This window comes from Saccopteryx leptura, chromosome 2 (genome assembly GCF_036850995.1).
Source record: "Saccopteryx leptura isolate mSacLep1 chromosome 2, mSacLep1_pri_phased_curated, whole genome shotgun sequence".
NCBI lineage: Eukaryota > Metazoa > Chordata > Mammalia > Chiroptera > Emballonuridae > Saccopteryx > Saccopteryx leptura.
Window position 1 is genome coordinate 316,118,901 of NC_089504.1, and position 121,896 is coordinate 316,240,796.

The 121,896-nt window shown below is 51.9% G+C and overlaps 5 protein-coding genes and 1 pseudogene across 6 annotated transcripts; 2 read left to right on the forward strand and 4 right to left on the reverse strand.

Moving 5' to 3' along the window:
* Positions 1-24,096: 24,096 nt before the first annotated feature.
* Positions 24,097-39,171, forward strand: EPHB6 (EPH receptor B6). Its single transcript, XM_066362910.1, has 17 exons — positions 24,097-24,413; positions 32,170-32,368; positions 32,501-32,565; positions 32,817-33,570; positions 34,211-34,366; positions 34,789-35,139; positions 35,230-35,354; positions 35,537-35,699; positions 35,902-36,004; positions 36,317-36,369; positions 36,562-36,681; positions 36,774-37,021; positions 37,218-37,391; positions 37,866-38,015; positions 38,277-38,470; positions 38,596-38,751; positions 38,856-39,171. Exons 2-17 carry the CDS (start codon positions 32,269-32,271, stop codon positions 38,962-38,964), a joined length of 3,021 nt encoding a protein of 1,006 aa, XP_066219007.1. The 5' UTR covers positions 24,097-24,413; positions 32,170-32,268; the 3' UTR covers positions 38,965-39,171.
* A 55-nt stretch (positions 39,172-39,226) lies between these two features.
* Positions 39,227-54,939, reverse strand: TRPV6 (transient receptor potential cation channel subfamily V member 6). The gene is made up of 15 exons (XM_066362912.1): positions 54,392-54,939; positions 45,668-45,765; positions 45,389-45,511; positions 44,924-45,061; positions 44,553-44,651; positions 44,228-44,403; positions 43,618-43,764; positions 43,322-43,534; positions 42,934-43,020; positions 42,768-42,844; positions 42,372-42,537; positions 41,944-42,010; positions 41,318-41,586; positions 40,142-40,248; positions 39,227-39,951 (listed from the first exon to the last, which is right to left on the reverse strand). Exons 1-15 carry the CDS (start codon positions 54,637-54,639, stop codon positions 39,669-39,671), a joined length of 2,298 nt encoding a protein of 765 aa, XP_066219009.1. The 5' UTR covers positions 54,640-54,939; the 3' UTR covers positions 39,227-39,668.
* A 12,864-nt stretch (positions 54,940-67,803) lies between these two features.
* On the reverse strand, positions 67,804-93,915 carry TRPV5 (transient receptor potential cation channel subfamily V member 5). Its single transcript, XM_066366195.1, has 15 exons — positions 93,622-93,915; positions 91,255-91,352; positions 91,040-91,162; positions 90,494-90,631; positions 90,124-90,222; positions 89,799-89,974; positions 88,913-89,059; positions 87,343-87,555; positions 76,252-76,338; positions 76,077-76,153; positions 75,697-75,862; positions 75,436-75,502; positions 73,179-73,447; positions 70,125-70,231; positions 67,804-69,391 (listed from the first exon to the last, which is right to left on the reverse strand). Exons 1-15 carry the CDS (start codon positions 93,747-93,749, stop codon positions 69,100-69,102), a joined length of 2,187 nt encoding a protein of 728 aa, XP_066222292.1. The 5' UTR covers positions 93,750-93,915; the 3' UTR covers positions 67,804-69,099.
* Positions 93,916-94,979: 1,064 nt separating this feature from the next.
* Positions 94,980-98,937, forward strand: LLCFC1 (LLLL and CFNLAS motif containing 1). 2 transcript variants are annotated; one of them, XM_066366196.1, is made up of 4 exons: positions 94,980-95,053; positions 97,540-97,721; positions 97,837-97,957; positions 98,517-98,937. In XM_066366196.1, the coding sequence occupies exons 2-4, from the start codon at positions 97,686-97,688 to the stop codon at positions 98,693-98,695; spliced, it is 336 nt and encodes a 111-aa protein (XP_066222293.1). In that variant the 5' UTR covers positions 94,980-95,053; positions 97,540-97,685; the 3' UTR covers positions 98,696-98,937. The 2 variants fall into 2 exon arrangements, with proteins under 2 accessions (XP_066222293.1, XP_066222294.1); XM_066366197.1 differs by lacking the exons at positions 94,980-95,053; positions 97,540-97,721 and having other exon boundaries at positions 97,816-97,957.
* Positions 98,938-99,221: 284 nt separating this feature from the next.
* KEL (Kell metallo-endopeptidase (Kell blood group)) lies at positions 99,222-121,405 on the reverse strand. Its single transcript, XM_066366198.1, has 19 exons — positions 121,276-121,405; positions 120,859-120,940; positions 120,415-120,559; positions 119,951-120,127; positions 115,973-116,097; positions 115,557-115,703; positions 112,151-112,213; positions 111,868-112,056; positions 111,483-111,631; positions 110,266-110,395; positions 104,147-104,257; positions 102,267-102,365; positions 101,966-102,043; positions 101,476-101,576; positions 101,193-101,303; positions 100,999-101,066; positions 100,606-100,775; positions 100,167-100,262; positions 99,222-99,481 (listed from the first exon to the last, which is right to left on the reverse strand). Exons 2-19 carry the CDS (start codon positions 120,880-120,882, stop codon positions 99,320-99,322), a joined length of 2,145 nt encoding a protein of 714 aa, XP_066222295.1. The 5' UTR covers positions 120,883-120,940; positions 121,276-121,405; the 3' UTR covers positions 99,222-99,319.
* LOC136396309 (U2 spliceosomal RNA) lies at positions 108,756-108,916 on the reverse strand (annotated as a pseudogene).
* Positions 121,406-121,896: the final 491 nt, after the last annotated feature.

Consider the following 121,896-nt stretch of genomic DNA (forward strand, 5'->3'; position numbering starts at 1 on the left):
TTTACCACGTCATATTAGCTAGACCACCCTAGAGACCCTTTAAATATCTCCCACGTGGGTCACCCTATGCGACTTTCCTGGCCCCTGTCCTCGGGACCAGGGAACATCATCAGGCGGGATACGCTCTGTACTCAATAAAGCCTTTTATTATTCCACACTTCATGGCTCCGGCCCCTTCCTTCTTCCTTGGTGGGGAAAAATACCTTACATTTTGGTGCCGAAAACCCGGGAGGAGTCAGAAGTCCTCAAATCCGCTCCTCTCCCCTTACCCTCCGAGGAAGAACCAAGACCTCCGACCTTCCAGCCACTTTGGCACACGGTGAGGTAAGTCTCCTGCATCCAGCCTCCCCTCAGTTCTTTCCACCTCGGCTCCCTGTCTGAAACTGTAGCTGCATCACGGAAGTCTTTTCCGTTCCGAGTGCGTGTGTGCCCGTGGAGACGTCCCGAGCACATCCACTTTACTTATCCATCTGGTGTCCAGAGCTTGAGTTGTGGGACGCCAGTGCTCAACTCTGACCACTCCGAGAACTGAGGGTGGCCATTGGGGCACAGGAATCTAAACCTATTCCAAAAACACTCCTGGAGTTGCCTTATCAGAAATCTTTCTCCCTAAAGAAGAAGAAACTGTTCTTCTCCACTGTGGCCAGGCCACAGAACCCACTGGATAATCGGACCAGATAGCCTCCTGAAGGCACTTTCAGTTTTAACACCCTCACCAATTTAACTATCACCAAAAAAGCTGGGGACTGTTGGAGATCCCTTACAGTTAGGGCTTCTAGTTATTAGCGCTCCCATCCTAATCTCTGCGCTGCCTGCTATACTGTGCAGGCCCTTTTTTCGTCCAGAGAAAACTCACCTAAACCCTCTGCTCCAAATCTTTCCTCCTTTGCCCAACCCCAACTCTCTCCCCCTCCTGCATGACCCCTGGAGACACCCCTCTCTCAGGATCCCTCTCTGGTCCCTCTGCAGACCTCTATTGCTCAGGTCTCTCCCCTCCAAGAGCCCCCTCCCTTCGCAGGATCCTGTTTCTCATTCACCTGCAAATACCAGTCTCTCTTTCTCCTCCCCTGCTGGCCAGGGGCCCCTCCCTTCTCCACTGTGTTCTTAAGCCCCTCCTCCATCAGGCCATTCTCAGCCTGCCATTGGCCCTTACACCAGTTTGCAGGACACCCAACCCCAATTTTTTTACAGGAAGTTCTGGCCTTGTCCTGCCTCTGGCTCCAGAGTTTCCCACTGGATCTGAGTGCCGGGCCCCCCAGGAGCCCACCTCCTCTTATTCTAACCCCCAAACCCCTATCTGGGGCCTATGAACATGGTATTTAAAGTTTTTAATGGTCACAGCTAGTAGGAACAGGCCGAGGCTGTTCGCCAGGCCCGCATGCAGCAGAAGGTAATGCTCCAAACTCAGGCTCTTGTGGCAACCCTGAGGCAAGCAGAGCAACAGGGACAAGGCATAAAAAGTGCCCAACCCAAATCCAGGCCGCAAAGAAGAACCCCATCACTGGTTCTGGCAGGGCCCCTGTCCATGGCTGCCTACTGAGCCCTGCACTGACTGCAAGCAGCCCAGTCACTGGTGGAGCTATTGCCCCTTTGGGCAACAGGCTTTTCCTCAGTGTCTCTACGTGGAGGACGAGCCACTCAGATGGGAGGCCAAGCTAGCCAGACAGGCCCATCGTTTGAACTTCTAGACCTCATGGATGGCTGACACAGCCTGGACTCGGAGACCCCCCACCCCCCCCATCATCCTCATCAAACCCCAGGGTAATGCCACAGGAATGGGTAAGTCCATCTCATTTCTTGTGTACACGGGAGCTGCCTTCTCTGTTTTGCCATCACACTCTGGACCTCTAGTTCCCTCACAGGTCTCGGTTATGGGAATGGATGGATGAGACCCCTTTTCTTTCCCTTCTTATGCCACTCCTGACATGCAGTTTTGCCTCAAGCTTGCCTCCATACAGGACCACTGGCAGTCAGAACCACTGGACTCTACCCATCTCCAGCTCACCAAAAGGCTGGACCCTGCAGTTCCCCCTATTACTCCTCTTTTTTTTTTTTTTTAAATCCGTACAGGACTGCATCCATGAAGTTTCACAACTCACAGCCAAACAAATGTTCCTCCTTACACCCCTCAAAACCACCATCTTCCAATCTCCCCTCCCCACGACGCCCCTAATCAGCAGGAAGTAGCCAGACGAATAAGTGGCACCCCTAATTAACACAGAAGGTCGGAATGTAGGGTGGTGGGCAAGGGGAAAGGTCACGTGAGACACCAGACCCGGGAATTTGGCTAGAACCGCCCACATCCAGACACACCAAAAGAAACTTCTCAGGAGTCGTTTGGAAAAAAGTGACTGTCCATCAGCCAGTGAGATTTTACCACGTCATATTAGCTCGACCACCCTAGAGACCCTTTAAATATCCCCCACGCGGGTCATCCTATGCGACTTCCCTGGTCCCTGTCCTCGAGACCAGGGAACATTGTCTGGCGGGATGTGCTCTGTACTCAATAAAGCCTTTTATTATTCCACACTTCGTGGCTCCGGCCCCTTCCTTCCTCGGCAGGGAATAGTACTTTACAGTCTCCACTTCAAAAATGTCAATATCATAAAAAATCAAGAGAGGAGAAACTGAAAGATACTATCACTTGTATCTGCCATGGTATTTATTGGTGGCACATAACTGGCACCAATATATGTTATGTGTCTAGCATTAGGAGAAAGTTAAAATCTGTTACAGAGACAGGAAAGCAAATAAAGAGGGTAAAGAAATGACGTGTAGAGGCCAGTAGCTTGGGAGACGGGCAGCCATGCATAAGATGTGCTAAATGCAGATAAATTAGTTTGTAATCTCTGAAACACACACAGCTAGCTAGAACCCAGCTGAGTGTGCCAAACAGAGATAGAAATGGACGGAGGCGGGGACAGATAGAAAAGGAGGGAAGGAGGGAAGGAGGTTGGTTGGTTGGAGGGAGGGTTGGTTTTTCTGAGTCCTGTTCATTATGCAGATTCTGCAATTGCCCTGAACTTTTTACATTCAGGTTTTTAAGCAAAAGAGAAATAAACTTCTATCTTGTCAAAAACCCACCCTGCAGCCTTTTTACCTGCCCTAGACAGCATCATTCCAGGCTTTTTTTATGTAAATGAAAACTATTTTTCTGTTTTTGGTTTGTTGTAAGCCATGATTATTGACCATGTCCTCCCAGCCCAAGAATGCATAACCTAACTGATACAAGCTCAAAAAGAACACCCTCGCTTTGGACACTCTTTGGGCTCATTTGCTCCTAAGGTGGCACATGGAAACACCCAGAGTTGATTTCAGGGCACAGATGGAGGGAACAAAGCAGGACTTGAGGACTGCGTGAGTGGGTCTGGGGACATTTATTCCCCATCAAATGTATTTTAGCCCTGATTGTGATGTAAGACAATGGCTTCATTTAACTGACTCGGGCGCACTCCGAGACAGAAAAAGCAGCGGAAAAAGGAAACAAAGAGAAGAAAACAAGGCTTTGAGTGTAAGAGGCTTCACAGCACCCATATTTCATCCCAAAGACCCCAAGTTTACAGAACAGATCAAGACACAGAGAGGCACAGCTGGCCAGGTATTCCACCTGCCCAACCCAAGTTCTCATCTAGCCTATCATTTCTGGACCTAATTTTCCAGTACTCTTATCTGCACCTTTCTATATCTGACACCATCCCTTTGAATAGCCATAGTGTACATTATGTTAGTTCTTTTTCTCCTTATGCTTCTCAAAACTCTGTCCCTTCCTCTCTTGCCAACTGGTTATCAAAACCCCCCAGTGCTCCCGAGTGAACCAGAAACGCATCCCCTCTGTACCTGGGTCATGTTCCTATAAACACTCAGTGGGAGTGGGGAGGAGCAGAAAATCACTTAGCCGGGGGATGGTGTCCAGCGAGGGGCTGACAGCCGCCTTGCCTTGCTGAGAAATTGCTCACACACAGATGCTCACACAGAGCTGTAATCAAAAGAAAATCAGACCGATGGGCCGAGGGGGGAGTAAATTCCCCCGAAGGCCAATCCTTTGTTGGTCTCTTTGAACTTCTTCAGTAATGGGTCACTCCTCCCGCCCGCCCCAGGCTGCCATGCAAGCCCTGATTGCTAGCTAGCCTTCCCTGAATCCTAGTGAGGGCCTTGTTTACAATACCCTTGCATTGAAGAGACCTGGATTAGAAAGAGAACAATAATACTTATCACTTTTATATAATATTATATATGTGTACATGTATATATATATGCACATTGCTTCTATGTGTTTTATACATCTATATAATCTCATTTAATCCTTATAATAACCGTGAGAGACAGGCAGATGGTTCTTTTAGCTTATAAAAAATGTATCATTCTTAAAATTTACTCCTATTGTAGCTTGTGATAGGCACGTAGGAGATGTGTATTTAATATTTACAAGCCTTCAACACCTAGACTATACTTCACAGTTGAAGAAATCAAGATACCCAGTTAGTTTTACTGGCATATATAAATTGATAAAGTTTTTTTTTAAACAATAATGCCTACTGGTGCTGGGCTTATACAACAGCATGCTATTTCTAGAGGGAATTTGCTAGACATATATAAAGTCAGAATAAAGCAAATGCTCCTTGAGTCAGCAATCCCATTGCAAGGACCTGGATCTAAGAAAATCGTCAGCGATTGAACATCCCAGGTAGAAAAATGTACACTGCAGACTGGTTTATAATGGTCCAAAACAATACTGAGCTCAGACAAGAAAAACTCAAGGAATGCATCGCCACACAACCAGTATTATAAGAAATGTTAAAGGGAGTTCTTTGAGAAGAAGAAATAAAAAGATCAAAATATGAATAATAAAATGGCAATAATTACATACCTATTGATAATTGCTCTAAATGTAAATGGACTAAATGCTCCAGTTAAGACATTGGGTAGCTGAATAGATAAGATAACAAAACCCATATATATGCTTTCTACAAGAGACTCACTTCAGATGGAAAGACACACAAAATGAAAGTACAGAGATAAAAAAAAAAATTTCATGATAAGCTGAGGCAGCAATAGTTACACTAGACAAAATAGATTTTAAAACAAAGGCTGTAACAAGAGACAAAGAAGGACCCAGCAATTTCACTTCTGGGTATTTATCTGAAGAAATCCAAAACACTAATTTCAAAAGACACACGCATCCATATGTCTGTTGCAGCATTATTTACAATAGTGAAGATATGGAAGCAACCTAGGTGTCCATCAATAGATGAGTGGATAAAGAAGTACATTTATACAATGGAATATTATTCAGCCATAAAAAATGAAATCTTGCCATCTGTTACAGCATGGATGGACCTAGAGGGTATTATGCTGAATGAAATGTGTCAGACAGAGAAAGGCTAATACCATACGATTTCACTTATATGTGGAATCTAAGAAACAAAACAAATGAACAAGCAAAACAGAAACAAACTCATCAATATTTAGAGAACATTTTGACGGTCACCAGAAAGGAATGGAGTTAGGAGGACGAGTGAAAAGGGGAAGAGATTAAGAAGTAACAAATTGTTAGTCACAAAATAGTCATGTGGATGTAAAATAGAGCACAGGGGAATAGAGTCAATAATATTGTAATAACTGGGTGGTGTCATGTCATACAGGTACTAGATTTATCGGGGTGAGTACTTTGTAAGTTATATAAATGTCTAATCACTATGTTGTACATCTAAAAGTAACATATTGGGTGTCAACTGTAATTGAAAAATAAAAAATTCTTAAAAAAAAAATACTGAAATGAGCTACATGTCCAATCAGAGAAAGTTTGTTGGTAAATTAGGGTATACTACAAAATGGAATGTTTTGCTTATTCTAAATCTGGTTTCAGATCCTTTAACGACATAGAGAATAGCTATATTGGCATGGAAAATCATTGATTACTAAGTGGAAAATGTATTGCTTTTAGCTGAAGATGATGGATTGAAGAAAATCATTGACCTCCTCTCAACTCCAAAAAGTAGCAACAAATATTGAAATATAAATATTGGCAAAGAAGCATAAAAGAAAAGAAATTAATATGATTGCAACACAAAATTTTATGCATTTCTGAAAGATCAAAGATGACTATGGCCCAAATGAGACATCAGTCCAAGGGGAGAGAGACACAGCTCAGTGCAGGTAGGGGGGTGACACAGCACATGAGGGTGCTCCATTCTGCAGGTCCAAAGGGATGTGGTTAGAGTATGAGAAAGAACTTAAAACTGTTGGTTGAAGAGCTGTATGTTCTGCTAAGTCAGGGCCTCCTTCTTGATTCCCACACGTATGAATGTTTTGTTTTGTTTATTAATTGCTTTCTCATATGTGCCTTGCTGGGGGTGTGGGGGGCTACAGCAAGCAAATGACCCTTTGCTCAAGCCAGTGACCTTGGAGTCATGTCCATGATCCCACTCTCAAGCCAGCAACACTGCTCTCAAGCCAGATGAGCCTGTACTTAAGCCAGTGATCTCAGGATTTAAAACCTGGGTCCTCTGCATCCCAGTCCAACGCTCTATCAACTGTGCCACCACCTGGTCAGGCCATATGAATATGTTTGAAGAGACAGTCTATAACATAAAGCTGGGGAAAAAAAAACAAAACACCTCTCAAAGGAGTGAAGCTGTTAACCTAAGAGGAGCCATGGCTTTCAGAGAAGAGGGTGCCAGCCTGCTTATCTTAGAGTGAAGCCTGCCAGTCTACCCAGCACACTCACAAACAGAGAACCTGCATCAGTCTTCTCATGTGAGGAAGACGCCGCTTCTGTTGGAGGAAACGTTGGCCAATCACAGATAATAATGAACATTTTTTTTAACATGATTAAATGAACAAGTTACCATCAGACTCTTTTTTTTCTTTAAGAAAACAGCAAAATATATAGCTGTGGCAAAGACAGTGCTAGCAATCTATCAAACCGTTGTATCATCCTCTTGAAAGTACAAGACAATGACATTTCCCAGTCCTCTTGTATCTAAATGGGGCCAGATGACTACTGGTCCTGAACAGTGGGCTGGGAGCAGAAATGTAAGCCTCTTCCATGGTGAGGAAATCTGAGGGAGAGGAGGGGCTTCTGGGGAAATAGAAAAGACACCATAGAGCTGGAGGAAGAGACTCCAGAGGGGGTCCTGTGACTAGTTCCTCCCAGAATTTGCAGTTAGAAGAAGCTTAAACAGACCGGTGAGCTTTAGCTCCATTCCCTTTCTCCTTACTGACTTGTTACATATCCTTAGAAGTTACATGTTAAGAAGGCAAATGACAAAAACAGTAATAACTCTTGAGTCTGTAAGTTATTCCTGGAAAGGTGATCCTCATCAACCTGGAGCCCCATGTAGGACTTCACATGAGCAAGAAAGAAACTTCTACCATGGTTGCGCCATTATGAAGTTTAGAGTTTGCTTATTACGGCTGCGTAGATTGATCACGTGGCTGTAGGAGTCAAAGGATCAAAGAAAGTGGTTATTTTTTTTTTATTTTTTTTTTTTAAATATATTTTTATTTTAATGGGGTGACATCAATAAATCAGGGTACATACCTTCAAAGAAAACATTTCCAGGTTATCTTGTCATTTAGTTCTGTTGCATACCCATCACCCGAAGCGAGATCATCCTCCGCCACCCTCCATCCAGTTCTCTCTGTACCCCTCCCCCTCCCCCTCTCCCTCCTTCCCTCCCCCCACCTCCCCATAGCCACCACACTCCTGTCCATGCCTCTTAGTCTCGCTTTTATGTCCCACCAATGTATGGAATCCTGCAGTTCCTGTTTTTTTCTGATTCGCTTATTTCACCCCGCACAATGCTACCAAGACTCCACCATTCCTCTATAAGTGATCCAATGTCACCATTTCTCCTAGCTGAATAGTATACCATGGTGTATATGTGCCCCATCTTCTTCATCCAGTCCTCTATTTTTTTTTACAGTGATTAAAAGCCTTTAAGCAAACTCTTGGCCAATACAGCGAGAATCCCTAAAAGAGTAGTGTCCTTAACATGTTCCCCAAGTCCAAGATGGCCCCATCACCATGCCAAATCCCTGAAAAATGCAACCCAACCACAGTAAAGAAAGTGGTTATTGAACAGTGGTTTGAGTAGGACCTACCTGAAGCCTAAACTTCAGCCACTATTCCGGGGCTCCTCCCATCATGATGATGTTGCAGGGGAGGGAGGGAAAGAAAGCATTAAATAATATGAAACATGGCTGCCTCAGTGCTTGCTTCTGCAGCTTGTCATGAGGTCTAAATGAATAGTCATTGTGACCTTCTGTGATCAAAGCTCAAGTCTATGTGCCTGACACTTTGAAAGGCCAGTACTCAAAATGTCAGTGTGGAAAGGTTTGTTGATCAAGAAGGCACCAACTGAGGAGATGGGAGGCTTCCTGGTGCTTCAAATCCATCTTGCTCTCTGGACAGGGTGAAGGGTTTTTAAAGGGCTACAGAAACAGGTATTTGGAAGTGCAGGTGGGGCAAGTTTTAATTGGAGGATCTTGGAACTTGGCCATTTATGGTAAAGGGGCATTGACCCTAGATCTCTCTGGACAATGGACCCTTGGCTTCTGAAAGGGTTCCAGCACTAAAGTTCTGGTTATGTCCTGATCCCTTGCTTCCTTGGGAGAGGGTTTGGGGGAGAAGACTTGGTTCCGGGTGCAGCTGGAAGTCAGAGTTCTCTCCCGTGGGCATGCTTTGGCTGCTGACTTGCAGTTTTTCTTCGTGGTCTCTGAAAAGCAACTCAGCATCTCTTTAAACAGGACCATTTTGATCTAGTTCTGCAGTTACACTTCTAACTGCAAACCCCGGGAGGGACTAGTCACAGGACCCCTTCTGGAGTCTCCCCCTCCAGGTGTACCCTGTCTTCTCTATCCCTAGACCTCCTTCCTCTACCCTCTGACTCCCCATGAAATCCTCCAGGTGGCCCTCCAGGCAGAGTTATATGGGGATTTCTACACCTTAAAGAAAATGAACAGAGGTACTAAGAGATTATACCATGACCTAAAGAAAGGTAACTCAGTCATTGTGGTCTTCCCTTACAGATATGAGTCTGGCTGTACCAAGGCCATATCTACCAACACAATACATTGTTTAGGAATAGTGTCAGCTTGCACTCTTGTTTTACTCGTAGATTAGAAAGTTATCCATTCATATCTCAAATAAGACCAAAATCATTGTTACTAGCTTTTTCCAGAAGACTTCTGGGAAGCAAACATCAGGGTCCCACCCCGGGAAAAGTAACATTTATGACCATGACACCCCCTCTCTTTTCTGGTAACACAGAAGCTTAGCAGACCCAGCCCAAGGCCATCAACAAGGTGACTGATGTCATGACCCAGCACGCCCCACCAGAGTCACTGAGGAGGATGACACAGGAGACCCAAGGTGGTGTAGCTGACAGCTGCCTCCCCTTTGACCTGTATAATTTACTGGGAAGAAAGAAAGGTGATCCCGGGCTTAAAGATCAGCCACCATCGTGAACGACACAGTAACTACCCAGACCAGGAAGTTCATGACCAACAGACCACTCAGCGGAAACAGACGGTCACTGGCATCCCTCACCCTGGGAAGGAAGCAGGACCTAAGACACACATTTGGGAAAAAGCTAAGCAAAATGTAGATCACACCAGATGTCATCTTTGTGTTTGGATTCAGAACCCAATGTAAAGGAATTTAAAAAACAAAAAAAGAATGTGTGATCCCCTTTGATGGCTTTTCTGTTATCCTTTCATATCCTGAAACTTCCATCTAATTGCTATTTTAAAAAGAGCTAGCCTGAGCCTGACCAGGTGGTGGCGCAGTGGATAGAGCGTCGGACTGGGATGCGGAGGACCCAGGTTCGAGACCCTGAGGTCGCCAGCTTGAGCGTGGGCTCATCTGGCTTGAGCAAAAAGCTCAACAGCTTGGATCCAAGGTCGCTGGCTCCAGCAAGGGGTTACTGGATCTGCTTTAGCCCCACAGTCAAGGCACATATGAAAAAGCAATCAATGAACAACTAAAGCGCCACAACGAAAAATTGATGATTGATGCTTCTCATCTTCTTCATTCCTGTCTGTCTGTCTCTATCTATCCCTCTCTCTGACTTTCTCTCTGTCTCTGTAAAAAAAAAAAAAAAAAAGCTAGCGTGACCTGTGGTGGCACAGTGGATAAAGCATTGACCTGGAACGCTGAGGTTGCTGGGTCAAAGCCCTAGGCTTGCCTGGTTAAGGAATACATGGGAGTTGATGCTTCCTGCTCCTCCCCCCCTTCTCTCTCTCTTTCTCTTTCTCTCTCTCTCTCCTCCTCCTCCTCTCTAAAATGAATAAATAAAATCTTTTAAAAATAAAAAAGAGCTAAACACAAACCCCTAGCATTCGATCCTTTATTATGTAAAGCAATTCAACCCAGCTCTAGCCCATAGCACCCAGAGAACAAATGCATGCTATACTCAGAAGAAAAAAAAAAGGCAGTGGGGATGAGGTGGGGGTGATGATAGTCAACCTGCCTTAAGCGCTGAGTTTGGAAGGCAGCTAGGGAACATTTTTCTGCACCTGAGCATGCAGTCGCCATTGCTCCAAATCTTACGGACACATTTCCTCCAATCACAACAAAACAACGTTCCCCGAGGAGAATTTTCAAACCAGATGCTAAGAGGAAAAAAACCAAAAACATTCTCCACCTTCTTATACTATTTCTACTGCATAAATGTTGTCTCTCTACCAACCAGTGTCTTAGCAGGCTTAAAAAAAAAATTATTTAGCAGCATTTAGCAGATGGCAAAACCCTGGATCACAGAGAAAGGCCCACATCATAATTATACACAAACTTATCAGAGTCCCAACAAAAACAGTCTTAAAGACCTCAATTATATATTTACAAAGACATAAAATTGGTTCCATTTGGAACAATAGGCTAAGGCACATAACTGGTGAATATACTTTCTTACAAACGAAGCAGATTAAGTAGGACTAGACACCTAATACAATAACTTAAATACAAACAATTATAACAACAGAAATGCTCTATTTTAGATAGTATGAAATCCACCATCCTCACCACCACAATCACTACTACTAAAAAAAAAAGAGTATTTGGAAGAGATGCTTTATGAAAACGCTTAGAAATAAAATTTTGTCAGTATTCTTCTGGGCAGCTAAAGCATTCACCAAAGAATGCTTTACATTCTTTACATGTCCCTAGGGACATGTAAATCTAAATTACTAGACACACATTTAAGAATGTAAAGAAGCTATCCTAATATCTTAAACTTCCTAGTCAAATAAAGAAACAAAAATAAAAACAGGATTAAATTTCACTCTTTTTGGGGGGAAGAGGGGTCACCCTTTGAACTATTAGCAATTGCATGAAAAGTCACTACAAATTGTTAGATCTAAAAATCCATACTACTAATCCACTCTGCTGGGTTATTTGAAGCCCATTACAAGACAGGTAGATTCTTACAGAAAATTTGTTTGCTTCCCATGATTATTAGTCTTCAGAATGAATTATCAGAAACAAAGCTGTGTGCTGTGCCCCTTCCTAATTCCTACCAAATTCAAATGAAAGAAAATGACGGCTCTTAGAGACCATTGGAAATAATCATCTCTTCTGCCATCTATAATTTGATCAAGGATAATTATGTGATGTAACAATAGAATAATTAGACTTGTTTCTCTGTCTGTGTTTTCATGTGGCCTACTCATGCCACATTTGCTAAATTATGTTTTTAAATGACCTATTAAAATTAGTCAACTATATAAATACCACGGTTAGGAATGATTTAGATAATCGCAATGTAGGTGGAACTCAAAATTATATTTTAGTTTCTGTCCTAATAACAAAAAAAAAATAATCACAACTTTTATACCAAATGATTTCATGGGCTAGACACTGTTGGAAGATACGTAAATGAACCTGACATGGAAATCATAATGGAGCATGCAACCCTGGAGAAAAGAAAGACATTCCTAAAAAAAAACACAAATAAACACATATGTATTTACACACGAGGCTGAACATGATGAAAGAAGAGGCACAGTGAGGGAGTATAATATGATCCCAAGTTTCCTGAACCAGCAATCTGTGAGCTGAGACTTCTTTCATTTTGGTAAACTGTATGTAACCACAATTTAGTGGTATTAAATATATTCTAAATACTGTGAACCATTATCTATATCCAAAACATATTCATCTTCCCCAACAAAAACTCTGTTTCTATTAAACAACAACTCTCCTTCCCTTTTCCGCCCCTGGTAGCCTCTATTCTATTTTCTCTATGAATTTGCTTATTCTAGGTACTTCATAAAACTGAAATTATATCTGTTTTACATCTGGCTTATTTCACTAAGCATAATGTTTTCAGGGTCCAGTCATGTTGTAACAAATATCAAAATGTTGTTGCCTTATCTGGTTGAATAATATTCCATTACATGTATACACCACATTTTGTTTATCTGCTCATCTGTTGATGGACACTTGGGTGGTACCCACATTTTGGCTATTGTGAATCATGCTGCTATGAACATTGGTGTACACGTACCTGTTCTAGTCCCTGCTTTCAATCCTTTTGGTACATACCTAGAAGTGAGACTGCTGGGCTATGTGGTAATTCTACATTTAACTTCTTAGAAACCTATCAAGCTGTTTTCCACAGTGGTGACACCATCTTACATTCCCACCAGCAATGCACGTGAGTTCTAATTTCTCCATGTCCTTGCTAACACTTGTTAGTTTCCGTTTTTTTAAATTATAGCCATCCTAGTAAGCGTGAAGTGGTATCTCATAGTAATTTAGATTGACATGTTCCTAGGGACGAATGAAGTTGAGAATATTGTCATGTGCTTATTGGTCATTTACATCTTCTTTCAAGAACTGTTTATTCAAGTCCTTTGCCCATTTTTGAAACTGGGTTATTTGGTTTCTGTTGTTGAGTTTTAGGAGTTTTTTCTAAAATATATTCTGGATTTTAATCACTTATCAGATATATAATTTGCAAATAACTTCTCCCATTCTCTGAGTTGGGCTTTGGGTTTCTTTGATGTACAAAAATTCTTAATTTTGACTGAATATTATTTTTTCTTTTGGTGCCACTGCCTTTGGTGGCATGTCTACAAAACCACTGCTAAATCCATTGCTGTGAAGGTTTTCCCCAATGTTTTTTTCCAGGAGTTTTATCATTTTACTCATAAGGTTAGGCCTTTGACAATTTGAGTTGTTTGTTCATAATATTAGGTATGGATTCAACTTTAGTCTTTTGCATATATATATCTCCAGGTTTTCTAGTACCATTTGTTGGAGGCTGTCCCTTCCTCATTCAGTGGTCTTGGCACACCTGTCAAAAATAAACTGGCCATATATGTGAGGGTTTATTTCTGGTCTGTGAGCTACAATTTACAGAATGAACAAAAGCAACATAGATGACAAAAAAGAGAAACATCGCCCTGGCCAGTTGGCTCAGCGGTGGAGCGTCGGCCTGGCGTGCGGGGGACATGGGTTCGATTCCCGGCCAGGGCACATAGGAGAAGCGCCCATTTGCTTCTCCACCCACACCCCCTCCTTCCTCTCTGTCTCTCTCTTCCCCTTCCGCAGCCAAGGCTCCATTGGAGCAAAGATGGCCCGGGCGCTGGGGATGGCTCCTTGGCCTCTGCCCCAGGCGCTAGAGTGGCTCTGGTCGCGGCAGAGCGACACCCCGGAGGGGCAGAGCATCGCCCCCTGGTGGGCAGAGCGTCGCCCCTGGTGGGCGTGCCGGGTGGATCCCGGTTGGGCGCATGCGGGAGTCTGTCTGACTGTCTCTCCCCGTTTCCAGCTTCAGAAAAAAAAAAAAGAGAAACATCCCTCTAAGTAGAAAGATGAGTTTGAGTAACAGTAAATACTGACTTTCTTCTCCAAGAACGTAGCATTAATATCTCATTCTTCTATTTCTCTGACACATGCTGCATTAAATTAATCTGGCATTTAAAATCTCTTTTGGGGGACATTCTGTGTTATTTACTTTACTCTAGGGTCTTCAGCAGACTAGCACAGGGGGCCACTCAATCTATCTGCCTTATTATCCTGACACCAATGTGAGTCACTGTTTTTCTTCCAGTATCCAACAAGTAGCAGTGAATCAGAAAAGCACAATTAACAGGGTCAAACATTAATTTGCACGGGTACTACAGAACAAAATTATGAGGAGGAAGAACCTAATTATCTAACAATCAGGAAAGCCCACCTTGCCCATTATAAAATTAGTAATTACACTATTATACAGAACAGTGTTAGAAAAACTCCTTCTAGGCAATTAAAAGGTTTGTGGGAGGGAAGAAAGGGGGAGTTGGTGTTGTCAGAAGTGCTTTCATGGAATAAACACGGGGAATTTCTGTAATTTGTACGAGTTTCATTTAACATCTTGCATTATCTGTCAAATGTCTCTGCTTCATTCATCTACTTTGAAGGGATTGAATGAATATGACTCCATTAAGAAAGGTACTCTATTTTCCAATCTGAAAGTAAACAGTTTTATGTTTTCATTTAAAGTGATTAAAGTCTTTAAGTTTATATTTTTGTTGAACTTGAATGTGATGATACCATGATTCTTTAAAATAATCATCTCGTCCTTTCACACCACATTCCCTTGGGTTTATAATAAATAAAAGATGAGCTCATTTCTTAGTTTTATCTCCTTTCAGGACTGCTGCTGTAGCTACACAAAGACTCAGATGAAATTTCTAAATGATTGCTTTAAGAGCCTAATCAATTTTGTAGACACGTCAACGTCATCTTCCCATTTCTCCTTGCGTTGTGAAGGAAAACAGAATCATGGGAAGTATGGCAATGTTCTCCTCCCAATGATACGTGTGTGTGTGTGTGTGTGTGTGTGTGTGTGTTTAAACCCCATGTTTAAATATTTTAAAATTGTATATTTAGTTTTAACAGTATTGTTTTATATTGTCACTCATTCATGGTCCCATTTTTATTTAAGACATGAAAGGGTCAAATGTTTCCCTAATACTGTCTCATTGATATAAAGATTTCTAGAAATGCAAAAGACAATAGTTCACGTAAGTATATTATAAACTGTGGGCCTTTTTGTTATTTGCTACATGAAATTTCACAACGTACTTATCCCATTGACTTACCATAGAAATTGCACTAGATTATTTTGCTGATTGAGACATTGTAGTTGGTTTGAAATCTGTCACTTTAAGTATGCTTTTCACGTTTTAATGCTTCCTTGTTATCTTTTAGTATTTGGCCTTTGGGTGAAAGAACTATATCTGTTTGCTTTTATCTTTCATCTTCGACTTAACACCCTATTTTATAGAAAATCATACATGGCAGTGCTCTCAGCGGTCCCCCAGGATGTGTCTCTTACTTAAACAGTGCTTAGACGGGACAGACCCAGGGACGCCCCTTCTCCCAGCCTCCCCTCACCCTCCATCCTCTTTTCCAGGCACCTCCTTCATAGCCCCCTCGGCCATCCTCAGCATGCTAGCCCAGCCAGCACTGTTATTTGACCTTAACTCCTTGTTGCTAAACAACCACGAGCTCCCAAATTCATCAGAATTATTCCACCGAGGTGGAAGCTGCCATCAGCTGCCAGGTCAGCCTGCATCTGTGGGCCTCCCACTCCTTCCTCTCTCTGGGTTTTTGTTTCCACTACACGACAATGTGGCTCTGGAGGGACAAGGGGACACTTCTTCGACGAGTCGGCCGTGGAGGGCGCTGAGCGTCTCTTAAAGATGCAAACCCAGCGCGGTGGCTGCGTTCTCTCGCCCAGGATGTGCTGAAGCCTCTCCAGTATATATAGGGTGACACTCAGGAAACCATGAAAGCCGCCATGGCCCTGGGCACAGCCTCTCAGCTCTGTGACTTCCCGGAGGAGAACCAGTTCTGTGATGAGCAGGTGAAACTTATCTAGAGGCTGCGCGACCACCTGATCACCCTCCGCAGGCCGCCCCGCCCCCAGGCGGAGTTTCAAAAGCTGCACCTTGAAGCCGGACTAGGAGCTACTGGAACCCGGAGGTCTTGGAGGCCCCTGCGGTTCCCCTGGTGCCTGGCTTTTGCCTGAGCCTCTCCCTGAAACCATTAGGCATCCTTAGAACCACTCTGAAACCCTCTCCCATGCCTCGGACCAAAGGTAAACAATATAGCTTTGGGCAGCAAATAAATAAATAAATAAATAAATAATAAAATCTTCCATGATTATCTTAAAACATTATATTCCTTTCTACCCAATTATGCCAACAATAACTAACGACTTCCTTTCATGGAAGTCAAAGAGAAGCCAACACCTATGACATTCCCCACTTCTTCTGTTTTCTTTCATATTTTGTATTATATTAATCTGATGTTCAAATTCTTCTTTAAAAGAAAGACCTTCTTTATATATTTACATTGAGCATTTTACTTTTGTTCCCACAATTACCCTCAATTACTTAATTTTCCTCTTTTTATGGCTTAGTAATTTGCAGGTTTGTGTTTCTTTCTATTTTATTTATCCTACAATTTTAGATAGTTTCGGTGATTATAACCACTTTTCCTCAATCACAACTTCCCTAATGAAGAATGCAATTGCTTATTCATCTCTTAAATTGTTCAGAGTCTATTTGTAATGCGTCTCACTGAAAAACAGACTTGAGTGGTAAATGTTCTAAGACGTTGCAGATCTGAGAATGACCTCATCTTGCCTTTAAAAAGAATAAACCCGTGGCTGTGGATATAATATCTGAGTCTACAACCAATAGGGAAGAATGAAGTTATAGGTAACAAAAACAAAAAAATCACAATTGCTGGCCCTTATTTTTCTCACGTAACAAGGATTAGATGTGGTTGCTGGCTTTGGCTCAGCTGCCAATGTGGCCACCACATCTATGGTAGGCAGAATAATGATCCCCAGAGATCTCTGCATCCTAATCCTTGGAATTGCTAGATTGGTTTACGTGGCAAAGGGGAATTAAGGATGCATAAGAATTAAGGTTGCTAATGAACTGACCTTGAGAGGGCGAGATCACCCTGGATTATCCAGTTGGGCCCAAAGCAATCACAAGGGTCCTTATTAAGTGGAAGAGAGAGGCGGAAGAGTCAGCATGACTCCCCCCAACACTGCAGGTTTTGAAGCAAAAGAAGGCTGTGAGTTAATTAAGGAATGCAGTGACCTCTAGAGGTCGCACTAGAAAAGAAAGGGAAACATTCTCCTTTCTACACCTTGATTTAAAAAAAAAAATTTTTTTTAGCCCAGTTAGACGCATTTCAAGTTCCTGACCTCCGGAACTGTATACACGTGTGGGATTTTCAGCCACTCTGTTTTTTTTGTGGCTTTAGTAAGAAATCCATCCACTACCCCAGGGATAACTATGAAGCAGGACAAAGGAGAGAGGACCACATCAGCCAAATCGGCCTTTTATCAGAAATCCAGAACTGCTCCCTGCAGAATTAGCTCTGGTAGCCACTCCTAACTGGGGAAAAAAGGCGAGCAGGGTCATTATGGAGCTTCTCAGCCTCAACATTTTGGGTCGCCAAGGACAAGAATTGAGAATGGCTTCTCGGAAGCGGGTCAATAGCGCTTTATCCTTTTCCCTGGAAAACCCTAAATTACTTATTAATCAGAGACGAAACGTGAATGTATTTTCATGTTTAATTCTCGTGTGTATGTGTAAACTTACAAGGTACTGACTAGGAAACTTATACACCAGAATATAGCTTGGCATTCATTTCTGCCATTAGTTAATTTAACTATTTAATAAATGTTAGGTACTTAATATGTACCAGATGCTAAAATAAATGTTTTAAATTTTTTCTTTTTTTTTTTCCTTTTGCATAGTTGCTCTGTCTTCTCGTTCTGGAATTATTATGATTTTAAGGCGAAAATTCCCTACTGTAAATACAATTGATAAAAAACCCATTCACTCTTCCAGGGATGACTACAAATTTAAAAATAATCTATTCATGTCCCATGTCTTGAATGTCTTCCCAGGTTCACGGTATATTTCACTGGTTTATTTTTCCTGGAGTTTTGTCATCTTTCTGCATGACTGGGGTTTTATTATGACTATTGTGCTTTTTTTCACCTTTAACTGCCTTTTATTCCAACCTATAAAAATAGTTTCTATATCTGCTTTTAACTCTCTTAAGAATTTAAGTGGAACTTTTTTTCTTGAAATTTTTATATCTTGACTCCGTTTCCACATTGCCTGAGATTTTTAAAAGATCCCAAGTTCTATGGCTGTTACTCATTCTCTATATTGGCTTGTTCCCTTTGTAACTGGTGCTTAAAGGTCTGATGGGATAGATTCCAGAAGCCTGTATGAATGGAGAGAGAGAGAGAGAGAGAGAGAGAGAGAGAGAGAAGACAAGGGAAGGCCTAACAGCTGGAGAATCAGGAAATGCTCCAGCCACATCTAGAGCAAGAGGCAGATCTTGGAGCAGATCTTTGGAGGAATGTGGATACTTTCAAAGAACGCTACCTGGGACCAGAGCTGGAGTACGTGTAGGCTGGAGTACGAGCAGACCATGGGATCATCTAATCCAGCAGACCCAACAGACAAGAAAGGAGAAGCAGAGTGGGGTGGAGCACTTATCAACCCAATCCTGCCAAAGTTTTAAGACCTAGGATGTTTTTTGCCTGACCAGGCGGTGGCACAGTGGATAGAGCATAGGACTGGGACACAGAGGACCCAGGTTCGAGACCCCAAGGTCGCGGGCTGAGCACGAATTTATCTGATTTGAGCAAGGCTCACCCGCTTGAGCCCAAGGTCGCTAGCTTGAGCAAGGGGTACTTGGTCTGCTGTAGCCCCCCCCCCCCCCCGTCAAGGCACATATGAGAAAGCAATCAATGAACAACTAAGGTGCCACAACAAAGAAATGATGCTTCTCATCTCTCTCCCTTTCTGTCTGTCCCTTTCTGTCTCATTCTCTGTAAAAAAAAAAAAAAAAGGACCTAGGATGTTTTTAACTCTTGTTTCTATGAGTAACTGCACAGGGTTTTTTTGTTTTGTTTTGTTTTGTTTTAGTTGGCGCCATAGTTATGTTAGTGGGAGGATGCTTCTAGCATATCTATTCGTTCTACTAACTCCCTAGGAATCATCCTTGAACATTAGAAATGCATTAAAGATCATGGTGCAGGGGAAAATACCAGCAAGGGTGTCCTATGAAAAGCCTTCATTTTCATAGATGGCAGGAAAAGATGCAGTTAATTGTGATCAACTAGGGGCTGCTGGTCACCTACCTAAAATTCTCTCTCTCCTCTTACTAACCAAACCTGAATGTTATTTGGTACAACATGCAATTCCCAGTCCCTTTCATTGGGGGTAGGGGTCGTCATAGGACACAGCCTTGGCCAATAATATAAAAGGAGATATCATGGGGTGGAGCTTCCGGAAAGGTTCTTTAGCCATGTCCTTTATTCTGTGCCATCTCCTTTCTCCTGACGGAAATGAACAGGCATCGTAGCTGGAGCTCTGGCTGGTGTGCTGAGAACTAGGGAATGAGGGCTCGCCCTGAACATGGAGGAGCAGGAACCCAGGTCTCCTAGCCAGGGGCTCCCACAGTGGTCCTGAATTACTCAATCTGTTGAAACCACTGCTGTACAACTTTTCTGTTACATGCAGCTGGCTGTTCATCTCTAACTGATAAAACATTGTTTTAGGACCACCTTCTTACACCATACACAAGAATAAATTAGAAATGATTAAAGACTTAAAATGTTAGACCAGAAACCATTAAATATCCTAGAAGACAGCATAGGCAGTACAACCTCAGACAGTTCTTGTAGCAATATTTTTTTCTGATATATCACCTCAGGCAAGGGAAATAAAAGGAAAAATAAGCAAATGGGATTGCATCCGACTAAAATGTTCTTGCAAAGCAAAGAAAACCATCAACAAAATAAAAAGACAACCCACTGAATGGGAGAACATGTTCACCGATACATCTTATAAGGGCTTAATATCCAAAATCTATAAGGAACTTAGAAAACTCGACAGCAAAAAAAACAAACAATCCAATTGAGGAAAGGGCAAAGGATCTGGTAGACACTTCTCCAAAAATGACATACAGATGGCCAATGGCCATATGAAAAAATGTTCAACCTCACTAATCCTCAGAGAAATGCAAATTAAAGCCACAATGTGATATCACTTCAAGCCTGACAGAATGGCGCTCATCAATAAATCAACAAAACAAGTGTTGGTGAGAATGTGGAGAAAAGGGAATCCTCGTGAACTGTTGGTAGGAATGCAGACTGGTGCAGCCACTGTGGAAAGCAGTATGGAGTTACCTCAAAGAATCAAAACAGAACTTCCTTGTGGCCCAGAAATTCCTCTTCTGGGAATATATCCAAAGAAATCCAAAACACTATTCAAAAGAAGATATACACCCCTATGTTCATTACAGTATTGTTTACAATAGCCAAAATTTAGAACCAGCCCAAAAGCCCATCAGTAGATGAGTGGATAGAAAACCTGTGGTACACAATGGAATACTACTCAGCTGTAAAAAAAAAAAAAAAAAAAAAAAAAAAAAAAAGGAAATCTTACCTTTTGTGATACATGAACAGACCTGGAGAATATTATGCTAAATGAAATAAGCCAGTTAGGGAAAGACAAGTACCATGTGATTTTCCTTATATGTGGGATCTAATGAACAAAATTAACTAACAAAAAAAATAGAAATAGACTCATAGATACAGAGAACAGACTGACAGCTGTCAGAGGAGAACGGGGTTAGGGGCTGGATACAAAAGGTAAAGAGATTAAGCAAGGAAAAAACCTCATAGACACAGACAACAGTGTGGTGATTACAAGAGGGAAAGGGGATGGGGTGGTGGAAGAGGGTAAACGGGATAAATGGTGATGGAGGGAGACTTGACTTGGGGTGGTGAACACACAATACAACATACAGAATTGTACACCTGAAACCTATATAATTTTATTGACCAGTGTCACCCCAATAAAATAAAATAAAAAAAACATTCTGTTATGACAAAAGAGCCCTTCTCTTTCTCTCTGTGCACTGATACTTCTGAATGTCTTTTCCTTATTACTTGGTTAAAGTCATGCCAAAGTGTAGACTCTCATGGGTACATCTTGAAGATTGCTCACATTTAGCAACCATCCAGGATACCAGTCGCCTTTGTTCTACAAATAGGTGGCAAACTAGATTTGTCCTCAAAACAAACCAGTACTGTAAAAGAGGCCTAGAACACTCTACAAGTTTCTAAACAGGAAAAAAAAAAAGTTCAGTTGTATAAATGGGCATTTGACATTTTTAATGGACAAAACACTTGGAGACCAGACTCCAGCTTTTGGGAAGTAAGACCACACCTAGGGGCCATCAGGCTTTCAGGTAGTACAGGGCAGGTCCTGGACCCCTGCAAGGCTGTGCATCTGGAGCTATAATCAATGTTCTAGAATAAGAGATCTGGGGCTCAGCAAATTCCTTTATTGTTTTTTACTAGAATTCTTATCACCGAAATTACTTCTAAAGTTTCTTGTTTATAATAACATCAGCTGGCATTAGCCATTCTAAAGGGAAATAAGGAAGAGGACAATTGCACAACCTTGGGGAATGATAGATGCTGGAGAGAGAAAAGCCCAAGCAGGCAAAAACAGGGGGCCGGGGAAAAGGACAGAACCAATGAAAGCCATTGCAAGCCACCTGCAGATCTACTCCGGAGCTTCTTTTGGGCTCCATATTTACATTATAAATGATTGTGTCCCAAAACAATGAATTCTGTGAGCCGCAAACTTTATTAAGTCCTGCCCTTCAGCACAGAACAAGTTTAAATACTATTATATTTTATTTTATTTATTCTAAAACACTTCTCAGTATCTACTATATGCCAGGCACTGGACACACTGTTGCAAAGATTTGTTTTCAACTTGAAAAATAAATTGATCACTTCACTTTTTAATCGCTACAGATAGCCGCATAACTCAACAATGCTTTATGTGCTATCCACCTACCTTTAAACTTTGGTTTGATCACACATAGGAAATTCTTATACAAGGGCAATTATAACTGCAAATTTAAACCACTCTGCCTCCAGAGTACAATGGAGCTTTCTTTCAAGACTGGATGCCTCTCAAGTTTTATTAACAAAAGGAAAATAATTACATAAGCCTTGACCACAAAAATTTAATTTCATATATAGGCACCTAATGGGCAGTGTAAACAATGAGACATGTCAGACAATAACAAGGAATAGAGATGGTTTTCCTATAACGTCAATACATGATGTGTTGCAAATTGCTACTGGAATGTCTGGGTTTTATAAAGTAACGTCCGTGTTTTGGTTTAGTCGATACTTTTATTTTTAAACAATTTACTTATATGTTAAAAATTTTTTTAAAAAGTGTTTATTTTATTGATTTAAAAGAGAGAGAGGAAGAGAGGTGGAGAGAGAGAGACAGGAACATCAATCTGTTCCTGTATGTGCCCTGACTGGGGATTGAACTGGCAACCTCTGTGCTCCTGGATGGTGCCCTAATCAACTGAGCCATCTGGCCATGGCTTTTATGCTTTTTTTTTTTAAGTTTCCAATATACCTATAGCTTTCTGGCAATCAGTCATATTCTTAATACATCAAGGATGATGAGTTATGTAAATTCACATTTCACAAAAGTGTCAAAGCCTCGGAGAGAACTGACTTGGAAATGAAGGCAATTCTCTACCACTGAGTCTCACAATAAAGGGAAGGAACACGATACCATTAGACTCACCAGTGCCAATGTATTTATAAATAATGTCCACATGCAGAATCATCCAACACACAAGTAGGCTTATTCATTAACTCCAGATATTGGGAGTGAACAACCCTCTTGCCAGGCGGGAACTTGTTCCACCTCCTTTATCTTTCCTTCTGTCACTCATTCAGCCAATTCATATAGCCTGTTTGTTTCTCCCAGGTGCCAACCTTAATGAATTCCATTGTTTTGTTTATTGGGCTTGTTAGCTCACAGATTGCTTTCACAATTTTCCTCCGTTTCTGATGGCTCCATAAATACCAGTTCGGATCAGCCCATTTGCTGCTAGTGCTTTAATAAACCTCAACGTGTCTTGACTAAATGAAGCACTTTGGAGAATAAGATGGGACCAGATGATAAGGAAGCAGGGGGAAAAAAGGAAGAGAAAAAAAGGGAGCGAATTCCACCAGGTTCCTGTGTTCCTTAAAAGAACCAGCAGGTGGTAGCAACACTTCGCGGGAGGCCCCAGCTCTGCGCTGTGGTACCCGAACAATAGACCCCCAATTGTGCCCAGGGTGTGAGCAGAGGCTGGGGGGGGGGGGGGGTAGGGCGGAAACATCTTTCCCCGCGGCGCTCCTCTGTTACTCCCTCACCCCTTCCTCCCTTCCAGGAACAGGCTGAGTCCCTTCCATTACCTCTCCTCCCTGTGGGGGAGGTTCTCTCCGGGGAGCAGGCGAGGGAGGCAGCACCCAGAGGTGCAGCGACTTGCCCGGGCCATGCAAAGCCAGGCACTGGCATCAGGACTTCCACTAAGCCCCAGGCTTCCCTGCCCTGTGGGGAGGGTAGAGTCAGAAACCCCAACGATGACAAATACCCAGGGTCACGAACAGGGAGAAGAGTTTAAAGGCTAGATCAGAGAGACACTTTGACACCCAAACGCCTCTCCCTTGCTGCCTAGGCGCCCCCACCACCCCCGTACCCTTTGAGATGTCTCAGTTTGCCTTTCCCTACACCCTCTGCTGCTTCTTTTTCTTTTTTCCTCAGCTCTCGCCCACCTGAGTTCAAACCTGAGTAGGAACTAAGAGTAGGTTTAGTTCCTCGAGTTGGAGCAGAAAAGCCGGGGAGGGGAGGAGAGGGGGCGCGGTGTCTGGCCCGGCTGAAGCCTGCCCGCCCACCGGGCACCCCTTTGCCCCTTTCTCCCCGGGCTCGGGGTCCATGTCGGTGCCAGGGGTTTTAAACGCATCTCCCAGGTGCTGGGATCACCGCCTCCACCAGGCCCCTAGCGCGTGCCACCCTCCATGCCCACGTCCCTCCGCCCCGCGCCGCCACCTTGCTCTCCCCGCGCGCTCACCACCAGGGCCGGGAGGGCGGGCTCGGCTCCCCGGAAGAGGGGAGAGCGAGGGCGGCCGCAGGGGCCGGAGAGGGGCGGGCCGGGCTGGGAGGGACGCGGAGGGGCGGGCCGGGCTGCGCTCGCTCCAGCCTCCCCTCGGGAGCAGAGCCGCGGGCGGCGGGTCCCGCGACCCAGCGCGGCGACGGCGATCGCGACCAGGGCCCTGCACGATCCCCGGCACCCCGCCTCCAGAGCTGCTCCGGCCACCAGCCGCCGCTCCCCGGGCCGCCCCGGAGCCCCGGAGACGTGCTGCGCGGGCGGACCCGGACCGCGGAGAGCGGGATCCCTGCACCCGAGCCGAGACGCGGGCGGCGCGGGGCGAGCGCGGGGCGAACGCGGGGCCTCGGGGAGGAAGGCGCAGACCCACGGAGCTTGTGGCCGGTGGGAGGTGAGCCCCGGGGTCGCAGGCGGTTGTGGGCTGGGGGTTGCTGTGTCTGGGGACAGAGGAATTAAGGTTTGCAAAAGTAAAGGGTCCCTTCAGAGAGGGCCTCTGCAGACACTCGGGGGCCTCCGGGGAGGGGTGCCGAGTGCCCCCTTCCAAGATGGGAACGGGGTTTGCGAGGGGGTGCGAAACTGAACCACCTGGCTCTCCCGCCCCCTCTAAGCAGACTCGTTTACACCCCCATTACCCTTGCTGCTGCGATCCCCAGTGTTTGCAGACAGTCCTCGGGCTCTGACATGGGGGTCCTGCTATGGGGGCTCCTCGCAGAGGCCGAGCTCCCAGCCTTCTGCAGAGGATTGCCCACCCCTCCGGTGGCATCGCTCCAATCCCGGTGGAGCTGGGAGGAGCAAGGAGGTTGATCCCACACCTGCCCCAAGTGCCCCCCTAGCTCTCCTGCTCCGCACCCCCATCACCACAGGTAAGCGTTGGGGTGGCGGGAAGGCTGGGCTCCTGCTCCCCAGCCAAAGCCCCAAGTTGCCCTGAAGTCGACAGCTTGCTGCTGCTCCAGCCCCGCCCCTGCTCTTTCCGTCTGGGAGCTTGGCCCCGCCGGCCCCCACCCACCAATCTTGGCTGTCTGGTACCCTCTCTCCTCCCATCCCTGGGGGAGCTGGCATGGGCCCAGCATAGCTGGTGTTGTAATGTCCCTGGCAATGCCCATGGAGAGAAGTGGCTGGGCCTGTTCCCAATCAGTTAACCTGGGCCAGGCCCTCCATCGCCAGGGGAACTTGACTCAGGCTCTGGAAGGGAAGAGGCTAGTTCAGTGGGAAAGGGACCACGGGATTGTGGGTATGGAGGGAAACTGTCTACCCAATGGGGCACGTGGAGATTGAGACACACTGAGAGCTGTTCAAAGGGGCCGCTTGGCTCCTTCAGGGCAATGCATTTTTTTCTGTCGCAGGAAGATTAGGGCGGGGGCTCCTCTGTACCTACCTAGTGGCCTATGGAGGAGTCTGTTGGTTCATTCATGGTGCAAGAAAGTGGCTGGCAATGACAGCTATGTCACCTGGATGAAGAGGAGCAACAGGCCACCATGGGCTGAGCATGGGAAGGGCAGGACCAAGCCTCCCCTGAGCCAGCTGCTCTGTCTCCCAGCTGGTCACTGTCTTCTGATTGGGCCCTGGGCCCTGTGTTCACACCGCAATCCCCACTAGGTGGAAGGGAGGGGTGGGATGGCAGGGAAGGAGTTGGCAGCCTCTGGTGTCCCTTTCTCTACCTTCCTGCTTTCCTCCCTCTCCCAGCCCAGGTGTTGCTGCAGAAACAACTCCTGGGCAGAGAGCAGTTCATAGGCAGGCTAGGGCTCCAGTGACCACGGGCATCCCAGGACCACTCCCGACCTGCGCAGATGGGGCATGTACGCGCACACACAGCTCCCTGCACCACCGTCCACACCCATCTCACCCCATACACACTCCCTTACACACTCTCCCATTTGCTCATACAGGCACTGGGCCTGGCACTCATGCGCTCTTTCCTCCACCATCTCCCACTTACTCATTCCTTGTCACATGTACCGACTGCCCCAACACCCTCCCTTAGGCTCCTTTCCAGAGCCATGCATGTCCCTCGTCAGTGCACTGCCGGAGCAGCTTGTTCTAAGTGGCTGTCTGGCTAAACCCAGACACTGCCTGCATTTTAAGAGCCTCCCCCGGCTCCATAGTGGAGGCACATTCGTCAGCATTTTCATGCTCTAGGGGACATTTTTAAGGCTTGGAGGCCTCAAGGGACACAGGACTGTCCTCTGCTAGGTAATCCACAAATTGGCTTCTCCAACCACAGCAGAGGGGACTTAAGGCGCCGGAGGACAGCCACCTCCTCACTGTCTGCTCTGGATGCTGCCGTAAAGGCCAATGGGATCCCTTACCAGGCAGGAGGCCAGAGCTGGAAGAGAAGGCGGCTGAGGCCAGGTCCAAGGTGGAGATTAAAGGGGAGAGGCTGCTGCATTAAGCTGAGCAAGGATTACACTGGAATTTCCTGGGCATTTAAACAGCTGCGGAACAGGACGGAGGACAGGGCCTGTATGCTGACCCCTCCCACGCTGACCCCGGTGGCTAACAAGTGTGAGGACTAGCTCAGCAATCACACCCATCAAAACCATCAGTCCCTCTGCCCCCTGGACCGCCTCAACCCCACAGGTCCTGTGTTCCTGTCTGAGCTCAGTTTATAGCGATGCCCCTCCTGTGCGTTCTGAGGGTCCAATCCCTTCTGGTTCCCTCTTTTCCTTTTGAAGTCACAGTTCTGACATCCTGTAAGAAAAGTGTGATATTAGCAGTGGGACAATGTGAACTTCTTGGGAGAGACACTTACAGAAAACTCAGGGATGAAAGTTCCTTTGCTTTTCCTGTTGACATCTGCTCATTCATTGCTCATTAATTGCTAGCTCCTCCTGCCTCTCTATCTCTGCTTTCTTCTTATATCTCGATATTTTGAAACCTAGAGAAGGGAAAGGGGGGGATAAAATATATAAATATATGCTATTCTAGTCTATAAATATGTCCCTTTTTTGCTTAGATTTTAATTATGAGATTTTTCTTTTAATTGTAAAAATAAGATATGCTCACTGTAATAAGAAAAACAATTCAAATATGGGTAAGACAAAGTTAATACCTCTCCCTCACACATACACACCCAGTTCCTACCTCTTACAGTAACCAGTTTTAATGGCCTGATACAGCTTCTGCCATACCTTCTACTTCCAAGCTTAATTGGCTTATATTATTTAATTTTTAAAAATTCACTCTGTGGATTGAGGTGCATGAACTATATTAAGTCAGCTTGGTTTGTTCATGAAATTATCTGATTTAATATGTTGATGTGAGCACAGTTAACTTTTTAAATTCTTACAGATTCACTCCTGTTTAAAGCTCATATTTATATAACAACTGACATCCTAAGCTATAATTTATAAGCTAAGATTCTACACGTCTTTAATCTTTGCCAGTTTCTGAAATCAAATACGATCCTGATGCCTAAGAAACTGTCATATTTTTGTACACCAAAGACTTGCAGTGAGCTTGCAGATGTAGTATCCCTACTGTATGAAAAAGATATAGAGGAATATGACAGGAAAAGGAGCTGAGGAAAGAACAAACAAACAAAAAGAAATGAGAAGTCACAGAATACAATTTTTGTCCCAAGAAATGTATTTAATCAGTCTCATTTTCTGAGCGATCATTTTACAGCTACATTTTTTTTTTTTTTTTTTGGCTGCTTCTGGTGTTTTATATGTTTAAAAGCATGTACAACATCTGAAAAATTTGCAAGTTTTCCTGATTGGGTTGAGTTTTCTGAAGATTTCTAATTCCTGGCCCATTCCTTTTACTAGCTGGAGAAGATAGAGGAGTCTCAAGCAGGCCACAAGGAAGAGGACCGGAATGATGTCCTAGTCCTCAGCCATTGAAGGCACCTTTGAAAGTCAAGGACTAAGTCCTGCCTGTCCAGTATCCCGGGCATGTGCCTGGAGCATTCGTGTTCCTGTCACTACTATTTCTACTTCTGAAACTGGTTTCAAAAGAATCTGCAGTGGTAGAACTTAGTTGACAGCAATTTCTTACATATCTTAAGCAAGGTTCTTCTTTCCATATTTTTATTATAGCCATAGAGATGCATTCTGATCCCTTTCATCTATTACAAAAGAAAGCTTGAATTTACCCAGTTCCTTTGATAAACAAGAACTGACCTAACTGCTTCTTCTCACTCAGCCACAATGTTTTTTGTTTGTTTGTTTGCTTTGCTTTTTTATTTTTTTCTGAAGAAACCTGTTTTATAACCTTCAGTCTCCTGGATCAGATCTGAAAAGTGTCCTCCTCACACCACCAAAGGACCCTCCTGGGTACTTTCTCATCCTCATCCATTTTTTTTTCTCAATGAATATCTTAGTTCTTAATAATTTTTTTCTATTAAGTGAGAGGCAGAGAGGCAGACAGACAGACTCCCACATGTACCCCGACTGGGATCCACCTGCCAAACCCTCTTACAGGGAGTTGCTCTGCCCATCAGGGGCCACTGATCTGTTGCTAAGCAACCAAGCTATTTTAGCACCTGAGGGGAGGCCATGGAGTCATCTTCAGTGCCCAGGGCCAACTTGCTCAAACCTTTTGAGTCATGGCTATGGAAGGTGGGGGGGGGGGAGAGAGAGAGAGGAGAGAGAGAGAGAAAGAAAGGAGGAAGAGGGGTGGAGAAGCAGATCGTCACTTCTCCTCTGTGTATTAAACCTGGGACTTATGCACACCAGGCAATGTTCTACTGCTGAGCCAACTGGCCAGGGCCAAAAATTTTTAAAAACTTACTGAAGCCTGACCTGTGGTGGCGCAATGGATAAAGCGTCGACCTGGAAATGCTGAGGTCGCCAGTTCGAAACCCTGGGCTTGCCTGGTCAAGGCACATATGGGAGTTGATGCTTCCTGCTCCTCCCCACCTTCTCTCTCTGTCTCTCTCTCTCCCTTTCTCTCTCCTCTCTAAAATGAATAAATAAAATTTTAAAAAAATTAAAAAAAAAAATTACTGAAGTGGTGATCCATAGGCATTGTTTTCATTCTATTGTTTCCTTTTGGGTCCCTCTTGGGGATAGAAGCCGAGTGGCTTTAATATGTTTCATAATTGCTTTTGCTCTTTTCTGGAATTTCTGGAATGAGGCCAGCTTCGTGTTGTCATGAAGAGGCCTGCCGATATCATGGACGCATGCCCTCTGACAGCCGCAGCCACCATGGTCCCTGTATTGTGGGTCAGCACAGCAAGCGCTTGGCCATTCCTCGTCTTCTGGAATGATCCATATAGCAGAGCTGATGTTATCGGCTCTTTTCTCTCATATTTTGTTGCCCTCCCCCCACCCCAATCACTGAGATGTATCTGAAGTGGTTTTTATCCCTTCCCCATGATTACATGTCTAGTTTATCAGCTTAGGAAGACACACTGCTTATGGTTTCTTCTCCATACAAATTCCGGAATCCACCCATGCTCTGACTGAAAAGGGCTATTTTAAAGACTATCCACTGGGCAAATAGTATAACAGCCTTCATTGTGCAAAGACTTTCTGTGGGCATTTTCAGTTCTTAAAGAGAGTGTTCCTAAAGGCTCTGTTTCTGGACAGAATCTGGTTGGTTTATGGTGAGTCAGGCATGTCTCTACGTTAAGCGATTGAGAGTTTGGGGGGTTGCACCTACCACAGGAATTAGTTCAGGATCGTTGTTAAACAGCCCTTGGTGATGGGGCCATGCCGTTCACTTCTTGATCTCCCTGTTCTTCTTAGAAGCATGCATTTAATCTGTGCGTGAATCTAGTAGCATTGGGGACAGTCTTGGCAAAGAGCCTTTGTTTCTTAGGAATAATATGCCCTATGGAAACGCTTCCTGTTTCTCCCCAGCTTTACTGAGATACAACTGACCTATAACATTGTGTAAGTTTAAGGTATACAATGTGAGAACTTGGAAATGCTTCTTTCTTCCCTCCATATGCCCTAAGTTGGAGTCTTATTTCACAAATAGGGTTCCAGAACCACGAAAAGTCAGTGTGAGGGGCCAGTTAGCAGATACCCACCATATTTCAGCTCGTAGAGATACAGACACGGTGTCTTTTCATGGGAACCACAGGGAGATAACGCCAGAGGCTTAATCTTCATGTGAAGTCAGCATCACCAGGAAAAAATTAGAAGAGTAGAAATCAAATCATGATTTTCATCTTCATCAAAGTTGAATGTAGTTTGATTTTAGCATCTTTATGAATGTGTCATTTTTTAACAGCACTGTGTAACATTGGACCACAAATATCCCAGAAGAGTCCAACTTTCAATTGACTTTTTCTTTTTTCATTTTCAGTTCTATGCCTTTTGAGCTACATGCTTGTTTTCTTCTCAACAAAAATAAATGCAGTCTGCTGCTCTTGTCCATGCAGCTCATGGACTTTTGAGACTTGGTCATGAGGAAAGAGAGAAAGAGAGAGGCGTCACCACTAATCTCTAGACCAAGGAGCAAAGGAAGGTCTGAGACTGTTTGTTGTCTCTGTGACCCTGGAGGCGGCCACATCTCCCGCTCACGCACTTGTGAACTGCAGTGCACACAGCTGAGGGCTTGGGGCATTTTACATAAAAGGGCAGCTGGTTACGTGGTCAGTCATTTTAAGAGCATGCACACTATTTCGATTCACTTCACTCAACAGTTATTATCTACAGATTTAAAGGAATTTCCAGTAAATGGTTTATTGAAAAGGTAATATAGACACTAGATTTTTAAAATAACGAAAATGAAAGGGAATATGGTGAGCGTGTGTCTCCCTTGCACCGGTTCTCGTCCTGTGCTTCCGACTATTTCCCCAGGTTTTGCCTGCTCGTCATAGCAATCCATACGTGGATATGTGCATCTTTAATACCCAATCGGGAACATGTGCTCTATACTATTCTACCCTGGACTTTCGCTTGGAACTTATTTTCATATGAGTGTATAAACAGTAACACTTCCTTTTATTTTTTTTTGAAGGTTGTGCCATATTTAAAACATTTTTTTTACAATTACCATTGACACGCAATATCATATTAGTTCCAGGTGTGCAACATAGTAATTAGACATTTATATACCTTACGAAGCGATCTCCTCAATTAGTCTAGTACCCACCTGGCACCATACGTAGTTATTATAACATTATTGACTGTATTCCCTATGCTGTATTTTACATCCCCATAAACCATCTTCCTAGTGATGAATTGTTACTTTACGATCTTTTCCTTTACAAACACTTCTGCAATAAATATCCTTTTTGAACGTCTTTGCAAACGAACCCAAGGATATGGTACCTGAAGGACAACTTCTTAGAAGTGCAGCTGCTAGGTAGACACCACCAATTACCCTTCCAAGCGACTATTTCAATTTGAATATCGCAGAGCCTGTTTTCCGTGCCTTCCCCCACCCACTGTGTTTTCAGTCTCACAGGACAAACTGGTGTGTCCCTGTTTTCTCAACATGCCTTCCTTTCATTGAGCAAACTGGAAGCATCTTTGCGCATATGTAAAGCGTGCATTTATTTTTTCTGTAAGCCACAGGAGAAAAATGTGGCCCTTGTGGAGAGAGGACCTGGGGTCAGAAATGTCAGTGTGCCAGACCTCTGTGGCTCTCTCCCTCCTCGATCCTGGCCCATGTCTTGGACAGAGTCTTTGCCCCCTATGTCTCTGCACGTTGGTTCTGTCACCTACCCTCTCGTCATACCCTGCAACCCTCCTTCCGCAGTCCCTCTAGCCTCATTGCCTCTCTGAGACACCTGGAGTGCCCAAGTCTGATGGGGAGCAGGAGGCATGGGGGAGGGCTGGTCGTGTGTCCCCAGCGAAGGAGTAGCTTTTAACCCACTTGCTTTTAAAGAAAGGAATCTCCTGACTCTAACACAGGGTGACTGGAGGAGGGAGGAAGAGAAGAGAGTAAATGGAGAGAAAGAACTAGAAGAGATCCATCCTGAACAAAAGGCTGAGACTGGCCCAGAACTAAGTATTCTGTGCTCTAAGAAGGAGGGTCATGGAGGGTGGGAGCCACCTAGCACATGGCCTTCCAAGATGGTGGGTTCGACACAGGGCAGGAGAGAGTGATGTCCGGGCTCGCACCTCACAGCCGGCGCTGGGGCCATCTGAGAGCTATGGGCAGAGACATGGGGTCTGGGTTTGTAGCCTGGGCCATATGAAGCCATGCCATTACCTGCCCCCAGCCTCTCTGGTCTTATGTCTCTCTAGGAAGCAAGCTTGGTTGCAGCCCCCAGTCTGGCAAAGTGGCAGCCCTGCCTGGGCGCAGGGTGGCGGCCAGGGCAATGGTGGGAGCCCTGAAGATGCCCCATGGCTGCTGAGGGTGCTGCCCGGTCAGGGAGCGGAGCGGCGGGTATGGTGTGCAGTCTTTGGGTCCTGGTCCTGGTGTCCTCCGTTCTGGCTCTGGAAGGTAAGAGGCAGGGGGAACTGGTGAGATCAGTGGACCCGGGAGGGGAATTCTGCTTTTCCTCATGGGAATGGGGTGGGCGTGAGCAGTGCTGGTGAGACCCTTGGCCACAGCTTGTCCCTTATTTATGGGCAGAGGTATTGCTGGACACCACTGGAGAGACTTCTGAGATAGGCTGGCTCACCTACCCACCCGGTGGGGTAAGTGTCAGGTTTCCATTCTGAACCCATGGCCCCTCACCCTGCTCCCTGGAGGGTGAGATTGGGGAAGGAGACCCGGGATAGGGACTGATGGAATAAGACCCTTTCCCTCCAGAGGAACATGGCTTCGGGGTACCCTGCGGTGTATGTCACTAATTTTAAGTCTCAGTGATAGAGAGGCCCCTTCCCTTCCTGCACCCTCCAAGTCCTGAGCTGCTGACACCTGTCTTCCGGCCTTCCCCTTCCTGTAGTGGGACGAAGTGAGCGTGCTCGATGACCAGCGACGCCTGACTCGGACCTTTGAGGCCTGCCATGTGGCAGGGGCCCTGCCAGGCACCGGGCAGGACAACTGGCTGCAGACACACTTTGTGGAGCGACATGGCGCCCAGAGGGCACATATCCGACTGCACTTCTCCGTGCGGGCATGCTCCAGCCTGGGTGTGGCCGGGGGTACCTGTCGGGAGACCTTCACGCTTTACTACCGGCAGGCCGAGGAGCCTGACGGCCCCGACAGTGTTTCGGCCTGGCACCTCAAACGCTGGACCAAGGTGGACACGATTGCAGCGGACGAGAGCTTTCCTGCTGCCTCTGCCTGGGCAGTGGGGCCCCAAGGGCCGGGGCCGAGGGCCGGGCTGCAGCTGAACGTCAAAGAGCGGAGCTTCGGCCCCCTGACCGAGCGGGGCTTCTACGTGGCCTTCCAGGACACCGGGGCCTGCCTGGCCCTCGTGGCCGTCAAGCTGTTTTACCATGCCTGCCCCTCCGTGGTCCGGGCCTTCGCCTCCTTCCCTGAGACACAGGCCAGTGGGGCTGGAGGAGCCTCCCTGGTGGCAGCTATGGGCACCTGTGTGGCTCACGCAGAGCCAGAGGAGGATGGAGTTGGTGGCCAGGCCGGGGGCAGTCCCCCCAGGCTACATTGCAATGGGGAGGGCAAGTGGATGGTGGCCGTCGGGGGCTGCCGCTGCCAGCCTGGGCACCAGCCTGCACGTGGAGACAAAGCCTGCCAAGGTGAGACCCCTGCTCCCACGCGCTGGTCCAGGATCTCTCCACTTGCCCCAATCTTCGGGCTCCTTTCCTGAATATCTCCAGCTTCATGTTGTCCCCAAAAGGTCAAGATTAAGCGATTTGAGGGAAGGACTCCTGTTTACTTTTGAAATCACACAAACACACTCATACACCCATCTGAAATCTGTAGCACCTTCAGGAGACTTCCAAAGCCATTGCTAAGGCTCCCAGGGCTGCAGGTCTGAGAAGCGCCTTTGCCCTGTATGTGGGGCGGGTGTCTTAGGGTCCCAGGACCAGGATGCAGACAGAAGGCAGCGGATCCCCGCTGAGGACCTAGGAGAGCGCCCTGTTGCAGGTGGAGGCTGCAGGGGCCTCTGCAGAGGGGTTATGCAATGCAGCTTACAGACGCCCACCTCTGGAGCTTGGCCTGCCCATAACCCCTGCCCACCTCCCTGTTTCCATCCGTGGAACTGCAGTTCCACCGCAGCCAAACAGCAGAAGTAATCCGTGCCTGAGGGAGGGAAAGAGGGAGGAGAGGGCTGGGGCTCCATCCCAGGAAAGGAGGAGGAGCCAGCCCTGCATGCCGGCGCAGGGGGTGGGGGACAGAGTGACCTGAAGAACTCCACTCCCCTCTGCTCCTCAGCCTGCCCTGAGGGGTCCTACAAGGCCATGGCGGGGAATGCGCCCTGCTCACCGTGCCCTGCCCGCAGCCACGCCCCAGACCCCGCAGCCTCCGTGTGCCCCTGCCTTGCCGGCTTCTTTCGGGCCAGTGCTGACCCCCCAGAGGCCCCCTGTACTGGTGAGTCCCCGGCCGGCCCCAGAGGTAGAGACAGGACTGGGAGTGGGGCCAGGAGAGAGGGATCCTGAGGGCAACGTGTGTGGTTGGTGTTCATGGGCAGTGACTTTTCTCTCTCCTGTGTCCTTGGTTTCCTCTCCTGCCTGCCCTGCCTGTCCCTCTCTCCCTGACCGGTGGCCCCTGGCCCACCTCCCGCCTCTCTCCTCCCACCTGCTGCCTCTGCGTCCTGGCCCCACCCCGTGCTGTCTGTGGCCCCACCCCGTGCTGTCTGTGGCCCCACCCCGTGCTGTCTGTGGCCCCACCCCGTGCTGTCTGTGGCCCCACCCCGTGCTGTCTGTCCCCCCCCCACCACCACCACCACCGCCTCCTCCCGCCCCCAACCACTCCTCTCCATCACTCCCTCCTCCGCTCTCCGGTGCACCCAGGCCCTCCGTCGGCTCCCCGGGAGCTGTGGTTCGAGGTGCAAGGCTCCGCGCTCATGCTGCACTGGCGCCTGCCTCAGGAGCTCGGGGGGCGCGGAGACCTGCTCTTCAACGTCGTGTGCAAGGAGTGCGGAAGCCACCAGGAACCCGGCAGCGGGGGCGCCTGTCACCGCTGCCGGGACGAGGTGCACTTCGACCCCCGCCAGCGGGGCCTGACTGAGAGCCGCGTGTTAGTCGGGGGACTCCGCGCGCACGTGCCCTACATCTTGGAGGTGCAGGCCGTCAACGGGGTGTCAGAGCTCAGCCCTGACCCTCCCCAGGCTGCAGCCATTAACGTCAGTACCAGCCACGCAGGTGAGCCTTCCTTTGCTTCCTTAGACCCCTCCCCCACTCCCTCCTGCCGGTCCTCGGAAACCGCCTACTGACCCCCCACCCCCACCCCAGTTCCCTCTGCAGTCCCGGAGATGCACCAGGTGAGCCGGGCATCCAACAGCATCACAGTGTCCTGGCCGCAGCCAGACCAGACCAACGGGAACATCCTGGACTATCAGCTGCGCTACTATGACCAGGTGGGGAGGGGATCGGGCTGCCCGCAGAGGGGGCTTGCGGTCCCCGGGGGTCCTGGGGGTGGGGCGTAAAGAGGGGCCCTGCAGCCCTGCGGGAAGGTGGGAGGGGCCGGGAGCCGTGGAGGTGGGAGCAGGGGTGAGGGGCCGATACAGGCCCGCAGGGAGTGAGTGGCTGTCCCCCCCAGGCAGAAGATGAGTCCCACTCCTTCACCCTGACCAGCGAGACCAACACAGCGACCGTGACGCAGCTGAGCCCCGGCCATATCTATGGCTTTCAGGTTCGGGCACGGACTGCAGCCGGCCACGGCCCCTATGGGGGCAAAGTCTACTTCCAGACGCTGCCGGAAGGTGAGAGGAAGCCTGGATGGAGGGGGCGGTACATAGGGGCAGCGAGGACAGGCCTAGGGGCCGTCAGAGCCGGAGAATGTGAGGAGAGAACCCTGGCTGAGCGCTGGCCTTCGAGGCTGTGGGAGGGCGGGCGGGTGCATGCGGGCGGACAGGGGGTGCATGGAGGGGTGTGCTGCTGTGATTCTGGTGGCTCGTTCCTCAGGTGAGCTTCCGGAGAGATTGTCCTTGGTGATCGGGTCCATCCTGGGGGCTTTGGCCTTCCTCTTGCTGGCAGCAATCACAGTGCTGGCTGTCGTCTTCCAGAGGTGAGCCCCTCCTCCTCATGTCCCCAGGACCCCTCACTCTGCCCCACGCCCCAAGTCCTGGAAGCCCAAAACCCACTGCAGAAACCCCCACCCCAAGTCCTGGAAGCCCAAAGCCCACTGCAGAAACCCCCACCCCAAGTCCTGGAAGCCCAAAGCCCACTACAAAACTCCCACGCCCAGTGCAGCCCCTTCCCGGGGCCCACGTGGAGGTGGTGAGTAAGGGCCTGGTTCTCAGGTAGACCACAGGCTGGGGGGGAGGGGAAGAGAGAGCAGAGGGGTAAGTGTCATCCCAGGACTCTGGCTTGTCCCCAGGAAGCGGCGTGGGACAGGCTACACGGAGCAGCTGCAGCAGTACAGCAGTCCAGGTCAGGGGTTGGGGGGGTTGCGGGGGTGAAGAGCTGGGGCTCAGGCGGGGGGGGGGGACACCAGGCAAGGCCAGACTCCCTTGAGGTAGAGTGGACTCCTGGACTCCCTTCGGAAGTCAGAGGGCACGCTCGCAGTGTGTGGGCTGACCAGCCTTGTATCACACCCTTATAACGTACCATATATGCCTGCAGGGCTTGGGGTGAAGTATTACATTGACCCATCCACCTACGAGGACCCCTGCCAAGCTGTCCGAGAATTTGCCCGGGAAGTGGATCCGGCCTATATCAAAATCGAAGAGGTCATTGGGGCAGGTACTGCAACAGTGGAGAGAGAGGACCCAGCCAGGCACCATGAGCCCACCGACCCTACCTTCATCACCGCCCAACCTCCACCTGTCCCTCAGGCTCCTTCGGGGAAGTGCGCCGGGGCCGGCTGCAGCCCAGGGGACGGCGGGAGCAGGCTGTGGCCATCCAGGCCTTGTGGACCGGAGGTGCCGAGAGCCTGCAGATGACCTTTCTCAGCCAGGCTGCAGTGCTGGGCCAGTTCCAGCACCCCAACATCCTGCGGCTGGAGGGTGTGGTCACCAAAAGCCGGCCCCTCATGGTGCTGACTGAGCTCATGGAGCTGGGGCCCCTGGACAGCTTCCTCAGGGTCAGTCAGCCTGGGTTAGGCAGAGGGCCCTTGGGTCTGGGAAAGTGTGCAGTTCTAGACTGTTCCGGAGGGGTCTTCAGCCTTCATTCCCAGGCTATTTTCTGATTCCCAAACCCCTGTGCTCTCATGCTGATGTCTGCTGTGCGTGTGTTGGGGTTCTCGGCGCGGTGGCTGACCTCTGCCCCTTGCTCTTCAGCAGCGGGAAGGCCAGTTCAGCAGCTTGCAGCTGGTGGCCATGCAGCGGGGAGTAGCCGCTGCCATGCAGTACCTGTCCAGCTTTGCCTTCGTCCACCGAGCGCTCTCTGCCCACAGTGTGCTGGTGAACAGCCACCTGGTATGCAAGGTGGCCCGTCTCGGCCACAGCCCCCAGGTGAGAGCACAGCCTCAGGGACCCTGCATTCTTCAGTGGGCGCTGGAGAATGAGCCAGAAGCTGGGGTGGGGAACTCAGGTGCCATGTCCTCGTGTCTGGAGGATTGGAGCTCTCCTGTGCGTCATTCAGGATAGCAGCCTGGACCGGGGGCCCCTGGGGAAGGCGGGAGACCTCAGAAACCTAGAACCACCTGCTGCCCTTCCCCTAAGGATCACAGACAGTAAAGTCAGAGCAGCTGGGCACAATCCTGAGCACTCCAGCCTGAGCTCCGTGACCTTGCCCAAGGTCATAGTGCTCCATGCCTCAGTCTCTGCAAAATGGAGATATCATCTACCCTGCAGGGTTGCCTGGGTCATCGAGAGACTTGGCTTGATGTAAAACTTTTGAGTCGCTCTCAAGCACAGAGTAGTTGCTCAGTCAGCGTGGCCTTTGCTGTGATTGTTGCTATTGGTGCTGTCAACCCTCCCCCTCAGGGCCCAAGCTGTATGCTTCGCTGGGCAGCCCCGGAGGTCACTGCACATGGAAAACATACGACGTCCAGTGATATCTGGAGCTTCGGGATAGTGATGTGGGAAGTGATGAGTTATGGAGAACGGCCCTACTGGGACATGAGTGACCAGGAGGTGAGCTCTCGACCTAGATATTGCTACTTCCGTACCCCCGATCCTTCCAACCCACTAGCCCCACAGACTCACCCAATCTAAGACCTCCATTCTCTGATCCACTCCCTCCCTAAGGTCTCACGGCTCGTTTCCCATATTTTTAAGTTCCTTCACCACCGTGACCTCATGCTCCAGCTGATGCCAGCCCACTCCTTCCCTAACAGTGTACCCCTTTCCACTTGCAATGGCTTCCCCTCACCACGTTCTTCCTCTCATCCCCAGGTACTAAATGCAATAGAGCAGGAGTTCCGGCTGCCCCCGCCTCCAGGCTGTCCTCCCGTACTACATCTACTCATGCTGGACACTTGGCAAAAAGACCGTACCCAGCGTCCCCACTTTGAGCAGCTGGTGGCTGCGTTTGACAAGATGATTCGCAAGCCAGATACTCTGCAGGCTGGCGGGAGCCCCGGGGACAGGTCTGGAGCTTGGGGCTGGAGCCTGGGAAAGCCAGGGAGGGGCGATGCCAACCAAAAAGAAAACTGAAGGAGCCGGGGGCTAGGATGAAGAGGGGACTTTGACTTGCCTGCCCCTCCCCCCTTAGACCGTCCCAGGCCCTTCTGAACCCTGTGGCTCTGGACTTTCCTTCTCTGGACTCACCGCAGGCCTGGCTTTCGGCCATTGGGCTGGAGTGCTACCAGGAAAACTTCTCCAGGTGTGGCCTCTGCACCTTCCGCGATGTGGCTCAGCTCAGCCAGGAGTAAGCAGGGAGAGGTGGGTGGTGAAACCCTGAGCCCTCGGCCAGGGCCGTGCCTGGGATCTTGGAGAAGCGGGCCCAGGTTTGACCCAGTCCTTCCCCGCCAGAGACCTGCCGGCCCTGGGCATCACCCTGGCTGGCCACCAGAAGAAACTGCTACACCATGTCCAGCTCCTTCAGCGACACCTGCGGCAGCCAGGTTCCGTGGAGGTCTGAGGCCCTGGCAGGAAGCTGAGACTGGCGATGCTTAGGATGCAGCTGGGACACAGTTCCAAGGAGGGACGTGGGAGACATGAGCCAGACTCCACCTTGACCTCCCATGCCCGGCACACTCAACCCAACCCTCTGGATGCTTCCTTCCCCTCTCCTCTGCCCCTGCCCCACCTCCCCATATTAAAGGGAAAGAAGGGATTTTGCAAGTTGGAGGTGTGGTGAGGCCTCAGTCTTCAAGGAACACAGGGCAGGTGACACTGCACAGCAGGGGAGTAGGGGACAATTTATTGGTAGGGAGAAGGTGACAAGACTCAACCAGCATCACCCTCCCCAGAGCCAGTCCTGTCCCCTCACTCACACGCTTTCTCCAAAAGCCTGCCCAGACTCTCCATAGCACCCGAGCTGGGCTCGGCCCTCCCACTCTGCCTTGGAGTGGACACTGGAAGCCAGAGGTGGCAAGCCTGTCCTTAAAGTGCTTTGCGTAGTCAGTGCAGTGGGGCTCTGTTAAAGCTGAACGGGCAAGGGGAACACCAGCCACTGCCTGGCTGTCCATTTGCTCCAGAGCCCAGCGAGGAGCAGAGACCTGGGCACGGCTGTTCCGGAGGACTTGCCTCCTTTCCCTCTGGACCTGGGAGGTTAGAGCTCCGAGTGTTTGAGGTGCGGGTTCTGTAACGTCCCTGGGAACCAGAGAGCGACCGCAGGGAGGCTCAGATCTGATATTCCCAGCCCTCCTCTTCCAGGCCCCTGTTGACCGCGCCCCTCGATGATTCTGGCTTCAGGGTCCCCTGCCGAAGTTTCTCCCAGTTGCTGCTGCTGCTGCGGGAGGTGCTTCGCGACACTGAGGGGGTGGGAAGGGACAGGTGGGGGCTGAAGGGGCGGTGTGGCTGCAGCTTCTCCGAGTCCCTGTCCGAGTGGTCCGAGCCCCGATGATCGAAGGCCTGTGCGTAGCGCCGGGCCCGCTGCTGGGTGAGGTCCCGTCTGTCTTCCACCCTAGGGAGGACAGAGGACTTGGGCGAGGGCCAAGGGTAAAGGGCTAGACCTCCTGTGCACACCCCACCCCCACCACAATGGGTCTCGTCCTCATCCGCTGCTGGTGTGGCAGGGGGTCCAGCCTGTGGGGCGAGGGAGAGCACAGGACCCCCGAGATCACAGCAGTGGCCAGGGCCCCATTGTCACTCACCGCAGGAACCAGCGGTCCCCGAGCCCATAATCTCCCCCAAAGATCCCGGAGCGAGGCCACATGCAGCGGGGCAGCTTCCGCTCCAGCATCACCGTGGTGGCCACCACCTGCATGTGGGGACAGGGGGAACGTCAGAGGAGGCTGGGTGTAGACTTGAGATGTCGCCTAGGGAGCAGAGAGGGTGTTGGGCAACTACTGGGAAACTCAGGAACTCTGCAGTCCCCCAGAAGTGACAAACAGCACCCCTGAGCTGAGGATAGAGGTGTCCACTTTGTCAACTCTCCTCTGTGGGAGGGTCGATGGGATGTGAGCCCCACAGTCTGTGCCCAGTGACCCAACACCCATGCTGGCACCAGGCTGGTTCTGCAGGAGGCTGAATGACCTCACTCCAAGGTCAATGGAAAACTGAGCAAAGCAAACAGACACAGGTCCTCGGGGCTATGAGATATTTCTACCCTACAGACAGATAGTCATTTATAAATGCCAACATCCTACTGAGACGTCTAATATCAATACATTTGCTAGGGAAGAAATGTTTTCCTGAGCAAACCCCATTTTACCCAGTTCGGGGTTTTTGTTTGTTTGTTTTTTAACTATTTTTTTACATAGCACAGTTATATGCCATCCAATTTTCAAGATTTCCATTTCTATTTTGCAGGAATTATTTGTGTTGTGATAAATTACCTTACACATATTTTTAAGGGATGATTTAATTCATTGAATGGTCTCTTGTCCCCACTAGGGTGCTCTGAAGATAGTTTCTGCTGCTATAAGGGGCTTTTTGTGGCATTATTTTTACTGTGTTGTCCAATTTCTCTGGGTCAAATTTTAAATGCTAGAATATTGCCCCCAAAATTGGATACTTGATTTTTTCTTCAGTAGCAAAGTTTACGGAATGCCACTTTTTAGCCACAATTAGCTTTCTTCCTCGTTTAATTCTTGTTGATTATTCTAGAAAAGACAGGTTTTAATTTTTGAGCAAACCGCGTGCAATCATTTTCAGCTATTTCAGTATCGTTTGGTGGGATCGCTAGTCCAATTCTATTGTACACTTTGCATTATTCTGTGTACCGTGCAACGGTCCAAACATATGTCAAAATATCCTGCCTCTGAATTCGGCATGGTCTTTGGAAGGGAATGGTGTGCACCAACCCTCCCAGCCACCAGGGGGCTCACCTGAGCCCTCCACAGCTCGTCTCGCTCATGAGCCACCCGCCAATGAGTGTCGCCCATCATGGCGATGAGGAGGTTGAGCATGAGCAGCGTGGCGATGATGCCGAAGGCCGCGTAGGTGATGCTGTACATGAAGGGCAGGTCCACGTCATAGTTGGCGGGGCCATCGATGATGGTGAGGAACATCTCAAAGGTGCTGAACAGTGCCATGGGGTAGTTGTAGAAATGGCCCAGCTCGTCGGGGTTCTCGGTCTGGAAGATGATATAGAAGGCTGCTCCACCCCAGGGGGTGAGCCATGCATGACCTTGGTGAGGGCAGCCATGCACGTGCCCCAACCACAGCCAGCTCTGCCCACTGCCCTCCTCCCCCACAGCCCCCTCCCTGCCATTGACCACTCAGTACTTTACGTTCCTAGGTTGCCTTACTTTCCATATGGCTCATCCTGATCCCAAGAGCCACCCACCCCTACCACTCCCAGCTTTCCCTCACCTCTGAGGGATGCCACATCCTCAGACACCATGGCCCCTCTTGCCTCTGCCTTCCCCCAAGTTCATCCAAGCTGCTCTGTGTTCTCTAGGTTTCTCTAACTGCCCCCTCCCATGGCCCCCAGCCTGAACAGGTGGTTTACCTGAAGTAAAGCCCAGGATGACCACAGCCATCAGCCAGCAGAATCTCATCAAGTCACCAAAAATCATCTAGAGAGAGAGGGAGAAGGTTACACCTGTCGCTCAGCGACTGCCCCCTCCCAGCCTCGAACAGATTTAACTCTGGGAACACTCGCCACTCCGCCCTCTGGGGCAGGGTTGGCAAACCACGGCTGCAGGCCAGATCTCTTTGGCCTTTTTGTAGTATGGGCCTTGAACTAAGAATAGTTTCTACATATTTTAAAAAAAGATTTGGGGGAAAAAAAGAAGGGGAGGAGGAAAAGGATATGCAACCAAGACCATATGTGGCTCACAAAGCCCGAGACGTCATCTATTGTCTGGCTCGTGATAGAAAGGTGTGTAGCCCCTTCTCTAGGACCTTCCTCTAGGAAGCCTGGGGGGAGGCACGGACCTTCTGGATCATGATGGTGAAGGGGCCCAGCATCTGGAATCCTCGGGCGAAGTACATGACATTGCACCAGCCCAGCACCAGGGCGAAGGACATGGGCACCACCTCCCCGCTGGTGTTGGTGAGCCGCATCACCATGGTTACCAGCACCGTGCAGGCATAGGTGATACTGTGGGGAGAGCAGGGAGGGGGTGATGAGAGGGGTCTGGGATGATCCAGGGGACCCAAGAGCAAGAGTGTGACTGAGACAGTACCACACACTCAGAGTCAGTCTTCAACACGCCCAATACACAGGGTCCCACACATCACTCCAGAGGGACCTCTGGGGCTCGGGAATCCAGGAGGTAGGACCGGAGCCCTAGTGAGGGGAAGGCTGGGAGTGACAGAAAGGAGACTCACATGAGGACATGGAACGGTCCCCCAAGGATAGTATGTCCAAAGAAGCGGGTGACCCCCACCCTGAAGATGTCTGGAATCTGGAGAGACACAAAGGCATGTGCGGGCTGGGGTGCGGCCTGGAACCCTGGGGCGGATGGCCCCCGCCCGGCCCCAGCCCATGCTATACCTCAACGATCAGGATGATCACGGCTCCAACAACAGTCACCAGCTCCCCCACCAGTCGGATGGCGTCCTGGCGGGTCACGTAGGCCTCCTGAGGGGAGCAATATGGTCAGAGCAGGGGCTCGGGGTCCCCATGCACCTGCCCCGCCTGCCTCTGGCCGGAAGTTAAGCATCCCTTGTTCAATTCTTTTTAACCTGTCAGGTTTAGCTGTCCCCAGCTCTGCTCTTTGAGGGCATGTGTGGCACGTGTGCGTGCACTTTGAGTTTGTGCTTCTGTGTTTGAGCCCCGGGTGAGGGGAGAAGTGTGGCCGTCGGATGGGAAAGTGGGACAGGTCTGAGGAAGGGCAGAGACTGATCCTGCCCCTGAAGCTCAGCTGCTCCCAGGGTGTCACCTGAAGTAGCTTCTGCTGCAAGAGGGTGTTGTCCCGGGGCTGCGTGCGGTTGTCGGTCCTGGGCTTGAGGGGCCGGTAGACGCAGCACACGGTGAAGCAGATGATGTAGAGCACGTACAAGGCGCCCAGCAGGCAGAAGTAGGGCCGCCCGTACCGCTGCCACTTGAGGCTCACCAGCTCCTTCACGGGCGTCTGGTCCAGGATCTGGCGAGCCTGCCGCAGGAAGGGCATAGAGCAAGTGGCTCAGGGACTCGGACGTCCCTCCCCGGCCACTCACTGACCTGAAGGCCTCATACCTCCCGCTTCTTGGTGGTGACAATGAGTTCTAGCAGGGACGGCTCATCCCCCGAGGACTCGATCTCTGTGAGGTCGTAGAGGGTGTAGGTTGACAGCCCGAATGTACCCTGGCTGTGCTTCCCCTTCTGCATCAGGTGTTGGAACATCTAAGGGGAGGAGGGGCGGGGAGACTGAGTCAGGAGGGCAGGCAAAGGGGCGGGTCACAGGGTGGGAGTGAAGACCAGGTCCAGGACTACAGCCCCACTGGAAAGGGCGGGTGCTCTTCACTCACGACCACAGCCTCTGGGGCAGAACAGCCACACATAGACCCCTGGGCTGCTCTCCAACCCCCCACGACTCCCTGCTGCCCCGTGGGCTGAGGGGGCAGGTGGACGTGGGCACTACAAACCCCAGCGAGGGATCTCAACTCTGTTAGCGCCCAGCAGCTCAGGAAAGAAAAGGGGCATGGAAGGGGCCAGGGGACAGGGGAGACAGGAGCCGAGGAGAAACACTGATCTGACAACGGGGCCGAGGCACCGAGAGGCATGTTTATGTTGGGTCCTACAAAAGCCCAGAAGTGTAGGGTGGGGGCGTTAGGAGGACACCATGGGTCTGGGGGAGTGTCCTCACCACTGTGTTGCCCTCCACTCCAGCCAGCTTGAAGGGGGTGAGCCCCTGGTGATTGGGCACGAGGTCCAGGGACTGCAGGTGGCCCCCGCACCTGTCGTAGGACAGCAGCAGGTTGTACATCTGGCAGGCAAAGGTTTTGTTGGGCTGGAAGACGAGGATGTGCAGCACCGTGTTTCCTGGGGGAGGACACGGGTGTCACGGGGCCACTGGACCCAAGTCTCTGGTGGTCCCCATGCCCACCCCAGGGTGGGCCCGAAGGTTGTCCCAGACCCTCCTGTCCCACCCCCTTCCTGTTCCCCAGGTCCTTTCCGCACCCAGGCCTTACCCAGGGAGTCCTGGGCCCGAATGTTAGCTCCGTGTTCAATGAGCAGACGCACGATCTCCTCGCTGCCCACGCAGGCGGCGAAGGACAAAGGGTGCTCCCCTGGGGACAGAGGCCCCACGACATGAGTGCAGGTGCGACGGGCATTCTCCCCAGTGACTGCTGCCTGTTCCTCCCCCACATCTCAGCTCTGGGCTTGGGGGCCCGTGGGCAGAACCAGAGGCAGGGACGGTGCCGAGGGCCCTGGGGGAATGGCTCTGACCCTGAGCCCTATGAGGGCTGACCTCACCTCCACATTCCCCGGGCCTGGGGCCTCCTGGCCTGCCTGCCCTTTGCTCTTGCCCTCCCTCCCCAGCCCCGGCCCTGGCTCTCACCAAAGTAGATGTGGTTGTGGGGGCTGAGGCGGAAAGCTGTGCCCGTAGCCCTGGCGGAGACGCTGGCCCCGTGGGCGAGCAGGGCTTTCACCAAGTTCACGTTCCGGTTCATGATGGCCACGTGCAGTGCAGTCTGACCTGGTTCAGAGAGAGCCCCCCATCATGGGTCTGTCCCCAAGATTGTGTAGGGGCCCCATGTCTACATGGGTAGCCTGAGGAGTGGGGACAGGGAGCCCTGGGCCAGGCAGGGTTTCCAGGAGATCCAGCTGCTGCTCACTTGGTCCCATTGTCTAGGTCTCTCCATTTTGGGGTGGGGGTGCTCTAATGATGCGCAGTGAGGATGACGAGATAGAAGGGAGGCAAGGAGGTGGACAGAGAGTGGTGGAGTTCAGATTCCCTCTTTGGTTCCCCCAAATTCTCCAGCACAGCGCTCGACTTGAAACATTCACCGGTCTGGCGCCTCACCCTCATACAGCTCAGACGTCATGGGCTCAAGGACCAGGTCCGGGGCAGCCTCCATCAGCACCATGGCGGCCTCCAGGTTGTCGTAGAGGGCCGCGATGTGCAGCGCCGTCTCCCCCAGGGCTCCTGCGCAGAGAGAAGAGTCATGGGGCTTCCAAGGGCAGGGGGGTGGGGACAGTCATGATTTAGGGGCCACAGCAGAAAGTCCTGGGCTATAGTGGGGACCATGTGCACGGGGCCTACCCAGGAGGAGCAGTGCTGAGGGCGCTGCCCCATTCTCACCTCTTTGGTGAACCTCACATGCCTGATACTTGAGCAGCTTGTGGAGAGCCTGCACATCATTCTCTTTGGCAGCTAGAAGGAAGGGACACCCCAAGATCCTATAAGGGAAAGGGGTCAGAAAGGTGGGAACGGTGAGCATGCCCCGTGGTGGAGCAAGGGGTGATGGCTTTGCTTCATCGCGTATAAACACATGCACCTGAGTGACAGCGGACCCTGAGGTCCCTGGCACAGGGAAGTGAGGCCACTGGGGTGCAAAGAGTTGCTGGATCTCTTTATTCCTGACCGATTAATTAACCCAAACTTCAGTGACTGGTTTCCTGCTCCCCAGGTGCGGGGACCATGTGTGTGAATGTGTTATCTGTGCATATCAGGTACAGAGGGGAGGAGCCTTCCCTGGGTACTCATTCACCTCCTGCTCTTTTGACTCCTGGAGCAACCCTGATTCAGCTCCACTAAGTGTCCTGAGATTACCTTCCACGATAAGTCTTGTTTTCAAGGACAAGGAGTACAAGGCATTCCGCCCTCTTGTTTGTGGAGGAAGTCCACACGTGGAGGTTAGCAGGTTTCCTGCTGCGGCGTGGTGCTCCTCTTGCTAGATCTCCTCAGCAAAGCCCGTGGGTCCCGGCCCTTCCTCCCTGCACCGGCCTCTTTAGGGCTTCATCCGAAAGGAATTTCCTGGCTCCTCCATCAGATTAGAGTTTCTTCCTACTTCCTATCTGTTTCTCACCTGTTTAAGCAAAAATTCTCTTCTCTGACTCCCCCAAATCCTCTTCTTTAAAAAAAAAAAAATTATTGATTGACTTTAGAGAAAAAGAGATGGAACCATCGATCTGTCCCTGTTCTTGCCCTGACCAGGGACGGAACCAGCAACCTCTATGCTTTGGGTTTAAATCAACAGAGCTATCCGGCCAGGGCTCCACCCCCAAATCCTCTCTTGAATTTTATGCCTACAATGAACTTAAAAAACCTTTTTAAAAAATTCAAAACATACTCCAACAAAGACGCATGGGACTCTTTTCATTCAATTTCCTCTCTGGGCCCAGAGCCGCGGGGGTCTTTCTACGGTAGCCAATGAAATAACCCTGTTTATCCAGAGATGACCAATTATGTGACAAAGAGACCCAGAAAGGCACTCAGGCATTAAGCTCTGGTGGTGGCAGGAGGCTGGCTCCAGGGCTGGGGGTGGGAGGGCGACTGGGAGAGGAGGGATGAGCAAGGGACACAACTCCTGGAGGGCTGGCCTCTGCCCTGCTCATGGCTCAGAGGCCGCCCCTGGCCCTGTGAGTTCCTCATCTCTTTCTCTCCCTGTGCAGTCCCTACCCCCTACTGCCTGGTCCTGACCACCGCTCATTAATTCATGTCCTCATCCTCTAGCTCCAGGTTAGCACAACACCCTCCTGATGAATTTCTCCAAGCCCTACCGGACGCCCCCCAAGAGACTCTGTGTAAATGGCACATGTAGTCACATCACACACAAGTCTGATGGGCCCTTAAATGCCCAGGGTCCTTTACAGTCTCTGTGTAACACTTCTGCATGCTCTCCCCACCCCCATCCCCGCTCACACCTCCCCCTGGCATTTTGGCCTCACCACTGCCCTAGAGCATACCGTTCTCTGCCTAGACTGTAAACCTCCTCCCACATGAAATTTACCACCCCCTCCCCTCATTGTCTCTTCTGTGTCCCTAGGATGTGTAACCAGGGTATGGTCGGCATCCCCATTGTCTGCAGAGTGAGTGCGTGAGGAGCAGGGCCAAAAGGTAGTTTGGTCTCGCTGTCTCTCCTTATTATCTTTACCGGTTGCCCCCAAGCCAACCTTAAGCAAACATATAATCTTAGGAAAAAATAGTATGCCTGGTATGCAACCAGCTGCAAAACAAGTCTGCTCTGCGCTCCTTCGCCACCAGCAGCACCACCTGCCCGACAATTTGGCCACGCCCCTCCTCCTTAGATACAGAGTCAGTGCAATGCACAGGCAGCGCGCCTGACGCACGCCGGACGCACGCACGCCCAGGGTCTGCCCAGGGAGCTCAGCTCTCTTCTCTGGCCTTACTTCCCTTCAGCACGTGTGTTGTGATTGGTATCAGGTCTCTTCTCCTGTACCAGGGGGACTTGAAGGACAGTGATTGGCCACTTAATCATCTCTGTATTCTTCCACTGACCTCCTCCAATTCGCTCCCAGTTTCATGCGGGGCTTTGACCAAATGTGTGAAAGGTGGTTCATGGCAAAGGTAGACATGGGTCCCAGGGCTCCCATTACCCAAGTTGCAGCTTCCTCATAGTTCCTGCATCCTAGGGTGTGAGTAGAGGGGTTTGTGGGTGGCAGGCTCGGGAAAAAAAAAAAAATTAAAAAAAAATTAAAAAAAAAAAAATATATATATATCCACCCATCCCTTTTGGTCCCTACACATCTCTGGAGCCAGTAAATATCCCCCCACATTCTCTGTGTGCTGACAGCCCTGCTAGACCTGGGAGGGTCAAGGAGCTACTGTCCGGCTCAGGCTTACCAGGTCGACCAAATAAAAATATGGGATGCTTGCCTGATCAGGCAGTGGCACAGTGGATAGAGTGTTGGACTGGGACACAGAGAACCCAGGTTCGAAACACCAAGGTCACAGCTTGAGCACGGGCTCACCAGCTTGAGCGCGGGCTCATTGACCTGAGCTTGGGATCACAGACATGACCCCATGGTCACTGACTTGAGCCCAAAGGTTGCTGGCTTAAAGCACAGGGTCGCTGGCTTGAGCAAGGGGTCACTCACTCTGCCCCAGTCAGGGCACATATGAGAAAGCAATCGTTGAACAACTGAGGTGCCTCAACGAACAACTGATGTATCTCATCTCTCTCCCTTCCTGTCTGTCTGTGCCTAGCTGTCCCTCTCCCTGGTTCTGTCTCTGTTAAAAAAATATATATATGGGACACTCAGTTCAATTTGAATTTTAGATACACAACAAATACACTTTTTATTGTATGTCTGTCCCATATGTTAGTATAGACATATCTATACTAACAACACCTTGTTGATCTGAAATTCAAATTTAACTGTCTCCTGTATTTTATCTGTCAAGAACAGGCAGACCATACTCTGGATGAAGAGCCGGCTTAGAACCCAACCCAGCAGTGTTTGTGGAGAGCTGACTTCCTCTGGTTGGCAGGCCCCAGACTCCAGCAAACATGGGGATGTGAGGTGCGGTGCCTGTGGATAGTCCTGAGGGCATCAGGCAGAGCCGTTCCTTGTAATAGCATCACAGGGCCACAAGGGGACAGCAGAGGAAGCCCTAGCTTACATTCTTGGCAGTAAAGGGGGGTCCTCAAAACACTTGCCTATCCTTGGGACCCATGAAAAAGGTATAAGAGCAGACCCTCCAAAGAGGTTCATGCCTGAGACTGATAGTTTCTTTCATAACAACCCAGTACAGAAGTTTAGATTCGGTGCAAACTCTGCACACCTTTACCATGTAGCTGCTAGGTCCCTCCCGGGGTGGGAAGAAGGGGAGATACTGAGGACATATCTTTCATTGGGATGGCTAGATTATAGTCTGTCCCTTCCGGGGGGAAAACTTCATTTTATTTAGTAGAATATTTCACATTACGACCAGAATCCCTTAGCTACAAACAGGGGTTTAGACCAGTGGTCCTCAAACAGGGGTAATCTTCAGTCCTCTCCCCAAGGCAACTGGTAATGTCTGGAGATATTTTTGGTTGTTGCAACTGGGGGAGGGGTACCACTGGCTGGCTTCTGATGGGTTTAGGGTAGGATGTTTTTAAGCAGTTAAGCACCTTAGACAGGCAGCTTCCCATAACAAAGAATTCTCCTGCCCATTATGTCAATAGTGCCAAGGTAGAGAAACTCCAACTAAAGGTACATATAATTATTCATAATCCATTTTTTTAAAAAAGGATACTTCACATTTAAATGGATGAGAAATACCCTATATGTTTTCATATATGTCATTAAACAAAAAGGTGAAGTCTTTTAAGCACCCACTGATTAAGTAGCAACAAATTATTGAGCAAATCTGCAATTATAATAATATGAAAGGTGCTGGCAGGACTTAAAATGTTTAATTTTGCTAGACAATTATTTATCAAATTGAACAGTCTAGTTCCATATTAGACCAGTGCAAACCCAACTACAGGATTCCTGGCATGAAACCTAGCACATTCTTTGTAGACAAATCATGGATCACCCCCCTCGGAGTTCCCTCTGACCACCAAGGGAGAATCTATCACTTCCCTTCTTCCGGTTCCACCACCCCGGGCTCTCCCTGTCCATTCCCAAGAACATGGACATTCCTGTGTGTGTGTGTGTGTGTGTGTGTGTGTGTGTGTGTGTGTGTATGTGTTCACACATGTGTGCATGCAGGGTACACAAGTCAAGTTTTGTATTTGGTTGCTGGGGAGCAAGGTTGATCCAAGAGAGTCTGCAGGAGAGTTCAAATCCGAATTTTAGATCAGGGAAGTTCCAAGAAAACTCGTCTAATCTGTTCATGCAACAGATGGAGAAAGAGGCCTCGCATTGGAGGTGGCTTGTCCTAACACGTCGGAGGCGGAGCCAGGGCGAGAGCCCATTTGTCGTTTCTCTGTCCCCATTTTCATTGTTAATCGGGGTTGGAAATGGGGTGAGAAGAGGCACAGGCGACTGTACGGACTTGTGTGGGTTCCACTGGCTTTGCCACAAGCGCCCTCTCGGAGGAGGGTGTCCTTCGGGGAGGGGAGGGCACCGACAACACGGTACAGCTCCTGAATGAACACGGTTCTGGCAGCAGGAAGTTCACAACCCCTCTACGCCCCTGCCTTCCTGGGAGGTGCCTCCTTACCATTGCGGGGTGTGTTCATCACAAGAACCCCATGCCTTCAACGTGCAGCACCTCGCTTAGTCCCCCTTCTGCTCCTACAGCCCCACCACACAGGCTGACTAATGCTCTCAGTATTTCAGAAAAGGAAACTGAGGCAGGAGGGCCAAATATTTGCCCAAAGATCACACAGAGTTAAAAGGCAGAAAGCTTCACCAAGAACCTAGCCTTAGGCGCTCACCTCTCAATTATGTGGTTCTTCAAGTTTTATGACTCTTCCCAGAGGGAGGGGGGACAGCCCGGAGCAGTGACCACAGATGAAGGAAACCACCGCCCCTTCCACATACAGGAAGGAGGCACACACTGACCACCTGTGGCCACCTCCCTCCAGGTCAAGTTCTTGGCCATAGGACGAGGTTCAAAGCTTCCAGGGAAGTGGCTGTTGCCTTCCTACCTGCCACAGCACCATCCTGCATGCAGGTAGACCCGGGTGCCCACAGGGACGACGTGTGTGTATTTACTGAGGCAGGGAGCCCTGACATGCTGGGAAGTCCCAGGGCCTCTCAGACATGTCAGTTCCCATACGTTCATAAGTGGCTATCTAAACAGAGGAGAACCTTCGGTGTTCATGGCCTTCCTGTAAACGAGTGGGGGAGGAGGCTGTACCAGCAAGGGGGTCAGGTGTGAGGGTCAGGTTAGGCAGCCTCTGGAAGGTGGCGGCACCCCTCCACACCCATATCAGCTGAAATCAGACACTGCAGCGTCCTTCTCTGCGCTCTCAAGACTGTTCACACCCTGCCTGGGACGCTCACCGGGCATCGCCTAGCAGATGATGTTGTATGTCGCCCATGAGAACTGGAGCTCACAGAGAGCAGGGAAGGGGCCGTGTTCATTTTCTGCAAACCTAGTCTAGCATTTTCTGCTCGGTAAATGTCTGGTACACTGAACATCAGGAAAGAGGACCACTCGAGGCCCGGGGAGATGGTGCCGGGGAAAGGGGGGCATTCAGCTTGGATGGCAACCACGTGAATTTACCCAGAGTGGATGGGAGACTGAGGCACAGAAAATGCCCACCAGTGAGTGGAGCGCTGGGCTCCCCATCAGGCTGCGGAGACCAGGAAGTCCTCCCATCTCAGTGGACTCTGCTCCACCCCCTGGAGTCCCCGCAATCCCCTCTGAGCCCTTGGCACAAATCCCCCACGTCACTGCTTGCTGACCCCGGGCCTGCCTCCTTAACGGGGAGAAAAGCCCCTCCCTCCCACAGTTAGATTGGGGATTGCAGATAAGGTGGGTGCTGATTTCATTGTGGGTGCACCCCTGACCTGACTATATCGTCCTGTGTCCATGCGTTCCCGGTATTTATCTGATTTTCGGCATCTCCTCTTGGCCTGGGTGACTGCACAGCCCAGCCCTCTCTCCTTCCTGGTTATTTCAGGCCTCCCCTGGGACTGCCCACCCGGAGGACAGTCAATCCCGGTGTTCGAGAATAAGAGGGCCAAGGAGCTGTAGAATCAGGCAGGCAGGTTGGGGAATGGAGGCGGAGGGGTACCTCAGAATGGTGACATCATGCCTCTCTGGCCCCAGGTACAAGAGGCGGCCCAGCATACGGTAGGTATGAAAAGGAAGCAGGGCAGAAAAGGCAGGTGGAGGTGCCCGCTCCCAGCTGGGCTGCCGTCCTTCACTCTGTCCGTGCCTAACCTGGCACTCAGAGAACTTCTGCCACCCCTTCCAGAACCCTGGGCCTTTCTGCGCTCTGGTTCTGTCTGCCCAGCCCTGGGGTCCTACGAGTGGGATGGGGATGAGTGGGACCAGGGGTGGCCTAGTCGACAACAACACCATCATTCTGTGGCCTCAAGACGTCATCAGCCAAACATGTGCTCAGCCCCCACTCTCTCAGGCCTGGGGGACAGAGGTGGGCGGCCGGTGTGAGAGACAGGAAGCCAGCACTGAAGAAAGCGTCTCACCCCAGCCCAGAGTCTTTGAGCCAAAGAACAGCCACAGGGGCTCCCGGCAGCCTCCTCGCCTCCTGCCTCCCAGTCAGGCTCAGGCGAGCCCCTCCATTTGTGGAGAGAAAGACCCTCAGACGCGAAAGTTTAAGCTTTGCTCTATGCATAGACACATCATCTCCCTCTTAGGGCCCGGGGAAACCCCAGCAGGAGGACTTCCTCCAGGTGTGCCACCCCCAGGGTGGGCAGTCCGCAGAGACTTTGGAAGGAGACCCTACACTGGGATGGCTTCAGGTGTCCTCCGGGTCCCCTCCTGCTAGCTCCCAACTCCAAGCTGCCTGGGGGTGGGGGCGTCAGATGAGGGTAGAGACATTTTCAGGGGCTAGGAGCAACAGGTGAGATGTCTTTAGGGCTCAGACTCTAGGCCTCTAGAATCCCACCACTTTTGAATGGCAGAGGGGGTGCCCCATCCCACCAACAGAGAGTAATGGATTCCAGGCTGGGTCCCATCGGCATATCCTCCCATCAATGGTTGATGCAATTAATGCACAGGAATGAGAACCAGGACCACATTTTACTTCTTTTGGGGTTACTAGAGTCTGCAGATCCTCTGTCCCTCCTTCCTTTTTTCTTTTCTTTTCTTTTCTTTTCTTTTCTTTTCTTTTCTTTCTCTCTTTCTTTCTTTCTTTCTTTCTTTCTTTCTTTCTTTCTTTCTTCCTCTTTCCTTCCTTCTTTCCTTCCTTCCTTCCTTCCTTCCTTCCTTCCTTCCTTCCTTCCTTCCTTCCTTCCTTCCTTCCCTCCTTCTTTCCTTTCCTTTCCTTCCCTTCCCCTCCCTCCCTTCCTTCCTTCCTTCCTTCCTTCCTTCCTTCCTTCCTTCCTTCCTTCCTTCCTCCCTCCCTCCCTCCCTCCCTCCCTCCCTCCCTTCTTTCCTTCCTTCCCACATACCTATGTATGTCTGCTACACGTTTCTGCCAGGGAGATTTTTCAAGGGCCAGGGAGTAGAAATATGACATTGCCTGACCCACCAGCACCTCTTTAGTGGAGGTTTGAGGATGCCACAATCCTTCCAAGGCCCAGCAAGGTGCCTGGCCATTAGAAAACGACAGTCGAGCCTGACCAGGCAGTGGCGCAGTGGATAGAGCGTCGGACTGGGATGCGGAAGGACCCAGGTTCAAGACCCCGAGATCGCCAGCTTGAGCACGGGCTCATCTGGCTTGAGCAAAAAGCTCACCAGCTTAGACCCAAGGTCGCTGGCTCCAGCAAGGAGTTACTCGGTCTGCTGAAGGCCTGCGGTCAAGGCACATATGAGAAAGCAATCAATGAACAACTAAGGTGTCGCAACGAAAAACTGATGATTGATGCTTCTCATCTCTCTCCATTCTTGTCTGTCTGTCCCTATCTATCCCTCTCTCTGACTCTCTCTCTGTCCCTGTAAAATAAATAAATAAATAAATAAATAAATAAATAAATAAATAAATAAATAAATAAAAGAAAACGTCAGTCGACCCTTAACAATGCAGCTTTGAACAATGGCCTTCTACCCGTGAGCAGATTTGTTCAATGGACCCTCACAGCTGAAACCCATATTGTTACAAGGGGCACCTGGCGGCCGAGAACTCTTGTAAACGAATGGACAACGTTGGTTATATGTTGGTTTCTGACTGCACACCCTCGGCGCCCCTACCCCCCACATTGTTCAAGGGTCAACTGCCTCCCAAGAAGCTGCAGAACAGGCTTGGAGCCTCCAATACAGGGGCCACCTGTGCCCACGCCAGTCCTCCACTCCCGCCCGGAACCCTGAGGCCCCACAGGCCAAGACTCTTGAGACAAAATGCTCCAGAGGAGCTAGCCCTGGAGCACAGTCTGTCTAGACACAGGTGCCAAACAAAGAAGGAGAGGGAGGAGGGGGAGGGGGAGGGGGAGGGGGCCGAGGCCAGAAGGATGGGGGGCTCACGGAGGGGGGGGGCAGCAGGTGCAGGCTTACCTCTTCTGCTGCAGCAGGTTCTGCTCATCTCGGCTCTGAGCCCAGGACTCCTGTCTCTGGAACCAGCTACAGAGCTTCCTCCACAGGCTGAGCAGGAGCCTCGTCCTCTTGGGGAGTGCCAGCCCCATGTCGTGCAGGGCGGGCTCCTTGTGGGGCTGAGGTGGACACCAGAGCCCGACTGGACTCAGCCTGGGCGCCACATCAGCTTCCCCAAGGGCCGGCCTGCCCTCTCCCTGGAGGGGGCCCATTGCCTACCGCCCGGGCCCCCGGGGTCTCGGGCAGGCACGCTCCAGGTTGCAGAGGGTTCCGAGTTTGTTTCACTTGGCAGAGCCTGGGCTGCGGCTGCCTCACTGGGCTTCCCTGGCAGGAGCTCCTGGGATCTGGGCAGACACCCTCCCTCCTCCTCCCAAATCACCTGAGATTTAAAGAGACAGGCCAGCAGACCTGCCTGCCACCTGGGACCTTGCATAAACTCCTTCACCCCATCTCTCTCCCTGCCCCCAGGCCAGTCCAGGGAGGAGAGGCCTTCAAAGAGACTGCAAAGGCCTCTCTTGGACCTTGAGCCACCTGCTGACCTTTTATAGAAAGCTCTGGACAGGTCAGGTGAAGCTGAGAGGCTCAAGGCAGTGAGGGAGGAGGGAGGGGTCAGGCAGGTCTTTGGGGTTGGAAGGCCCCTCAACTGAGTGAGCCCACCTTTCTATGGGGCCTTTCCTTCAGCCCCTCCCCCCCTTTTCTGAGCCTCCCCTGCTGGGGACCTGGTTTTTCTGACTCTTGCCCTTTAATCTCTCTCCTGGCCCAGAACAGGGGCACAGTATTGAAATTCTTGTCCCCACACCAGCAGAGGTCCCCAGACGTTTTCTGTCAGGGGTCACAGTGGAGGCAGGTGAGTATCTCCAGCTTTGCAAGCCAGGGCATACGGTCCCCAACCCATTCCTCTTCTTCTCTTACAGCCCTTTAAAGATGTAAAATCCATCCCGAGCTCCTGGGCTGGGGCACGAAGGGGAGCTGTGGCCCCCGACGGGGTTTGCCGCCCCCACTCTGGACCTGGAGATCCTCCCCGGCCGACATACTGTGGTGGGTGGTCAAGCACAGTACACACGTCCCACTCAGCACGAATCGCAGATGAACAACAAGGAGCTGGGTTAGGGTAAGGACGCCCGAGAATCACAAGGACCCTCTCTGGCAACCTCCCATGGGGGCAGCGCTCACCTACCCGCTCGCCCCTGCCTGCCTGCCTGCCAGGCCCTGGACTAAGTGGGCCCCGGCTGGCCTGTGTCACACCGTGAGGCACGTGAATCAGCTGCATTTCTCCAATTGGGAAAGCAAAGATCAAAGCAAAATAACTCTCCCAGGGCCAGGCAGCCATTCAGTGACCGGGGCCAGGTTCAGACCCATCCCCTGGCGATGGAGCCACCATCTCTGCCCCAGCACACCCCCGCAGGCACACCGAGTTCCAGGGAGGGGACAGGCCTGCAATCACAGCCATGAAGAACGACAGAGCCCGTCGTGGTCCCACAGCACAGTAGGGACACGTGCGAGCTGGGGCCACCGTGAAGATCAGTTATTTCCCCCTCACTTGGGGCAGAAACAGAGGTTCTGGCCGACGCAGAGCCCCTGGGCGAGCCAGCGACCCACCCGATGGCCTGGGGCCCACGTGTCTGTACACTCAGAGTCCCAGGGGTGTGGGGTCGCTCTCTAGCTCCTGAGTCATTCTGTCCTACATGTCCCTGTCCCTGACACAGAGGGCTGGCGCAAGCAGCAAGGGGAGAGGGGAGAGACCGAGAGAGGGGGAAGCACGGGGACAAGAGAGCTTAGATGCAGGTGGGCTGTCTCTGTGGGCGGGGGAGGAGGGTCACCCTCAAATCTACGGGAAGTGAGGCTCCTGTTCCTGCTGTTGGCCCAAGGCCAGGCCAGAGGCCCTGAGCAAACAGCGCAGTTCAATGAGCCACCTTCCACACCCACTCAGGGGTCAGTGGGTGCAGGCTGGGTGGGGGGAAGGTGCTAGAACCCAAACCTTGAACCCAGGACCTTTGTGCCCATTAAGCTCGTGCTTGTCAGCCTGCTGACCCACCCACCTTCGCTGTCCTGTTGGGCTCCAGCCAAAGCCCCCAGTGAGTCCCTGGTGGGAGGGAACAGGATGATGATGTACCTGCATGTGGGGGAGGAAGGTGACAGGTGGACACAGTCACTCCAGACGGCCCTTCCCTGCCTGCACCTGGCGCTGCCTCAGTGTGGGTCCCCAGGACACACGGGAGACGGAGGACAGGCTGAAATGGGTGTGGATGACCGGAGCAGAGGAGGTGCCTTGCAGATACTGGCTTCTGCCCGCCCTGTCCCCTCACCTCTCAGTCCCAACATTAGTGCTTGGACTGTGGGAAAGGCGGGCCACGGGGTGGTGGCACCCCTACATGGGTCCTCTCAGAATGTGAAGCCACATTCCCCGTACCGTCCCGGGACTGCTGGTTCCGAGGGGCCGGGAGCTGTCCTGGAGCCCCCTCTCTTGAGGAGTGTGGCAGGCTCCCTGGCTCATGTCAAGGCCGAGGCCATGCTGGCCAGAACCCCCTGCTGGGGAGACGCGGTTGGCTCTGCGACCCAGAGTCCCCGCCTCGCGTGTCCAAATGTATCCCAGGCTGCAGGTGCCCGGATGAGGAGGGGGCGAGCTGGAACTCATGGGAGGACGGGATGGTCACAGGTGCAGCCTCCTCTGCTGAGCTGCCATCACACCCTCTCCAAGTTCCCCTGCCAGACTCCAAACTGAAGAAGACTTTAATGACTCTGGGCAAGTCACTGTCCCTCTCAGCGGTCCCGTCTATAAGGAGGAGCATATGGATTGGGGGTGACCATTGTCCAGGATGCTCCTGAGCTCATGGCGGTCCGTCTCCAGCCAAGCCTTGGAGGACTGAAGAGGTCAGGGTCCACGGGGTTGGGGACTGGAAGGTCAGTGTTAACTGGGTTTGGGCCAGGCTCTTCCTGCTTCAGGGTAAACTTGAACAGTATGTAAAAGTCAGGTCCTCAGGGTCCGATGGAGAGACCCGGAGGGAGGGTCAACCAGAGTATGGCCGGCGTCCCCTAAGTCCACACTGGCAGTGCTGAAGGGGTCAGGGGCATGGTGGGTGTGTATGCATGTGTTAGTATGCGCAGGACCGGGCACAGCCCAGACTGGGGCCCAGGAGCTGCCCTGCGCTGCTTCCTGCATCGGGACACCGTTTCTCAACCCAGGCACTACTGATGTCTTGGGACAAAGAACTCTGGGGTGTGGGGGCTGCCTGTGCATTGTAAGGTGTTTAGCTGCCACTCACTGGGTGGCAGGAGGATCCCCCGGCTCAGGTGTGACAATCAAGGATGTCTTAGACATTGCCTGATGTGCCCTGGGGAGTAAAAATCTCTCTCCACTGAGAACCACTGATTAGGACAAAAAGTGTGTATATTTCTGGTTGTGTCCCTCTTTTCGTTGGTTCTATGTCTTTCTGTCCTATGTCTTTCTGCTCCTTGTCTACCCTTGCTCAAGCCACCACCTCTCTGCAATTGCACCTGCTCCCTTGGTCTTAGGTGCTGTGCTAGCACGTGTGGGGTTTGTGTGTTCGTGAGTAGGGTTGTGGTGTGTGATGTGGGTGTGTGTGTGAGGTGTGTGTATACGGGGTGTGTATTGTGTGATGTATGCTGTGAGTAGCTGTGGTGTGTGATATGGTTGGTGCATGTGTATGTGTGCATGTGTGCACATGTGTGTGTGCATGTGTGTGTGTGTGTGTGTGTCTAGGGCTCTGAGCTGTCTCTCTGGACCCCTGGCTTTATTCCTCTTCCTCCTTCTCCCTCTGCCTCTTTGTCTCCTCGTCCAGCTCACTGCGTCGCCGCACCCCTTCTCCTGACACCATCTCGGAGGCTCTTTAGCTCTGTTGTCATGAGCAGGGCGGGCCAGGCAGACCAAGGAGCTGTGCTGACGGCCCCGGGTCAAGGCAGTGAGGTCACGGCGGCTGCTCGCTCAGCTTGGAGTTTGTTCCAGTCACTGGGTTCACGAGCCTGTGCCAGCCCAGAAAGCCTGCACAGCAGCGGGCGCTGATGGGCAGGAAGTGCGAGCGTGCACGTACACGCGTCACCACACTGCCCAGGGCTCGGGCTGGCCGGACCGTGACTGCGAACATGTCTGACTGGAGCCCCAGGAGCAAGGACCCCAGGGCGGGATCTGTGGCCACCTGGCCGGCAGTTGGTGCTAGAAATTCTCCAGGGTCCTTTTCAGCTCAAACACCCTGTGAGCCTGAAGGCCTGCCGGCCCCACGGGGCTCCTTGTGCACACACAGGCACGTCAGCTCCCCCAGGCCAGGGGGTCTCAATTGTTGTACAACCATCCTGCTCTTCACTCCTAAATGTGGCCTTAGTCCCGGGTCCCCTGTTCTCATCCCAGGTGGTGATGGGAGCTCCATCCCTTCACCCTCATTTCCTACAGCCCCTCCATCCCTGGTCACCCCTGAGCCCACCTACGTGCTCACTCCCCGGGGGACCGACACTGTGTAGCAGCTTCAGACACACGTTGCTGTTCTGATGAGACCCGAGGAAAGCCGAGAGAAAGGTGCTTGAGGAGCAGAGTTGGAAACAGGGCAGAGGCCACGGCAAAGGGCGCCTGCAGCCAGCTTCCACCTTCTCGGGTACGCCTGTGCTCGTTATTCAACCTGTGCTCATGCCCAGTATGTTTTATGTGAAATGCATCAGTGGGCCGTAGCAATGAGTTAGCCCAGGGATGTGTGTGCACGTGTGTCTGTGTCCTGGCATTGCCCTGAGAGTCTATAGATTTTCAAGTTCACAGGTGTTGGTCTTTCTGGACCCTTACATCTTGTGGAATGTGCCCAAGACCAGAGATGGGCATGTGTATGGAGGGAGTGGGGGAGGTAGGATGTCAGGGAGCATCCTCCCTGTCACCCAGGCCCCCCTCCCGTCCCAACGCACCTCTACAGGGAAGATGCTCTGACCCAGCCCTGCGAGGTCTCCCTGGGTTTGCAGTCTCTCCCATACCCCCTCAGTGGTTTAGATCATCTGTTTCCAACCCCTCTATCCAGGAGGTGACAGGGAAGGGGCTGAGTGAGGAAAGGAGCCACACAAACCCTGGCCAGACCCCAACTCTCTCTGGAGGTGTCTGCTGGCTAAAGTCATAGCTTGTGGCCCCAGCGTGACCCGGCTGGGGACAGAGCGGTATACAGGAGGGTGTCGGAGTTTGCAGTGTGCTTCCCAAGCCTCTCCCCTCTTTTCATCTTTCTCTCTCTTTCTCCCAGACCCTGAGGCCTTCTCCCTTCCCCCACTGGACCCCTCTGCTCTGCGACTTCCCCCCAGTCTATTTCGCCCCTCTAATGTCATTCCAAGCTCCTTTATATCAGGCATTGAAGAAGTCACCAGGTATTGAGACACTTCGTGTGCACAGACCCTCAAAGAGCTTTCCAAACACGGGGAGTGAGCCCTGAGACCGGCTTCTGGAGCAGGCAGGGCAGAGAGACAGCAGCACGTGACCAGGACAGTTGCACACCAATCGCAGTTCGGCCAGACATCTGTGTGTGACCGTGGCCAAGTCACTTACCTTTTACTGTTCAGATCTACAGCAATAAGAACTCTTGAGTTCTTAAGTTTTCCTTGTCTTTTCAACAGGAAGCCCCCCAACTTCCACCTGCAGAAAGGCTGGGGCTCAGAGGCACCTCCTATCAGAATGAGCTCCATTCTCTCCGCTGAGATCTGTCTTCGTCTTGGAGTCACAGAGGCAGATGTCCACCAAGCAGAGAGGAGAGACATCATGTAGACAGGAAGGACATCGGGACACATGACTTCTGATCACTGTCTAGTCTTATAAATAGCAGGGTGCTAGGACCCCAGTCTGGGTGCCGAGAGGGGACAGCCTTTCACTGTGGGGATTCCCAAAGTGCTGGACAGTCAGAGATGGGGCTAGGGACAGGTGTGCGATCTGTCCACTCTATTCCACGCTGGGCAATGGGACACCGAGCTCAGGGCATGTGGGCTATAAAGTCTAGAGTTAAATAGATTGGGTTGTGGCCCAGGAGACAGGATCCAGTCATTCTCCCAAATCAGATTATCGCCATGAAAATCCCACACCAAAAACAACACGCTCTTCCACAAGCAGGTGTTCCCACAGGGAAGCCCAGTTCCTCCAGCAGCTGCCCTGCCCGGCCATCACGCCCAGTGACCCTCCCCCGCATGTCCCCGCCTGCTCTGCTCCCTGCCCCCACTCCAGCACAGTCCCTGAAAGGGCTACAAGGCGGTGATAAGAACGCTTTCAAATTCTATTTATTTAACACTAACAGTCACCCAGACGCCCTGCCACCTCTGTAATAAAAAACAAGCAAAATGCCAGATTTGATCCATCAGTCAGGGCAATTGTTGACTGCAGGGAGGGCGCCCTGCGGGGAATGGGGCAGGGGCAGCAGGCAGGGTCGGAGAGGCAGGGGCAGCAGGCAGGGTCGGAGAGGCAGGGCAGGCAGCAAGCGCAGGACAGAGGAGGCTGACGCTGGACAGGCGGACCCGGGAGGCAGCTGTGGGCTCCTCTCCTCGGAGCCGGGCTGCAGCTGTGCCCCAGGATGGAGCAGCCTCAGGAAGGGGGTGACTCCCCAAGCCTGCAAGGCAGCACAACGCTGGGGAACTAGGGGCTCGGGCACTAGGGGCTAGGCAGAGTCTGTGGCAGATACCTAAGCAGGGCGTGGTGGGAGCTGAGAGGAGGGTGGGGAGCCAGGCGCCGGAGACCGGGAGGTGGTGTCCCAGCTGGGTACAAGGAAGGGACGGGAGCCAAACTGTACGTTCTCCAGAGAGCTATTGGGCAATTCTCAACCTCCCAGGGCAACGAGAGCGCGAGGTCCCTGGTCAGCCAGTGCAATAGCAAGTTCGAGGAGAGCAAGAAAGCACTAGCTACCGTGATAACAAGTCCTAGGAGAGAAAGAAAGCGCTAGGTACAGTTCTGCACCTGCCCCCTGCACAGGCTTTTCAGGGCCGGTGGACCCAAGCGGAGCCTCGTGCAGGAGGGCGTGTCCACACATCCAGGCTGGCGCAGGTGCCCGGCACTCCACAGCGCACCCTGTGATCCCCGATAGGGGACAGCCCACTGGCCCTGAGGACCCAGCACACCACTCACTGCCTGCTGCGTCCTGGGGCCAGGCAGTGCCCAGGCCCTGGCTCTGCCCCCTTCTCCCGGCCAGCCTGAAGGTCCCAACAGCAATCGCTGACTTAGATGTGAACCCAAGCTATAGAGAAGTCCAGGAGCCACGAGGCAGCGATCAGGGCTTGGCCCAATACGCTCGCGAGCGGACCAGCGGACCAGCGTGCGGACCAGCGTGCGGACCGAGAAGCCAGAGCGCAGGGCCGCCCACTGCCAGCTACGGGGAAGGCGTCAGCGTGGGATTCTGTGGCTGCGGGGCGGGCCCCTCGCGGAGGACGTGCTGTAAATTCCCTGTCAGAGGTGTGCGAGTGTCTCTGAGTGCCACCTCTGTGTTGGTCCTTGCTGAAGACTTGGTGTAGAGAGTAGCGCCCCATTGACCTGCGTTGGGACTTGTCCATCTGTCCACACAGGCAGATGAGAGAGCGACGAGGGGACAGGTCCCCCCGGGAAGTCCAAGGGCCCTGGGTTGGTATGCTGTCCTGGGCTTCAATAGCACCATCTCTCTGAAAACCGGCTTCCCTGTCTGTGACAGGACCGTCATCCTGCCTTGTTTACTCCACAGGATTGTCATCAGGATTAAAGATAAGGGACATGAGAAAACTTGATGTGCCATGCGGTGTAATGTGAGAGCTAGTCATCTGCTTTATGACCTTTGCTTGGGTGGGAGTATTTGAAACCAAACACATCCCGAAAATAACTTTCTGTGGGGGGACTGCAGCTGCCACGTCTAGAGGGGCTCTGAATCTTGTCATGGAAGGCGCACAGGGCTGGAGGCCAGACCAGTTTGGGTCCAAAGTCAAACTGCTAATTACTAGTCTGGGGCAAGTTAGCCTACCTCTCCGGGCCTCCGTTTTCCGTCTACAGCATGAGCACTGTCACAGCCGCTTGACCTTGGGCCAGCTCCTTACCCTCCCTGGGCCTCAGGGGCCTGTCTGGAGAAGTAGACTAGCAGCAGCTGGTGGTGAGGCGGAGATGGGACCAGTGTGGGAGGCACCTGGCCCCATGGCAGGTGCACAGTAACAGCCTCTGTTCTTACTCCCTGGGTCCCCTCTCCTGCTGCTGGTTTGAGGTCTTGGAGCCCCTTCAATGACCAGTGTCCCCGCCCATGGACAAATCCACCCTGACAACCAGAGCAGATCCGACCTCAGACTGTTAGCACCTGCCCTCACCCCCTAGCTCTCCCACAGAGACTGTTGAACCCCCGCTCCGTGTCCACTGTGGAAGTGAGTAGGGAGGAAATAGGGTCTCCAGCCTGTCCCCACACTGGGCGCAGTACCATGTCACTCTTGGCCCCAGCACAAGAAGATGGTGCCTGGGAGGTATGAGCTCCAGCTCAGACCTTGAAGCTCAGCTCCACTGCCAAGTTCTCTCTTGTCTTCCCAGGGAACCTGCCCTCACCCGGCCAGGGCTGGTGCCAGCCCCCTCCAGAGCCCTCCCCCTTTCTCCACGCCCCTAGTGTACAGAATAGCACTGCGGTGCCATCGCCCCTTTACCTGCCCGTCGGCCTGCCTTGCAGATCCTCAGGGCAGAGGCTCAGCCACGCTGTGTCCTCCTGGCTGCCTGCCAGGCATCGCATGGGGGTGATCTGTGCTGAGGGAACTGCAGCTATGTAGTGGGTGCATTTCCCTGCCTGGACCCCAAAGGCAAAGCTGGGTCAGGGTACAAGCATGGCCCAGAAGGTGCCAGGGGTGCTGGGGAAGGTGACAAGGAAGTGTGTGTGTGTCCTGGCAGGGGGAGGGAATGGGGTCGTGCACACTTGGTCCCTCCAGCTGCAGCCTGGCCTCGGGCCGGGGCTGTAATCACCGCCCCCTCCACGCCAGGATGACTAGGAAGTGGTACATGCCAAGGAAGCAGGTGTGCCCAGTCCACCCCAGGTGACTGGCTTTGAAGAAGCACACGGCCTGACCCAGACCAGGAAATGACCCTTGACCCCACATCGAGGAGTTTTCTCAGCTTTCACTGTGTGAACTCAGGTGTGCCAAGGCGCCTTGTGGGTGCCACGGCTGGCTCTCGCTCCAACTCCATGTTTCCACCCTGGTTGTGCCAGCACACCAGCCTCCAGGGACCCACAGGCCCGTCCCTCCTCCCTGGCCTCTCTGACTTTCCCCCCGCCCACCCGCAGGTCCCCTGTCCTTCCTTCCCGAGGTTGCTGCCACCCGGAGCCATGCCTCAGGGGCTCCACAGTCCTCCTTACCAGAACCTGCTCAATAAAATACTTGAGCAGCAGGGAGGGAACATATGTGTCAAGTCCAGAACCTCCTGTCACCTCCCTACCTCTGGTGTTGGGGTACCCAGGAGCCAGAATGTCCTGCCTTCTGTATTCTGCAGTGACCAGGGGGTTGGAGGCAGGAGGGGTGAATGGAAACTGTTTGAGGGTGCCCCAAGGACTCCTGAGTTCTAGGAAGAGCAGGCTTTCTCTGTCCCCGGCCCCTGTCTCTGGAGCCCCCTCAGTAAGCCTGGCAGCTGCCTGTCAGGACAAGAGCATCTGCCAGCCACCTGATCCCTGTAGCTCGTGGTTCACTCACACATGCTGCTCCCGAGGGCAGACACAGAACCCTGTAGATCCTGTGACTGCTCCTGTCAGACCACACCACACACCAGACAGTTCAGTAAGACCTGTCCTCAAGCTCCACGGCTGGGGTTCTTCCCTTTTCTTTTTCCTCATAATAGTCCACATCTTCTCCCTCTCTCCTTGCTCCTTCTCCCTCTCTCCCTCCTCCTTTTCCTTCTCTCCCTCCTCCTTCTCTCTTTTTCTCTCCATCTTTCTGTCTCTCTCCCTCTCTCTCTCATGCACAGAGGTGTATATTTATATATGTACATCCCTAAACTGGAAAATTTTCTCAATAATCCCATTCCTGTTGGTGTTTTCCCTTTTCAAAGTGCTTCCACCCAAATCATCTGCTCATTTTTAATTATCCCAACCCCACTCAGAGGCAGGTATGTTTTACTTAGAACAGAAACAGGCCAATCATTGATAGATTCAGATCATGGATATTTACTACCCATGGCATTGTACCAGAAATTGTGCCCTGCATGGACCACACAATGACGACTGGATGGACGTCATCACTGCCTTATAATCTACTAACAAGGATGGACATTTGAACAAGTCAGTACAATAAAGCACAGGGTATGTAATAAAAGGAAAAGCGAGGTGGCCTGGGAACACAGAGCAGGTGAACTCCAGCCCAGTGTGTCAGGGACACACCTGTACACACACACACACACAATCAATGTGTGATCATTGAGGCCAATAGGATGAACACAAGTTACAAAGACGGAACAGGGAACGGGTGTGGAAAGGTAGAAAGGACCAGGAACTGTGATGGTCAAGAAGGAGAACATAGCATGACCGCATGGCTAATGATAATTCAGCTTGGTGGCAGGGTGCAGGAGGAGAGATGCAAGAAGGGGGAGGTTGCCAGGGGTCGGCTCATGGAAGGGCTTTCAGGAGACCCCAGTTGGAGGCAGAAGTTGCATTCTACGAAGGTCATTTTGGCTGTAGCGTGCACTGTGGATCAGAGAAGACTGAGGCTGCACGCAGGGAGAACGGTGAGGTCTCAGAGCAGGAGGGAGGTAATGGTGGCCCGTTTTATTTATTTATTTATTTTTAATTTTAATTTTTTATTTTTTTACAGGGACAGAGAGAGAGAGAGTCAGAGAGAGGGATAGATAGGGACAGACAGACAGAAACGGAGAGAGATGAGAAGCATCAATCATCACTTTTTTGTTGCAACACCTTAGTTGTTCATTGATTGCTTTCTCATATGTGCCTTGACCGCGGGCCTTCAGCAAACCGAGTAACCCCTTGCTCAAGCCAGTGACCTTGGGTCCATGCTAGTGAGCTTTTTGCTCAAGCCAGATGAGCCCTCGCTCAAGCTGGCAACCTTGGGGTCTCGAACCTGGGTCCTTCCGCATCCCAGTCCGACGCTCTATCCACTGCGCCACCGCCTGTTCAGGCAGTGGCCCATTCTATAATGCCCATATGGACCAGAGAGGCAGAGACCTATGGAAGGGGTTGTTTTTAGGTTCTATTGACATGAAAGTCTTCAAAATATATTGATAAGAGCAAAAATTGTTCCTCTAGTACACTGTACTATTATATAGGTGTTTTTAAGGGAACTGTATACTCACATATGCTTGGATAGGCATCAAGTAATTTTGGAAGGATAAATAGCAAACTTTTAGAAGGGGATGACCCTGGGAAGGGCTGGGACAGAGGTAGGAAAGTTTTTTCTCCCCAAATACCTCATGGGCTCTTTCAGTTCTGTTCCATGAGATGTATTCTTCATCACTCTTAGTTACTTTTCCAAGGGGATATTTTAGACACTAGAATCCATAAGACTTCAGATTTATTGGAGCTTCATGAAGGTATAGATGACGCTTAAGATTCCAGCTTGGGCAATTTTGCCTATGATTTGGTTGGAAACATTGGTGGAGAAGCAGGTTGAGCAAGGAGGAAAAGCTGTTTGGTTTGGGGACATGTTGAATCTAAGGTGTTCATGAAATACCCAGGAACAGCTGTCCAACAGAGAGGCGTCCAAGCTGTCCACGCCTCGGGCTCAGGAGACAGATCTAAACTGAAGATAGGGGGCTGGGAATCGAGAGCGTGTCCGTGTGTGAACACCGCCTGCGAAGTGCATGGGACTGCCCAGCTGGGGGAGCCGCAGAGCCCGTTGACTGAAACTGTCAAAGAGGTTGGTAGAGGAGAAGCAGGGTGGGAGTCCATGGCTGTGGCCATGCCGATGGTTGGCGAGTGTGTGTCTGTCATCTCCCAGATCCTACAGAGCTCAAGCAAGACTGGGCCGTCCAGTGGCCCTGAGGAGGGCGTGGGATGAGGCAGTCGCTGAAAGGCAGGGGTGGGTGCAGGGTGTCTGCTCTCTGCTTGGAGTGGGTTCTGTGCCAACTGCTGGAGGGGAGGGAGGGGCTGAAGGCACGCACATGAGGACGGCAGAGAAGATGGTGACAGGCACTAGTGACAGAGGAGACGAAAGGAAAAGTGGACCTGAAACACAGGTGGGAGGCTAGCTATCCCCAGGAGAGGATGTGCTTCCATGACGTAAGAAAATGTGGGGGGGGGCCCTGGCCGATTGGCTCAGCGGTAGAGCGTCGGCCTGGCGTGCGGGGGACCCGGGTTCGATTCCCGGCCAGGGCACATAGGAGAAGCGCCCATTTGCTTCTCCACCCCCCCCCCTCCTTCCTCTCTGTCTCTCTCTTCCCCTCCCGCAGCCAAGGCTCCATTGGAGCAAAGATGGCCCGGGTGCTGGGGATGGCTCCTTGGCCTCTGCCCCAGGCGCTAGAGTGGCTCTGGTCGAGGCCGAGCGACGCCCTGGAGGGGCAGAGCGTCGCCCCTGGTGGGCATGCCGGGTGGATCCCGGTCGGGCGCATGCGGGAGTCTGTCTGACTGTCTCTCCCCGTTTCCAGCTTCAGAAAAGAAAAAAAAAAAAAAGAAAGAAAATGTGGGGGGACCACGGCAACTGAGCACCTTCAGGATACATGCTACCTGTGTCCCTGCGGTTGTACAATACATGTGTGCGTGTGCACTGATGTGACCCCTCACTGTCCCGCACTCTCCTGTACTCTGTACAAGTCTCCGGGTGAACCCATCTACGGTTCTCTTTGCGACCGGAGACCACAGCATGGCTTTTTGGTGAAGGAGCTGGTGGGCTGAAATGAGAAGCACAGAGCTGGAGACCAGAGGCAGGCTGTACCTGAATTCCTGTGATGGGTGCTCTGGACACCTGGTTCCCAGATGGTCCCCCTTCTGCTCCTGTCATCGACCCAACAACTGAGCACGGGGGCAAAGGGAGGTGGGGTGGCAGGAGACATGGCCGGGAGCCACCTCCAGGCACAAGGATGATTAGTTGCTAATGAGACACCTGAGGGACAGACCAGGGATGCCCCATAAAAATAAAAAATGATTGGGCCATTCAAGCATAGAAAGGCATAATTTACCTCATAGACTTCAAAACACACCAGGATGCAAATGAGATGCAAACACGTTAGACTTTGAGCCTCACAAAGCAGCAATAAGACAATTCAGATACAATAACAAAAATATCAACACAATTCCAACATGGGCAAAGGACTTCAATAGACAGTTCTAAAAACAAAACTGATTTACAGATGGCCAAGAAGCACACAAAAGGTGTTTGGTGTCCTTGGGCATTAGGGAAATACAAGTCAAAACCACAATGAGACCCCACTTCACACCCGTTAGGACAGCTACTGACAACAGCAGCAGCAGAAAGTGACGAGTTTTGGTGGGAAGGCGGAGAAACAGGACTGCTTGTATATTGCTGGAGGAAATGCAAAATAGCACAGCCACTGAGGAAAAGAGGATGGCACTTCCTTTAACAATTGAGCAAAGGTTACCAGAAGATCCAGCCAGTCCACTTGTAGGTACATCCCCGAAGGAACTTAAAAGGGGGCTCAGATAACTGTACACCAATATTCATGTGTGTTCCTCACACCAGCCAAGAGCTGGAAAGAACCCAACTGTCCAGCAATGGAAGAAGGAATAAACAAAATCCATATGCACACAATTAAATTATTATTTTGTCTTTAAAATGAATGAGTTTCTCTTTTTTAATTTTATTGATTTTAGAGAAAGAGAGAGAAATATCAATTCGTTTCTGTATGTGCCCTGACCGGGGATCAAACCGACAACGTCTGCGTGTTGGGACGATGCCATAACCAACGCAGCCATCCACCCAGGGTGAAAAGTACATGCTACAACATGGATGAATCTTGAAAGCACTGTGCTAAGTGAAATACGTTGGACACAACAGAACTAATATTGTACGACTCCACTTTTATGAGGTGCCTAGAGTAGTCAAATTAGTAACTGAAAGTAGAATATTGGTTATCAGCGGCTGTGGGGAGGGGAGATTTGGGAGATCATGTTCAATGGGTACAAGAGTCTCACCTGGATGGGAAAATTCTATAGATAAATACCAGTGATATTGCCCAACAAGGCGAATGGCACTAATGCCATGCGATTGTATACCTAAAAATGGTTAAAATGGTCAATTTTATAATTTTAAGTGTATATTACCACAATGATCTTTTTAAAAATAAATATAGCAAGGATAAAGAACCTTTCTTGCCATTCTCTAGGTGAGGCTTGGTTGCTGCATGGGGAGAGAACCCTTCAGCGCTGGAGGAAAGGGCGGGACCACAGCCTCCGCCATGCCTGGCTCCGCCCACATTAAGCACGTGGAGGTAGGCAGGCTATACACCCGACTCCCTTCCAGTACCTGTAGGGGCAGCAGGGGGACTCAGACATTACCAGTCTTCCCTCCCTACCTCAAGTCTCTGATGGCCAAGTCCAACCATTCTTGACAAGAAACCTTTGTTTCCCAAGATGTGGGCCTTCCAGATGCGTAGAGCAACACATTCTCATTGCCCATCTCCAGAAATCCTCTGGTGAAGGCTGAGATGCGGCCTTCAAGAATTATTCTGTCTGCCCCGCCCACAATGAACGGCATGGAAAAAGTGCCCTGTCCCCCACTCTGCCTCCCAGCCCGGGCCACCTGGACTATGTCAAGAGTAACGGGGATCCCAGTCATAGATAAATATTGTCCTCTCCATCCCCCTCGCCAAGGTCTAGTCCGAAGTGTCCCAGGGTGTTGCGACGAAGGATCTCCCAGCCCCGGTGACTGCTGCTGCTCTGGGATGTGGTCCGAGACAGGGAGGGTGTTGGGAGGGTCAGGGAGGCTCTGGCTAGAGTCCCACTTCCAACTGTGGAGGGCTGTTTCCCGGAAAGGCGATCTTGTTCGTCCTCCTTGTCTGAGGACTTGAACGCTTCCACATAGCGGAGCACTCGCATGGGGTTCTGATCATGGTGGCTCTCGATCCTGAGGAGGGGAAAGGCGAGCACACTCAGTGGAGGTCGGGGAGACAGGCCAGGGGGAGAAACTGAGGTGAATGGGGAGCTTGGTGGGGACTGGCTCAAGGGAAAGGGGAAGGTGGGGAGCAGAGCTGACATAAGAAGAACATTCAAGGTCAAGTGAAGAAAAGTTCAATGGAATGGAGGACCAAGTGGGGTGGAGACCAAACAGGTCTTGCACTCAGGATGTGGATGTGGGTATGACGGTGGGGGGGTGTGGGGGAACGCGAAAGAGAAACAAAGGCAAGTAAGAGATAAGCATGTCTCCAAGATGGAGTGCAATTCAGGACATAAATAAGAGAAGAAGAGAGGTCAGGAGCTAAGAATAGAGCTCAGAATAGGAGGCTAGCTGCAAGGCAAGACTATGCTAGAAATGGGGGTCAGCCGGGAACAGACGAGGACAAGTTGGGTGAGCCATGCCCACACCCAAGCACGGCCACGTGCAGGTAGCCTTTTGCACGTCACCGCCCTGACAGACCCCCGGCCTGCACCAGCTGTCGTCATTCTTTCTAGCCCTCCTTGGCCCCCGCCTCCTCCCTCACACTGGCTGATGCAGGCTCACTTTATAGAGTGACAACGTCTCCTTTGGCTTTGATTTGGGATCTCAAGACTGGAGAGAAGGGTGAGTGCGGAATTGGTCACCCTTGCTCCCACGACATCACACACGTTTTCAGTTCACGCATGTGTGCACTGTCACTCACCGCAGGAACCAGCGGTCCCCCAGCCCGTACTTGCACCCGCAGATCCCAGAGCGAGGCCACAGGAAGCGAGGCATCTTCCTCTCCAGCATCACCGTGGTGGCCACGACCTGGAAGGGGAGAGGGAGAACTCAGAAAAAGCCACGGGGTTCCAAGGACACTGGAGGCCACGGACAGAAAGCCCAAGGGAAACCGTGGATGAAGGACACCAGATGTGAGTGGAGGTGACAGCCTTTAATCCATCCCTTGTCCTGTGCTGGGCACCATGCTCTCCGCTTTACTCGTAAAAGGAGAGAGACTATGTTACGAGTGTTGTGAATAGAACAGTGACCTCTACATTACTATTCAGCCATGGAAATATGAGTCACGCCAAAGTAATTTCATTTGCTTTTTCATAGGAAAGCCACAGACCAACTATCTTGATTTAAATAAAATGATTAAATCAAATCTCTGGGATCTAGAGGGTGAGGTAAAGCTGCCAATGTCTGGGGAGTTGGTAGTGAATGAAGTACCCACAACCTAAGATTAAAAAGAGCGAGTTAATAATGGCAAACTTGGCAGGGAAAATGCTAGTGACGTGTCACATGTGCTGTCCTGCGCCTGGCCCTCATTAATTACTTAGATGAAACATAGAAGAAAAATGTATCAAATATGCCTGCCACACAAAATAGGTAGGGAGACGTAATTTGCAAGGTGACAGAAGCAATACACAAATGATCTCAGCAGACTGGAATGCTGGGCAGAAATCAAGTCACATAAGATTTAAGGAAACCAAATCTAAGGCCCTTCGGGTATGTTTAAGACTCAAGCGTCCGTCCAAGTGCAGGAACACGGAGAAGGGCTGAACTAAGGAAGCTGAGTAACAGAGATGTGGGGTTCTAGTTGATCGTAAACTTAATAAAGGCCAGTTGCAGATGTGCCTAACTCAGCTGTAGGTGCTATTTATAGTACAATGTCCCAAGCAAGGAGAGGCATGCCCGCGCTTCACGCTGCATTCCTCCTGTCCTGGAGGGACCGTTCCAGTCTTGAAAGGACCGTGATCTATTAGAACATGAAGAGAAGAGTGCGGTCAGGATGGCTTGGGGCCAGGAAGCTTTATTAGTTGAAGGGACTGCCAATCCTTTAAAAACAAACCCAAGCCTCCACTTTCCATTCTTGCACTCCCTGTCCTTATAGTCGTCCACACTTCTTCCCATCTCTCAGTTTCTTAGCTGCACCAGGTCCCTCCAACCTCCGGACTTCCGGTCATTCTATCCCCTTTCCCTGGACAGCTCCTCCCCCTCTTTGTCTTGACAAAGACAGTTTATTGTTTCCTCTTGTACCATCTTTCATTCCCCCCTCCCCACCTTCTATGGTCACAGACCCCACCTTCCATTCAGAGAATGACTCCTTCTCTACCCTCGGTCCATCAGTGAGGGCAGACTCGTCTGCACACAGTCCTGGTTAATCAGTCTGCTCTTCTCCTGACTCCTCTTAAATGTCACTCCATCAGAAAAGCATTTCCTAACTTTCCCACCGGAATCCTGTGTTGCACCCCGTCCTCAGCATCTGTCTCTATGATGCTTCTGCTACAATTGTACAGCTTCCTGGGAAGTCGTTTGTTTACTGTCTGTCTTCCCAAACAGCCGGTACGCTCCACGAGGGACCAGACTGCTTTGGTGTGTTCATGCGCATGTCCCCCAGCTCCTGGACACTTCCCAACTTACAGTAGGCTCTAAATAATTATTGTTAAACTGCCTGACCTGTGGTGGCACAGTGGACAAAGCACCCGCCTGGAACACTGAGGTCGCTGGTTCCAAATCCCAGGCTTGCCTGGTCAAGGTACATCCAAGGAGGAACTACAAGTTGATGATTCCTGTTACTCCCCCTTCCCTTTCTCTCTCTCTCTCTCTCTCTCTCTCTCTCTCTCTCTCTCTCTCTCCTCTCTCACTAAAATCAATAAATAAAATCTATGAAAAATAATTATTGTAAAAAAAAAATTATTGTTAAATGACTGAAATTTCTGAGGGATTAAACAATGTCTGTATTCAAATATTTGAACGGTACTCAAATGGGAGAGTGTGTTCTGCATTATACAAAAAGAAAAGACTAGGGCCAAAGAATGGAATTATAGAAAGATACATTTCAGCTCAATGTCACATGGGTTTTCCCAATAACAAAAAACATTTCAATGTGAAATAAGCCCTCCTCCTCCCAAACACTGCCCAAAACTCCATGATATTGAATGACCCTCTAACCCAGTGGTAGTCAACCTGGTCCCTACCACCCACTAGTGGGCATTCTAGTTTTCATGGTGGGTGGTAGCGGAGCAACCAAAGTATAAATAAAAAGATAGATTTAACTATAGTAAATTGTTTTATTCTGCCAAACTTAGTGAAAATCCGACATAAAGTACTTGGTAAGTAATTATTATTATATGCTTTAACTTGCTGTAACTCTGCTTTATAAATTTTATAAAGTAAGGTTACTTCTCTACTTTATAAATCACCATTACTGTGAAAATGGTGGGCGGTTAGGAAATTTTACTACTAACAGAGATACAAAAATGGGCGGTAGGTATAAGAAGGTTGACTACCCCTGCTCTAACTGATGAATGATTATACATTGGGTAGAAACTCAACTGGAGGACCACTGAAGATGTTTCCAACCCTAAAATTTTATTAGCCTAAGATGAGGTAAAAAAAAAACAAAACTAGATCACAGAGAAATGGGGAGTTATGAAAGCCAATGGAAGATAAGGTCCAAGTTAAAAACTAGGATGTATAAGAACAAGATGGTGCCCATTCCCAGGGGACTCAGAGATGACTGCTGGACCTATCTTTCCCCTGTGACCAATACCCTCCGATCTTGGATATTGGTCCTACCCATTGCTACCATTTACCCTCCTTGGTCCCCTCCATTTGTCCAAATGTACCTCTGTTGAGGTGACAGCCCTACTGGGTTTCCTGTGACTCTCCTAAGACCCTGTGACACTCTCCTGTGACCCACCATAACATACCACACTGATTTTCCCCTCCATCCCCTGCTCCTTAGTAAGACTCGCAGCAGGGAGCTCACCTGAGCCCTCCACAGCTCATCCCGCTCCTGGGCCACCCGCCAGTGAGTGTCGCCCATCATGGCGATGAACAGGTTGAGCATGAGCAGTGTGGCGATGATGGCAAAGGCCGCGTAGGTGATGCTGTACATGAAGGGCAGGTCCACGTCATAGTTGGCGGGGCCATCGATGATGGTGAGGAAAAGCTCAAAGGTGCTGAACAGCGACGTGGGGTAGTTGTAGAATTCCCCCAGCTTGCTCGGGTCCTCTGTCTGGAAGATGATAAAGAATGCTGCTCCGCCCAGGAAGAGAAGAAAGGATGGGAATGGGGGGGGGGGGGGGAAGAGCGTTATCACAATAAGCCTTCCTTCTACCCCCAACATATATCCTCACACACGTACACGCACGTACACAAACTCACATCCTCACAAATGTAGGTGTGTGAGGTGAGTATAAACATGGTAGTCTCATTTTGCCTGGCTAATCCTGAGATGTTCTACGGCCAAGTCCACCATTCTGGATAATGTTAATACTCACTCATTTAGCAAAAAAGTGCATATATACATATATAGATATTTAGTATTTTACAGTTTTACCTTTTTTTTTTTTTTTTTTTTTACAAAGACAGAGAGAGAGAGTCAGAGAGAGGGACAGATAGGGACAGACAGACAGGAACCGAGAAAGATGAGAAGCATCAATCATCAGTTTTTTGTTGTGGCACTTTTTTAGTTATTCATTGATTGCTTTCTCATATGTGCCCTGACCGTGGGACTATAGCAGACCGAGTAACCCCTTGCTTGAGCCAGCGACCTTGGGTCCAAGCTGGTGAGCTTTACTCAAACCAAATGAGCCTGTGCTCAAGCTGACGATCTTGGGATCTCGAACCTGGGTCCTCTGCATCCCAGTCCGACGCTCTATCCACTGCACCACCGTCTGGTCAGGCCAGTTTTACCCTTTTATAGTTCATCTGTTGGTGCAGTTTTTTGGTCTACTGTTTTATGGGATCTCTGTTCAACAGGAAATTCCCAGGACAGAAATAGTGTCCTTTGTACTGAGCCCTGGTCCACTAGAATTGGGGGGTCTTCAAATACCATCTAGTATAACCCCCTTGTCTTATAACTGTTCAGTTGCAGACATTGAAGACTGGATCAGAGTTTTGCCACCCTTCACTCTTCCTTCCTCTTTCTGCCTTTACCTAAGAACTTCCTTCTACTCATTCACTTTCCCCGCCCTCCCCCATCCTTCCCCATCTGCCACTCCCTTGCTGTGACCCCCTCTCTCCTCCCTGGCATGTCCCCACAGTGCCCCAGGCCCTCAGTGGGTCCCTGACTGCCTCTCCTCCCAACTCTCCCATCTGTTTCTTCTCTCATTCTTCAAACTCTGCAAACTGTTTTTGTACCTCCTTTGGAAAATTCTTTCCCTTTTTTTTTCAACTTAGCCCACGTGTGGTCGTTACGTGGTATTGAAGGCTGTGTGTCTCCTCCGTCTGTGTAAACACAGAGGCTGAAGCACGACACTGTTGCCATTTGCCTACACTGTTTCCTCAGACCCACAAGCGGCCAGTCTTTCCTGTTTAATGTCCCCCTTGCTCCAAAGCCCTGTTTCTGTGTCTCCTTTAAAGATCTTGCAAGGCAGGTAGTCAACACGAATGTTACTGGCTCAGAAATTCAGAGCACACGGGTCTACCTTCCAGGCCAAACTAAGTGACCCAGCGTCTACAGATGTCAGTGTGTATTTTTTTTTTTTTTTTTTTTTTTATTTCTGAAGCTGGAAACGGGGAGAGACAGTCAGACAGACTCCCGCATGCGCCCGACCGGGATCCACCCGGCAAGCCCACCAGGAGCGACGCTCTGCCCACCAGGGGGCGATGCTCTGCCCCTCTGGGGTGTCGCTCTGCCACGACCAGAGCCACTCTAGTGCCTGGGGCAGAGGCCAAGGAGCCATCCCCAGCACCTGGGCCATCTTTGCTCCAATGGAGCCTTGGCTGCGGGAGGGGAAGAGAGAGACAGAGAGGAAGGAGGGAGGGGGGGGGGTGGAGAAGCAAATGGGCGCTTCTCCTATGTGCCCTGGCCGGGAATCGAACCCAGGTCCCCCGCACGCCAGGCCGACGCTCTACCGCTGAGCCAACCGGCCAGGGCTATCAGTGTGTATTTTTTGCCTCACTTTCTGCCGGAGGGGGGGAGCAAATGGGACTGCAAATGAGAACTGAGAGCAAGAGTAGGAGTGAATGTTCTGGAGATCTGGACCAGGCTCTAGTGGGGGAAGGGCTAGTGCTCTCACCTGAGGCAAACCCCAGGATGACCACGGCCATCAGCCAGCAGAAACGCAGCAGGTCTCCAAAGATCATCTACAGGAAACAGAGAAGGGAGAGAGGGCGGGTTGAGCCTTTTCCCATCTGTCTCTCAGCAGCAATCGCTGGTCATCAGGAGGTCCCTGTAGCCCCACCAGATCCGCCCTGAGCAGCATTTTCCTTATTGCCCCACCCCATCCCTCTGTCGTGGAGGGCTGAAGCCAGAGGAAGCTTGCAGGGGAGGCACGGACCTTCTGGATCATGATGGTGAAGGGGCCCAGCATCTGGAATCCTCGGGCGAAGTACATGACGCTGCACCAGCCCAGCACCAGGGCGAAGGACATGGGCACCACCTCCCCGCCGGTGTTGGTGAGCCGCATCACCATGGTCACCAGCACCAGGGAGGCAGAGGTGATGCTGGGGGGAGGGGAGCAGGGAGCAGGGAGTGAGGAGGGCTGGGAATGTTCTAGGTCCCCTCCAGCACAGTCATGACTTGGGCGGTACACACACACTCAGGCTTGGTCTATCTAAAGCGCATGTACAGGGAGGGTCAGCCGAGGGCTGGGTCCCAGAGAGAACCCAGGACAATTCTGGTGAGGGAAAGCATGGGCCGGAAGGAAGGGACACTCACATGATGACATGGAACGGCCCTCCAAGGACGGTCTGTCCAAAATAGCGAGACGCACCAACCCTGAAGATGTCCGGGATCTGGGAGGAGGCCAGGAAAACCCAAAGACCATGGAGAATGCAGTTCAGGTGAGGGCCTCGGGCAGACGGCCTCGGCCTGGACCCCTCCTGGGCCTCACCTCTAGGAACAGCATGATCACAGCCCCGATGACGGTCACCAGCTCCCCCACCAGCCGGACTTTATCCTGTTCCGTGACATAGGCCTCCTACGAGGGGAAATTAGGGATGAGAGATGCTTTCGGGGCAAGTGGTCTAAAGCAAAGTCCCTCCAGGACAAAGAAATGCTCACCTTACCCTCCTTGGTGGTATCTGTCACTGTGGCCGACTCTGTGACCAGCACACTAGTCTGTGCACCCTGGGTTCCACATATGCTGCTGATGCCGATCATTTGAGCTATCACCTTGCAAGTCAACTTTTAGCTATATGTTGCGAGCAGTAATCTATGACAGGGGCACTGAGGGGCTGAGCTCACATTTCAGAACAGCAAGGTAGGAAAGTTACTGTGGCAGGAAGAAGAATTAGTGGCTTGGAGTGGTTTCAGCAATGCAGAAAGTCCAGCTTTTCCAACCTCACTGTGGTTCCTGGCAGGTAGAACAGACTATAGAAATCAAACAGCGTTCAATTTCCGGCATGGAGCCAGAAGCCACCGGCTCTGGGGAAACCTTAAAGCTGTCGCTAAACCTCCCTGCACTTGAAGTTTCTCGTCTGTAAAATGAAAGTCCGATGTTTACCTCCCTGGGGAGGTATTGGGAAGATTGAATTAGATGATGTATTTGGATGGACCTCATAAATCATAAAGCACCGTAGAAATGTGTATGGTGGATTTATTATGACTTAGCCGTTGAGAAAAGGGCAGACAAGATGTGGGAGACACCAGCTAGATTTTAGTTCTGAGGAAGAGCCCCCACCTTGTCCTGAGCAGTGAGTGTAGGTCAACTAAAAAGACCATCCTTCTGTGCCTATTACTTCACAGGAAAAACCTTTGCAACATCATGCAGATGTAGGGATAGAATTCTATAACCAACATCCTTAACTCTTTTTGAAGTTCTGAGCCCGTCTGAGCAGAAAGGCTACAGACCCTCCTCCCAGAAGACTGTCTGCATGTCTGTAATCCCCACATCAGATTGTATAACTCATTTTAAAACACTGAAGTCCCCTCTAGGCTTTTGCGAACCATGTTCTCTAAGGTCATATCTGTGACTAGTGCCCTCGAGATGGGACTTGACGGTCCCTGGGCCAGTGGGAAAGTCCATGGTTTCAAACGAGGAGGATGCGATTGCTCGCGAGGCACAAGGAACACCAGGCATCTTCACTTGGCCAATAAACTGGAGCCTCTGAGCATCGCTCTGCCAGCCACATCGGGGGTGCACTCACCGGTCCAGGGAGAGGTACAGCTTTTGAACTAGGAAGAGATGCCACATGGTAGGAGGAGCTCTATGGTAGAAAGAAGGTGCCCACCCAGTGCCCCACGGCTGCTCAGAAGGAGCCAAGGAGCTAGCCTTGAAGAGCAGAGCCAAAGCGACCAGCAGATGGTAGAAATGTTTCAGGTCCACCATGTGGGGCCAGAGAAGACCAAGAAAAAAGTCGGTGTCCGTGTGTCTGGTGAACAATGCGCTCTAACAGCCTCTGACTAGACTTCTGTTCCTTTTCTGTCGTTTAAGGAGTTGATGATAAGTAAACTCCTCTAACATTCATCTCTCTTGAGAAACTGCAGAATGTTATTTGATCATGTAACAGGACATCTCCCTTCTTTCTTGCTTCCAAGGAAGCTCAGTGTTGGTTTTTCCTGCCTAGCTCTAGCAACGAATTGAATAAATACCCTCTCCTCCATCCTGAAATTCGGTTCATGGGCCTCGTCCTGTTTCTTTATTCTCCTGTCCTCATGGCATCTGTCTCCAATTAGAAAACCCACCAGCAGCTTCTTTTGATATTGGGTAGTAAGAAGTAGGACAAACAAGTATGTTAGCGATGCCAACAAAATAGCATTAAGTACAGAAATAATTGCATCTATGCCATATGTGTGTTCGTATACAATTTTTGAATTCATCTTTTTTAGTTTTTTTTTTTAATTTTTAATTGTATTTTGGGGGGGGTGACATTGGTTAATAAATTCATATAGGTTTGTATGTTGGTTGAGTCATGCCTAGAACACGGCCACCAACCTTTTCTTGGCTCAACGAAGAAAAGAAGGAACTCACTGTGCACAAGTTGGCCATGTGAGCTGTGGGGACTTAGAGTGACCCTAGGGGACGGCAGGGCAGTGGCACTGGCTATTTCCTCAGGACATGAAAAGGCAAAACCCCTTTTCCTGAGAAGGTTGACATGAGAAGGTTGGGGACAGTTTCAGTCACTGCAACCCCCTTCTGGGGTTTGCCCTCACCATCACCCTTTGCTTGTTCAACAGGTTTTGTTATAGTTAGGAGCTCCCCCGCATGAGTTCATTCATGAGAAACAGAGGTGTCCAGGGACCCCAAGCTTTTGTGTCAGCTCCACCTGTGACCCGACTGTCCTAAAGTCACTGTGTTGCCAAAGTTCTTGTCCCTCAAACCAGGCAGCAGGGTGCCACAGTCTCCCTCCTCAACCGCATTTTTCTGGTTCAGCCTTACTTAATCCTCAGGACTTAAGGTGCAACACTCCTCCTGGGTCAGGTGTCTCTTCTGTGGGTTCCTGGTGCCAATCTCAGCCATGGTCCTCAACAGCACACTGAAATCCTCTGGGTACCCCAGGTCTCACCAGTAATCTTAGAGCGCCCTGAGAGTGGGGACATCTAACTCCACCTTTTCATCCACATCCACACACACAGTAGGTGTTTCCAGAGTAAGAAAGGAAAGCAGGAAGGAGGGAGTAGAGAGGCGAGCAGGCAGGTTCAAGCTGAGCACAACCCGAGAGCGACAGAAGGGGTGAGACTCGGGTAAAGGGTGACCACGCACTGGGCTTTTCGGGCACTTCCAGATCCGAGCTCAAGGTCACCGAAGCAGGCTTGGCTAATATTACCCTGAGAAAATATTCCACCCCACCTCTTTCAATACAAATGCCTGCCAGCAATGACCAGAAGTCTCGACATCATCACATGGCTTGAAATTTCAGGAGCTGTCAACAGCTGACGCCCCTGCAGAAGCTGACTTCCGGTGAGAACTGGCCAGGTAGGTGAGCACGCTCTCACTTATCACGGGCTGAGCTTGGTGCCTTGAAGGAAATGCCCAGAAGGCTTATGTGCAGATGCAACTATGGATCACTGCAGGGGTGGGCGGGGAGCACAGTGACCCCAGCGGAAGCTGGGAGGGCACCAGAAAGGTTATCTAAAGTCTTAGACCCACTTTTCCTCCCCAAGATCCCAGTCTTGCAAAGGAATGAAGCCACCAGAGAGAGTTTTACTCACTCATAATGAAGAGTTACTCTGATCCTAAACTATGCGGGGGTTTCTAACCAGGCTGCCCATCAGAAGCAAGGGGAAGTTTTTTGTCACAACGCCTTTGCCAGGCCAAAGCCTGGGGACTCGCACTGAATTGGTTTGGATCAGAGACCTAGCCTTTTTTATTTTTATTTTTTGATGTACATAGTTGTTTCTGCTCTGTACCTCAAGCTGAGAATAACTGGGCCAAAAAGCTAAAAATAAAAAGGAAAATTTCCTGGTCTCCATCTAAGGCTACTTTCCAAAGATTTATTTCATGTCCCGGTCTCCGCATTTTCTTGGGAGGATTAACCTGGGAAATGTCTACTCTCTACAAGAGGAGTCCTTACCACAGAAGTAGGGCTTACCCTATATACCAAGAGGTTAACCACATCAAAAACAGTGCCTATCATCAAATCTGGAAACAGACAGCAGTTCTGGTAGCTGGGGGTGGGGGCATGCCGCCCCCAGCCTCCCCCATCCTGTCCAGGAAAGATTAGATGCAGCCAGATAAAGTGAGAGCGTAGCCTGGAGACATGCGTTTCTTATGCAATGGGTCCACTCAGAAAGAAGACTGAAGCCCAGCGTTACCCTGGTTACCCTGGAGGAAGAAATGGACTGGCTTTCTGTTAAAGGGTTAGGTTCTGAGCAAAGCAGACCAGAACCTGAGCCCAAGACCCAGCACTGCACTTGGTGGAGGGTCTTTGCCAAGGTTCGTTCCCCTTCTTGACTTCAGATTCACTGTCTCTGAAATGATGATAACAATTTTATTTATGAGGATATCTATGAGGCTCAAATGACGTAAAAGGGCTGTCATCCAAAATGGGCTCTGCATAATCATCCAGCCTTGCCCAAAAGTGAGTCAGAAACCCAGGACCTCGGTCCCGCCCCAGCCTGGCTTCCTGACTCTGCATGTGACAGCCCCTCCTGGGCGTGGGCGAATGCACGTCAGTGCACAGAGCGAGCACTGGCAGGTGTGGTTTTTACCCAGCGGCTCCCTGCCTCTCCTCATCCCCTTCCCCACCTTTCGCTTGCTGGGATTGTTCCACACGAAGCCCGTCAGGACCCCTGAGCAAGTCCTGAGCAAAGTAGCGCAGCACTGGAGATCAGCTGGGCTTCCAAATAGCTGCGTGCTCTGGGTCGTGGCGAGCTCATGAGAAACAATGACATGTGGACAAATGGATGCACAGACTGTGGCAGGCAGGGGATAATTTGAAACGAATGGAGACCTACCTGCCATGTCCCTCCTGCCTCAGTCCACTCCCTTGCTCCTCGCCTGACCCATTGCAGGGACAGTCTCAATCATCTTTCCATCAATAGTCAATAGGCCTCCCGACACCAGCCCTTTCTCTCGGTCTGCCCATCACAGCCCAAGGACAATCAGCCATTGTCTCTTGTTTGCTAACTTGCAATTACCTCTGAACTGGTCTCCCTACATCCTCCCTGGCACCCCTCAAAGCTGTTCTCCACCCTAAAAACAGACATTTTTTAAAAAGTCTCACCAAGGCACTCCCTTGCTTAAAACCCTCCCAAGCTTCCCATCACCTCTGGGATAAAGAGATGGCTTCTTTATCAGCAGAGCCTGCAAGGTCCTGAATGACATGGGAAGGACCTGCCTGGACAACCCCATGGAGGCTCCGGCCCGGCTCCCTGGGCTCTGGCCAGGCTTCCCCCAGGGTCTCAGTGCTGGTGAGGCACTTCCCGCGTTTGCAAATGAGCGTTCTTTCTGCCCAGAACCCACTTTTCACCTATAACTGTTCCCCAAGTCTCAGCTCAGTCACCTTCCTCGGGGAGGGCTTCCCGGGCCCGACACACCTCTCATTTCTTTCTCTTGACCTAGGAAAAAATTAATGTAAATTGCAACACTCACACTGAAATGACCTATCTATGCATTTAATTAGTGTAAATGTTGGTCAAATAAGTTTGTAAATAATGATATATATGTTTGCTCGTGTATATTCTGCATTGGATGTGGGGGGACAGGCTGTAAGCAGGCAGGATTCTTATAGCCTAAGGCTTAGTTTTAAGACTAAGCCTTTCCCACCCTTTTTGATGTAGGGTGGTGCACCCTCATGAGGAATCCCATTATGCTTCAGATAAGTGACTTTGTATCAGAGACTTCCTTGTTTGTATATTGGATTAAAGGTTTGGTTTCTACACTATAAAGTGGGGCAGATCAGGAGCTTGCTCTCTCTAGGTTCCTGAGATTATAGCATTAGAAGAGAGAGCAGAGAAAGGCCACGTGGAGGAGAGGAGATGCAGCCAAGATGGCAGAGTGCTGAAGGAGAAGCCAGTTAGTGCAGTTTGTGCAGAGAGGAGATGGGGAACAGAGGTGAATAAGGCCGGTGAAGTAGAACATTTGATCCTAGGAAAACTCAGATAAGTCAGTGGTTTTGGGAGCCCTGAATGGAAAGGGAAGTGTTTTCCCATTGTATTTCTTGCCCACCGGGCACGAGCTAGGATTAAAGCTAATGGCCCACCAGTTCTTGGCTCCGTTGTTTCATTACCAAATGTCTGAATTAAATGCGAACCTGCATGGGCCAGGCAGCTGTGATGGTGGCCATGGCTACTGGCTTTACAGTAAACCAGTCTGCAACCTTTCAAAGGGCAGAGAGAGCTCATGTGCTTGGCTCAGACCACGTTGCGTTTCTAATATCTAGAATAATATTGAGGTTCCATGAGGTTCTTGATGACTATTTGTTTAATGAATAAATTTGTGAAATTATTTTTGGGGGGGAGAAAGGGCAAAGGAGCAATGGAGAAAATTTTCAAGAGACAAAAAGGCAATTTGATGGTGAGTGATCCACCATCTTGCTGACCAGCACAGCGAGAGTCTGATGATCTGTTGGTCAAGTAAGTTTTTAAATGATATATATTTGCTCACTTATAGTTTGCATTGGGTGTGGGGGACAGGCTATAAGCAGGCAGGGTAGTTATAACCTAAGGCAGGGATCCCCAAACTACGGCCCGCAGGCCGCATCTGGCCCCTGCCGCGCTTCCGGAAGGGGCAGCTCTTTCATTGGTGGTCAGTGAGACCGCAAAGCACGGCATCACTCATGTACAGTACTACTTCCAGTGATGCAGGACGCACACATCATGGCTCTGGAAGCTCGTCATATCACTTGTTACGGCTAGCAGTGACAAATATGGAACTGGACATTGACCATCTCATAAGCCAAAAGCAGGCCCATAGTTCCCATTAAAATACTGGTCAGTTTGTTGATTTAAATTTACTTGTTCTTTATTTTAAATATTGTATTTGTTCCCGTTTTGTTTTTTTACTTTAAAATAAGATATGTGCAGTGTGCATAGGGTTTTGTTCATAGTTTTTTTATAGTCCGGCCCTCCCACGGTCTGAGGGACAGTGAACTGGCCCCCTGTGTATAAAAAGTTTGGGGACCCCTGGCCCAAGGCTTAGTTTTAAGACTAAGCTTTTCCCCATACCCTTGACTGTTGCTTGATGTAGGGTGGTGCACTCTTGTGAGGAATCCCATTATGCTTCAGATAAGTGACTGTATCAGAGACTTCCTTGTTTGTATATTGGATTAAAGGTTTTGATTTCTACACTATAAAATGGGGCAGACTGGGAACTTGCTTTCTCTCGGTTCCTGAGATTAGCATTAGAGAGGAGAGCAGAGAAAGGCCACGTGGAGGAGCGGAGAGTTAGCCAAAATGGCGGAGTGCTGAAAGAGAAGCCAGTTTGTGTAGAGTTTATGCAGAGAGGAGATGGGAAACAGAGGTGAATAAAACTGGTGAGGCAGATATCTTTGATTCTAGGAAACTTGGATAAGTCAGTAGCTTTGTGAGCACTGAATGGGTGGGTTTTGGAGCCCAGTGTGTGTTTTTACTTGCCCACTGGGTGCAAAAAGCTAGGATTAAAGGTAATGGCCCACCAGTTCTTGGCTCCGTTGTTTCATTACCATCTGTCCGAATCTAATGCCAACCTGCATGGGCCAGGCGGCTGTGATGGTGACCGTGGCTACTGGCTTTACATGATCCGAGTGAGCAACTTAAGACTGGAGAGCTGGGCTCAGTCAATTTAAAGATGGAAGCCGTAGTTCTCAGCCTCAGCTAACTATCTGGATCCCTCAAAGAGTCTCTTAAAAATACCAGTGCCGGGGCGGCTTTGGACATTTTGATGGATTAGGTGTGATGTGGCTGAGAACTAGTCGCTTGACCAGCTTCCCGTGTTTCTAACCTGTTGTCTTGGTTAAAGACCCTGGGTCTAGTCCGGAGGTAGGCTCTGTTAGGATGAACACCCAAGCTGCCTGACTCCCAGACTTTGAACTGCCACCTCACCTGGAACCTAAGAGAACCAGTACTGTGGCAAATATTGTTCTGTCTAAACCCAAACAGACACTGAACGGAGAGAGGACATGAACTCCAGTTAATTCACAGGGTCCTCAGGAAACACTGAAAAGTGTAACTCTCATGGCTGAACAGTGAGGCAACTGAGACTGAGGGCACTCACTAAGGAGTCTCCCAGAGCTAGGTGGAGGCTGACTCTGGCTTCACATACGTCTGCTTTTCTGCAGTTTGTACTTTCTCTTCCACTTGAACTATCTCAAGATGGTGCTCTGGGCTGCACCCACGGAGCCCAGGGACCGCCCCAGATCCCACGAGATCCACTGAAGATATCGTACAGTGACTGAGAGCCCTGTGTGTCCAGCTTGAATAAAATAATTAGATACTAAAATACTCATTTATCTAAAAAAAAGCTTCCTGGGCTAACTAATACAGCAATAATTATATTAATCAAGTCAACACACTGTATTTCCATTTTTTCCAAGACTTTCAAGTAATAAAAAAGCAGGAAAAAAAAAAAAGAGAATTTCCCTAGTTAACTCATCCAGTGCATCATGAAGGCAGAATCCTTCCAAACATTGTGATAAGGGTGGGAGCCCCTGATCTCACCCACACAGACTTACCACTGAGAGAGGAACAGAAACGGTCCCTAAACTCAGGGCCAAGTCTCACGGGCATGGCCAAAGAGCAGGAGCCTCTCACTGGCGTACTTTGCTATCCAAACCCTTCACATTGGCATTCTCAACCTTCTTAGTCCCCCTTTCCCCGGCAAGAAAAAGATATTTGAAAGCCAAGAGTCTTGTGTTTGGGCCAAAGTGGCTTTTACCTACATAGAAGGCAAAGGGTAAAACACGCTAAAGAGGAAAAGGAAGGAGCAGGAAAGAAAAAGGACGGGGAGGTGCACTCAGCCGTCCTTATGTGTCTCCAAGTCCTGAGGCCAGGGGAGGGGGTTTTAAAATATAATTTAGACTCTCAGGGTCAAAGAAGCATGTTTGTACATCATTCGTCCTGCCCCAGAGAGACAGAGTCACAGAGGGAGGAGACCCAGTGCTAATACATTGCCTGGCATCACCCAGCTCTTGGGCCAGAAGGCTATCCAGACCCCAGATCGGGAGCACCCCTCAGTGAGCGTGGCACACAGGAGGCCCGGGGAGGAGCCTCAGACCCCAGATCGGGAGCACCCCTCAGTGAGCGTGGCACACAGGAGGCCCGGGGAGGAGCCTCAGACCCCAGATCGGGGGCACCCCTCAGTGAGCGTGGGACACAGGGGGCCCAGGGAGGAGCCTCAGACCCCAGATCGGGAGCACCCCTCAGTGAGCGTGGGACAGGGGGCCCGGGAAGGAGCCTCAGACCCCAGATCGGGAGAATCCCTCAGTGAGCGTGGCACACAGGAGGCCCCGGGAGAAGCCTCAGACCCCAGATCGGGAGAATCCCTCAGTGAGCGTGGCACACAGGAGGCCCCGGGAGAAGCCTCAGACCCCAGATCGGGAGCACCCCTCAGTGAGCGTGGCACACAGGAGGCCCGGGGAGGAGCCTCAGACCCCAGATCGGGAGCACCCCTCAGTGAGCGTGGGACACAGGGGGCCCGGGGAGGAGCCTCAGACCCCAGATCAGGAGCACCCCTCAGTGAGCGTTGGACACAGGGGGCCCGGGGAGGAGCCTCAGACCCCCGATCGGGAGCACCCCTCAGTGAGCATGGGACACAGGGGGCCCGGGGAGGAGCCTCAGACCCCAGATCGGGAGAATCCCTCAGTGAGCGTGGCACACAGGAGGCCCCGGGAGAAGCCTCAGACCCTGGATCGGGAGCACCCCTCAGTGAGCGTGGGACACAGGGGGCCCGGGGAGGAGCCTCAGACCCCGGATCGGGAGCACCCCTCAGTGAGCGTGGCACACAGGAGGCCCGGGGAGGAGCCTCAGACCCCAGATCGGGAGCACCCCTCAGTGAGCGTGGGACACAGGGGGCCTGGGGAGGAGCCTTAGACCCCAGATCGGGAGCACCCCTCAGTGAGCGTGGCACACAGGAGGCCTGGGGAGGAGCCTCAGACCCCAGATTGGGAGCACCCCTCAGTGAGCGTGGCACACAGGAGGCCTGGGGAGGAGCCTCAGACCCCAGATTGGGAGCACCCCTCAGTGAGTGTGGCACACAGGAGGCCTGGGGAGGAGCATCTTTGTGGAAAGAGGGCCAGGCTGTTGGAAAAGCCCAGGACCCGCAACTCATTCATGCTTATACTTTTCCCCAGTTTTGGCCACTCACCCATCCCACCTGACCATCTTCTATGTGGGCAAACCTCATGCCCAGTTTGAGATACACGGGACACAACCTCTCCTGAGCACCCACAACCTCTGCTAACAAGCCAGCAAATCCTTCTTTGGGAGAGACAGTGGCTCTGGACACACAAGCACCTATCAATGTATTGAGAGGCAGTGATAGAAGGAGAGACGGAGTGTCTTGACCTACTTTGGGTTGAGTGACGCACACAGCCCTGTCCTTCTCTGAGCATATCTTCGCCCTGGGTCTAACTTGGGTCCCTGATCAGCAGGCAGTTTCTGCTCCCTTCCTGACGCAGGTCCCAGATGAGCTGTACTCACGGACGGCCCATCCTGCACACGGCACGAACGCGCTGTCACCTCGCTCCCCCTCGCTTGGCTAACGCCTTCTTCCTGTATCCTTCACCATCTGCCCCCCCACGCCTGCGGCCCCTTCCAGCTCTTTTCAGGTCACCACCAGGACAAAAAAACTGTCCTATGAGTATTCAAGCAGCCCAGCAAGCGTAGCTATGCTTGTTGAATGTCTGCACTCAGAAATACTTGTGAGAGTCTACACAGTCTGTTCAGGCGCAGGAGGTTTGCTCCCTTCAAGAGGAGACGCGTACATTTCCTCCGCACCTCGGCTCAGCGTCCCCGCCGCCCAGGCCTCTGAAGGACACCACCGCACGCAAGGCCACCAGAGCAAAAGGGGCCGAGGCTATCTGCCTCAGCCTCCTACCAACCCCGGCAGCCTCCTGCGGAACGTCGGAGGCGGCGGGGGGACAGCAGGCACCTTCCCACCAATGTGCCCCGACAGCGGCGCACAGAATGGGCCGCGAGCCAGGAGGCCGCGGCTGCCGCACAGACCGGAAGCAGACTCAGACCGGAAGCAGACTCAGACCGGAAGCAGACTCAGACACGGCCTTGGAGCACGAGGCCCCTCCCTTCCGGAGCACCGCGTCTGCCTCCCCGTTCCCATTACAGGAGAGGGTCCCCTCTGCAAACTGAAAGGAGTTTCACCAGTGTCCACGCAGCATCCCAGACACCACGCATTCTCCCAGACTGAACCAAGAGAAGCCACAGCTGCCCCGACCAGTGGAGTTTTACTCAGTGAGCCCCCTCCCTGGTGCCCTTGTCTCACGCCCAGTTTCTGTCTGGGGGGGTCAGGAGCCCCGCAAGGGAGGGGCATTTCCTGGGAAGTATCACTGGCCCCCGGAGCCACCGGCCCGCGTTTCCATCCCCTTTCCTCCCCTCGGGTAAGAGTCACCTGTAGCAGCTTCTGCTCCAGCAGGGTGATGTCTCGGGAGGCCGTGCGATTGCCGCTCCGGAACTTGAGGGGCCGGTAGACGCAGCACGTGGTGAAGCAGCACATGTAGAGCACGTACAAGGCGCCCAGCAGGCAGAAGTAGGGCCGCCCGTACCGCTGCCACTTGAAGCTCACCAGCTGCTTCACCGGCGTCTGCTCCAGGATCTCGCGAGCCTGCCACGGAAGGAGAACCAGGCTTGGGGTGACCGACGTCCTGGGCAGGGCTGGGTTTCCCCCTGGAGGGTGGGGCAACGACCTAAGCCCGATGGGTTCGGTGGCTCTGACGTGATTAGACGGGGACAGGTAAAAGATACAGATGAGAGAGGGCGATGGACATCTGAGAAAGTAGCAGAAAACAGCCAATTCAAAGCACAGCTGGAGAGATTAACATCTTTTTCATTGAACCTCGAGAGTGCAGAGTTTCCAAATGTGCTCTGCCGGACAGGGCAGGAAGGTCAAGATGCTCTAGCCATAAGGTGGGAGCCCGCGCCTCCTGATGGAACTGAAGGGGACAGCAGTGAGGGGAATGAGAGAAAGAAATTTGGAAGGAATATTCTGCCCAAGACAAGAATAGAGCCTGCAGGAGAACACTGGGGAGCCAGCTGAAGTTCAGAGACCGCGGCTTTGCGGTGGCACAACCCACCGGAGAGGTCGGCGCTCCAGTGCCTATGAAATCCGGCGCGAAGCTTGTCTGTTTCCAGCAGTATGCTCTGAGGAGGCTCACACACACTAGCCACTCACCTTTTCCTCCATTCACGAGCACTCAGTCACCTGAGGGTACAGCTCTAGCAGGGTTCCTAGGAAACTGTCAAGTGGCACATAAACAGCAGAAGCTATATCCTGCCACGCTCTTGGAGGTTCTTGGAAGCTCGAAGCATTTGCTCCACTCTGTCTTCAGCAAATGCTCCTTTTCCTCCTACCACTCAGCTTGTTCCTGTCCAGGTAACTGGTGTTTTTCTCTCTCCGGGAAGCTGTCTTTTTTCTCATCTTCCTGGGGATTCTCAGCTGCTCCTTGAAGATGCAGCTCAAGCACTCTGGGGCACTGTCTCTGGCTCATCTAACCTCAATTTTGCTGCCAGGGCGCCCAGGACAACCCCGGAGATAGTGTATGTGGGACTCAGCTGTGATGATTGAGGAAAGGGACTGCAATTAAGGAAGCTCACTGACAGGCACTGAACTTAATTTCTGTATTCTCAGTTCATTGTATAGCATCTGAGGCCCAGAAAGTGCTCAATATGCTGAAGGAAGGAAGGAAGGGGAAGGGGAGGGGAAGGGGGAGGGGGAGGGGAGATAGGAAACTATTTCCATTTGGAGAGTCCCTGCCCTGAAATGTATGAGACAAGTAAGGGAAAGGGACTACAGGGAAAGTGCAGTCAGGGAAGGAGTGCTGATTGGACTTTTCTTTCCAAGGTCCTAGAAGTCTCCCCGCCATCTATTACCAGGAGAGGAAGAGGCTGGAGCCCAGGATCTTAGCAAAGGGACAGGCTCTACAGGAACACATGACGGTCCCGAGTCCTTGTGGCACCCATACCTCTCGCTTCTTGGAGGAGACCACAAGCTCCAGAAAGGACACCTTCTCTCCCCAGGAGTCGATCTCCGTGAGGTCGTAGAGAGTGGAGGTCAGTGGCCCGCAGGTCCACTGGATGTGTCTCCGCCTCTGCATGAGGTGCTGGAACATCTTTGAGAGCACAGCGGGGAGCAGAGGGTCGGCAGGTGAGAAGCCAGTGTGGGGAATACCCACCACCACTGAAGAGCCCAGTGCCCGTTCGTAGGGACTGACCGACAGTCGGGAGTTGCAAGCCTCTGATTACATGAACCTCTTTATTAATTCTTGGTTATCTTTCCTTCCCACAAACACCCAATATGCCTGAACAGGCAGTGGCGCAGTGGATAGAGCGTTGGACTGGGATGCGGAAGGACCCAGGTTCGAGACCCCGAGGTCGCCAGCTTGAGTGCAGGCTCATCTGGCTTGAGCAAAAAGCTCACCAGCTTGGACCCAAAGTCACTGGCTCCAGCAAGGGGTTACTCGGTCTGCTGAAGGCCCGCGGTCAAGGCACATATGAGAAAGCAATCAATGAACAACTAAGGTGTCACAGCGAAAAACTGATGATTGATGCTTCTCATCTCTCTCTGTTCCTGTCTGTCTGTCCCTATCTATCCCTCTCTCTGACTCTCTCTATCCCTGTACATGAATAAATAAATAAAACAAAAGGATAATCATTAAAAACAAACAAAACACCCAATAAAGATCTGAAAGAAGAGAACAGGCAAAGGGAGCTGAACTCTGGGCTCCCCGCAGATCTAAGGACGAGTCTCGGTCCTCTGAGCTGAGGCTGTCAGTGATGGACCCGGAAGTGAGGAAGCGCCAGCCTCTGCGGATCAGGAGAACAGCACGTGGTTCTGGGGAGTGTCCTCACCACTGTGTTGCCCTCCACGCCTGCCAGCTTGAACGGGGTGAGCCCCTGGTGATTGGGCACGAGGTCCAGGGACTGCAGGTGGCCCCCGCACCCGTCGTAGGACAGCAGCAGGTTGTACATCTGGCAGGCAAAGGTTTTGTTGGGCTGGAAGACGAGGATGTGCAGCACCGTGTTTCCTGGGGGAGGACGCGGGTGTCATGGGGCCACTGGACCCAAGTCTCTGGTGGTCCCCATGCCCACCCCAGGGTGGGCCCGACGGTTATCCCAGACCCTCCTGTCCCACCCCCTTCCTGTTCCCCAGGTCCTTTCCGCACCCAGGCCTTACCCAGGGAGTCCTGGGCCCGAATGTTAGCTCCATGTTCAATGAGCAGACGCACGATCTCCTCGCTGCCCACGCAGGCGGCGAAGGACAAAGGGTGCTCCCCTGGGGACAGAGGCCCCACGACATGAGTGCAGGTGCGACGGGCATTCTCCCCAGTGACTGCTGCCTGTTCCTCCCCACATCTCAGCTCTGGGCTTGGGGGCCCGTGGGCAGAACCAGAGGCAGGGACGGTGCCGAGGGCCCTGGGGGAATGGCTCTGACCCTGAGCCCTATGAGGGCTGACCTCACCTCCACAGTCCCCGGGCCTGGGGCCTCCTGGCCTGCCTGCCCTTTGCTCTTGCCCTCCCTCCCCAGCCCCGGCCCTGGCTCTCACCAAAGTAGATGTGGTTGTGGGGGCTGAGGCGGAAAGCTGTGCCCGTAGCCCTGGCGGAGACGCTGGCCCCGTGGGCGAGCAGGGCTTTCACCAAGTTCACATTCTGGTTCATGATGGCCACGTGCAGTGCAGTCTGACCTGGTTCAGAGAGAGCCCCCCATCATGGGTCTGTCCCCACCTCTTCCAGAGGCTCACCATTGGCCTGTCTAGCAGGAGGTCCCTGACAGGCCCTTGAATAGAAGTTTGCCCCTGGCTCAGCAGAGTGGCTTGGGGCTGAGAGCAATTAGTCCCCTGGGGCCATCTGTGTCATTGTCCCTAACTGTTGGCTGTTGGGGGTGGGCATAGTTGTAATCACTTTAGTGTTGCTGTGGAAGAAACAGAGCCCTGTCCTTCATGGACTGTGACAGGAGTCAAAGCAAAATAATAAACAGCTCATAGAAGTAACAGAAGCTAAAGACCAGGACCTTTCTATCCTCCCAACTCAGGGGCCCAGACAAGCTGGCCCCTTGCCTTTTTGCACCTTGAAGAGCTGGGCAGGCTGCTCACCTACAAGCGGCTCGCACAGGGTGGGTGTGAGGACCAGGTCCGGAGCGGCCTCCATCAGCACCATGGCGGCCTCCAGGTTGTCATACAGGGCTGCCACGTGCAGTGCAGTCTCCCCCAGGGCTCCTGCAGGACGGTAAGAACCAGGCCCCATGGCGGAAGCCCTGGGAGCCCCAGGCCGGAGGGGCCGTCTCCGGCACACTGGACCCTGAGCCTACCTCTTTGTCGGAAGTCACAGCTTCTGTCCAGCAGGAGTTTCTTCAGGGCACACAGGTCATTCTTCTTGGCTGCCCACAGCAGCGGGGAGTCCTGGATCCTGGGGGAAGAGGACAGGGGTCAGAGGGAGACAGAATGGCAGCAAGGCCCGGGGCAGAGCCATCGCCTCACAGTGGGTCTGTCCTCACCGGGGGCCTCGGGGCTCACCAAGGGGCCGACTCAGCAGACGGTTGCAAGAAGGGGGCCTGGGCTGTGGAATGGGTGGCTCTAGTGGTCTGGACAGGAGACCATCAGTCTGGCTGAATCAATCTAAGCCATGGAAATGTTTCGGGAATGTGGGGAGGTGGCACAGGTGGAGGAGGTGGAATTTCTGTCCCCAGTGGACACCCTGGCCTGTTGGACGGGCTCCCTTTGACCAACAAGAGCTCAGACCTGGGTGGAGGAAGGGTGTGGGCCAGGGGTTCCAGCTGCCCACATCTGTGAGTGGCTGAAGGTCTGATTACCCCTCTGGCCTGTTTAGAGACACATCCCTGCAGGGGGCAGGGAGAGTTCAGGGTGGGCTCGGGGGATCTATTCCTTCTGTGTTCTACCCTCAGATTGAAGGATATAATCTGTGAGTGGCTGAAGGTCTGATTACCCCTCTGGCCTGTTTAGAGACACATCCCTGCAGGGGGCAGGGAGAGTTCAGGGTGGGCTTGGGGGATCTATTCCTTCTGTGTTTTGCCCTCACATTGAAGGATATACACCCCAGGTTTTCAGTGAGGAGAGGCTCAGCTTGGAGCTTTTCAGACAGTGCCGCTAGGGGTGGGGAAGCCCTGCAGAGATGCCCGCTCGGGGCACCTCTCTTGGTTAATCTTTGCTCTCCCCCTGGCCTGGATGAGGCAAACAAGATAAAGCCGACGCCAGTCCCGCTGGGCAGGTGAGGATTAGCTGGCTGCAGAGGTGACCGCGGGGTCTGGCAGGCTGAGGGTCAGGAGAGAGAGACAAAAGGTAGACAAACCGACCAGAGACCGTGATGTCTGCCTGCCCCAAATTCCTCCTTTCCAGGGATCCCATGTGCCACTGGAAAAGGTGTTTTATTTACAGAAGCAGCTTTTTGTTTTTGTTTTTTTTTTATCTCAAGCTGGAGCTCAGGTCTGCCCTTTAGAGAAGACCTCAGGAGGGACCAGGGAGGGAGAGACAGCCCCTGCCCACCTCACCTGGGCCTGTAGTCTCAGGGCACCCAGCTCGAGTGGCCGGGCTGGGCTGCCAGAGTCCGCCCCATGCGCAGGACACTGCACACAGCCTCATCGCCTGGGGCTGCAGCCCACTGCCCCTGCAGGAGGAGGTCCAGGACCCAGCCCTCCCCATTCTGAAGCTGGACAGAGGTGAGGAGGCCAGAGGTCCGGTCACGGGCCCCAGGTGGTAAGCAAGCAGAAAGTCTCTCTCTGGAATGGGGCTCAGGCTGCACCCAGGCCCCGCCACGCAACTGGGGAGGCCCAGTGAGACAGGAAAGGGCAGGACCCCTCGTTCAAAGAACTATCAAGACATTCAAGTTAAAGACGTCAGTGCATGCAACAGAGTGCAGGCTGCCATGATACTAGAACCTCTGTCCTCAGCTCATTCCCCCGCTCTCTGATGGGACAAGCGTCCCCCAAACACTGCCAGGCAGACCCTGTGGGCAGGTCTGGACCTCAGGGCTAACGCGCCAGGGAATGACTAGCCCCAGGTGCATCAGCCCCACCTGGACTGTGTCCCAGGAGCAGATGCAGGCTTTCCGGGCGTCTGTGTCCTCCGTTCCCAGCCTGATACCGCACACGGTAGGCTCAGTAAAAGGCAGATGAGGTGAACGGAGGACTCTCCAGTGTCACCTGGGTTTCCCTCCACCGCTGCTCAGCTCCGAATGAGCCAAGTTCTCCTCCTTCCCACCAATCACTTTTCCCGTATACTCACGCTAATTCTTCCCTCTTTCCTCAACCAGCAAGGCCTCTAAAACCCACATGCTCTCTCTCATCCCTCCCCAGCAGCCTGCCCCACCCCAGCCCGCACCTGCCTGCAACCACCGCCCCCCCCAACACACACACACACTGGCTTCTTCTCTCTGACCCCTCTGGTGCCCACCCCCCTCTCCCACCAGGCAGGCAGGCGAGATCCTGCGGAGGAATCTACAGAATCCACACTCAAGGCCTCCCTCCCTGCGTGGCCACCCTCCACCACCACTAAGAGGGGCAGCTGGGGTTTTGTGACTGTAACAGGGGGGCTGGGGGCAAAGGGCACCTCTGAGTGCCTGGTGCTGGTGTCTTGGGTCTAGAGTTAGACCGGAGAGGTCGGGCAGGTTTGTGGATCAGCGGGAGGCGGGAGGCGGGATGCAGTGTGACCCGCCAGCCTACCTCTTCTGTTGCAGCATGTGGGCCTCGTCCAGACGCTGATCCCAGTTCTTCTCTCTGAACAGCCAGGGGCTCAGAAGTTTCTGGAGGTGGGCCCAGGGCCCTTTTGCCTTGGGTGGTGACACCCCCATGTCTTCTCCTCGAGGGCACTGGCAGGTGATGGGGAGTGGTAAGGCGCAGGTCCGGGGCCTCAGCAGCTACTGAGGTGGCAGCAGGGTCGGCTTGGGGCTGGGAGTGAGAGTGAGTGTCTCTCCCGAGTGCAGCAGGCAGCGTGTGGCTGTAGGGTGTGTGTGTGAGCGTGCACGTGCACTGGGGACTGGCAGCAGGACTAGGAGACAGTGGCTTTACCTGCAGGGGGAGGAGCTCTTTCCCGAGGGAACCTCTGGGACAGTGGGCCTGCCCCCTTCCCTTCCTGAGCCAGGAGGGAAGAGGGGAGGGGGAACTCTGGTCCCGCAGTGGGCTGGGGCTGAGACCTGGACAGGTGAGGGGTGGGGCAGAGCCAGCTGGACAGGGAGCCAGGGGAGACACCTGGAAGCCCGGCCCCACAGCCCGGCAAGCGGAAGGTCCAGTTTTCCAGCTGGGCAATCAGCCTGGTTTGAATCCCGGCTCCGCAGCCCTTGTACACCTGTTAGGTGAGTTTTCTGCACCTCAGTCTGCTAATCTGTAAAATGGGGGTAGCACCTCTGCTCTCTCATGGAAGCAGCTGTAAAGCATGATCCTAAGAGCTCAAGGAGGCTGAGTCTCCTTCCATAGATGGGCTCAGGAGCGACCCCCTCCTGGGGGGCTGCTGCTTCTCAACCCTGCAGCCCCGCCTCACCCCTCCTCGGTGCGAAACCCACAGGGACTCCTCTCCCCTACCAGCTTCGTGGAGCCCCCGCCAGAGACCTTCCGAGGGCCCTGCGTTCTCACAGAGGCCGAGCAGCAGGAAGTGAGGGCCGATGGAAGAGGAAGACCCTCGTTTGGGTCCCTTTCCCAAAATGAAACAGTAGAAGGTTGAGGAAAACCAAGGGAGCCTTATGTTATTTTATATGACAGCTTCTCCTGATTGTTCCCAAAGTGGTACACACCTGTGACAGAGCTGCGGTTATTCAATCGCCCTAACAGGTCGGTGGGAAGGAGGGAGGTTCTGTCTGTTTCATAAATGGGAAGACGGAGCCCCACAGCGAGCAGCAAAACTGGAACTGGCTTTGTAGTTGAAACCTTAGCTCCAGATCGCACACCAGACCTCGTTGCTTCGTGGGACCCCTCTGCCTATAAAGACGGGAGAGATCTGAGTGGAGCTAGGCTGGAGGACCCTCCCCCTTGGGGGTCTCCAGGAGCAGGGGGTGTGCTCCCTTCTTTTGCTGTAAGAATGGGAGCATTTTTTTTCTAGCGGTTGAGGCACAAAGAAAATCACCTTTAGAGAAGAACAAGAATTGAAAGAGAAATAAATAAGGTGAGGAAGAGTAGAAAGCATGCTCCCCACCCTGGGGAGGTGGGGGCGGGGGAGGAGATGCGGGCTGGGGAAGCGGTGGGAGTCACCTTGAGGGGCATTTTTCTGCTTTGCTGGGGGTCAGGCAGGTGAGGTGGTAATCGCCTCCGAAGCCCTTGGGATTTCCAGCCGAAGGAGATGGAGGGAGCGATAAGGCTGAGGCGGGGGTTGTAGATGAGCTGATAAGCAGGGGCCGGCTCGGGAAGGAGCGCCCAGCTCATGAAGCTGGTCCCAGCGGGGGCGGGGGGAGGGCCGGCCCGGTCAGAGCCGCACGGAGCAGGTGAGCAGGGGCTCTCGCCAAGGGCAGCGTCCTTGGATCCTTGGGTCCGGGAGGAGGGAAGGGGCGCGGGGTCTCCGCCTTTCACTTGCCCTCTGTGCTTGCACTGTGCTCGCCAGAGGGCGGGGCAGGTACAAACAGCCTAAAGGGGACTAGGTTGTCCCACCTGTCGCAGGTAGACTCAGAGATTTAGAAACTGCTTCCTAATCTTTAAAGCATTCTCTCCTCTTCCCCTCCCCCACCGGCTTTCCTCCCCACCCCTCCTTCCCCTCTGTCACATTCCTCATCGCCTGCCACCCTGTCTGTCCCTTCTCTCCTCATTCTTCTGTGCGCTTTCTCAGCCTTCTGCAGGCAAGGACATCCCCAGCCTCTCCCTCAGCTGGCAGCTTCCCACCCCATGATGATGCCCTGAAGTCCAGTGAGACTCAGTAATGCCCTCAAGCTGCTCAGGAGGAGCGGGGCAGGAGCAAGGTCAGGTCCCAGAGCCCATAGGTGCCAAAGCAGCCAGCCTCTCTTTCTGATGCGATAGGGAGGAGGGACACAGGAGACTCCTGGGCTTGGAGCTACAGGAAGTGCACTTCCCTGTGCCCACCGCCACTCAGGGGAAGGATCTGAATACTGTACTTGAAAATACAGACAGTGATGCTCCCTGGATGGTGGAGTTATTCGCCCTTTCTGCTTTTCATACTTAAGTACTTCTCAGTAAGAAAAAAAATTAAAAGGATTCCTGGTTCCTTAAAGGACGCATCCTTTTCAGCATGAGGAGTCGGGCAGGTGGGGGTGGGGAGGTGACGGTGGCCAGCACAACCCGGTTCTTTCCACTCCCATCTGCCCCCTTGAAACAACCCCCACCCCAGCTGCCCTCCCCACTTACACGCACAGAGCTGCAGATGGCTTCTCCTTTGGCCAGGAACCAAGAGGCTCTGCACCCAAATAGCCAGGAGGACATTAGTGATTTTTCCTTCCCACCCAAGCATCATTCCCTGGACCTGCAGGTCAGTGAGTTCAAGGTAGGGGTGAACAGGGCCACCTGCCTACTTGAATGTTTCCACCCGCACCGTCAAGTGACTTCCTGGACCATTCCCCAGTCGCTCTTGTCACCTGGCTTGGGTCACCAGGAAGTCTACGGAGTGGGCAAAGTGGGGGTAACGTCAGTGGGAAGATATTTCTGTGTGCAATCCCCTCTCCCAGAAAGGGTGCAAATCCTTGCCCCTGCATTTGGTGGCTCATTTAGGTGGGGAGTGCACGGGAGCTTGTCGGGATAGATCCAGTGTGTCTAAAATCCCCTCCCACCTGGTCTTGTCCTCGTAGCCCTCCTGTCCCTGGTTTTCAGGTGGGCCTTCATCCTGTCTCCTTCACCCACCTCCCCCTTACCCATCATCTGTGTCCCAAGAAGCACATGACCATTAGCCACAGCTAGTTACTGCCCACAGGTATGTGCTCACCAGGTTCATGGGCAGGGCGGGCAGTGGGCACCGAGGCAGGTTTCTTGAGATCTGTTACATGGCTCCTTGCCTCTCGGCCACACTGCTCTTTGTCCGAAGACTACCTCCTTGTACCAAGCATGAAGTTTAGCGCATGAGCCCCTAGCAACATTTCCTCTGTGTCTACGAGTACAATGAGAGAAGAGGCTGTTCCAGTCCATCAACACAAGAGGGCAAAGGCTAGGGATGAGGACTAGGGAGGAGGAGGGAGAGCACGAGTTCTTCTTGGGCCAGGACACCCTCCTCTCTGTCACTCTGTCCTGTCTCCCTCCGTCCCTCACTCTCTGTCACACACACAGCATGGAAGAACCCTTTTCCCACCCTCCACCTCTGCCCCTCTGTCCTTTTCAATGCACCTGGGTTTCATGCACAGCCCAGGACCTGACGATGCTCATTTCTGCATCTGGTCTGGGCCTCATCCTAACAAGCCACTTTCCTTTGAGAGGGGCTGCATGGAAGAATGGGAAGCTATGACATTTGGAACTACCAGAGTTAACCAGCGGTCCTGCGCTGCCCCTTATTGTCTGTGCGATTGTGTGTGCCTGAGTCATTTCTTCTGTGAACCTCAGTTCCCTCATCTATATAATGGGCACGATAACACTGTTCCAGTGCAACCTGGCCGCTGGGAGGATGTAATGGGTGTGAAAGCCCTTTGCGAACTCTTAAGTCACTGGTGTCGCTCTCCACAGGATGACCCACACTGGCCATCCTCCAAGGCTCTGTTGTCCCGGCTGGCTACTCCCCAATCTCTTGCCCAGAGATGGAACTCTCTAAGGAGCTGCAATGAGTCACCCTGTGGCTATGATGTCACAGAGCTCATGAGGTCAGAGGTCCTATGGGAGAGAAGGGAAGACGATGGTGCCGGCAAGGGGTAAAGGCCAGGACAGGGACAAGGGAGGGAGGTGGCGGGGAGCCTGCTGGGCACTGGGGCGTGGGGCAGTCCACGGCGGTGGGTGGGCAGGCCCATGACTTCGCTGGGCTCCCAGCTCCTCTGGGCAGCATTCCTGGCCACCATCTTGCTGCTGCCGCGGGCAAGGGGAGTGAAGCCTCAGAGAGGGAGCTCAGGCCCCAGCAACTGGAGTCAGAAGGAGAACATGCCCGCTGCAGGTGAGCGGGAAGGGGCAGTGTCGGGGGCTAGGGACCAGGTCTGCTGGAGTAGGTCCCAGATGACGCATCAGGCCAGGGCGAGAGAGGAGATTGGACTGGGTTGTGGGACAAGACCCTGGTTCCTATTACTGTAGTGTGAGGGTGTCACGGGAAAGTTTCAAGCAGCGGAGAGCCCCACTCGGGTATGCCACGGGCCAGCAGGGAGGGCACCGGGCTGTCACGTGTCTGGGCATAGATGCCTTTGTCTGGGAAGAGAGTCTGGTTTTCATCCTTCTCTACAGTCCCTCACTCCCAAACAACGTAATGCTTTGGAGGGGGCAGTTTGAGCTGGAAATGGGGCGTGTGCCCCCCTGAGTCAGAGCTGTGCTTGCACACAGACCAGAAGGGACCTCCAGATGGACCACACCTCTCGGGCCAAGGACAAAGAAAAGGGCAACTGTGTTACAGGCCCCAACTTCTCCCCAGACTTGCCAACTTCCTCCTTTCTGGAGCAGGCCAGGGGCAGGGGCCAGGCCGGTTAGGGTCCATGTTCAAGCACCTTCCCCCCCCCCCATTCCAGACCAGAATCAAGAGCAGTTCAGAGAGTACTTCGTGGCCTCCTCGGTGGGCGAGATGTGGCAGGAGGTAGACATGGCCCAGCAAGAGGACTACCAGACAGCGGAGAACACAGCCCTTCGCAACCGCCTGCTCAGCCTAGCTTTGTGCTTTAACCTGGCCAACGTTGTGGTTTTTTTATGAGGGAGGTTGAGGACGGGCTGGAGGCCTGGGTCCCAGATGAGGACCTGGATATCTACCTCCGCTTCATGATAGCTTATTGACCCCCTCTCCCCTGGGCTCCAGGTCACCGTGCCCCACAAAGACAACACACAGCTTCCTGCCCCTTGCCTCCCATTGCTCTGAACGCCACTTCCCGGGCCAGACACACCAGACCCTTCCCTCTTCCATCCTCTCCTGGCTTCGTTTGGCACTGCAGACGAAGGGCAGGAGGCAGCCACAATAAAAGGAATAGTACTAAAATCCTGAAAGTAACTGGAGGCAGATTTCTGAGACGTCACCAAAGCCCTCATATCTAAGTCGTCTGTTTAATCACCCCACCTCTGGCCCACGGACCTGCAGACCTACCGGTTCACCAGTCTCTGGTTCTTTCCCTTTCTGTGTCTGTGGGACTCTGCCCGGAATGCCTCCCCTGATCTGCTCTGACTTTTGGGCACAGAGCACAGCGGGAAGGGTCCTTAAAAGACGGGCAGAAGCCAAGAGCCAGAGTTTATTTTTGGAAAAGAAGGGGTGAGGAGAGGCTGCCCCAAGGCTCTGGCCGGAGCAGGGGGAGACGACACATCTGGACTGAGATCTCTGGTGGCCCAGTCACCACAGCTGGCAGCGGCGGGAGGGGTTCAGGAGGGCACCGTGCGAGCAGTGGAAATGTCTGGCGAAGGCTGGGGTGTTGCTGAGGGGCCCATGGACTCGCAGGGCGGGAGGGCTGTGAGTATCCTGAGAATCCTGTGCACTGAGCTCCCGACACATCACCTGGGTAGAGAGAGGCCCGCCAAGGGTGAGGGGAACGACAGGGCGGACAAGGCAGTGACCAGGGACAGCAGGCAAAGACGAGGGGGGTGATGGGAATGAGCAGGGCCCACGGGAGAGAAGACGCGTATATGCCAGCTGTGGGTCACTGGACCCGGCACCGGGCAGTCGAGGCGGAGCCTGGGCTGTGGCGCCAGACCCTGAGGAAGTGACCGAGAGGTGGGGTCTGCTGGGAGAACCGTGGGAGGGCATCCTTGAGGATCCTGAGGACCTGGGGGCGGTGTCTGCAGAGGGAGCACGTAGTCTTTAGGGGGTCACCTCAGGTGGGGACCACACCTGGCGGGAGAGGTCTCTAAGGAAAAACACAGTCTATAGACAATCTATTAAGGCTTGTTTTTAAGGGGTTTGTATTTCTAAGAGAAGAAATGAGAGAAGAAACTGAACTCACCTCAGGGCAGGATTTGGGAGTAGTGTGTTGTTGTTTGTAGGGGATGCTAACTTTGGTAGAAGAGTTTGGTGTAATACGAAAGGATGGGCCCAAGGGGACATGTGTGGAAGGATGACAGGGACCTCTGCGCAGATGGGGACATTTGGGGGAGGGCGTATCGGGGGAAGAGATTCTTCAGGCATTAGCAACGGGGTATTTTATCTGACACAGGGCAAGCCCGGGGAGGCAGCGGCGGCCTACCTGGGCATAGCTTCGGAAGAAGAGCTGCTGGGGGCTGAGGCCCAGGTTGGGCATGGTGGTCTCCCCACGGTGCCACAAGAGCCTCCTGTTGTACGCCTATACATGGGGGTGGGGTGGAGAGAGCCCTTCGGCTCCAGACCTGTGGCCATTTGGGATTTTGACGTTCCATACGCGACACCCCAAACCAGTTCGTGGCCCCCTTTCCCAAGTCTTGCACTAGTCTGAGCCAGGAGTAAACATACTTGTCAGAAAATCTACAGATATCCTAGAAAAGAGGGGCCTATTAGGAAGGCGATCCCGGTAGCCATCTGTCCAGTGGGGATGTGAATGACGGAAAGCTTTGCAACTATGTTGGCATGAGGGATAACAGAAGGAAAAGTCAGGGACAGGGCATCTATGCTACTGGTCAGAAGATCCTGGCCCCTGGAATGTGAGCTACCTGCAGGGCAATGGCCAGCGCCCCCACGTCTGCCGTGTTCTCCAATAACGTGTGGGAACCATTGAAGGAAGCGCCACCATGTAAGGAGAAGGCAGCATAGAGGTGCTCCAGGCACAGCAGTGCCCCCTGCAGGGCACGGGTGTCACAGGCCGGGCACCCCCCGGGGCGTACTGTTGAAAAGGGAGCAAGGGAACAAGATGGTGAGGCATGGTGCAGGGGTGGGCACATGGGGGTGCCCCCAACGAGGCCAGCCTCCCAGAGCATCGCAGAAGCTTCAGGACTGTCCCACCTGGAGCCCTCGCATACCCTCCCTTTCTCCTCCTCTAGGCCTCCTTTGGGGCCTTCGCCTGGGTTCCCAATGGCCCCACCTCCCCATGGCCCGCTGTTACCCACAGAGCTGGTGGAAGATGTGCAACAGCTCATGGGCCATGATGCTGCCCGCAGCGCCAAAGTTCACGGCCCTAAGGAGACAGGGCTTGTCTGACCCAGAACCCTTCCGCAGCCCTCCACCGCAAGTCCCATCCACCAGGACATCCACCCACTGCCTGCAGGAAGCCTCCTGTCCACCCTCACGGAATGGCCCGTACCTGGGGTAGGCCGGGTGGAAGAAGGGGGGTTGGAGGAGTCCGGCGGGGAAGACCACCACGTGGTCAGAGTCTGAATAGTAAGCTCTGACCTCCCAGGGGGGCACCTGCCACCTGTGGGAAGAGTACATCTGAACACCAGCTCCATCATTTACTGTGCCGCCGACATGAGCGGTCGCCCCCAACTACGTCACTGTCTCTGTCTCCCTGAGCCCCGCTCGCGCTCCCACTAACCATGGACGTGCGTCCCCAGGACGCAGCGTCTGTGCCCCCTCTGCTTCCATACCTGTGCTGGGCGGAAGGCTGCAGGGAGCGCTGCACAGTTCTAGCTCGGCGGGACCGAACGCCGCTCAGGAAGGACTGCAGGAAGCTGGGTCCGAGGTGCACCTGGGAGGAGGCAGGTGACAGGTGTCCGTGCACACTGACATACCCTGATGGCTACCTCTGAACCCAGACAGGTAAGCCCTGACACATGGCCGTCCCCAGTGCAGTGGGAAGCAGCACAAGCCCTCTGCACAGGTGGGCGAGACAAGCTTCTCATGTGTCAGCACGCAGATGGACATCATCGGGCCAGTTACAGAATGCGCGTGTGCACGCACGCACACACACACATCATGACCTGAAAAGCATGGCTCCTTGCCCGTAAAGCCCAGCCAGCAGCAGGGCAGGAAGGTGTTGATTCAAATCCCCCAGGGAAAATGGATTGTCTGCCATGTGGGTGGGTCGGGGTGGGGGGGCTGGGGACTAGGGCGGGGCCGGGAGGGGCAGGGACCCACGTCATCATATTCCTGTCTGGCCAGCGCCGGCTCCATGGCCCATTCTGGGGCCCCCATCTTCACCTGCAGCTGGGTGACCTGGGGGGACACAGGGAGAAGGAACCTAGCTGCCCGAGTCTATCAGAGGGAACCTCTCCTGCCCCCTCCCTGCCCCCACCTTTCACTTTGTGACCAGGGTGTGAGTGACACAGGCCGTATGCCCTTGTGCCTTCTACACTCTCCTCCAGCCACTGGAATCTGTCGATCCAACATTCAGTTCCACCTGCTGCGTGTCCCCACCCCGTCTCTCTCCTGGCCTCACCCTGTCCTGGGCCTTTCTCCGGGTCTCCTCATCCAGCCAGGGGAGCCTTCGGAGGCGGGCGACGAAGGCATCCTTGATAGCGGCGAACAAGTCCATGGCCTGTGGGTGGGAGGGGCAGGGACAGGGAAGCAGGATGAGGCTCAGCCTCAGTCTTGTGTCCTGCCCACTGGGCCGCGAGGAAGGGGTCTTGGCCCTGAAGAGCTGCCAGGGATGAGGGAAGATCTCAGAAAGATAGAGTGGTTTTCTAGGTGACCAAAGACCCAGGGTAGAAAGGCCTGTGAAGACAGACAGGGGAAGTGGGGGCTGGTCACTCTTGCGTGGTCGACAGAAGAGTCTATTTCTTTCTGTGGGGGGGTCTCAGCCTGCCGAGGGAGGGAGTCCCCGTCCTTACTCCTGGCCAGGTGATCCACTCAGAGAGCAGAAGGGAGATGAGGACCATCATTCTGCCTCTACTCTGAGGGACCCTGGTCTGCACACCCTCTTTCTTAGGGCATGCGTCTGCTCTCTCCCTCTTCCTGGGTGCTTCAGCGTCCCAACCCACTGAAATCTCCCAGCCTCGCTGCCTGTCTGTAGGGTTATTGCTCACCCAGCCATCTACCATCTTGTGTATATCATTTCTTTTTTTTTTTTTTTTTTTTTTTTTGAGAGTCAAAGAGAGGGATAGACAGGGACAGACAGACAGGAACGGAGAGATAAGCATCAATCAGCCTGACCTGGTGGTGGCGCAGTGGATGGAGCGTCGGACTGGGATGCGGAAGGACCCAGGTTCGAGACCTTGAGGTCGCCAGCTTGAGTGCGGGCTCATCTGGTTTGAGCGAGGCTCACCAGCTTGGACCCAAGGTCGCTGGCTCCAGCAAGGGGTTGCTCGGTCTGCTGAAGGCCCGCGGTCAAGGCACATGTGAGAAAGCAATCAATGAACAACTAAGGTGTTGCAACTGGCAATGAAAAACTAATGATTGACGCTTCTCATCTCTCTCCATTCCTGTCTGTCTGTCCCTGTCTATCCCTCTCTCTGACTCACTCTCTGTCTCTGTAAAAAATAAATTAAAAATTTAAAAAAAAAAGCATCAATCATTAGTTTTTCGTTGCACATTGCGACACCTTAGTTGTTCATTGATTGCTTTCTCATATGTGCCTTGACCGTGGGCCTTCAGCAGACTGAGTAACCCCTTGCTGGAGCCAGCGACCTTGGGTCCAAGCTGGTGAGCTTTTGCTCAAACCAGATGACCCCGTGCTCAAGCTGGCGACCTCGGGGTCTCGAACCTGGGTCCTCGGTATCCCAGTCCGACGCTCTATCCACTGTGCCACCACCCGGTCAAGCTGTATATCATCATTTCTTGATGGAGGAAAATGAAGGACAATACCAGGAGTCTGAGTTCAAGTCCTGAGTCTGCTGTGTGGTAGCTTGGGCAAGTTACTTAGCCTCTCTCTGCTTCTGTTCTCTCTCCTACATGATTGAGAATTAAAGCAGTTCAAGAGACATGCTTACAAGTGTACGGGGCACATGGTAGGCACTCCAAAAGCCTTCAGTTGCTCTTTATTTTCACTTAAGATTATATCATTCCATCCTCACGTCGTCTCGTGTGTTGTTAAAAAATCGTAAACAAGGAGTAGGCTCGCAGGTCATGGAGTTCAGCTGTCTCATTTTATGGTTGAGGAAACACAAAGGCAGGGAAGTCGGGTGGCTTGTATATTGTGTACCTTTGTGTCACACAGCTACACCAGGGGGACAGGGCACGTGTGTCTCTGGGTTCTCCCTCTGCGACTGTCTGACTCCTAAGTACACGAACCCTCGAGAAGGGCCCAGTCAACAGAACGAGGACAAAGTGCGCTGGGTGGGGAGGGTGGGGGACACGGGCCAGGGAGGGGCCCTCACATACTGCACTCTGGGTGCTCAGGCTGAAGGCCTCATGAATGAAGAGGGCTGCCAGGGTGGGCTCGAAGAAGGCTCCGGTCTCCTCCACACACGTCATCCATCGCGGGGGGGTGGGCTATGGAGATAAAGCTGGAATGAGTGGTTCCGGCCAAGGGTCTTCCTCATCTGCTGTCCCAGGACAGTCTCGTCGAGTCCTCCCCTCCCCTGAGGTTGCTTTCTTCTCTGGACATTCTGGGTTTGTCTCACTTGACTTTGTTGTCCCTTTTGGCGGTACACAAGGGCTCACTGCTGCTCTTGAGACTCAGTTCTCTGGGACAAGCCTCATGAGCCTGGCTCGGGCGAAGTGCCCTCGTTCATTGCCTACCGGATCTGACAGCAAGGCCTCTGGGGGACGCCCTTCCGGGGACTGGGCAGGCTCCTGGGAAGGGCCGGACTAGATGCCAACCCTCTTAGGCCAGCTCTCTGGTAGCCACCCCATTGCCACCCACCACAGGCACCACTCGGGGAGCCCAGCAGTGACTCCCCTTCCCATATTTCTTTGTTTAAAATGCAAATTAATAAAAGTCATTCTTCCCACCCCCCCCTCCCCCCTTCCCCTACTCTCCAAATGGGCAACATGGATCACAGGGCAAGATCCAGTCTTTGAAGAAGAAAGATATCAGAGGGAAACTGGGCTTCAGGTGCCATAGTGTTGTCTAGTAGGAGAAAAGGATGAAAGAAAAGAAGCAAGATGTGAATTCAGAGCGCTAAGACACCTGTGGCCAAAGCCAGAGGAAACAGAAAATAGGTTGCGATGGGGGACCTCTCCAACCTCAAAGGTGGAGAGACACTTAGGCAAAAACCCAAGAGGGCCTCGGTGGCGGGGTTGTTTTCTAACAGCAGGACAGAAAGAATAAGGAAAAGGAGATGCTGGGGAGGGTTCGGCAGTGGGCTTGGGCTTCCTGAGGAGCTGGCCAGAGGGCTGGCCTGGGGATGACGGCAGACTCAGAGACATGTTCCAGACCAGGGCCCGGGAGGGACACTGTCAAGGCCAGGGTGAAAACCAGGGAGCCACTCTCAGGGGAAGCTGAGCCGGTACTTCGGAAAACCAGCTCATATGCTAATGTGGGCCCAGTGGGATGAAGTCACAAGACTTCATTCCTGTAACTTATTTACTCCCCTCAGACCTCTTCTCAGGAGGGGTAGTTAGGCTGCCGCTAAGCTCTCTGGTCCTATGACCAGACAGGACAGAGAGTTTATGGGGCTCCCACCAAAGAGGGACCAGAAAGAGAAAGCCAGTGTGGCCCTCAGTGAAGACAAAAGCCCTGGGCCTGCCTTTCAGGACGTTTATCGTTTTGGATAACGTTATTGCGGCTGCAGAGCTGGTTGCCACAGTATGTGTGCCAGTCCCCTCACCATGAAACCTGTTTAAGGACCTTGTGAGGAGCAGGGACTCAGACACTTTCTCTGAAGCACAGTGTTGAAAGCACACACACATAGAAAGGGAACGTGGGTCTGAGAATGGTGACGGGGTCCCCGTGCGGACTGTGCTGCGGTGACGCCGGGGGTGGCAGTGAGCAGCGTGGGCCTTGCTCTGGGTGGTGCCTGTCCCTCTCACACCTCCTGGTGCTTGAATTGTTTCCCGATCCCTTTTGCTGGTGCCTGTCCCTTCGGCCAACAGCCTTTGCCCGCTCCACGCCCGTCCCCACAGCCTGGGCCATGGTCAGCCTTGACCTGCTCCTGGAGAGTATAGATGCCACCTAACACATCTCACTGCTCACCCCTGGGCTACTCCGGGAATCACTAAAACGACTAATTTTTAATACTTGGAAAATAATGTGTAATGACTAAGGGCCAACGTAGGATCACCGAGGGACAGACAGGGGCAGTATGATAGCGATTTCTCTGGTTAATAGTTTCTCCACACTAAGACAGACCAGGAGTCACACACTCAGATAGGGGCAGTGAGGTGACATGGCTGAGGGAAGCTGTCCAACATCAGAGCCACAGGGTGCAGGGGGCGATGGCAAGTGGGAGAGAGTGCCCGGTGCCAACCAGCGACGTCACAAGGTTGTGGTAAGCTGTGGCCCACTGGTGCCCACGCTGCACGCTTACCACAACCACGGCTGAAACTCGGATTATTGGCATGCCACCTCCTAATTTTTTTAAACATTTTTTAAAGACTTTATTCATTTTTAAAGAGGAGAGGAGAGAGAGAGAGAGAGAGAGAAGGCAGGGAGGAGCAGGAAGCATCAATTCCCATAGGTGCCTTGACCAGGTAAGCCCAGGGTTTCGAACCGGCAACCTCAGTGTTCCAGGTCAATGTTTATTCACTGTGCCACCACAGGTCAGGCACCACCTCCTAATTTTTGAAGGTGATTAATGAAACAGTTACAAAAAGTTTTAAAGGCCAACAAAACACATCCATAGGTTAAATTCATCCTCAAGGACCACCTCAACACTACCTCCACACGGAGAACTCTGCATTTAATAAAGTGTCAGATTGTAACTTCAACCGCGGAACTTCAGAAACACCAGCTATAAAAAATGAGATAAAGACCTGTTTCAACTTCCATACAGAGTTGCTTGGAACGTGAGGCCAAATAACCCAGGGAAAATACCCCGGAAATTCTAAACCATTGCCCTACTGGCATTATTTGGATTTCAAGAAGGCATTTGGTAAAACCACAAATTAAATCCTTGTGGATGAGATGGAGAAATCTAGGTTGGATGACGGTGTGATCTGAGTGGATGCTCAGTTGGCCAACCCCTAACAAAACAAAGTTTAATGGCGCCAAGTTTGTATGTGCTGTTCTGAGCAGGGCTGCCGAAAATCGTGAGATGCCCCCCACCTAACAAGTCCTCTCTCCTTCTCCTGTTTGGTATCTCCACAGCATTTCTCACCACCTAAGACATTTTATCTAGTTCGCTGTCTGTCTGCGTCCATTGGAATGTAAGTGTCTCAGGGCAGAGCCTTTTGTCTGTTTTGTTCACTGCAGTCTGCAGTGCCTAGAGCAGGGTCTGGTATCTAGTAGGTGCTCAATAAACACCTGCTGCATGAATTAAATGGACAAATCCATAGCCAGGTCTTCAATAGCCCGACCAAGGCTCCTCCTTCTTCAGGATCTTAACAGTAGTCTCGAAGAAGATACACTATACAACTGTTAATGACCCAAGGTAAAAAGAAAAGGTAATGTAATGGATGATTGATAAAAAGGTTGAAGTTATCTGAGTAAATTGAGACGTTGGACTAAACATAAATAGTTCACATTTAACAGGTACAAATGTGAAGTCTGACTTCTACTTTGCCAAGCTCAGCTTCTCAAATTTAATAAGACTTGCCTTCATAGCCATTGTTATTGACTATATATTCAAAATTAATCAACAAAACACAGTCCTATCATGAGACTCAGCAGTCTTTCTGAATAAGGACACTATAAAGTAGAATGCATTCCAAAGAATACGGTTAGAAACCTGGACTTAATAACCATTGAGGAGAACCATAAATTCTAGTCAGATCGTTTTAGCCGACCTGTCCCAGTGAAATGGTAGGCCTTTCTTTGCTAGAAAACTTTAACTCTCTGGACCTCGCTTCCATCCTACCTCTTGAGCTGATCAGTCACACCCACCCAGATCTCTCCTTCTTGGGAACTCTCAGAGCATCTATTGTCTAAACCAGTGTTTTTTTCAACCACTGATCTGCGGACTAGTGCCGGTTTGCCAGAAATATTGTGATGGTTCATGAAAGAGTTAACTACCCTGGTGTTGGATGAAGATTATAGACCCCAATGATCTTAGTCAATTATTTGCTTATGCTCAGGTGATTGCCACTTCTCAGCCTGTATCACCAATGAAAATAATACTGAGGTTGTCTTATATATCTTTGGAACTTACAGGCTCATTTCAACAACCTTCTGCACCATGCAGAGCATTTACAAATCACACACAATAGACAAAAAGCATTCAGACAAACTTATGTAGTGTTCAGTGCATTGTACAGGCGGAGTTTGGAAATCAAGCATCAGCTTGTACTGTGTTGCACTGTTATGCGTAATAAGATAAACCTTTATTCATTCTGTGTTTCTGTTTCTGGCCGGCTAGGCCTCTGGTCCCCAAGTATAAAACGGTTGAGAACCACTGGCCTAAGCCAGAGTTCCCTCGGAATGCAGCTACACCCTTTCCCTTATTTGCTGTACGTCTCCTTTTGTGTTACAAGGATAGAGTCGAGTGGTTGCAACACAAACCATCTGGACCACAAAGTCAAAAATCTTACTTGACCTTTCTAGAAAGGATCTGCCAACCCATTTTCTGTCCCGCCCACTTATTTCTCAATGCTGCATAGCACTGGCTGACAACACGGCCTCTTGTGCCAGGCAGATTGTTTTGGTGTCTGTGCCTTTATGTATGAGCTGAGCGGTCTTACAAAAGTTACTTGTTCTTTCTGAGGTCCTCAGAGTGTTTCTGGGAGGGTTAAATAAAATCACTGATGCTAGAAATTGCATGCAATGAAACTGCAAAACAGTAGCTAGACAATGTGTATCAGCTGTTATTGTTGTTGTTGTTATTATTATTATTATTATTATTATTATTATTATTATTATTACGTGCATCCCATCCTGGGTCCTGTGCCTTCCGAGGGGTGAAGCAGCCTCCCCAAAGTCTCTCCACCACCTGTCGGAGCTTCATTCAGCTTTTAATCCCAAAATCAATGATATATCCTAACAAAATTATTATTTTATTGAACTGATCAGAGCAGATACTACACACGCTCTTAGCCAAAAGGCCAAGAAGCAGTAAATAAATGTATTCGATCTAGAAAGGATGGAGACTCTAACAATTTGTAAGCCTCCTAAATTCAAGTGTGAGTTTCAATGTTGACACTCTTTCTCCTCGTGTTCTGGGATTTACAAGAAGCTGTTTGTCGCCAGAGATTATGTAGCAACCCAACTGAAAGCAGTGAGAACTGTTCCTCTTAGCTAAGTCAAGAGAAAGGCTGAGCAGAAGGAATCTACTTGGGGCCTTGTCCCCCTGAGTGAGAGTCCTAAGGACTTTTCACCTGATAACTTTAGAGTTCTACACTAAACTTGAATACTCAGCAACAGGCCATAAGAATTTTTTTCAGCACAATGATTAAGGACACAGACTCTAGCTCTACGTACTTACTAGATGCGCTACCTTGAGCAAGTTCCGTCACTCATGTACCTCAGTGTCCCTGCCTATAAAACGGACAGAATGGTGTGCCACCTCATGGAAACGTGGCGAGGATTACACCAGCTCATCTACTGAGAGGGCTGAGAAAAATGTCTGCCACGTCATAAATTCTCAGTGAGCAGTAACTGCATTCCAGTTCCTGTGCATACATTCCCCTCCTCCCCGAATTCCACAGATATTTCAGGGTGCAAAAGCAGTGTGTTTCTCCAAGGCAGATAAACTGTTCATAAATTACTAAGAAAAGACAAAAAAACACTGAATAGAGGCCTTCACCGAGGTTGGGGTGCCTGTAACGTACCAGATACCTCCATATGCATTTGGATTTGCCCAACCCGGGAGGACTTCAAAGTTCTCGGTCAAGGAGCCAATCCAAAGCTTCTCTAGCGCGGTAGACTGCAGCTAGTGAAGTGCGCTCGCTACCCAGTCCCTCCTCGGATATACCGGGATCTGCAACACGAAGCCCACAGGGTGGCCCACCAGATCCCACTGGGTGTCGGAGGTAAATTCTTGGTAAGAACTTGAGTATCAGACCCTGGAATCCCCTGGACAGAGGGAAAGCTGCCGCGTGCTACCTCTGTCTCTCATCCCATCCTCAATCACAGAGCTCAGGAGCGCTGGGTAAATAGTCTAAGCATCAGGACAAAGAAGAGAGCAGTTCTTGGGTCATTTGAGAGCTCTACATTTGAACTTCAACACTCAGCAAAAAGTCAGAGACATAGCCAGATGTGTGTGCCTAAAAGAGCCGGTACCTGGTACCTCCATTCTCAAGGTAAGTGCTGCATGCCCAAACTGCCTGCTTTCATGAAAGCCCAGACATCAGGGGGGCATCCACCCCCAAACCCCTTACCTGACAGCAACAGGCCCCAGTTTACTCCTCCAAAGGACAGGTGTGCCTGCAGCCCCCAATCTGGACAGCACATCCCCTTTCCTCACCGTGGGTGGCCGTTCAGTCAGCTTCCGCAGCTGCCGGATCAGCTCCTGGCGTGCCTCCTGGAACTCGCTGTCCAGGGCTGGGGACAGGGTCCCCACCAGCCCGAAGATCATGTGGCTCTGCAGAAAGTCCCTGCGGAGAGGAAGAGAACCACACTTGCACCCCGGGGCTCTGGGGGTCCCTAAAGCAAAGCCTCCCCTTGCAGAAGTCGCCTGGACTCTGGGGAGAAGCCACTGCTCTGTATTGGGAGAGAATGCTGAGTGTGAAACGATGGAGGACAGCTCTGCTGGTGTGCACTGGAGAGCGATGGAAAAAAGAATGAGACAAAGTGACAGGCTTCTCAGGACACAGGGAGAGATGGGACTGGACTAGATGGAGGCTGGATCTAGATTTCACCAAACACTGATTAATCTCCTTCCACAGCCAGGAACTCATCACTCATCTTAAGGTATGTCTTCCAAGAGCCACAAAGCAGGGATGGGACCCGTCCCTACCCTACTGGCAACCCTCTCACCAGGCTGCCTTTGGGCCCTGGCGTAGCCTGCTCCCGCCTGCGAGTGCCCATCTGTTCCACTCAGAAAGCATCTCTAGATGCTGTTGCTGCTGTGTTACCAGGAAGAAGGGCCCAGGCCCTGGAAGGAAGCCCCTTCAGGGGTGAACACACAGGTGCCAGCGATGACAGAGAGCCTCGCAGGAAGCCTCACCCGCACGTCCCCACCTTCCTCGACTTCCTGTTCTCTCCAGGTCTCCAGGGTCCTCTCATCACAGCTGAGACACGGCCTCTCGTTCAGCTCCTCCCCGCCCCCAGCACCCCAGCCCTCGCCTCCTCCATCAGCCTTCTGCGTGCCTCCTCCGCCTCCCGCCACGCCCGGCCCACGCTGTCCTCCTGGCTGGCCTCCCTGCATCTCCTATGGCTCAGGGGCTCTCCACAGTCTGGGTCCTCCTCCCAGCAAAGCCTGTGTCTCGCTGGACACCCATGTCCCTCATTTCACGTGTGTTTTTCCCTTCCCCATGCTCCCAAGCCTCTCATCCTTCCTCCACTTCCTCTTGGGCTGCCCAGCCCAGCCCTTCTCTGTCTCATGGGTCTGGGCATCCCTCCCATCTTCCTGGGAGATCCTTACCAGCCTTCATTTTCCAAAGTCGCCTGTGTCCCTGAGACCTCTGGGTCCTCAGACGCATTCCTCCACCCCGACCCTCCCCAACCCTACCTGGGGCAAACCTGTGCCTCAACGCCTCCTCTTCCACCAGCTGCGACATGTTTTTCAAATAATCCAGGTCATGGACCACAACGGCCTGGGAGGAGCTCAGGGACATCGGGGTGAATGTCGCTTGCAGACAGGAGAACCAGTCAATGGCAGGGGCCACCTCCTTAGAAGAGGGATACAAAGGCTGAGAGGGACAGCCAAGGAGGAGTGGGAAGGAGAAGGGTTTCCCTACCTTCAGGGTTTGAGGGGGAGTGGAGGGTATGGGTGGGGGACAGGATGGAGCCAAAAACGTTAGGGATGGGAAGGAATTAGGAAATGAGGAGAAAGAAAACAAGGAGGTCAGGAAAGTTTGGGAGAGACCCTCACGCCCACCCTCCTCCAGTTCCCGGTCCAAGGCACCTGCAGCTGGTCTATGGTGACAATCTGGAAGAGGTGTCCCTGTGCCCGCTGCTGGCCCAGGGGTCTCAGAAAGCGGAACAGCCGCGAGGTGATGGAGATGGACAAGTAGGCGTGTTCTTGCACCTTGCTTGGGTCTCCCCCCAGCAAGATCCCCAGCTGGTTCAGGTAAGTCAGGTATTCCCGCAGGATCTGGGGACGGGGTGAACTTCAGTTCCGGCCACTAGGGGCCTCTGCCTTGCTCCGAGAGTCAGAGGTCAGGACCTTTGTCCACCGCTCCACTCACCTGGGCGTAGGTCTTCTGTTCCTGCTCTTGCTTGAGGGGAATGTCAAACTCTGGCTGGTCTATCTGGACACAAGAGAGACTGGAGAGAAGTGGGTAGTGTGGAGGAAGGAGAGGACAGGCGTGGGCAGGTGGGGCTGTGCCGGGGCTGACGGCCTCAGGAGTGGGACAAGGAGGGCACCGAGAGGAGCGAGGGGACAAAGAAAGGAAGGGACTGGGCGCAAGGGGCATGGGGGGGGGGGAACCCAGACAAGGGAATGTGAAGATAAAGTGGGTATTTCAACCAGTTTGGGGGTGCTCAGTGAGAGAAGCATGTAACCCACGTCCTGAAGGGAACCATTTCTGTGCTAGGGCCAGGTCTGGGGCATAGGGGCAAGATGCCCACCTCAGAGGCAAACTTTAAGAGCTACTAAAAACTCAGTCATCCAGATAACTAATGTCCAAATTGATAGTTTTCAAAATCAAAACAAATGCTAACAATTCATGCTGAATAAAATAAGGCTTTGTTCACCGTGCATCCCCCCCACCAAATCCACAATAAACAGAAATTTGCTATTTTGTTTGTTCATCGTGGATCTTTGCATTGACATTGACTTTTTAATAAAATACTCACTACAATATGATTCACCTTGACTATGGAGTTTCGGGTGCCCTCCTGAATTGTGCACACAGGCCAGGCGGCTCGCTCACCTCCCTGCCTCCTAGCTCGGGCATGGGTGCGTCCTCGATTCTATTCTGCAGAGTGTTTCCTGCATGCCTTCCCTTTTCCTTTTCCAACTTCAATACCTCACTCCCACCTTGAGCCACGTGCCTCTCCCCTACCTTGAGAAATCTTCCCCTTGCCTCCTTTGTCACACTGATGTCTGAGCTGAAGAACTGAGTGGCCTGTCCCCTGCCTTACCTTCCTCCTAGACTCGGTATGGTGTGTGGCCATGTCCATGCCCGTTCTGGGATTATCTCTAGGAGGTTACCAATGCGGTCTTCTCCTTCCTTAGTCTCTGAGCTCAGCCATCTGACAACCAAAGATGCCCCCTCTCTCCTGAAACTGGCTCCGTCCTGTTTCTTGTGGTTCCCCCGACCCTCCCCATGCTGGCTGCCCCCCACCTGGTGGCCTGTTCTTGTCCCTCCCTGCCCTCACCCTCATTGGGGTGCTTCCTCTGCAGTCCGTTCTCTCTCTCCATCCTTGTCCCCAGAGTCTGTCCAGTCTCAAGTTGATAGCAATCACCCTCCTCCCATTCAGACCAAATCAAAACGGGGGGGGGGGGTCGTTTTCCCATTTCTTCATTTTCTGTGTGTATATTCCATCAGTCATCCCATCCTCTGGTCATGACCACAGGGATGAAGTCCCCTGCGCCCTCACGCCTGGCCCGGCCTTTCCATTTCTGCCATGAGCATCTTAGTTCAGAACCTCAGAAATACTGACCGTGACCCCTCGGCACCTCCAGGCCAACCTCCCAAGCCACTGGCTCTACTTAAGCTTACTGACAACCAGTCTATCTGAGACACCTCAGTAGCTTTTTCTTTTTCTATTATGTAAAAAAGTTACCACACCCATCTGGCTCCTTAGGTGTGAAGTAACCAGCCCAGCCTCGTGCACCCAGGCTCACATTTCCCTCCAACTGCACCCCTGCCCCACATCCTCTGGTCGCCAGACCCGCCCTCCCCCACCCCACAGAGGAGCCACACCTCGGCTCTTCCCTCAGCTCAAGACCCCCCACCACCCTGCTCAAGCCCCTTAGCTTCAGCTTCCCTGTGTGAATCAACCCGCCTCAGGGCTCAGCTCCCAGCCCCCTCTCTGAACCTTCCCTAACCACTCCAGATCTTAACTAACCCCCAGAGGCACCAAATCCCTGAGCACGTCCTTTAGAACTAAAGCCTGGAATATAGCATACTGATGATGGGTTCTTCTTATAAAATATATTTATCCTCTTATAAATCTGTGAAGTTTTTGAGAATGGGGTTGTGGGTCAAATAAGTTTGTAAATATGATGTATGTTTGCTTGCTTATAGTTTGCATTGGGTGGGGGACAGGCTGTAGGCAGGCAGGGTGGTTATAACCTAAGGCTTAGTTTTAAAGCTAAGCTTTTCCCCACACCCTTGACTGTTGCATGATAGGCGGTGGTGCACTCTCATGAGGAATCCCATTATGCCTCAGATAAGTGACTTTGTATCACAGAATTCCTTGTTTGTATATTGGATTAAAGGTTTTGATTTCTATACTATAAAGGGGGCAGAGGAACCCATCCTGGAGGAGAGCAGAGAAAGGGCATGTGGAGGAGAAGAGAAGCAGCCAAGATGGCAGAGTGCTGAAGGAGAAGCCAGTTTGTGCAGAGTTTGTGCAGAGAGAAGGAGATGGGGAACAGAGATGAATAAGGCTGGTGAGGCACAAACCTTTGATTCTAGGAAACTCAAATAAGTCAGTGGCTTTGGGAGCCCTGAATGGAAAGGGAAGTGTTTTCCAACTGTGTGTATTTCTTGCCTGTCGAGTACAAGCTAGGATTAAAGCTAATGGCCCACCAGTTCTTGGCTCTGTTGTTTCATTACTGTATGTCCGAATCAAATGCGAACCAGCATGGGCCAGGTGGCTCTGATGATGGCCGTGGCAACTGGTTTTACAGGGGTCATAACATTGCCTACCATAGTACTAATGCCTCCCGTGTGTTTATTTATTTAGTTGCTCAACAAACACCCAGTGTGGGCTCCTAGATGCCTGGCCTTGTGCTGGGTCCTGAGAAACAAAGCTAGGTGAGGGGTGGCCTGTTTTTAAGGGGCTTCAACACAGTGTTCAACGTTGACAGCACGGGAAAGGGGGGGACTGAGGGGCTCCCCGGCCCTAGCCAGGGTGTCAGTAAAGACTTCTTAAAAGAGATAATAATGTAAAGCAGAATTTGAAAAATATGTAAGATTCCCAGACTGAGTGTGGAGGATTAGGGAGTAGTGTGGCAGGCAAAGGACTGAGGAGCTGTAAGTAAGGGAGTGTGGCTTTGGGTTGGAGGGGCAGAGGGATGTGGCAGGAGGGAAGGTTGGAGGAGTCTGCAGGGACGAGACTGGAAAAAGACTTGCAAGGTTTTGTGAAAGATCACGAGCTGGATTCTGATGACCAGGTGAGTCAGTGAAGGCACTTGGGCAGAGGTAATAGAATAAGGGCATGATAGAGAAAAGTCCTGCAGAAGAAAATAAAGAGTAAATAAGACAGGGGTAATACTGGGAGACAGGGGCTTAGCCAAGAGGCTCTGGGGTAATCAGAAAAGCAAGAAGGAAGACCGGGACTACTTCTGTCTTCCCGACACTGGCCTTTTCCCTACATTGCACATTCATCCCATCTCCCCAACCTGCAACCTAACAGACGACAGGCTAGAATTCCAGACACGCCCAGGTCTCACTGTGTTTTTGCCAGTAAGTCCCTCACCTGGATGACTGGCATGTGCGGAGGGGTGGGATGAGGTCCCAGATAAGCTCTGAAGAATGGGAAGTGACCGTACTGACTCATCAGAAGTCTCAGAGTTCGGTTAAAGTCTAAGGAAGTCCAGTTACCGGAGATTGGCCAGCCTCCAAGCTGGGAAGAAGAGAGACAGTGCTCAGCCTGAGGATGTCGTCCCTGACACCGGTGCCCCATCGTTGCTATTGCTGACTGCTGCTCTGAGTGCTTTGATCTCTTGGGAACTCCATCCCTGGCCTTCTTTCTCCAGCCTCACCCAAGGTCCTAACACTTCTGCAGGGCACTGCCTTCTCCATCTCCCTCCTAGGATCTGGGGATCCCTAGGAGAGAGACCCGCCCACTAGAAAATACAATGGCAGCCCTGAGCATACATTGGTCCGTCTCACCTCCTCGATCACTTGTCTGAGGGGACCGGCCCCTGCGGCCTCGATGGCACCTGTGTCCATGCAGGAGTTGTAGAACTGGAAAGCTTTCTCCTCTCCAAATCCCAGGTGCCAGGACCCTGGGGCCTCTAGAAAGCAGCATGGGTGAATTAAAGGAGCGTGGCCAGTTAGAGACCAGCAGGAAAGGTGTAAGCCAGGGAGCTCACAGGGGAGAAAGGAAGATGCATGGGGGGAGGGGGAAAGGAGAGGGATGGAAAGATGAGTGATAGGCCGCCCTGTATCCTCCTTCCTCCCCTAAATGCCTTTAAAATTGCTATACTAACAATAAACTGGGCTACTCTCCCTTACAAAACAGCCCGGCAGGATTTCTCTCAATAAAGCCTGTTACACTGGTCTTTCGGACTCTGAGTGATTCTATCATTTGGTGCTGAAACCCAGGAAGGGGCTCTGGTTGCCTGGACGATCCCCCAGCTCTCACCCAAGCTCACTACCAGGGAAGCGGTGGACAGCGGCAGCTCATTCTGGGCTTGATTCAGCTCATACTCCTTGATTCAGCTTGGTCCTAGGAGTGGGGTAGATTGGCCAGCTCCGTGACCCTGTTCTGAACCCTTGCCGGACCAAGATTAGGGATCCTTCTACACTTCCCCTTCCTCAGATTTTCTAGGACTGGTGACTGAGAATTGAAGGGGCCCTGGGCAGCTGGCCCCGGTACTCATCACACACCACGAGCCCAGGGTAAAACTTCGTGTGGCAGGTAAGCCTATCTCCTTTCCTGTAGACACTGGGGCCACCTTTTCCACCCTCCCTGAATTTTCCGGCCCTCTCACCACCTCCAACACAACAATTATTGGAGTCTCAAGAATTAAAACCAATCCCTTAATAACTCAACCCTTTCTGCTCAAGGATCAGTCACTTTAAATACCCCTCCCCTTTCACCTGCTCCCCTTCAAGGCTTAGGGTGATATACCAGTTGGTCACCTCTCCTCTAACCTCTGCAATACCACAATAACTATTCAATTTCCCAAAGACCACCAAAACCATCAAGTTAACTATCCAATCTCTCCAGAAGTAAACAGATTGTTTTCTAACCCTGTTTGATTCACAGGACCCCCTACTCTTACAGCTTCACAACATAAATGCTCCTATCCCACCATACGACTCTCTCCCTGGCTCACTACCCCTTCCACACGGTTGCAATGCTCAAAGCAGGCCTCTGACCATGTCTCCCTCCTACTTGGGGCTGCACTTTCCTCTACCTTGACCATCTGGAGTTTAGAGACGGACGGACGAAACCAACCCCTTGTCCATCTATTCTCTATTCATTTCTCAGCCTGTCTCACCCAGTCAGGGGCTTTCTATATGTGTGGGACCAACACCTATATGGGCCTCCCCACTAATTGGATGGAAACCTGTACCCTAGTCTATCTTACCTAAATATCAACATAATCCCACCCCATGAGCCTCTCCCAGTTCCTAGTACTCTACCCGTCAATCAAAGGACCAGACGAGCCATATAGGTAATCCTTCTTATTGCCTTAGGAATCTCCACAGGAGTAGGTCTGGGGTGGGGGGTTGGCCACTTCTGTCTTATTTCCACTCTCTCTCTGAAGACCTCCAAAACTCCCTAGAAGAAATTGCCTCTACTCTAGTAAGACCCCAAGATCAACTTGTTTCCCTAGCTGCTATCACACTACAAAATCGCCAAGGCCTTGATCTCTTACTGGCAGAAAAAGGAGGTATTTGTGTCTTTCTAGGGGAAGAGTGTTGCTTCTACCTCAACCAGTCAGGGCTGGTTAGAGACGCGGCAACCAAATTGAAGGAATGAGCTCAACGAATCTGTGAAAAACAAGCCAAATCTTGGAATCAGTGGCTCCGCACAAACTGGGTGTCTTGGCTACTACCATTTATTGGTCCACTCACTCTCATATTTATCATTTAAGCTTTTGGGTCCTGTCTCCTAGGCCCATTTTCTAGCTTCTTACAGAACTGCATGCAGGCCTTCACCAACCAGAAAACTGGTGAAATCTACCTAGCTCTACACACCAACCCTGAAACCTACAATTGCCGGGCAGGAAAATCCGAGCCCCTATGACTACACCCCTAAACAGCAGGAAGAAGTTACAGAAGAGAGACCACCGCCCCTATAACCCTACCCTGCCTTCTGCCTTCTCAGTTTTCTTGTATATTATACAAGAGTCGAGAATAATAGGTTTCAGTCCTTCAGGCTACAAACATAAGTTTCGTTTCCTTAAGTTTGATTTGTCTTTCCCCACCATTTTGTATATTCCAACTGTTCTACTCTATCACCTTTTGCCGTCTACTTCTATATAAGGCAATAATCCGTACTAAGCTAAAACTTCCGCACAACTGCGTAACTACTCCTACCAACGATAGGCCGCCCCGTATCCTCCTTCCTCCCCTAAATGCCTTTAAAAATGCTGTACCAACCATAAACCAGGCTGCTCTCCCTTACGAGACAGTCCGGCAGGTTCTCTCTCAATAAAGCCTGTTACACTGGTCTTTCAGACTCTGATTGATTCTATCAATGAGGAAATTTGGGAATACAGGAGGGCCGTCCGGTTTGAACCAGATCATCCAGATAAAAGAATAAGAGCAGGGAAAATGAGTGTGGAGGAGACGATGAGGGAAATAAAGGGAAGGTGAGAAAGAAAATAAGGAGGAATTGGGAGGGAAGAAAAGGAAGAGAGGAACGAGTGGGCTGTGGATGAAGGAGAAAGAATAGAAATGGACGGCAGGAGGGACATGAATACAGGAGTTAGAAAAATCCAGGACATCAGAGAACTTGGAGGGACTGAAGAGAGGAAAGGTTTAGCAAAGAGAAGAAAGAAGTGGGCTCCCTTCCTGCAGACTCCTCACTCTGTGATGCCCCAAAACAAACAAACACACGACAATAACCGAAACACACATCCCCTGGAATCATCCACCCTCCAAAATCTAACACCCCTCCGTCGGTCCCCCGAAAACTCTCCATTTCATTGTGGGCCACAGAATGTATCTGAAGATTATTGTCTCCTCTCATCTCTGCACCTGAACAGAAAGCACAGCCCCCACCGAGGGTGAGCCCACTTCTACGCTTTCTGCATCACAAGGAGGGCAGAGTGCTTCATTTCTGTCCCCTAAAAGTCCATGGGTGCTTTATCAACACTCTCCCGGCTCCCTCACACTGCCAATGCATGCCTACCTTAAAGTTCATATTCCCAAACCCTCACCACCATCCACCAACCTCCTGGGACCCGCCTCCGCCCCTCTAGATGGCCTCAGTTCCGCCCTCATAGTCTCCCTCTCTGGGCCCTTCCTCTTCTCCACGGCCACTGCCTATAGGAACGTTCTTACCTGCGGGGTGTTGTTGGGCTCTCTTCTTGGTGCCCATGCACACTCAGTCCCTGACATGCGGCCGTGTGAGTCCCCGCTAGCACACTCACCCCACTCTGTCTCCCATCACCCACCACAAAGTCAGCCAGCCCCCCAGAGCCCCAGGGCCCCTCAGAGGACAGGAGCTCCTCCTCGGAGAGTGGGGAGCTGTGGGAAGGGCGAGGGCAGCACCGACAAGTGGGCGTTAGAGACAAGAAGGACCGGAAGGCTGGAGACAGCGGCGATGCAGAGAACTCAAGCACAGAGCTCTGGAGGAGAGGCCGGGGGAATGAGGGCCCCGGGCAGAAATGGAAAGTGGCTGGGAGATGGCAAAGGAGACAGAGCTTGTGAAAGGGGGAACCTGGAGAGAGCAGAGCAATCATGGATAAACGGGGGAGGAAAGAAAAATGAAGAGAAGGACCAGAGAGACGGACGAGAGGAGACGCCCGACGCAAAGGTGCGGTGAGAGATGCACGCGTGGGCGGCGTCCTGAGAGCCTGCTCGCTGGTTGGCGGGGACCAGCAGTCCAGCAGCCGCACAGGCTTGGGAGTCACGATGGTTCTAGCTTCGAGTCACCGTCTGCAAGAGTCTTCGCCTGGCGTCCCTTACCCAGTATGCCGCGAAGCCGGCTCTTGTTCTCCTCAGCCAGGGCCTGAAAAGAACTGCTGGCGCCCTCGGCCTTTCCACAGGCAAAGCTGAAGAAGTCGGTGCAGGGGGCCGCACTGCTGTTCCCAGAGGCCAGGTAATGATCCAGGAGGTGCCAGCACGCGGGCACCTCACAGGGGCCTGTGGGGAGAAGCTCAGAGCTGGGGGAACAGGGAGAGCCGAGGGCTCCCCCCAGGGACTGCGCAAAGGAACAGCTGCTGAGGACCAAGGAGAGACCCTGGTGAGAGGGAAAGGATCGTACTGGTGTCCAGGGGTGGGGTGCAGGGGGGAAGAACTGGGAAGGGGGCTGAGGGGAGGGTCAGGACGAGCAGTGAATCCAGTCAGGGGCATGAAGCCTCGGGGGGATGGACAGATGGGGCCCGTGACTGAGGAAGGGCTGGTGGGGCTGGGTCCAGGATCCTGCTTACGAGGCCCACAGCTCCGGAGGATGTAGACCAGAAGCACAGAAGAACCAAGGAACAGGCCTAAGAGCAGGACAGCTGTGAGCAGCCGCCTGGCCGCGGTCCACCATCTGCTCGGTTCCGGGGGCTGCTGCCCCTCCTCCGGGGGTCTCTGCATGCGGGACCAGGGAGGGGAAAACACAGGATGGAGGGCATTGCGAGAGGCAGGTGGGGGAAAGGAAAGGGAGATGAGAGAATAAATAAGTTAGTGCGAGGGCCCCCTTGTTCGGAGATCATTCTCCTGTTATCCCTCAGCTCAGCCTCACACGGACCGCTGGGGTGTGCTCAGAGGAGGGACGCTGCCTGTCCTGGGTGAGGACCATGCAGGCCAAGGCAGGGGGTTGCAGGGAAGGACGTTAGAGCTAGAAGGTGTCATAACCCTGCCCAGCACAGGTCGAGGACCTCACTTACCTCCTGGCTCCAGAGAGTCCCCATTCCACTCGCCCAGCCGGGTCCCTGTGGTCCTCACCACAGTCGTCCCCACCCTCCAGAACTGAGTCAGCAGGAGGAGAAGAGAGAAGCCGATTCAGGACGGGGTACATTAAAGAGAGTTATATCGGGTCATTTGGACACCTCTGCCCACTCAGCAACCCTGCCTCACACATATCTTCATCTCTGAGTAATGTTCCCAGACGGGCTTCAGAATGAACCTTGTACCTCTGCTCCCCACTCCCATCACTCCTGTCCCTTCTGCTCCCTGCTCTCCAAGCCTCTCACACCCTCCCCTCCTCTGGGGGGGGGGGCAGGGCGTTCTCTCACAGCCGCCTCCCCACACTCCAGCGGAGGCCCCTAACTCTGAAAAGAAATGGTTTTCTCCAGGGGACTTGCCGTCTGTCTGCCTGTCCGTCCGTCTGTCTGTCCTTCTCTCTGGCTCCCCAAATCCTTCCTGGTTCTGGTCTGGGTGCTGAGTCTGAGGTCTAAGATTCAGAAAATGGCCTCCCTCCTCCTCCCACCCCAGTTGGTTGGTCCGGAAGAAGGGGCACCCTGCCTCTCGACCCCCCTGTCCCTGTCCACACACCATCGGCCTCTGGGTGGAGCCTGGTTATCAGCCAGGAGGCAGCCCAGCCTCCCCTCCTTTATCTCCGTGTCCCAGGGAGGCCCAGCGGGAGTGCACGCCCCCAGCAATCCTGCCCTAGGGCGGCTCCGCTTGCCCTGCGCCCTGCGCCTTTGCCAGAGTCTCTTGTCTTTATAACTTTCAGACACAAGTCGCGTGCTACTTCCTGATATGTCACATTTCCCAGATTAGTCTCTTGAACTTCCCTGTCTGCTGCAAAGTGAGTGGCAAACACAAGTCACTGAGAGGGAAAGTAGAACCACAGGAGTCCCTAACTCTCCCTAAAAAGTCCCCCTGCTCCAGCATCTAGCAACTTCTTAGCCTTCCCTTGAATCCCATGGAGATGTGGGACAAGCCCGAAGTGGAAAGACCAGGTTCGCCATCTCTCATCCTTC

Coding starts and splice junctions, on each gene's coding strand:
- EPHB6 (XM_066362910.1), top strand. CDS start 32,269: ATGGCTGCTGAGGGTGCTGCCCGGTCAGGGAGCGGAGCGGCGGGTATG. Junction 37,022..37,217: donor CCCTGGACAGCTTCCTCAGG/GTCAGTCAGCCT, acceptor CTTGCTCTTCAG/CAGCGGGAAGGCCAGTTCAG. Junction 38,016..38,276: donor GGGACATGAGTGACCAGGAG/GTGAGCTCTCGA, acceptor TCTCATCCCCAG/GTACTAAATGCAATAGAGCA.
- TRPV6 (XM_066362912.1), bottom strand. CDS start 54,639: ATGGGCCCCCTCCAGGGAGAGGGCAGGCCGGCCCTTGGGGAAGCTGAT. Junction 45,766..54,391: donor AACCTGCTGCAGCAGAAGAG/GTAAGCCTGCAC, acceptor TTTCCCTTATAG/GATCTTGGGGTGTCCCTTCC. Junction 44,652..44,923: donor CCACAACCACATCTACTTTG/GTGAGAGCCAGG, acceptor CTCTGTCCCCAG/GGGAGCACCCTTTGTCCTTC.
- TRPV5 (XM_066366195.1), bottom strand. CDS start 93,749: ATGGGGGTGTCACCACCCAAGGCAAAAGGGCCCTGGGCCCACCTCCAG. Junction 90,223..90,493: donor CCACAACCACATCTACTTTG/GTGAGAGCCAGG, acceptor CTCTGTCCCCAG/GGGAGCACCCTTTGTCCTTC. Junction 75,503..75,696: donor TCACCATCATGATCCAGAAG/GTCCGTGCCTCC, acceptor TGTTTCCTGTAG/ATGATCTTTGGAGACCTGCT.
- LLCFC1 (XM_066366196.1), top strand. CDS start 97,686: ATGGGAGAGAAGGGAAGACGATGGTGCCGGCAAGGG. Junction 97,722..97,836: donor GACGATGGTGCCGGCAAGGG/GTAAAGGCCAGG, acceptor CTGGGCTCCCAG/CTCCTCTGGGCAGCATTCCT. Junction 97,958..98,516: donor GGAGAACATGCCCGCTGCAG/GTGAGCGGGAAG, acceptor CCCCCATTCCAG/ACCAGAATCAAGAGCAGTTC.
- KEL (XM_066366198.1), bottom strand. CDS start 120,882: ATGGGGACTCTCTGGAGCCAGGAG. Junction 101,304..101,475: donor CAGCCTTCCGCCCAGCACAG/GTATGGAAGCAG, acceptor CTCTTCCCACAG/GTGGCAGGTGCCCCCCTGGG. Junction 100,776..100,998: donor GCACATCTTCCACCAGCTCT/GTGGGTAACAGC, acceptor CCTTTTCAACAG/TACGCCCCGGGGGGTGCCCG.